The 134,773-nt window shown below is 48.5% G+C and overlaps 1 protein-coding gene and 76 non-coding genes across 77 annotated transcripts; all 77 read left to right on the top strand.

Annotated features, from left to right (window-relative positions):
* The first annotated feature begins 45,463 nt into the window (after positions 1-45,463).
* On the top strand, positions 45,464-45,534 carry TRNAG-GCC (transfer RNA glycine (anticodon GCC)). The gene has a single exon. It is a non-coding gene; the product is annotated as a tRNA-Gly (tRNA).
* A 10,086-nt stretch (positions 45,535-55,620) lies between these two features.
* TRNAG-GCC (transfer RNA glycine (anticodon GCC)) lies at positions 55,621-55,691 on the top strand. Its single transcript has one exon. It is a non-coding gene; the product is annotated as a tRNA-Gly (tRNA).
* A 929-nt stretch (positions 55,692-56,620) lies between these two features.
* TRNAG-GCC (transfer RNA glycine (anticodon GCC)) lies at positions 56,621-56,691 on the top strand. Its single transcript has one exon. It is a non-coding gene; the product is annotated as a tRNA-Gly (tRNA).
* A 68-nt stretch (positions 56,692-56,759) lies between these two features.
* TRNAG-GCC (transfer RNA glycine (anticodon GCC)) lies at positions 56,760-56,830 on the top strand. The gene has a single exon. It is a non-coding gene; the product is annotated as a tRNA-Gly (tRNA).
* Positions 56,831-56,898: 68 nt separating this feature from the next.
* On the top strand, positions 56,899-56,969 carry TRNAG-GCC (transfer RNA glycine (anticodon GCC)). The gene has a single exon. It is a non-coding gene; the product is annotated as a tRNA-Gly (tRNA).
* Positions 56,970-57,037: 68 nt separating this feature from the next.
* Positions 57,038-57,108, top strand: TRNAG-GCC (transfer RNA glycine (anticodon GCC)). The gene has a single exon. It is a non-coding gene; the product is annotated as a tRNA-Gly (tRNA).
* Positions 57,109-57,176: 68 nt separating this feature from the next.
* On the top strand, positions 57,177-57,247 carry TRNAG-GCC (transfer RNA glycine (anticodon GCC)). Its single transcript has one exon. It is a non-coding gene; the product is annotated as a tRNA-Gly (tRNA).
* Positions 57,248-57,315: 68 nt separating this feature from the next.
* On the top strand, positions 57,316-57,386 carry TRNAG-GCC (transfer RNA glycine (anticodon GCC)). Its single transcript has one exon. It is a non-coding gene; the product is annotated as a tRNA-Gly (tRNA).
* Positions 57,387-57,454: 68 nt separating this feature from the next.
* Positions 57,455-57,525, top strand: TRNAG-GCC (transfer RNA glycine (anticodon GCC)). Its single transcript has one exon. It is a non-coding gene; the product is annotated as a tRNA-Gly (tRNA).
* A 68-nt stretch (positions 57,526-57,593) lies between these two features.
* Positions 57,594-57,664, top strand: TRNAG-GCC (transfer RNA glycine (anticodon GCC)). Its single transcript has one exon. It is a non-coding gene; the product is annotated as a tRNA-Gly (tRNA).
* Positions 57,665-73,274: 15,610 nt separating this feature from the next.
* TRNAG-GCC (transfer RNA glycine (anticodon GCC)) lies at positions 73,275-73,345 on the top strand. Its single transcript has one exon. It is a non-coding gene; the product is annotated as a tRNA-Gly (tRNA).
* A 212-nt stretch (positions 73,346-73,557) lies between these two features.
* On the top strand, positions 73,558-73,628 carry TRNAG-GCC (transfer RNA glycine (anticodon GCC)). Its single transcript has one exon. It is a non-coding gene; the product is annotated as a tRNA-Gly (tRNA).
* A 4,695-nt stretch (positions 73,629-78,323) lies between these two features.
* On the top strand, positions 78,324-78,394 carry TRNAG-GCC (transfer RNA glycine (anticodon GCC)). The gene has a single exon. It is a non-coding gene; the product is annotated as a tRNA-Gly (tRNA).
* A 71-nt stretch (positions 78,395-78,465) lies between these two features.
* Positions 78,466-78,536, top strand: TRNAG-GCC (transfer RNA glycine (anticodon GCC)). Its single transcript has one exon. It is a non-coding gene; the product is annotated as a tRNA-Gly (tRNA).
* A 71-nt stretch (positions 78,537-78,607) lies between these two features.
* Positions 78,608-78,678, top strand: TRNAG-GCC (transfer RNA glycine (anticodon GCC)). The gene has a single exon. It is a non-coding gene; the product is annotated as a tRNA-Gly (tRNA).
* Positions 78,679-78,749: 71 nt separating this feature from the next.
* TRNAG-GCC (transfer RNA glycine (anticodon GCC)) lies at positions 78,750-78,820 on the top strand. The gene has a single exon. It is a non-coding gene; the product is annotated as a tRNA-Gly (tRNA).
* A 71-nt stretch (positions 78,821-78,891) lies between these two features.
* TRNAG-GCC (transfer RNA glycine (anticodon GCC)) lies at positions 78,892-78,962 on the top strand. Its single transcript has one exon. It is a non-coding gene; the product is annotated as a tRNA-Gly (tRNA).
* A 71-nt stretch (positions 78,963-79,033) lies between these two features.
* TRNAG-GCC (transfer RNA glycine (anticodon GCC)) lies at positions 79,034-79,104 on the top strand. The gene has a single exon. It is a non-coding gene; the product is annotated as a tRNA-Gly (tRNA).
* Positions 79,105-79,175: 71 nt separating this feature from the next.
* Positions 79,176-79,246, top strand: TRNAG-GCC (transfer RNA glycine (anticodon GCC)). The gene has a single exon. It is a non-coding gene; the product is annotated as a tRNA-Gly (tRNA).
* A 71-nt stretch (positions 79,247-79,317) lies between these two features.
* TRNAG-GCC (transfer RNA glycine (anticodon GCC)) lies at positions 79,318-79,388 on the top strand. Its single transcript has one exon. It is a non-coding gene; the product is annotated as a tRNA-Gly (tRNA).
* Positions 79,389-79,459: 71 nt separating this feature from the next.
* On the top strand, positions 79,460-79,530 carry TRNAG-GCC (transfer RNA glycine (anticodon GCC)). The gene has a single exon. It is a non-coding gene; the product is annotated as a tRNA-Gly (tRNA).
* Positions 79,531-82,886: 3,356 nt separating this feature from the next.
* On the top strand, positions 82,887-84,503 carry LOC142579922 (uncharacterized). Its single transcript, XM_075690595.1, has one exon. The coding sequence runs from the start codon at positions 82,956-82,958 to the stop codon at positions 84,462-84,464; it is 1,509 nt and encodes a 502-aa protein (XP_075546710.1). The 5' UTR covers positions 82,887-82,955; the 3' UTR covers positions 84,465-84,503.
* A 55-nt stretch (positions 84,504-84,558) lies between these two features.
* On the top strand, positions 84,559-84,629 carry TRNAG-GCC (transfer RNA glycine (anticodon GCC)). Its single transcript has one exon. It is a non-coding gene; the product is annotated as a tRNA-Gly (tRNA).
* A 71-nt stretch (positions 84,630-84,700) lies between these two features.
* On the top strand, positions 84,701-84,771 carry TRNAG-GCC (transfer RNA glycine (anticodon GCC)). Its single transcript has one exon. It is a non-coding gene; the product is annotated as a tRNA-Gly (tRNA).
* A 71-nt stretch (positions 84,772-84,842) lies between these two features.
* TRNAG-GCC (transfer RNA glycine (anticodon GCC)) lies at positions 84,843-84,913 on the top strand. Its single transcript has one exon. It is a non-coding gene; the product is annotated as a tRNA-Gly (tRNA).
* Positions 84,914-84,984: 71 nt separating this feature from the next.
* Positions 84,985-85,055, top strand: TRNAG-GCC (transfer RNA glycine (anticodon GCC)). Its single transcript has one exon. It is a non-coding gene; the product is annotated as a tRNA-Gly (tRNA).
* A 71-nt stretch (positions 85,056-85,126) lies between these two features.
* Positions 85,127-85,197, top strand: TRNAG-GCC (transfer RNA glycine (anticodon GCC)). The gene has a single exon. It is a non-coding gene; the product is annotated as a tRNA-Gly (tRNA).
* A 5,030-nt stretch (positions 85,198-90,227) lies between these two features.
* Positions 90,228-90,298, top strand: TRNAG-GCC (transfer RNA glycine (anticodon GCC)). The gene has a single exon. It is a non-coding gene; the product is annotated as a tRNA-Gly (tRNA).
* A 71-nt stretch (positions 90,299-90,369) lies between these two features.
* TRNAG-GCC (transfer RNA glycine (anticodon GCC)) lies at positions 90,370-90,440 on the top strand. The gene has a single exon. It is a non-coding gene; the product is annotated as a tRNA-Gly (tRNA).
* A 71-nt stretch (positions 90,441-90,511) lies between these two features.
* Positions 90,512-90,582, top strand: TRNAG-GCC (transfer RNA glycine (anticodon GCC)). The gene has a single exon. It is a non-coding gene; the product is annotated as a tRNA-Gly (tRNA).
* A 4,989-nt stretch (positions 90,583-95,571) lies between these two features.
* Positions 95,572-95,642, top strand: TRNAG-GCC (transfer RNA glycine (anticodon GCC)). The gene has a single exon. It is a non-coding gene; the product is annotated as a tRNA-Gly (tRNA).
* Positions 95,643-100,607: 4,965 nt separating this feature from the next.
* TRNAG-GCC (transfer RNA glycine (anticodon GCC)) lies at positions 100,608-100,678 on the top strand. Its single transcript has one exon. It is a non-coding gene; the product is annotated as a tRNA-Gly (tRNA).
* Positions 100,679-100,891: 213 nt separating this feature from the next.
* Positions 100,892-100,962, top strand: TRNAG-GCC (transfer RNA glycine (anticodon GCC)). The gene has a single exon. It is a non-coding gene; the product is annotated as a tRNA-Gly (tRNA).
* Positions 100,963-101,033: 71 nt separating this feature from the next.
* On the top strand, positions 101,034-101,104 carry TRNAG-GCC (transfer RNA glycine (anticodon GCC)). The gene has a single exon. It is a non-coding gene; the product is annotated as a tRNA-Gly (tRNA).
* A 71-nt stretch (positions 101,105-101,175) lies between these two features.
* TRNAG-GCC (transfer RNA glycine (anticodon GCC)) lies at positions 101,176-101,246 on the top strand. The gene has a single exon. It is a non-coding gene; the product is annotated as a tRNA-Gly (tRNA).
* A 71-nt stretch (positions 101,247-101,317) lies between these two features.
* On the top strand, positions 101,318-101,388 carry TRNAG-GCC (transfer RNA glycine (anticodon GCC)). The gene has a single exon. It is a non-coding gene; the product is annotated as a tRNA-Gly (tRNA).
* Positions 101,389-101,459: 71 nt separating this feature from the next.
* Positions 101,460-101,530, top strand: TRNAG-GCC (transfer RNA glycine (anticodon GCC)). The gene has a single exon. It is a non-coding gene; the product is annotated as a tRNA-Gly (tRNA).
* Positions 101,531-101,601: 71 nt separating this feature from the next.
* TRNAG-GCC (transfer RNA glycine (anticodon GCC)) lies at positions 101,602-101,672 on the top strand. The gene has a single exon. It is a non-coding gene; the product is annotated as a tRNA-Gly (tRNA).
* Positions 101,673-101,743: 71 nt separating this feature from the next.
* On the top strand, positions 101,744-101,814 carry TRNAG-GCC (transfer RNA glycine (anticodon GCC)). The gene has a single exon. It is a non-coding gene; the product is annotated as a tRNA-Gly (tRNA).
* Positions 101,815-101,885: 71 nt separating this feature from the next.
* Positions 101,886-101,956, top strand: TRNAG-GCC (transfer RNA glycine (anticodon GCC)). Its single transcript has one exon. It is a non-coding gene; the product is annotated as a tRNA-Gly (tRNA).
* Positions 101,957-102,027: 71 nt separating this feature from the next.
* TRNAG-GCC (transfer RNA glycine (anticodon GCC)) lies at positions 102,028-102,098 on the top strand. The gene has a single exon. It is a non-coding gene; the product is annotated as a tRNA-Gly (tRNA).
* A 71-nt stretch (positions 102,099-102,169) lies between these two features.
* On the top strand, positions 102,170-102,240 carry TRNAG-GCC (transfer RNA glycine (anticodon GCC)). Its single transcript has one exon. It is a non-coding gene; the product is annotated as a tRNA-Gly (tRNA).
* A 71-nt stretch (positions 102,241-102,311) lies between these two features.
* TRNAG-GCC (transfer RNA glycine (anticodon GCC)) lies at positions 102,312-102,382 on the top strand. Its single transcript has one exon. It is a non-coding gene; the product is annotated as a tRNA-Gly (tRNA).
* Positions 102,383-102,453: 71 nt separating this feature from the next.
* On the top strand, positions 102,454-102,524 carry TRNAG-GCC (transfer RNA glycine (anticodon GCC)). The gene has a single exon. It is a non-coding gene; the product is annotated as a tRNA-Gly (tRNA).
* A 71-nt stretch (positions 102,525-102,595) lies between these two features.
* TRNAG-GCC (transfer RNA glycine (anticodon GCC)) lies at positions 102,596-102,666 on the top strand. The gene has a single exon. It is a non-coding gene; the product is annotated as a tRNA-Gly (tRNA).
* A 71-nt stretch (positions 102,667-102,737) lies between these two features.
* On the top strand, positions 102,738-102,808 carry TRNAG-GCC (transfer RNA glycine (anticodon GCC)). Its single transcript has one exon. It is a non-coding gene; the product is annotated as a tRNA-Gly (tRNA).
* A 71-nt stretch (positions 102,809-102,879) lies between these two features.
* TRNAG-GCC (transfer RNA glycine (anticodon GCC)) lies at positions 102,880-102,950 on the top strand. The gene has a single exon. It is a non-coding gene; the product is annotated as a tRNA-Gly (tRNA).
* Positions 102,951-103,021: 71 nt separating this feature from the next.
* Positions 103,022-103,092, top strand: TRNAG-GCC (transfer RNA glycine (anticodon GCC)). Its single transcript has one exon. It is a non-coding gene; the product is annotated as a tRNA-Gly (tRNA).
* Positions 103,093-103,163: 71 nt separating this feature from the next.
* Positions 103,164-103,234, top strand: TRNAG-GCC (transfer RNA glycine (anticodon GCC)). Its single transcript has one exon. It is a non-coding gene; the product is annotated as a tRNA-Gly (tRNA).
* A 71-nt stretch (positions 103,235-103,305) lies between these two features.
* On the top strand, positions 103,306-103,376 carry TRNAG-GCC (transfer RNA glycine (anticodon GCC)). The gene has a single exon. It is a non-coding gene; the product is annotated as a tRNA-Gly (tRNA).
* Positions 103,377-103,447: 71 nt separating this feature from the next.
* On the top strand, positions 103,448-103,518 carry TRNAG-GCC (transfer RNA glycine (anticodon GCC)). Its single transcript has one exon. It is a non-coding gene; the product is annotated as a tRNA-Gly (tRNA).
* Positions 103,519-103,589: 71 nt separating this feature from the next.
* TRNAG-GCC (transfer RNA glycine (anticodon GCC)) lies at positions 103,590-103,660 on the top strand. The gene has a single exon. It is a non-coding gene; the product is annotated as a tRNA-Gly (tRNA).
* Positions 103,661-103,731: 71 nt separating this feature from the next.
* On the top strand, positions 103,732-103,802 carry TRNAG-GCC (transfer RNA glycine (anticodon GCC)). The gene has a single exon. It is a non-coding gene; the product is annotated as a tRNA-Gly (tRNA).
* Positions 103,803-103,873: 71 nt separating this feature from the next.
* TRNAG-GCC (transfer RNA glycine (anticodon GCC)) lies at positions 103,874-103,944 on the top strand. The gene has a single exon. It is a non-coding gene; the product is annotated as a tRNA-Gly (tRNA).
* A 71-nt stretch (positions 103,945-104,015) lies between these two features.
* TRNAG-GCC (transfer RNA glycine (anticodon GCC)) lies at positions 104,016-104,086 on the top strand. The gene has a single exon. It is a non-coding gene; the product is annotated as a tRNA-Gly (tRNA).
* Positions 104,087-104,157: 71 nt separating this feature from the next.
* TRNAG-GCC (transfer RNA glycine (anticodon GCC)) lies at positions 104,158-104,228 on the top strand. Its single transcript has one exon. It is a non-coding gene; the product is annotated as a tRNA-Gly (tRNA).
* A 71-nt stretch (positions 104,229-104,299) lies between these two features.
* On the top strand, positions 104,300-104,370 carry TRNAG-GCC (transfer RNA glycine (anticodon GCC)). The gene has a single exon. It is a non-coding gene; the product is annotated as a tRNA-Gly (tRNA).
* A 71-nt stretch (positions 104,371-104,441) lies between these two features.
* TRNAG-GCC (transfer RNA glycine (anticodon GCC)) lies at positions 104,442-104,512 on the top strand. Its single transcript has one exon. It is a non-coding gene; the product is annotated as a tRNA-Gly (tRNA).
* Positions 104,513-104,725: 213 nt separating this feature from the next.
* On the top strand, positions 104,726-104,796 carry TRNAG-GCC (transfer RNA glycine (anticodon GCC)). The gene has a single exon. It is a non-coding gene; the product is annotated as a tRNA-Gly (tRNA).
* A 71-nt stretch (positions 104,797-104,867) lies between these two features.
* TRNAG-GCC (transfer RNA glycine (anticodon GCC)) lies at positions 104,868-104,938 on the top strand. Its single transcript has one exon. It is a non-coding gene; the product is annotated as a tRNA-Gly (tRNA).
* A 71-nt stretch (positions 104,939-105,009) lies between these two features.
* On the top strand, positions 105,010-105,080 carry TRNAG-GCC (transfer RNA glycine (anticodon GCC)). Its single transcript has one exon. It is a non-coding gene; the product is annotated as a tRNA-Gly (tRNA).
* Positions 105,081-105,151: 71 nt separating this feature from the next.
* On the top strand, positions 105,152-105,222 carry TRNAG-GCC (transfer RNA glycine (anticodon GCC)). Its single transcript has one exon. It is a non-coding gene; the product is annotated as a tRNA-Gly (tRNA).
* Positions 105,223-105,293: 71 nt separating this feature from the next.
* TRNAG-GCC (transfer RNA glycine (anticodon GCC)) lies at positions 105,294-105,364 on the top strand. The gene has a single exon. It is a non-coding gene; the product is annotated as a tRNA-Gly (tRNA).
* Positions 105,365-105,435: 71 nt separating this feature from the next.
* On the top strand, positions 105,436-105,506 carry TRNAG-GCC (transfer RNA glycine (anticodon GCC)). Its single transcript has one exon. It is a non-coding gene; the product is annotated as a tRNA-Gly (tRNA).
* A 71-nt stretch (positions 105,507-105,577) lies between these two features.
* On the top strand, positions 105,578-105,648 carry TRNAG-GCC (transfer RNA glycine (anticodon GCC)). Its single transcript has one exon. It is a non-coding gene; the product is annotated as a tRNA-Gly (tRNA).
* A 71-nt stretch (positions 105,649-105,719) lies between these two features.
* Positions 105,720-105,790, top strand: TRNAG-GCC (transfer RNA glycine (anticodon GCC)). The gene has a single exon. It is a non-coding gene; the product is annotated as a tRNA-Gly (tRNA).
* Positions 105,791-105,861: 71 nt separating this feature from the next.
* TRNAG-GCC (transfer RNA glycine (anticodon GCC)) lies at positions 105,862-105,932 on the top strand. The gene has a single exon. It is a non-coding gene; the product is annotated as a tRNA-Gly (tRNA).
* Positions 105,933-106,003: 71 nt separating this feature from the next.
* On the top strand, positions 106,004-106,074 carry TRNAG-GCC (transfer RNA glycine (anticodon GCC)). Its single transcript has one exon. It is a non-coding gene; the product is annotated as a tRNA-Gly (tRNA).
* A 71-nt stretch (positions 106,075-106,145) lies between these two features.
* TRNAG-GCC (transfer RNA glycine (anticodon GCC)) lies at positions 106,146-106,216 on the top strand. Its single transcript has one exon. It is a non-coding gene; the product is annotated as a tRNA-Gly (tRNA).
* Positions 106,217-106,287: 71 nt separating this feature from the next.
* Positions 106,288-106,358, top strand: TRNAG-GCC (transfer RNA glycine (anticodon GCC)). Its single transcript has one exon. It is a non-coding gene; the product is annotated as a tRNA-Gly (tRNA).
* A 71-nt stretch (positions 106,359-106,429) lies between these two features.
* On the top strand, positions 106,430-106,500 carry TRNAG-GCC (transfer RNA glycine (anticodon GCC)). Its single transcript has one exon. It is a non-coding gene; the product is annotated as a tRNA-Gly (tRNA).
* Positions 106,501-106,571: 71 nt separating this feature from the next.
* TRNAG-GCC (transfer RNA glycine (anticodon GCC)) lies at positions 106,572-106,642 on the top strand. The gene has a single exon. It is a non-coding gene; the product is annotated as a tRNA-Gly (tRNA).
* Positions 106,643-106,713: 71 nt separating this feature from the next.
* TRNAG-GCC (transfer RNA glycine (anticodon GCC)) lies at positions 106,714-106,784 on the top strand. Its single transcript has one exon. It is a non-coding gene; the product is annotated as a tRNA-Gly (tRNA).
* A 71-nt stretch (positions 106,785-106,855) lies between these two features.
* TRNAG-GCC (transfer RNA glycine (anticodon GCC)) lies at positions 106,856-106,926 on the top strand. Its single transcript has one exon. It is a non-coding gene; the product is annotated as a tRNA-Gly (tRNA).
* Positions 106,927-106,997: 71 nt separating this feature from the next.
* On the top strand, positions 106,998-107,068 carry TRNAG-GCC (transfer RNA glycine (anticodon GCC)). The gene has a single exon. It is a non-coding gene; the product is annotated as a tRNA-Gly (tRNA).
* Positions 107,069-107,139: 71 nt separating this feature from the next.
* On the top strand, positions 107,140-107,210 carry TRNAG-GCC (transfer RNA glycine (anticodon GCC)). Its single transcript has one exon. It is a non-coding gene; the product is annotated as a tRNA-Gly (tRNA).
* A 4,948-nt stretch (positions 107,211-112,158) lies between these two features.
* TRNAG-GCC (transfer RNA glycine (anticodon GCC)) lies at positions 112,159-112,229 on the top strand. Its single transcript has one exon. It is a non-coding gene; the product is annotated as a tRNA-Gly (tRNA).
* The last annotated feature ends 22,544 nt before the right edge of the window (positions 112,230-134,773 follow it).

Genomic DNA, 134,773 nt, shown 5'->3' with positions numbered 1-134,773 from the left:
GCCTGCCTGCCTGCCTGCCTGCCTGCCTGCCTGCCTGCCTGCCTGCCTGCCTGCCTGCCTGCCTGCCTGCCTGCCTGCCTGCCTGCCTGCCTGCCTGCCTGCCTGCCTGCCTGCCTGCCTGCCTGCCTGCCTGCCTGCCTGCCTGCCTGCCTGCCTGCCTGCCTGCCTGCCTGCCTGCCTGCCTGCCTGCCTGCCTGCCTGCCTGCCTGCCTGCCTGCCTGCCTGCCTGCCTGCCTGCCTGCCTGCCTGCCTGCCTGCCTGCCTGCCTGCCTGCCTGCCTGCCTGCCTGCCTGCCTGCCTGCCTGCCTGCCTGCCTGCCTGCCTGCCTGCCTGCCTGCCTGCCTGCCTGCCTGCCTGCCTGCCTGCCTGCCTGCCTGCCTGCCTGCCTGCCTGCCTGCCTGCCTGCCTGCCTGCCTGCCTGCCTGCCTGCCTGCCTGCCTGCCTGCCTGCCTGCCTGCCTGCCTGCCTGCCTGCCTGCCTGCCTGCCTGCCTGCCTGCCTGCCTGCCTGCCTGCCTGCCTGCCTGCCTGCCTGCCTGCCTGCCTGCCTGCCTGCCTGCCTGCCTGCCTGCCTGCCTGCCTGCCTGCCTGCCTGCCTGCCTGCCTGCCTGCCTGCCTGCCTGCCTGCCTGCCTGCCTGCCTGCCTGCCTGCCTGCCTGCCTGCCTGCCTGCCTGCCTGCCTGCCTGCCTGCCTGCCTGCCTGCCTGCCTGCCTGCCTGCCTGCCTGCCTGCCTGCCTGCCTGCCTGCCTGCCTGCCTGCCTGCCTGCCTGCCTGCCTGCCTGCCTGCCTGCCTGCCTGCCTGCCTGCCTGCCTGCCTGCCTGCCTGCCTGCCTGCCTGCCTGCCTGCCTGCCTGCCTGCCTGCCTGCCTGCCTGCCTGCCTGCCTGCCTGCCTGCCTGCCTGCCTGCCTGCCTGCCTGCCTGCCTGCCTGCCTGCCTGCCTGCCTGCCTGCCTGCCTGCCTGCCTGCCTGCCTGCCTGCCTGCCTGCCTGCCTGCCTGCCTGCCTGCCTGCCTGCCTGCCTGCCTGCCTGCCTGCCTGCCTGCCTGCCTGCCTGCCTGCCTGCCTGCCTGCCTGCCTGCCTGCCTGCCTGCCTGCCTGCCTGCCTGCCTGCCTGCCTGCCTGCCTGCCTGCCTGCCTGCCTGCCTGCCTGCCTGCCTGCCTGCCTGCCTGCCTGCCTGCCTGCCTGCCTGCCTGCCTGCCTGCCTGCCTGCCTGCCTGCCTGCCTGCCTGCCTGCCTGCCTGCCTGCCTGCCTGCCTGCCTGCCTGCCTGCCTGCCTGCCTGCCTGCCTGCCTGCCTGCCTGCCTGCCTGCCTGCCTGCCTGCCTGCCTGCCTGCCTGCCTGCCTGCCTGCCTGCCTGCCTGCCTGCCTGCCTGCCTGCCTGCCTGCCTGCCTGCCTGCCTGCCTGCCTGCCTGCCTGCCTGCCTGCCTGCCTGCCTGCCTGCCTGCCTGCCTGCCTGCCTGCCTGCCTGCCTGCCTGCCTGCCTGCCTGCCTGCCTGCCTGCCTGCCTGCCTGCCTGCCTGCCTGCCTGCCTGCCTGCCTGCCTGCCTGCCTGCCTGCCTGCCTGCCTGCCTGCCTGCCTGCCTGCCTGCCTGCCTGCCTGCCTGCCTGCCTGCCTGCCTGCCTGCCTGCCTGCCTGCCTGCCTGCCTGCCTGCCTGCCTGCCTGCCTGCCTGCCTGCCTGCCTGCCTGCCTGCCTGCCTGCCTGCCTGCCTGCCTGCCTGCCTGCCTGCCTGCCTGCCTGCCTGCCTGCCTGCCTGCCTGCCTGCCTGCCTGCCTGCCTGCCTGCCTGCCTGCCTGTCTGTCTGTCTGTCTGTCTGTCTGTCTGTCTGTCTGTCTGTCTGTCTGTCTGTCTGTCTGTCTGTCTGTCTGTCTGTCTGTCTGTCTGTCTGTCTGTCTGTCTGTCTGTCTGTCTGTCTGTCTGTCTGTCTGTCTGTCTGTCTGTCTGTCTGTCTGTCTGTCTGTCTGTCTGTCTGTCTGTCTGTCTGTCTGTCTGTCTGTCTGTCTGTCTGTCTGTCTGTCTGTCTGTCTGTCTGTCTGTCTGTCTGTCTGTCTGTCTGTCTGTCTGTCTGTCTGTCTGTCTCCTCTTACGCCGACACAGTGGCCCAAGTGGTCTACCTGCTTGGGCCACCAGGTATGTGCTCCTTTCATTTGTGATGGCACGAGGAAACCAAGCCTGTAGCCACGAACGCTCAAAAATCCAATTAGGAGCGCATACAATGTCCTCACAAACCTTGTGTGAGTTGCCGTAGCACGGAAGTGTTTCTTGTATAATGTAGGAGAGTCCATTGTAAAGGGAAAGGTGCACGTTGCCAGTTACACACACGAACACGCACGTGCATACAGGTACACATTTACACGTGCCCACGCATGCACCGCTAGCACATGCGTTCTAAGTTCATGAAGTTCAATTGCGTCAAGAAAGCCTGTCTACGCATTCGAATTTGCTTTACGAGATGCGTACTGCACCATTAATTTGCCGGCGGTATTTTATAACGGTGCCAAATTTTAAGAACTAAACCAATGTAAATCATACTTATGTTATTAATATCATTCGAGTGCTACGATGGTAACATCTGTTTACGGAGCAAGTCGAGCAGTTGTGTGTGTTTATCGAAGCTACGCTAATGAACTTTGGAAAAATTGATCTTGGCTGGCTGAATCAATTAAGTAGCTTAGAGCCCGTTCTGAAGACCATGTAGCTGGGCGAATAAATGTTTATTAAACAGGTTCCTGTAAGAATTAAAAATATATATTTTGCAAATCAGCCATTTTTGAAAGCGTAACTGTCGCGGGAAAGGATCGTCGGTAACTTCGACCTGACTGCGTCCAGCCTTTTGTGATATTAGCAGTAGTACGGCTCCGTGTGCATCTTCCTTGCAGCCAGGCCACTCTCGATTTTTAATCGCGTTGTTTTTCCCAAGCCAAGCAGTCTAAAGTGTCTAAAGTTAAAATGCCAATATAGCGGTGAATGTGCGCTACCGACAGCTTGTTTGGTCAGAAAAATGATACACAACTAAAAAATCTGGAGGACTCTTAAGCTTCGCCTTTACGAGTGGAAGGCGATAGCATTCAAAGATCCCTGACTGCTTTTCACTCTTTCCGGCAACTGGAGCGTATGTAACCGCAATGTTTTCTGGGAAATGCTAGCCGCGAACGCTATGCACGAAGGCGGACTTCGTGGTGAAAACGCGGCGTCTTGCTTAGACCACGATGCAGCGGAGGCGAGCGCCATCTGGATGCATTGCAAAGAACCGGGCGAGCCGCTCTGTCGCCTCCGAGATACCTACGGGCCCATGTGCTCAAAAGGCGGACGCCGTGGCCAGTCTTTGATTGTAGAAACGCTGAAAAAAAGGGGTTATTTGAGTTTTGGCGTAAAAGAATTATGTTGTCTCGTATAGTAAAATTACAATCTGAGAGATTTCATGTCTCTAGGTTGTGCGTATGTCTTAGTTTACAATTGTTCCAGGAATTTTAACTTGAGAACTTCAATTCAGTAAATTCCTTGCGTCACATGAATGGCCTGGGTATGGGTGGTTCTAAAATCTTTACCGCAACGACGTCTCATGCCGGACGCTGAACGCCGACGCCCACGCCGTATTTTCTGCGACACGGCCTTCTTAACGCTATCGTGTTAAAATGATGCAAATTTAGCGCTTCACTGCGCTCAAGACATTGCGCTGCACCAACGGAAGAAAGATAACGAAGATGCACGGCTTAGGAGCTTCTCACGGGGCCTTGCGCATCAAGGCTCATTTGAGCATGTCTGAGCATTGATGCGCATCAAGGCATCAATGCTCAGACATACATACACGCACAAGCGCGCATTCAAATGACAGAGACACACGCATGTACGCGCACACACACACACACACACACACACACACACACACACACACACGCACGCACGCACGCACACGCACACACACACACACGCACGCACGCACGCGCACACACACACGCACGCACGCACGCACACGCACACGCGTGCTTACAACCCATACACACGCACACTCAAGACCTGCGCACGCGTAATCACGCTCTCTCCATCCCGGCTGCCTCTCAAAAACCTGCGCATGTGAACAGACTGCTTAATACTCCATTTGCCATTACTGTTTCAACGCCGGCTGTAAAATGTCGTTTTGCGGTTTAAATTTGGCGCTTCATCAAATCAATGGGCTCTCTGCTGGGAAGGTGCAAAACGATTTGCTCCTGTCGTGTGTCTTAAACGCCCCTCCCTGACCAAAGCAATAACTGAGCGCGCCACCAATGTCACGACTAAGAGTCCTAAATGCACATGTTGTCGGTGTAGCCAGTTGAAACTTTTCGACCCTCGGCCGATATCTGGAAATGTAATCTTCTAAATATTTCGCCCATTCAATTACGCTTGTCGATTGCCGTGAAGTTACGCAGGATGGTGCATGAGGAAGAAAAATAAGGTTAAGGAGAAGTATACAAAAATGCTGGAAAGAAAAACATACGTGAATACGTGAAGCATGCATGAGTGAATCAAGCAGTCTAGGTGACTGTTTGTTACCACCCCATTTCAAAGGGGATGCCAATAAATCATAATCATCTTCACCATCAGCATCATTTCGTGCCACTTTTCACAACTTGACCTGCGCGTCGCGTAGCGTCGATACGGGCAAATTGTGCATCGCATTTGCATTGTATTCCACCAGGTGTCTCGACATGTAGTAGCTGCACGTAGCATTTGCATGTTGCACGTAGCTGGACCTGGTCAACTTAAGCAGGCTAGGTGACTATTTGTTACCGCCTCCTTTCAAAAGGGGATGCAAATAAATTATCATCGTCATCAGCAGCAGCATCACATCGTACCACGGGTCAAGGGAGGTGACGAGTGCGCCGCGTAGTCTAGATGCCCGTGCTCACTCTTCGGTACAAGCTATGGCGCCTCCGCGCAAGATACGAACCCTCCAGTATTTACTGCCCAAATTGGAGCTCCTATGGAGGCGCTCCTCCAGCTGACGCTGCGACTTGCTGCGTGTGCCAGGCAGGCCCGTGACTTTTTACTTCTGCATTTCTTTCATGGCTGACTACTGTGTTGCGTATTAATTTATTTGATTTATCATCGGTTTCGGTTGAAGTTTATCATCTTCGTTATCGCCCACAGTGGATTCTTGCCATTTTTAAGGCGGTTGTCATCATCATCAAACCTTCAGCTGAGGGAGGGAATCTGTTAGCGAAAAGAACAAAGAAGAAGCGAAAAGCCAACCGCAAGCTTACGTGTATCGATCTGCGTAGTTAACTGACTCCATTATTCAAGAGCAATTCATGGAGCCTTCAGTCGACGTGATGTCTCAGCGAAGGCTAAGCACTGTCGGGAGAAGGCGACGCTCAAGAAGTAAGTTCAGTTGCATGTAGACATCACTGCACGGCACAGTGGATGGCTAACTGGCGTAGCTCAAACTACTCAGACTTAGTGAAAAATTCAGCCAGAAAGCGAAAGCGCAAACAAAATGTGCGGTTCTCATTGGGAAGCTGACCAAGATGCAGATTAGCTGGTTTTCTGTAATCAGCCAGAAATTAAGAAAACATGATCTGTTCGCGCATTTAATTATTTTTGAAGATTATTTGTTACAGCGATCTTCCTTTCGCGATGAAAAATTTCCCTACATTTTGCAGTCTTTGTGCTTCTATTGTTCCCTTCGTTCTAATTTGGGCTTTTAAAGTCCTACTTAGTGTAGTTGTTACAAAAACAATATGAACATAAACTATCGTCATCAGAGCGCAAGGGGAGGAAAATTACTTATTAAAGAAAACCGTGCACATGTCGTGCTGCTTGCGTCAGTCCGTACTTTCGCTTATGATAAACGCGTTCACACTTGGGCTGTATAAATAACGTTTATTTCTGTGCCCTTGGTTATCCTTGGACACAAAACAATAAATGTTATCAAAGTTACTTCTCTGAGGCTGTGTGCATATCGGCGTTATACACTATTCGGCTCGTACATGATCATAACTTTTTTTTTAAATCAGAGCAGTACCATGGAAGTAATCTGGTGAACGGGAGATGTTCTGTTCTCGTATTGTAGATGTAAATAATTTACTGAACATTTACATTCACCAAAACCCAAGCTCAGAAATAATTTTGCGCCTGTCAAGAATTCTTAAAATGTCTTGTTTTTTGTTCTCTTTCAGGAGAAAGCATGGCTTTTACAGCCTTCTCCGCCACCGAGTAAGAAATGAAAGCCGTATGCCAGATTTTATGATAATGAGGTGGGACTAATGTCAAGAAGAAAATGGAATGGGAAATCAAAGGACACTGAAAATTGCTTCATGGCACTGTGTTGCGTTTGTGAATTCTTTATTCGTGCCCATCAGCAACACTTGGCGTAATTGTTCAGAGCAAAAAATGAACACAGCAGAGAGGGGAGGGGGGAGGGGAGTTGACAAGGTACAAGCGCACGGGATAGCACTTGTCTCGTGTTCTATTCTCATTTCTTTTGTGCTGCGTTTGTTTCTTGCGCTGAATAATTATATCAGGTAGGCACCAACTGGGCTCTCAGCAAGTGCTTTTACACGAGCAACGGTAGCATACCAAGCGAAAAAAAAATGATGCTTTTGAACTGAAAAACCAAGTTTTGCAGTTTTTTACAAGCATTCGTGCACGCTTTGATAGTGGTTATGTTTCAGCGAAGGCTCAGTAGAGGGCGTTGACCTCATAGTTCTCATATCAGCGAAATATCACAGCAGCTAGTTCTTATAACCACTTATGCCTTGTCTCCCTGGTCGCAGTGTAAGCCAGACGGTGGCCAGGAGCCGGGCACCCGACGAGATTAGTATAGGCTACAAGTCTGGGAATGTACTCAATCTTACAGGTCAGTTCGCCCACCTCAAAAGTAGACCCTCAACCTTGTCCAGCCTTATATGTTTTTGTAATTGCAACCATTAGGCGAGATCTGTAGAATGTTACGCAGCATGAGTATTTCCTGCTTTTTTTTCTTCACAAAAAATGAGTAACCAACCTATAGAACCTTGCAGCAGTAGCATTTCGCTGCATCTTCTTCCGATGCCCTTTCCTAAACGTGCCGCCTAATCTCGGCAAGCACCGATAGCCTTTGCTGGTTTTGACCGGCTGTTCTTGCTAAAGATAGTTCGTGGAGTCCTAATCTTTTTCGGGGTTATTCCTGACAGAGCCCCTTGCTACTTATGGCATGTAAGCTTTAATACTTTCGAAAGAAATCATACCACGTGTTTTTCTGCTAAATAGTTAACAGGTAGTTGACTCGGTTAAGATGCAACTGGGTTGTGGTGCACAGTTCGATGGGTCATTTAGTCAGCACATTTGCTTGCTCAGATTTAGAGAAATATTTCCTTTGATCTTCATGATACCCTTCAACTGCGAAATGTTTTACTTCATCCTCAATATTGTGAAATGATCTTGGCATTTGTGTTTGGAACGAAACATTTGCCTGTCATGTTTCTTGGGAGAACATCGTTAACCATCCGCCAAGATTGAACAGGTGTCCCCGACATCAATTAGCACGATTATGGGGCAACGCGGACGTCCTTTTAACGATGGCAACAATGAGGGTAAATTGCTTTTCTTTCTCTTTTTCCAATGAAGGAAGGTAAGCATTTGACAAAAAAATCCACTTACCTGTCTGTGCTTCTTGTAGCTAGCGTGGAAATCACAGCGCCCAAACTTTTCAGCAGCCGAGTAATTAACGTATGCCGTAATGGATAACGCGTGCCGAATGCGTTCCTTTGGGAGATTTTCTTATTTTATTATCGATGATAGGCTCGTTTCGTAGCCACAGTGGCGCCACAAACGCAACACCGAAGCAGCAAGGACAAAACGCCACTCAAAAGCTCATACCTCTCGCATAGTCGACAGCCGGTGTATACAACGCTCTTTTAGGCCTCAAAAATTTAGTTCCCATATTTCAAAACCTCGTAATGACTGAAACCTACCATTGCAGGTACTGAAACACTAGGCGCGACAGTGGAAACGCACGTTTCTTCGTGTGTGCAGCCAGATTAGTCATGGGATTTATAAGCAGGAAACTTTCGGCGGGAAAAATGCCGATGGATGAGCAGTCTCGACACACTATCATCTGGTGTTGACCCATTCTATACGAGAAACCGACCATGGCATGCCTATGTTTACGCATTTACCACGGGAAACATTGGTTCCGCTCGTCTATTGGCATTACATATAGTTTGCTCTCGGAAGCCTTCTCGTAGTTACCGGAAAGGCAAAGCATTACATGGTGGGATTTCTTTTTATCGATCACAGGCCTGCCACCATGGATCCTTTCACAAAATTCGTGCTCGACTGTACCCTCGTGCTCTCGGTCGTGCTGCTGTTTAGTATGCTGTGCGCCTGCTTCCTGTGGATCGTCTACGCCGATGGTATGTAGCGTGTTGGCGAGGACGCGTGTGTGAAAAACAGAAAATCTCCACGCAGTTAGTTTTGTTGGTTTGTTGCGAAGTCAGCGTTGAAGTGGAGCTTTATTTATGCCAAGTCAGTTACGCACAATCCCGCAAGGTGAAGGACGTTTTATGAAAGTGGGACAAATGTCATCCACCCGACTGGAGCACGAAGCCACGAAATAAGCCCACACGGGTTTCTGAGAGAAAAAAAAAAGTTTCGCAGTTGAGGGAAAAATACTTCCTGATCCGGGGATCGCACACTGGAGAAACACCTTTCCGGGAAGGTCGCTCTGCCGAAAGCCCCTCCATACACGTTTCCGCCGACCAGGCCGACCAGGTGGCGCGTGGATGGAGGGGCTTGAGCTCTGGCATCTGAGGTAACCAGGAAACTAGCAGATCGTAGAGCTAGTACGAGGGAAAATGAATGGACAACTCGACAACTAAAGCTTTATTTATCTCTACACATTAGAGCGAACAGAGGTCAAGAGAAAAATGAGATAGCTAGTTTGAAGTTGCTTGAAGCTGGAATCATAACTACTACTGTGGAGTCTACGTTTAAACTCATCGTTGAAGGCGCTAACTTTCCCGTAGTGCCAATATTTTCTAGAATGTCATAGGTATTTTGCATGCAGTCCGTGAAGTCCTCTGCGGGAAGTCCAGCTTACAACTACTAAGTCACCACGCCAGTCCGTTTAAAACAGCCGAAGTAAACCGAGCCGCAAAGGACACGCTAGTTTCCGACACCTAAATGTGATTAGAAAACCCGTAGCTCGAAGTCCTTATAAAGGAACGGTAAAAGCGGCGGGGGGAGGCGGAGGATAGGTGTGCGCTCGGAAAGGCCTGATATATTCCACAAACCAAATTTGGCCGAAGAGCGCGCATGAAGCACTGCATAACGCGGTGCAACGCTAACTACCATCTATGCACTTGTTTCCGAATTATAGCTCGTATACCTTATGCACCGGACGCGTCGGTAACAAATTCGAGCACGGACTGGTGTGTCCCATTTCGCCCGGTCTTTGAAGGTAGCCTCCACTTAAAAAATATCTATAGGATAATTGCTTTCCGACGAAGTTAGCGCTGCAAAATAATTCAGAGCGCTTGGTCACCGCATAATCACCAAATCAGTTACTTATTCTTATTACTAATAAACCTTAATCGCATTGCTTCCGCATGTCAGGTGGTGATGCTGCAGTTCCTTTGAAGCCAAAGATAACTGGAAGCCAGAGACCGCCAGAGATCGCCAGACTCTTCCAAAAACCATCGACCTAATTAGTGAATGGTGTGACACCTGGCTAATGAATTTAAAGTGAAATAAGGGAAAAGAAACTTCTTTTAGCCGAAAATGTTCAAACATTTTGTATGGCATAAAAAGCAACACATACTTCAGGCTTCAGATCTTAAATATCTCGGTGCGAATGTTACTCCATACCTCTCCTCGACTTTCCATGTCACCACCGTGTGCGCCTATGAAGCCAGATCATTGGGGTATTTACGTCGAAACCTTCGAAACTCGCCTTCTATTATTCGTAAGCTAGCTTTTCAAACATTCCTCCGCCACCAACTTGAGGTTTCCTTTCTGATTTGGTCCCGTTATAACCATAAACTACCTAACCACCACGTTATAAATAATTAGTAGAACCGCTTGTCTTCTTTCTCGAAATTATTACTACCCCTTGAAACGTAATACAAATAAACTTTCTATTTCCCTGCTGCTGCTACGTGACTGCCGTGACATAGGCCTTTTTTCGTTCTTTTGTGAATGAGTGGATCAATTTAGTCACCATATTTTACGCCTGTGAACACCGTCGTGGACATCACGTAGATTGTCTCACGCGTATCTACGGTAATATTGTCCGATTTAACTGGCCCACGCTTCCCCTGTGCCTAACGTTGCAGTGAATTCGTACATTCATTTACAGTAGGTTCCACTGACTTCTGAAAATTACGCAACTCGTGCGTTTTTTTTTTCTTTCAACCAACTTTGAGATTGACGGTTGTGCATCAAAAGCGCCAACATGACGCACTGCTTAAGGGGACGCTGAGAAGAAACACTAGATGAGTTTAGACTGATAAATTACACGTAGAAAACTTTATTTTCGCTAATTTATCATCATTAGTTTAGGCTGAGTATGACAAGATAAAATTAAGGTCGAAGTTTTATTTTTGAATTTTGCTAACCTAACTTTGGCGCCTATATTTAGGTGTGACGTGACAATATGCAATGGCCTCATTTTTTTCTTCTTTTTCAAATTAGAGTGATTGGGGTTCAGCAAAAACGTTCAAAACTACGGCTATACTAAAATACAATGCGCTCGATCCGTACCCAGAAAAAATTAAGCGTGCCTGATCCAGAAGTAGTCAAAATCCGTGACGTCAGGGCAAAGTTCATGCGGCAACTTCAGAACAACGTCTCCACCCGTCTGAATTTTTGCGTACTTGCAGTCTCACCGAGGCTTTTCTCACAGTCAGAGTGGCTTTGTTGGTGTAGTGAAAGGGTATTTTATTATTTAAATTACATCATGGGGTTTTACGTGCCAAGACCACTTTTTGATGATGAGGCATGCCGTAGTGGAGGAATCCGGAAATTTCGACCACCTGGGGTTCCTTAACGTGCACCTAAATCTAAGTGCACGAGTGTTTTCGCATTTGGCCCCCACCGAAATGCGGCCGCCGTGGCCGAAATTGGAGCCCGCGACCTCGCGCTCAGCAGCCCAACATCATAGCCACGGAGCAACCACGGCAGGTTGGGTAATTTATTAATGCAGGTCAAGTAACACGTTATGTTACCAGAATGCTAACATCAAATAGTCATTAAAGAAGTAAGAAAAACAATTGTTTTATAAAGTAATGTTCGTCAATAGTGGCTTTTCTGAAGCTACTTAAACACTCTAGAATTATTATGTAACAGAGTCACTTAACCACTAGCAAAAAGACGTTATCGGTTGAAGGCAAAATTATTCTTTTCTTTTTTGTCTCACAGAGGAGTCCTGGTACGGTAAGTAGTCCATCTTACTTTATAATGAGCGCCACTAGAAAGGAAAATTTCCTAGAAGTGCTTATCGCTTGCACTTCCTTGAAAAGACGGTGCTCTCGTGTGAACACACCATCGAGACATGAAAGAGGGCCCTGGTATAACGAATAGTACAAATAATTACGGTTCGATAAACAATTACCAGTTCTTCAAAATTGGTTACATTTGCATAAAATGTCTCAAATGCATGAACGAGAGAAAAAGGGAAACCGAGGGGGCTCGATTTTTGTAAGCTGTGACCATATAAATTGAGCGGATAATGAAGCCAAGGAAAGCATCCGGTGAAATTAGCTGTGGTTGAAATCGAATTGCAGAATCTAATAAAGAAAAGGTAAATGAAAGTGGACGAAAAGTTAACTTGCACTGCACGCGTAATGCGGAAGTCGTGGGTTCGGCTACCACCGGCGACAACTTGTCGTTTCGTGCACTTTCGTTTCCTTTTTCGTTAATATTTTCGACGTTTCAATTTTAACCAGAGCTAATTTATCCGGTGCTTTCCTTGGCTTCATTCTCTGTTGGCTTTATGTGGCAATGATTTACAAAAATGGAGCACCTCGAGTTCCCTTCTCTCGAACATATTCGCTGTTTTCCATAGCGTTTCTTAGGTACTTAGGTATGTAAATACTCAAGAATATGGATGGGGAAACGGTGCTGCAGTAGCTCAATTGGTAAGAGCGTCGCACGCGTAATGCGAAGACGTGTGTTCGTATCCCATCTGCGGCCAGTTGCTTTGTCATCGACTTTCATTTCCGTGTATTTATTATTTCTTTAACTCAATTAAAAACTACAAGTAATTCCCCTATGCTGTACGTCGTGTCATTGTTTGCTGCTTAAGATATGACTAATGAAGATCGCGCCTCTCGGTTCCTAGCATATGTATAAAAAATGTTTAAATTCAGCTCTGGGTGCTTGCACACACACTCTTGATGAAGCCGGCCGAAACGTTGAAATTAAATGTTTGCTATTGCTTTGCTATGTGCGCCTGCACTTCTTTCAGCTTAAACACACACACACACACACACACATTTTAATGAAGAAGAACGCCTGGACGTAGGCAGCAGGATTGCCAACAGCAACGCGTGCCGCAGACGATCGAGCTAAGAGACTGTGCTCGGTGAAGCGCTTTACCTGGTATCGGCCCGTCATGCAACAGACCTCCTTCATTATTGGTGGACGTGCTGGGTCCCTTTCACCATAGAGTTTCCTACAACATTACTAGAGGGAACTCTGGCGCTGCAGTCATTGTCCTACCATGGGAATGATGGGAAGTACATGGATTTGTCTGATCTTCGTGCTTGTGGCTTTAAACGTACTTGTGGCTTCGTTTATAGCTCTTTCTGGGCTTTTCATCGTAGAGTTACCATACTGACTATACTACTCTATGCTTTTCTTTCGGCATCTTTTCGGTTACAGCGTCGGCCCGTCTCGGCTGATTGTGAACGTATTGAAAGCGGTGAGCTCAAAAGCTGTAACTGCCGTAGTGGCGTGACTGGGATGACCGAACGATCTATGAGCGAGCAACGAACGGCGGTACCAGCGTCACTGAGAGCCTCTACAATGCTCGCGGCGTTAATTTTTTAATCGCTGGCTTGAAAAGGCGGACGCGTGTCGTTTGGTTCTGTTTTTTAAGCGTGGAAAAAAAATAAAACATGGACACATGTAATTTTTCGCGTAATTGCAGCTTATTGCGCTAACTGATTCCTTACGCTGTCAGATGCTACAGTAGAATTTTTTGCAGGAAACTCTATGACAGTAGACGCAACGGCACGTAGCACGACGCACGGCCTAAGCGGTAGCAGACGATGTTTGTAGCAGACGAAGTCGTTTTTTCCCCCGCTCTGACGGCACAAGAAATAGTTGGCAGAATTCGTATGCGTTATTTTAACGCGTAGTAGCTGTAGTCGCAACCTACACATAATGCCATTTATCGGTGTGTCCTGTTGTGCATGCTACATATCAAAGTATTTCTAAACCGACAGACATTATAAAATTGGGAGTGGGGGGGGGGAGGGAAAGACTATTGCACTTCACGCAGCCTTTCAGCATAATTTATTAAATGCATCTCGTGTGACTCACACCACTGCATAATAGCAGAGGTGCTCACTTCACAACTTTATTAGCACAATCTTTTATACGTCGAACGAAATTAGCGAAACGGAAATATTGCCTATTCCCATCATTTCCATCGTCCCTTTCCGCCCCTCCTTTCCCCCAAAGCTGTGAGCCATAGTCCATAAATATGTAGTAGCCCACTTGGCCTGCGCAAAAATAAGCAAACGCGTACTCATTAGTTACTAATGATGTGTTTATGCTCTCTTACCTGCTTAAGCACGCTAGTACGGCACCATCACTTACAAAAATGAAGCGTCATATCTGAAAAATAATTTCCATCTGGCACTGCATTTTTCAAATTCTTGCTAAATCTAGTTACCAGTCACAAAGGCAACACTGGTACTACAAGCTTTTTTCTCCTAATCTTTTGGCGTTCGCATTTTTCTAAGCGCGTGCTGTCAATTAATTTCAGTATTTTTATATAATAATTGTGAATTGTCGCATTCACTAAGCAATATGTTGCTCAATACGATCAATTTGCAAAGCTACAAAGCCGTTTGAAGCCGGAAAGACGAAGTTTAGGCAAATCCATGTACTTCCCATAATTCCCATGCTAGGACAACCGCTCCCATTGTAGCTCACGTAGACACTAGCGCCACAGTTCCCTCTAGTAATTTTGTAGGAAACTCTATGGCTTTCACCTCTACCATCCTGGAACTCCGCACTAGGACGCTACCTTCCGCCATGCCAGACGCCGACCAGCAGACGCTCCCGTCGCCGCCTGTGCTCTGCGCTGGCGCTATTCGCCAGCGAGATCCTACCAACTTCAGCGGGGCGGGCGACAACGGCGTTGAAGATTGGCTCGCGTCTTACGAGCGAGTGAGCGCTCATAACAAATGGCATGACTCGACCAGGCTAACCAACGTGATTTTCTATCTCGCGGACGTGGCCAATCTCTGGTTCAAGAACCATGAGGTGGATTTCCGAACGTGGGCAACGTTCATGACGGCTTCTACAGCATTATTTAATCATCCCGCCGTCAGAAAACTCCGACCCGAGCACCATTTGCGCACACCCGCACAGGACACGAGTGAAATATTCACCAGTTACATAGAGGACGTTGTCGATCTATGTAAACGCGTCAATGCCACCATGTCGGAAGCGGACCGGATTAAGCACATTATGAAAGGAATTGATGATGACGCCTTCTAGACGCTACTGGCCAGGAACCCGAACAATGTTGCCGACGTTATCGCCCTATGTAAGGCCTACGACTAACTAGGCACACAACGAGCTTTGACGAGACCTCCTCCTACAACCGACACTTCGATCTCCAGCCTGGTCATTGGTTCCGATTAAGCGTCGCTGATCACGCAGATCAAGGCCTCTGTCCGCGAGGAAGTCTGCTCCGCTCTGCGCAAAGTCATTCAAGGAGAAGTCACTGAGGCGCTACCGGTTGCTCCCCAGCAGCCGTTTGCGGCCTCTCCGCTAACTTATGCTGCGGTAGCTGCCAGGCCACGCCAAGATCCGATACGACCCTTTCAGCAGTCCGTGAGCCGCCCTTCTCCCATCTCATGGGCTGGCGCTCCCGTTGCCAATCCGTGGCGCATGCACGATAATCGGCTTATATGCTTTGCATGTAGGTATCCCGGACACGTCGTAAGGTTCTGCCGCCGGGTGCAAACAATCGACAATGACCTCCAGGCGCCTCGTTATCCGGTCGACTCCCATGTAAACTACACTCCATCCGACCCACCACCATCTCGTACTCCCACTGATAGTCCTCTCTTAGACCATCGCCACTCGCCATCCCCACGTCGCCTGTCGCTTTCACCGATGCGTCGGCAGCCCATCTCTAACAACGAGAGAACTAGTTCCCGAGGCAAGAACTGCGCAAGTTTCGAAATTCCGAAGTCCTCGTTGCGTACGTGCTAATGTTATTGACGTGTTTGTCGAAGGTGTCGCTACAGTCGCTCTTGTCGATACCGGCGCAGCTGTTTCTGTTATGGATGCTAGATTTCGCCGATCACTTCGTAAGGTAACTACGCCTCTTTCTGCATTGTCACTTCCGACTGCAAGTGCTCAACCCGTCGAACCAACCGCAGCCTGTACAGCCCGTGTCCTGATTCAAGACTTTGCGTACACTATATAATTTGTAGTGCTCTCATCGTGCTCCCACACAATTATTCTAGGATGGGATTTTGTCTCTTCCCACAACGCTGTAATCGAAAAGTGTTCAACGTCACCTGTCACGCCGCATTCTTGTCAGACGGAGCGTCATACGCAACATCTGCGTCACAGTAGGGAAGGGCCTCATAGCGGGTTCCGCCGTCTCGCATGCGTAATTAGACGGCGTGGGCTCAAATTTCAGATGTGCATATCTCGGGACACAGGCGCGTTACTAAAGCTGTACAAAATGGAATAGTCACCAAGTCGCACCGCCTCTGAGTTTTCAATATAAACATACATGCTAACTGCAGTAAATAAGAAGTGAATTATCGAATTTAATTAAATACTGAAATTACGACTACAATTATCCTCACAGTTTGCGACTGCCTGGCCACATAACCTAGGTAGACAAATGGCTTCTGTGTACTCCTCTTCGGATTTTTTGTTAAACACGATACGTCTAACTTTGGGCACCCTGTGTATATATAGTCGCTTATATGTGTTAGGCGCACGTTCACTCTTATGAAGGCCGGGCCACCGGCCGACACGTTAGTAACTAATAATATTTTTGATACTGTTTCTTCTGTAGTAGCAGCGCGTAACGCCATATCTGTTTCTCGGCCACTTATGTTTCTCTCTATGAACTATAATCAGTTGGAATAGTCCAGATTTCCAAGTATATTGTCCTCTCGCATTTTCACGTGCCTAAGCACATTAGGGCCGGACAATTGAACAGAAAGAACATTACCTCTCATTAAAATTTATACCAATATACATAAAAGAAAACATAGTATACGAGAGCTGACTTCTTAGGCTTGCTGTGGAAGAGATCTTCCATCCTGTAGCTGTATCCAAAGCATTCATAAGCGAGCAACCTCCTCTAAGGACATATTGTCTCAATCGTGGTGTCAGTCGCATGGTGTCAGGCTTTGCATCCATGAAATAGGGCCGTTCCTTAAAAACATTTGTGCTCACCTAATACCTCAAAAATTCAATGATTGTAGATTCATTTACACATTCACATGAAAAGTATTCATTCCCAATACAAAAATGCTCACTATAGTATATAAAATTATGATATCTCGTAGTGTCTAAAGCAGTACGAGGAGTACACGTGCTCTACACCTAAAATTCTAGCAGCTGAAGCGTATACATGCACGCAGAACTGAGGAAATACAAGTTAGCTGCGATTAAATTAAATGCAGCCCAGGGACCTTAGGGAGTTTAATAAATCGGTGAGCAGAAGTCATGAGGTGTAAAAAAGGTGTTATCGAGAAGTCGCACAAAAGAACACAAAGTGTGTACAAAACAATGCGTCAGTTGCTATTTCGGTGGAAGATGTACGTGCGGATATTCAAAAGAGTATATATATATATACATATATATATATATATATATATATATATATATATATATATATATATATATATATATATATGTATATATATATATATATATATATATGTATATATATATATATATATATATATATATATATATATATATATATATATATATATATATATATATATATATATTCAGGTTGTACGACCTCCGAATGAAAGTACGCGCGAAACGACTGATATGCCCCTTGTGTGCTGTCCAAGTATGCGCACCTTTGTTCTGCGTAACACAAGAAAACACAACTTCTCACATTGAACATATAATGCCTGCTCACAGGCACCTATTAAGCACACCGATCTGCTAATAGAATGCGGAATTATATATAACGGAACCTTTCATTAATGTTACTTTCTCTCATTTATCCATCGGGAATGTGCCACTGGGGCTGTGCACGTTCATGACCAATCTTCCAGAGTGGCTATGCCCCACTGTCACACAAGAGGTAAAGAATCTGTAAATGTCGCTTGATACTTGTTATATTTTTCGATGCATACACCAGTCAGCGCTATTCTTCACTCGGCAAGCGTCGCATATCGCCTTCGCCCTTGTATACTGCGTATAAGTCTCAAACCGCTCCTTCGCCTGATTTTGAGTTTGTGTTTCCACGTTGCTTGAGAGCGATTTAGTACATAAACATAAAAAAAATATTCCATGGCAGTAAAGTTGTGACCTTTGTGGAGGATAAGATACTTTCAGGTTACGCGTTGCGTAGCATGAAATAAAGCAAAATTGTACCGGTGTTACTTCTAGAGCCTTTAAATTACCGCTTCCCTAAATCTTCGCTTCACAGATTACATGTGCGTTGGATCTGCGCATGTTTTTTAGCCTCCACTTGTTTGATACCTATCAACACACCACGTACGTGTGAAAGACATCGTAGCGCCTTGGTAAATATGCAGACATCTTATAATGCGAAAGCATTATATGCCCCCTTACGCGAAAATCCTACGTCGTCGGCTTGACCGAGCGACGGTACCAAAAATGGCTGGTGGCGCAACGAGTAAAAAAGCTCGTCTAAATATGCTCGGGCTGGCGTCAACTTCATTAGAGAGGCTCATGTAATCAAATTGAAGTAATGGTTTCAAAAAGAAAGTTCCGTACGTTTAGGTCCAAGCGCAAATCGAACCTGGAACTCTGGGGTGCGAGGCGAGAACGCGTTCCCGACACCACGGCGGCTCCACGGTTGTGGCTGACTAAAGGTGGGCCTAGTATGTGCGTCACTGCACATGTCAGGTTGCGTCCATCTGACTGACTAAAGGTGTGGCCTAGTTCGTGCTTCATTGGGCACGTGACTGCGCAGCCAATGGGGAGAAAATGGCGCCACGTCATGAGTGTATAAAATGAACGCGTTCGTGACGTTCCGAGGTCTACGAAGGGTATAATGCTTTCGCATTCCCACGCGTAAGCAATCTTAAGTGTCTCTGCCGAATTTTTTGTGTTTGTCCTGAACTTTTCTAATATCTCGCCTGGTTGTTCATTGTCCTGCCTTACTAAATAGTGCCACCACGTAACAAATTCAGCATATAATCAATGTTGCTTAATTTTGAGACATTATAGTGGCCAATGCTTTTTACTAAATTCATTCATTGCGCCCCTCTGCAGTGAATGTCTCTTGGCCTGCCTTTAGATGAATTATAAGTGGTGTGGTGACGATGGTTATGCTTGCTATCCTTTTTTGAATGCATTCGACATCTTGTTCATAACCAACCTGCACGCCTTGCGCTACGTATGCTTCCAGTCTTATGCAACAGATCGACAACACATGAGGAAGGCAAAGCAACAAAAGGTAAGCTGTTACAGTGAAATATAGCTCATCACCCACGTGCCCAGTTGAGTGTGCTTTGCATGTGCGGACAATTACGTAGCAAGTACCGTAGCTTAGCGGACGATACCATGGAAGCAAGCATAAGTGGCTATACGAGGTTTATGGATGATAATGTGGTTGGAGAACGGGACCAAAGTGCAATACACTCGAAAACCTCTGCAACGAAATGACCTGCATAGCGAATGATGAATTATGTCCAACACGAATATTTACCTTTCATATCTGTTGTGAACGCTCCTACAACAGATATGCCCGTAGAGCGAAGGAATTTAGGCGTCTCCGGCAGCTGATGTATTGATTACAACAAACGCCACGTAGCGGTGTCACCACTTCCTTCCGCGCGCGCCACTAAGCTGCACTATAACGTTAACGTCAACGCTAGCGACGCACCCGGCGAGCCGGCCGATATCAGCGAGCGCTACAGTCCTGCGGCACGACTCCTGGAATCGCTCTTTTTGTAGGCTGCTTGTAACGCAGCAGCCGGCGCGACGGCTCACGACTACGTCACAGTTGACGACGACGACGCGATGATGCAGTCTTATCTGGCGATCGACGACGTCTTCGAAGCCACAGAGGGGAGAAAAGAGGCGAACGTCAACGAAAGCAACAGTGACGAAGAGCCTGTAACCGAACAAAAAAAATTCTACGATAAGGAAGGAGATAGCAGTGGGGTTATTCTGTTAGGGTCCACCTAGTGAACTACCCATTTCAACCGCCGCTGATTGGCTGGGGACGCTCATCTCCTCCTCGATCGCAGAGCTCTATCCAATCAGCACATCAGCATCGGCCGAAATGGGCAGTCCGCTAGGTGGACTCTTACAAAATACCCCTCCAGACGATGGGAAACTTTACCTTTCATGGTCACTTCTTTCGCCACGGAGGATGCCATGAAGCCCGGTGCAACAAGGTTCGCAGTATTCGTGCATTTCGTCAGACGAAGTGTGCAAAAAAAAAAAATTACAGACTTGTTTCACCATGTCCTGCTTGAATTCTTGTTAAATGAAGTATGTTTCTTGAACACGCTTAACGTGCTCCATTGTGAGCAGTATGGTGTGCGATCTTTACAACGACGGGATCTGCATGACAACATACTCTGAAGCTACCATGCACTTCGTTATAGCGGCCTTTGGTTGTGATACATAACACCCAGCGTTTTTTTTTGCCTTACTTGCCTTTGCCACATTAATCTATTGTCTCTAGCACAAAAACGGTAACTTTCAACCGATTGTTTAGGTAACCGTAGTTTGGGGAGTCAAGTACACTATAGTATTTCGTGGAGGGAGTAGTTTAGCTCGCACTCACTCATCACCCTTCGTTTAGCGCACATTTAGAGGTGAAAGTTCCGCGGACACTTGTCTGGCAAGAATTCACCACGTTGTCGCAAGTTACGCAAAACTGGGTCGAAGAACAAAATTAGTTGGTGCTTTAAAAATTCGAGAAGTGGCGAGCTCAGACAGTTCGCGCCCTTGATAGGTGATTTGCCATATACGCGGGGAAAGTTTGTGCATGCACAACCAGCGCCTCTAGCAGCCTCTAATTGCAAAGAACCGCCGTAATGTTCTTTATTGTTTAGGTATTTTATCACAGAGGAATAAAGCTGCAATCTAGTCGAACAAGTAGACACAGACTAACCCACAAGTGACACATGCGGTGGGAGTGGTTCTTTCGGCCGAATATATTATCTGCGGTAGTTGACGTTTGGCGCACAGAAATATAGAGATCTCATCAGAGTTTCCAATGAAACGAAAAAAGAACAGTTTCTGAACCGTGTGGTATGCATGAATACAAGAATGTGCTATACGTGAAATAGGAACTGCGTCGTTGTTCTTCCTCGAAAACATACAAAACAGACGAAAGAGTTATTTGCGATCGCCCAGATTGATTCATCTGACGCACTGCCAGCGCACAAGATGTTGCATATCGACATCGCTTCAAGCACTCACGTATCGTCTCAGAGTTGTTTCACTGTTAATTACTTGCGCCATTCAAGCGGGCGGTACGCGCTTTTCTGATATACGCTAAATAACGTTTGGTAATGTAAACGCTAACAAGCAATAGGTACCAGGTCACTATCAGTTGTCAGGCGTAGCAGATTAACGCTAGCTGTGTTACTTCGCGGTCATTTCCTCTTTTTTCATTCCGATCATTGTGTCACTTTCGAATTCTGCGGCAGGTCTATCGTACTTTTCTTTATTTATTAATAAATTTGTTTATTTTAAGCGGTCTTTTTATTTAAGCTTCCGAATATTTATAGAGAAGTGCAAATGACGAGAATTTATTTTTCTCTTCCCAGAGCCGAAAACGCCTGCAAAACCAAACGTTTCTCAAATATTGATTGAGCCGAAAGGTGAGTATAATAATAGCAGCCAGAAGCAGAAATATCACATGCATTCGATGTTCTGTGTCCCCGTTTTAGTTTATTTAGTATACATTTATTTCCAATATGTACATTCTACCATGAAGGAATCACTTTTTTGAAAGGCTAGAAGGTAGAACGCTAGATTCGCTTCACGCAAAATCAGCATTACATGAGCACAGTCCGTCTTGCTGTAGCATGCTTCAAGAGTAACAGATAAAGAGGGCATAATTTTGTACAAGGTATAAGTATACTGATGATATCTTCAGCTGGAGTACGCAGTCGGAGGCGAAAATCAGGCGTTCAGATGAGTGTGTTTATCGCTTTCCTGTTGCCGCTCAGAAATGTTATGCCATTGCTGAGCCCAACAGGATCCGATAACGAAACACAAGGGACTACTGGGAAAGAAGTCGTGCACAGTTTCACAGGCGTGGATGACGAATTCCTACGCTGCACGTACGACGAGTGACCGTCACAGAAAATAATTTTGCTTTTCTGAATTGGCTTTTCCGGACACTGTCGAAGTCCTCCAAGATGGCATCTTGAGCCCGTCATAGAGGCCATAGCAGCCCTGCGAGCCAATCAGAGCAGACAAGGGGCGTTATCTGAACTGCCATGAATATCAGGTCTATGATTGGCTAAAAAACGCCTACATGGCGGAATTTAACAACGTACGGAATATGACTTCTGATCAATTTCGGCAAGCTGAATATCGCATTCACATTAAACCCGGCGATCGTCCATTTTCTCTTAGCGCTCCAAGGCGGATTTCAGTTCCTTTAAACGACATTGTCAAGAAAGTGCTAGACGACATGGAGTCGCAGGACGTCATAAGGAAGGTAGGGACTCCAACTAAGGGGTGATTCAGGCTTGTACTCGTGCCCGAATCATCGGATGGCTACAGAATCTGCAGCGATATGACGAAGCTGAACGAAGTCATCGAAAGGGAGCGCTTCATCTCGCTGACGGTGGAACAGATAATCGGCCAGTTGGGCGGAGCGCGAGTATTCTCCAAGTTGGATGCGCGGTCTAGTTTCCATCAGGTGAAGCTTAGCGCCGACAGCCAGGAACTCACGACATTTATAACGCCGTTCGGCCGGTACTGTTACAAGAGACTCAAGAAGGGTCCCAGTCAAGAAAAGGCTTTCTCACGCCTCAACTTGCCGTTGAGCTCCGACACGTGCATGGCAAAATACGATTCTTGCTACCACACTGCAGTATCCGCGGATGCCAGCTCCTTCGGTCTGGGAGCTGTACTGCTACAGGACCAGCCTGAAGGTACTCGACGGGCTGTAGCGTATGCTTCAAGAGCGCTTACTCCGACGGAAGCACGTTATACTCAAGCAGAAAAGGAAGGTCTGGCGGTGACTTGGGTCATTTCAGGGTACGACCAGTTCCTTTGCGGCCTAAGCTTCGAGGTAGAGACAGATCACCTTCCTCTTGTCACCCTTTTGGGTAACAAGGACCTAGAACTCTTGCCGCCTCGCATACAACGAATGCGGATAAAACTGATGCGATATCAGTACGTGGTAAAATATGTGCCTGGACAACAATTAGCTATGGCGGACACTTTGTCACGAGATCCCTCTGATTTGCCAGCTACTCGCATGGTAGACACCCTGGAGTTGTTTGTCGGTGAATTGTTCAAGGAATTACCACCTCTTGTAGCAAGACGGCTAGAAGATGTCCGCATACACCAAGCCTAGGATGGAGTCTGCTCTGTGGTCATGACGTATTGCACGAAAGGATGGCCAGACAATAACAATGTGCCGCTGCAGATCGCCCCATTTTGGAAGGAGAGAGACAGATTGAGCATATACGACGGCATCCTTCTGCTGGACCGACGACTTGTCATTCCTTCAGCCTTGAGCCAGGACATTCTCGTCCTATTACACGAAGGACATCAAGGAGTTCGCCTCTGCCAAGAACGGGCCAGGGAGTCTGTTTAGTGGCCTAACTGTAACATGCATGTTGAGCATATTGTGACCCAATGTGCCATATGCGCCGAGATGCGAGTTCAGCGTTCTGAGCCTATGTTGTCCATGGTGACACCCGACGGACCATGGCAGCACCTTGGCATTGATCTGTTTCAACTTAGAGGGCGCGATTACGTCCTGATTGTTGATTATTATTCCAGGTTTCCTGAAGTAGTCTCCGTGGGGTCCACCACGGTACCAGCAGTCATCTCGACGATCAAGAGTTTAATTGCCTGTTTTGGCATACCAGACATCTTCCGGACCGACAACGGACCACAGTATTTCTCGAACGAGTTCGCCGAGTTTGCGCGGTCATACGGCTTCCGTCACAAGACCAGCAGCCGGAGGTACCTCCAGAGCAATGGAGAGGCAGAGCGCATGGTGCGCACAGTGAAAGACTTACTCTTCAAAGGTCCTGATCTCTACCTTGCTTTACAGTCGTACCGTGACACGCCCGGTCCCAACGGCATTTCCCATGCTCAAGCCCTGATGGGAAGGAAATTACAAACTCGTCTCCCGAAACTACCAGAACAACTGGTGTTGTCGTTACCATGCCACACGAGTTTCAGGGAAAAGGACTCGTGTAACAAGGCACGGCAAGCGATGAACTACAATCGCCGTCATGCGTCACGCCAATTGGCCCTAGAGACTATGTATGGGTCACTGACACACGCTGCAATAGTGAAATACTCTCGCAGATTAAGCGTCCACGGTCCTACCTTGTTCAGACCCCCAGAGGTGTCCTTCAGCGTAATCGTCGACACCTGGTACTTCATTCAACGGAAGGGACCCCAGCCAACTGGCAGCGTCTCCGCCTGTCCCTCCAGAGATAATGCAGCCTGCAACACCGCAAGAAAATCCAACGCCGGCCACAAGTAACGCCGCAGGAAACGGTGACACAGACTCGCAGCGGTCGTATAGTGCGACCACCGCTACGTGATTGGTCATTCCCAGCAATCGTTGTACTCCGCTGGCGTCGATCGGTGGTGGCAGATCTCTGACAGCCTTCACCTTGTCCGGGTCTGGCGAGATCCCGTCCGCCCCAATCACTACTCCAAGGAACTTGACTGAGCTGACCCGAAACGCACACTTCTTTTCGTTAAGAGTGACACCCTCCTCTTCAAGACGAGCTAGGACTGCAGGCAGACGCTCGTTGTGCTGTTGACGATCTTTCCCGAAGATTAGAATGTCATCAATCAGGTCTAAGACTCCAGGCAACCGCTCAAGAACTCTCGACATTAACTGCTGGAAATACTCTGGGGCTGTGGCTATACCAAAAGGGAGTCTCTTGTAACAGTACCGGCCGAACGGCGTTATAAATGTCGTGAGTTCCTGGCTGTCGGCACTAAGCTTCACCTGATGGAAACTAGACCGCGCATCCAACCTGGAGAATACTCGCGCTCCGCTCAACTGGCCGAGTATCTGTTCCACCGTCGGCAAGATGAAGCGCTCCCTTTCGATGACTTCGTTCAGCTTCGTCAGATCGATGCAGATTCTGTAGCTATCCGATGATTTGGGCACGACTACAAACCTGAATCACCACTCAGTTGGAGTCTCTACCTTCCTTATGACGTCCTGCGACTTCAGGTCGTCTAGCTCTTTCTTGACAACGCCGTTTAAAGGAATTGGAATCCGCCTTGGAGCGCTCAGGGAAAATGGACGAGCGTCGCGTTTAACGCGAATGCGACATTCGGTTTGCCGAAATTTTCCCAACTCTTGGAAAACCTTGGGTGGGAGGGAGGAATGAACGCACTCGGAAGAATCCAGGAGGTTAACACCGAGGGCTTCTAGTTCAGGGAGCCCAAGCAGGTGAGTGCGCTGACGTTCAACCACTCTTACAAGGTCTGCACTGTGGACTTATCACCCCATTGTAAGGTTGCTTTAATGGTACCAAGAACGTGCAGACTCTGTTCGCCAGTGCCCAAGACTTCCCCTTCAACATCATCCAGCAACCGCGGTCGACCTGGGAAAGACGGCATGACAACAGAGACTTCCGCGCCAGAGTCTATCTTGAGCTCAGCCGGGTGCCCGTTCACTAGTATGTCTATGTACCTTGCTCGTCGTGCATCCAGGTTGTGAAGTTCGATAGAACCCAGTAGCTCATTTGCGTTCTTCTTCATGCACACGTAAAACTCTTGCCTTTGCTTCGTGTTGTCGACAAATTCGACTTCGCCCTGCCATCTGCTAGCCGTCTGGTTAGCTCAGATAGTAGAGCGGCTGCCCCGGAAAGGCGGTGGTCCCGGGTTCGTGTCCCGGACCAGGACGAATTTTTCTTCAACTATGAGGCTTTTCTTTCAAGAAACCCGTATGGGTTTCCTTTGTAGCAATTGCTACGAACGGGTGGATGTCTGATTTTCCCTTTGTTCATCACTTCGGCAAAATGTCGTAGCTTTCTAGAGTAGTTGCAAACTGGGGCCCTATAACGTAAAACTATTCCAATATGTTTCTATTCCAATCTCCTGACGTCAAATTAGCGTAACCACCGACGCAAGCACCGGGCAGTCACCCGCAGCATTGTCCGAACAGACCAATGAAACACTCTCCTCGTTCATAGGTCACTTTTGTTTGGTTGAAAAACGAATAACATTGCCTACACTGAGCGGCTTGTCATATCTAATTGGCTGACAAGAGGCGAGGAGAAGGTTTAAGTGGAGAGGCATCCGCTGGGGCGGAGCCAGTGCACTGAAAGTCGACAACCAGATGAAGAGGGTGGTGCCGGCGTCTGCGATTGGTCGGCTTTCCCTTACTTAGCTTGTGGTGGCTGGTCGAAAATCGCGGCGGCATGCAACGGAAGCTTAAGAATGACGCTAAAGCTGACCCTCAGCAAGGAAGAGTTGGCAGAATGAGGTGGTGAACGTGCCGAAAGTGCTCGAAAACGTTACACTGCCACCCAAGATGTTTTATTATACGCAAATACATCCATGCTCTTCGCAGGTGCGAGTAGCTAGCGTCTCAGCGATCGGCGGCAGCCATCTTTTATTCTTTTCGGAACGGGGCAGCCTGCGGCTATTCCGAAGAAAATTCAGTTTTGTTCGGCATATTAATGCATCTTTATCGCGTACACGACACTTTCACGCTGTGAGTTTGTGCAGTTTTGTGACGTCGCTTGACAGGCAGGAGAAGTAGGTGCAGCCCGAAAACTTTTTACCAATAGCCGAGGGCTAATGACGAAAAGGGGTCGAATCAGATATAACTTTTTCTTTTTTCTGTCAAATCATGCATAATCAGTGTGTACACATCATATCAGATAGGGATCTATCGCGGTTTTCGTGACGTCGCGTGACAGACAGGTGAAGTGGGGGTGGTCGAAAAAAGTTTTTGACCAATCGTGGAGGGCTGATAGCAGAATTGGAATAGAAAAGTGCAGTTTTGTGACGTCGCTTGACAGGCAGGAGAAGTAGGTGCAGCCCGAAAACTTTTTACCAATAGCCGAGGGCTAATGACGAAAAGGGGTCGAATCAGATATAACTTTTTCTTTTTTCTGTCAAATCATGCATAATCAGTGTGTACACATCATATCAGATAGGGATCTATCGCGGTTTTCGTGACGTCGCGTGACAGACAGGTGAAGTGGGGGTGGTCGAAAAAAGTTTTTGACCAATCGTGGAGGGCTGATAGCAGAATTGGAATAGAAAAGTTTGGAATAGTTTTACGTTATAGCGCCCCTGATTTTCCGGCTGGGCAGTCTTTTCGAGAGTGACGCTGTCGCCCACAAAAGCCACACGATAACCTAACCGAGTGCTCAGACTGGTCGCGGAAACGTGGCGAAGGGGTGGGCATATCGTTTCGGCAAGATCGTTATCCATATTCAATCTAGCGCGTGCTAACCGCTCTTTTTCTGCGTGCTCGTGTATGCGGGCTTGGCACAGTGCTTCCTGAGCAGTAAGTTTTGTGCAACGGCACAATTTATCAGTTTCTCTTCACGTATGCCTACGACGAATCTGTCGCGAACAAGGCGGTCCTCGACGCGCGGGCTGTTGCAGCTACAGCGCTTTACCAGGTTGCGTATTTCCGAAAAAAAGTCATCCACAGATTCGCCTGGCTGCTGAGTACAGCGGTGGAAACGACGACTTTCGTATATCTCATTTACTGGATGCACGAAGTGCGAATCCAACTTTTTATTGACGGCAGTGAAAGAAAGCGCTTCCGGTGTTGACACTCCCAAGGTCGAAAGAATGGTCCTGGCTTCCGGTCCCATACAGTAATGTGTCCGTACCTGGGCCTCGTCGCCGGCACTGCGAAGGCCGGCCAAGAAAGCGTAATACTTGAACGTCGAAATCCACGTTGGCCATTCTCCCGGGTTTGAAAACGTGAAGTTCTCCGATGAGCGCAGACCAGATGCGCCAGCGTGAACAATGTGCACTTTCGGTTTGGTGGTTTCGGCGGGTGTGGATTCCGTGCCAGGCATGTCGGTGTTAACGGCGGGATCCCACTTCTGACGCCACATTCTGCACAGCAGCCGAGGGACGAGGCGGACTACCAGCAAGGCGGAAACCAAAACAATGTTTATTCCCACTCCCCAAAGCCCCTTATATACAAGGTCCTTTCAGATTGTAGGGCCACCTTATATGCACAGGTGGCGACCTCTACAGTGGTGTTGGCCTTTTAACGTTGGGCAGCGTCTGGTAGGTGAAGCCAAACCGCATCCTCGAATCTTAGCTGAGCCCGACTACGTATACTGAATCTTTTAGGTATCGTTGAGAAACGTAGAAGCGCGAAGATTTAATAGATAAACGGCTCTGCCTTTGCTACCAGAAACCGAAAATACAAATCAAGTGGGGTGATGTTTAATACTACAGAAACATGCTTGTCACCATTTGGTATTAGATCGGTGTGTTACGTGATAAAAAACTGGTCGGAATGCACTTCTTACGGCGCTTCAAACTGCTCGAAATTTGGGCCCAAATGCTGAAACATTCCACACCTTAGTAAGCAAGCCTTCATTGCGGTTAGACCACCTCACGTCAGTTATGAAAACTGAACGAGGGCTTCTTCGCAACGTTTTCCCGCGTGACGCTCGTCTGCGCATGCGCAATTATTGTCTGTCGGCCGGCTGGCAGGCGAGAAGAAAACGGCAGCTGTGAGTTTGAGCAGACGGTAGCGCGCTCTACGCGAATTAATTCCAAAATACAAGCAAGCATTTTATGTCCGTGGCCTCCAAGATGACGCAATCGGCGCGTTGCTTGCCGCACATGCTGCCGAATCTCTATACTAAGTTGAGCTAGTACAGCCTCTTTTTGTTAAGCCTACAGTCACGAAAACTTGAGAGCCGATCTGAGGAACAGCGCCCAACTGTCACCAATACCTTGCTTGACCAATATTTACGACCAATATATACCACCAATATTTATCACAAATATTTGCTTTAGAAATCTAAAGCAAATGCAACTATCAGTTGAGAACGAAAGGGCGAAACAGCACTGGACGACACCTTAGTACACCCGAAGCGGCCATCATCCCCGACAAGGTGTCCCCGTTGCCCTCCGCATTACAAGTCCAGTAGACCTGAAATCACTATAGTATGTCTAGGTTAGCCACCTGTAGGAGGCCAATGGAGTTGCTTTACACAGACATAACTGTGGTTGATAGAACAGCATGAAACTTTCTGTTTCGGCATTGCCTTTGTTCTGCAAAGCAGTAATATTTACACGGAATCGCATAAGAAGAATTCGACGGCTATAGGTAAGGGCACAATTCTCAAGAAATGGGCAACGCTTCGAGAGAGCTGGACGAAAAAAAAAAGAAATCGGTTTTCATCCTCCTCTATTGCAAAAAAAAGAAGCACTAGCTAATGACGCCGTAGTACATCACATGGTGATGCCCCATGCTTGGGTCATGCGCTATATAGAACAAACAGATCTGTAACTCAACATCTACCACTGCTTCATACGCTCGAACAGTCCGCACCCGGTTGCTCAAATTATACTCTACATGTGCGATCCACACTGTACAGTATGCTGTTTATTACTAAAATAAGTTTTCTTTTATTCGTGGGTGGGAACCTCGTTCAGAAAACCAAGTAGTCGTACTTGTTAACCCTTGTCAACGTAAACAGGCACAACTTATCCCGCAGCAGAACGGTAACCGTGATGTTAGGATCGTCACTTGTTTTGTAACATTTATTACTACTAAACCACAGCTTAGAATTACAGAAGGAATAGTGCGGACTTTCGTGACAGGGATTCCCAGGAATTCACAACACACACACACACACACACACACACACACACACACACACACACACACACACACACACACACACACACACACACATACACACACACACACACACACACGCACACGCACACGCACACACACACGCAAACACACAAAGAGACTGCTGCCAGACGTATACCATGGCATACAACACGGAGTGCTCGCTCAAGAAAGCATGCCGAGTGTCGATAGATGTCACTACCTACGCAATATGGCGGAGCCCGTGAAAAAACTGTCTATATGCCGGTAACATATATGTAATGAAGATATCAACCCGTGTGTATAGAAGAGTGTACAATAGTAAAAGCTAGGCCTGGTGCGTCAGCCAATCTTCAATTTCTATTTTGGAAAATTAAATGGCTGTTTAAATAGACTATAGACAGTGCTTGCTTGCATCCATGCATCAGCATGTGTAATGGTGAAATGTAGACGTAAAGAATTTGCTGACTTCATGTTTCCGGCTATTTACTTTTTGCTGCCAATGAAGTTCTTAAACCTCTAAATTCTAGAAAAATAGTGACAATTTAGCCTGAGAGCGATTTCTCTTTAATATAATAGCTTTCATACTGCTTCTGTTACTTTCCTTTCCTAAGATGATATTGTGGCATGGTGTCACGACACAGTATGTGGTCACGTAGGAGCAGGCAGGACATTGCGTTTTGACACTTGTTCCGACTCGGACGATGGTCCGCTATGCTGATACATCGGTCATACATCGGTCCTACCTCGCGACCAAATACTATGTCGTGACGTCGTGCTACAGTATCCTCCTAGGGAGCTAAACCGAGATTAACTGTAGAAAACCTATTATATTGAATTATCAACGGCACTCTGCGGTTTGTCACCATTTTTTTCTAGGGCTTTTCTAAATCTAGGAACTTCATTTATCATTATAAAATGCATAGTACAAAAATGTTAGTGGACCTTCAAGCTGTCATATCATCCTCTGCCGTCGATTGTGTCGTGTACGGCGAGTGTTGGAACACACATCGCGGGTGGCACTGAACCAAGCCAGCGTCGTTTCCCTACAGATATCCCGGGACCGACGATGCCCGAGCGTCCCCTGCTGTGCGTGTACCGCTGCGTGGAAGCGGGCAAGCGGCACGCGCGATTCCCGCACGACGGCCTCTGCGACTTCCTCTTCTATCACCTAGACGGCAACCGGGTGCCGTTCGCCCTGTGGGAGAAGAGCCGCTGCGCCGCAAAGATTGTCGACGTCGCATCCTCTTCCAAGCGCACGCTCATGGGCGTCTCCATCGACGACGAGTGAGCGACCAGTTACCGCTCTGCCTTCCTTGGTTCACTGATGCATGTGACTCAACGTGCCCAATTCACAAATACAACCTGTGGGTCTGCGAGACTCCTGTAGTTTTCCTCATTGGGGACCAAGGATGGCGATGACAAAGCACAACATTGTGCCTTCGTTGTTCTAGTGGTTCTCGGTGTGGCAGATGTTTTATTTCTTGGGCCGATGTAGCAGCACACCAGACCACCAAGAAAGCAAGAGTGGGCACCGAAACGTTGGGACGTCCAGTTCCCATGCGACCGCTTTCTGTGGGAAGACGTGGCGACACGTACACCTGGCGAATGAAACAAAAGCTGGCAGTACAGAAAGCTACTATAGCAAATTATTTGCCGCTCTTAGGCTTCCTAGTATTTCTTCTTCTAGTATTTTGAGGGTTCGAAGTCCAGGACATTCATTTATTGCAAAAAAGAAAAAATGAAATGTAGAAAATCCCGTGTCACTTAAGGTCCCATGCAAAAGCAGAAAATTGAGAGCACAGAAAGTTAGTCGCCTCAGTTCAATGTATCGAGTTCCAAAAGAACCTCAAAATACTGGATATTGTGATTGCGAGAAAAGCTAAGTATCCTGGCACTCGGGCCCACTCACACTGCCGTAGCCTATTCCTTCCCTCTCGCCAATAGTTGTAAAACGCCCCACATTAGCAAATCAGGGACACTATAGCGCCCGTGATAAGGAAGGATTACAGAGTTATCCGCCAAGAGTAGGGATGTCACAATGATACCAAGCAAGCGCCCATGCTCCAACTAGAGCACAACCTCAAGATGTGCGTGATTTTCAACGCGATCTAATGAAAGAGTGCTCTCTAAGGAAATTCCTAAACGCAATAAATGATACTGCAATAGCACCTGCACATACTTGAAGCGAATAATGACTTGCGGCGCCTTCTGGCTTCTGGGAAACAAAGCTGTTGTAACTTCAATTTTCCCTGGCACTGAACTACTCAGCGACCACCTTCTGGTAAATCCCCTGAGCGTCCTTCGCGTTTCCTTCTCCTGAGAAATGACCTACAGAAATGGCTTGCATCCTCGTTCCATCGTGCGGCACTCGCATCACTGCCTGCTTTCGCGCCGCCAGTGCCTTGTCCTTCCCTGTCACGTGATGGGGTTAAGGCGTTGTGAAACATTTCCATTAGGAACGTCAAAAAACGTGAAATTTTCGAGTCGCCTTTGACGCCAGAAGTCTCATTTTTATCGCATGTTGCAGTGTTGCACGCACGAGGGAACTTTTGGAAACAGGCCCAAGGGCCACCGTGTTCGGTTCATTTATAGAATCTAGCAATGACCCTAGCTATCAGAGTGTTTTAGTTTGCCGGTATTACGCTCCGCTCAGCAGCTGAACGCTGAGCGGTCCGCTTACAAGTTGCCTGAGCGGGGCGTGATGCGCAGCGCGTTGGCTAGCGTTGGCGTCAGAAAAGATTGGATTGGATGAAAAAGCAAGATCGGCGTTCATCACGTGGCGTTCCCCAAGACGGCGATTTATTTTCCACTGGATGAAGTGGACTGATAACGCATTACAAGCGCACATCCAGATACATCATGGACAAATAAGATATATATATTCGTTTTACTTTATATAAGTCACCAATGGGTGTTTTTATTTTCTTTCATTACCCTGAATTTGGGCCAGAGGGCGCTGCAACTACGGAAGGTCCGCTTCTCTACTCTAAACGTATAACTAAAACGTGAAAATCGCCCGCCGCTCTGCTGTGGCTTAGCGGGGCAACCCGGAGCGGAGCGTACCGTAAAGACGCTAAACTAAAACGCTCTATTGAATAAATATTCCCTCCGCGTTTTAACTGCGTGACCGAACATGCGCCCACGTTACTCTGTCTCACATTTGTGTTAGATAAATACTGGCAGACCCTTTCTCAGCATTTCCGAGTGCTTATTACATAAGCAGAATGTACTCAAAAAAGCCAAAAGTTCTTATTATTGTTCATTTTCACGGAGAGTACGCGTAGACTATGCCATAAGCAACAACTATGCCATAAGCAACTTAAGTGGGGATTAGGGTCACTCACTTTTCCACTTAAGCGCGCAGTGAGCTATATTCACACCGTGACTAATCGGTACAAGCTCAGAGACTTCATAATTCGTTATCGATAGGATAAGCATGTTGGTGCTCTTAGCTACCGAACCTTAACAAAATAATTATCTCAGCTCATCAAGAAACATATCACTACAGCCAACGTAACGTTGTTTAGCGACGTACATGTATAAACGTGGAGCTATCCATGCCTTCCGTGTGTATACGCGCTTGAGTAAGGTCTCTTTTTGAACACACAGAAATAAAAATACTCAAAATATGCCACAGAGAGACTCACTGGAAACTCGGATTAACACACACATGCCTAAAAATAAGCAATCCAATCAACAAGCAAACAACAAAGCAACAAACAAACAAGCCAATCTGGAGGAAGTTCCTGCGAAGCGTGTGCACTGCTTATATAAGCTGAACTCTCGCGATAAAATGATCTGGTAGATCATGGTCCTTCGGAATGTCCATCTCACAGTTTAGATATCCAAAGACTGTACGACCCAGCAGCATGAACCTGTCGTTGGGAGGACTGCCGGTATTCCAAATGCTAGAAACATCATTGGGCATGGCGTGATATAAGTGCCCTTTTTAAGCGCCCGTTAGAGAATGTAACCCCCCCCCCTCACACACGCACACCACCGCCTCCCCCCCCCCCCCCAAGAAGAAAGACATAGAAGGACACCATTTCTAAACCCTATAAAAGTGTTGTCTGTGGTTTCGGGACGTGCAAAGGGTCGGCAGTTCTTTGACCGCAGCACATAGCAGCCCCCCCCCCCCCCCGAGTTTGCGCACGTTTTAGCAGGAAGGGTTTCCGGTCGCTCGCGGCGACCGAATCGATACTGCACAGTTGTTTGTGCTCATTCGCGGTAGGTCACGTGGAAATGTGCTTTCTCGCGCTGTCTCGAGTCTTCTATACGGTGGGTTGTACGGTAGCAACCATTCTGAATTTCTTTTGTATTCGGTCTGAAATTATTGCAAATAAGTATCGACCATACTTAACGATAAACAGTTCATTTGATCGCGTGGTTGACACGCAGTAAAACTTGGCGCATTGTTTTTTTTTTTCTCCGTAGACGCGGCGACGAAACGCGTCGGAACCTTTCCGGCGATCCGGGTGTTCGCGCCGTCATTCAGCTGTGGAAGCACAACGTCAAGCACCACGGCGTCAACTTCGTCGTCGGAAACGCCAACGAAGTGCGTGACATCGCCAGTACGCACTTCAAGGTCTTCGAGGTACGCAATAGATTGCACTGTCGACTACAGCGTAAGAAATGCTAACCCGGCCAGCCAGCACTTTCTAACGTGCGACGTCGCGCTGGAGAGCTTGGCGTTTGCCGAATATTGTTTGCGTTCGCTTGAGTTTAGGCAGCTTGCGTTTGTCTATGTTCACCGTGCATAATATTTTTTCAAACCGTGCGCACCAATAAAGTGTTTTGTTCGCTTTGATAATCGCACTATAATGTATGCTTAGCAGATGGGCGGTGCAGCTCGCATTTAGAAAAATACGCGAAAGCGGATGGGTAGCGAGGAAGGAGCACGCAGGGGATAGGTAACAATTCGGATAATGTAAGAAGCATCGAAGGGATACAAAAAATAAATGTCCAGCTATAGTGGTATCTGACACAGAAAGAGTTACAACTAGGATATTCTTCGATGTTACCAAGGATCGGAAAACTAGAAGTGAGCTAAAAACAAGGTGTTGGGATGACTTCAACGTAAAAGTTCTTTCACTGTACAATCCTTTGACACAGCTGGTTTTGGCAACTTTTCAGGAATACTTAATTTGTAAACAAATGTTATGTTACAAAGTATAAGCACTGTAAACTTAATAAGTACTAATCATAAATATACTGGGAAGACATTACAACGCAAAGGGCGCACGAACGCAGCATTGGAACTTCTGTGAACGTTTTATCCCAGAATGCGGGTGAAATAGCCAAAAACGTAGTCAAATGCTTGACGTCACTATTGCGTCATTGGTACACCAGGTAGGGCGCGATCGAAGTTAAATATGGAATGTTTTACTCTATTTTTTTATTAACCGCTCTCTTTCCGCCAAGAAAAAGCTGAGGAAGTTTTTAAATAGTCGCCCAACTTATAAATCCTAAACATTTGTATTTTCTACTCCTTTAACGTAACCAACATTGCAGGTGCATGAGAGCGATGCCACAGGTGCGCTGCAGCGGCGGGTCAGTTTACCTGGCCAGAATAGCCGGCTAAACCAGTGATTAGGACACGCGGTGCATGTGCAGGTGGTTTATTGCTGCAGTTATCACTTTAATATCGACGCACTTTCAGCAGCCTTGAAAATCGGGGTGCTGCCATCTGAGCGCATGCTTGATCTCAATAAAGTAAGAGGTTCATAACAACTCCCTGTCACGTACTTAGGCAACTCGTTTTTCAGTGTCACGCTTCGAAACGAATCTTAGGTAAGCCCTGCGTCTTTTCCGCATCTACCCCATGCAGTGCACGTCGGCAGCCGTACCACTCCGCCGATGCTCCCGTGTGCGACATTTTCGATGCGCTCGCTCTCGTTCGCTTCCTCGCCACAGTGGGGCATGATTCGACCTTGTCGTCTAGGTGTAAAAAAAATAAAATAAGAAAGCTGGGGAGAGATTGATACTAGCTGATCCGTTACTGGTATAGCTATAGCGGTAGAAAATACAGAAGTTTTGAGGAAGACAAAAAAGTTGTAGTTTCGCCCGTATGGCGAAGCATCGATTTCGATCGCAAAATTAGCTTCGGCGAATTGGAATTCCATGACGTTTTCTTGAATTAGCGCCACTGAGAACGAGTGAAGGAAACAAGGTGCATGAGAGAAAAAAAATACAAGAAGAAATAACATGATACAAGGTTATTTCTTCTCATGTACTCTTTATTATGCGTCTTGTTTTCTTCACTCGTTCTGAGTTGGGCTAATTCAAGAAGAAATCCCTGTACTAGCGTCCCATGGAGTCGTGAATTTTGCCATCGCCTGCTCAGGATGTTTATTAACAAAAACAACGATCCCAATTTTCATATCAGAGAAGAACTCAACCTATGCAACACTACAACTCTTTCGACGCAGAAATGAGCCCATGACATGAAAATACCTTGAAATACGTGACGTCACGCTGGCTTACCGGCTCTGTGGTTTGGACGAAAAATTCAAGAACGACAACATAGCCCGCCCTCCCCGCCCTTCCTTAGTTTTTTCCTCCAGTAATGAACTTCTTCCCCCAAACATTCAGAATACAGTTTTAAAGATAAACGAGCTTGCTGTGAGAATATACTTAGTACAAATTATATCTAAGGAAGCGTGAAGCCTTTTCCATCTTTATAATTTTTGATTGATGACACATGCACATAGCATTGATAGGCATTCTATAACCTCGCCATGAAGTAAGCAATTCGGGCTAGAAGCTGCTAGTTTCTCTTCCGGTGCATGTGTGTGTCTGTGCATTTTCTTGGAATGTGACGAGTTTTGAAAAATAGAACAAAAAATGATTTGCTAGCCGGCACTGATTTAGTTTGTGGTGTAGCCAGCGCGAAGAATATGGACATGAACAAACGGCACTACCCACTCTAGGTTATTTTGTGCGGAAATAATATTAATATGCTTCCAGTTCTTCGCGTATGTCTTTATATAGGAGAAATAACACTTATACATGGATAACTTACGCATAATATACATGTACGCGTTTAAGAATTCTTCCTGTTCAAGATAAACTTCAATTGGTAGTGGCGCTATTTATTGCCTATTTTTGGTTGTGACCGTTTTCTTCGTGCAGGACATCTAAGCACCAACTATCTCGCCCAACAACAAACTGAGCTGATTTGATTACTGCGTACACGTTTATCGTATCATCAATTCCTTTCCAGTCATCATGCTATTTCCTGGTCTTCCTCTCGCAGTCGTTCCACGACATTCAGGGTATCCTCCATGCGTTCCACGGCACCGACGCCAAGGAAAAGTCGTACACGCTGCTGGGCCTCCAGCCCCGAGATGCCGGCACCCAGACCGTCGACTGGGCCACGCTGCTGCAGTCGCTCGTGAAGTGGGTATCCGAGCACACGCGGCTGTGTATACTCTGTTTCAGTAGTTCCTTGTAGCAGGCACAAGGCTACCAATCCTGGGAGCGCAGATTCTTGAGCAGTGAGATGTAGTGTGAGATTACGACCCGCTGCTGGACCAATTATCCTTGCGAAGTAATCTTGTCGGCATGCGCTTACTTTGAAGCTACACCGCAAGCGGCAGCTGCAGTTTATTGCCCGATATCGCTTAGTTTCTTACTAAAATAATTATCGAGGCTCTACAATACTGAAAATAGAGTTCTCCACTTCTTAGAATGAAATTCTGCAAGAAAAATGATAATGCACCTCCTGCGCGTAGACAGTAATTTGGATCTAGAAAGTACAAACAATATTTGTTGTTACAGTGGTTAAATGCATGCGTGTAGTCAGCGCAACCACAACACAACACGGTGTATGATTCCCTTCAAGGTAAACGAGAAGGGAGGGGGTTAACCGAGGGTCCCGATTTTTATTAGTCATATCATAAGAAGCCAACAAACACTGACGCCAAGGACAACATAGGGGAAATTACTTGTACTTAATAAATGAAATAAAGAAATGATAAATTAATGGACATTAAAGTGGATGAAAGAACAGCTTGCCGCAGGTGGGAACCGAACCCACAACCTTCGCATTTCGCGTGCGATGCTCTACCAATTGAGCTACCGCGGCGCTGTTTCCCCATCCACTTTCTTGGGTATTTATGTGCCCTAGTAGAACCCTGGGAGTGTTAGCCAGCACCACCACTCACATACCTTGGCGGCGGACGTGGAGCGTCTTTTTGCCGCAGGCGTCACGAGAACGTGATCTTTTTGGGTGCAGGCAACTGGTCAATAAACCCACACATGCTACCTGAAGTTTGACGTAGTAGTTCTGCGGAAACCCGCAAGGTGGAGAGAAGTAATGAATAAAGGGAAAATCAGACATCCACCCGATCGTAGCAATTGCTACAAAGGAAACCCATACGGGTTCCTTGAAAGAAAAGCCTCATAGTTGAAGAAAAATTCGTCCTGGTCCGGGACTCGAACCCGGGACCACCGCCTTTCCGGGGCAGCCGCTCTACCATCAGAGCTAACCAGGCGGCTAGCAGATGGCAGGGCGAAGTTGAATTTGTCGACAACACGAAGCAAAGGCAAGAGTTTGACGTAGTAGTTCTGCGGAAACCCGCAAGGTGGAGAGAAGTAATGAATAAAGGGAAAATCAGACATCCACCCGATCGTAGCAATTGCTACAAAGGAAACCCATACGGGTTCCTTGAAAGAAAAGCCTCATAGTTGAAGAAAAATTCGTCCTGATGGTAGAGCGGCTGCCCCGGAAAGGCGGTGGTCCCGGGTTCGAGTCCCGGACCAGGACGAATTTTTCTTCAACTATGAGGCTTTTCTTTCAAGGAACCCGTATGGGTTTCCTTTGTAGCAATTGCTACGAACGGGTGGATGTCTGATTTTCCCTTTATTCATTACTTCTCTCCACCTTGCGGGTTTCCGCAGACCTACTACGTCAAACTCTTGCCTTTGCTTCGTGTTGTCGACAAATTCGACTTCGCCCTGCCATCTGCTAGCCGCCTGGTTAGCTCAGATGGTAGAGCGGCTGCCCCGGAAAGGCGGTGGTCCCGGGTTCGAGTCCCGGACCAGGACGAATTTTTCTTCAACTATGAGGCTTTTCTTTCAAGGAACCCGTATGGGTTTCCTTTGTAGCAATTGCTACGAACGGGTGGATGTCTGATTTTCCCTTTATTCATTACTTCTCTCCACCTTGCGGGTTTCCGCAGACCTACTACGTCAAACTCTTGCCTTTGCTTCGTGTTGTCGACAAATTCGACTTCGCCCTGCCATCTGCTAGCCGCCTGGTTAGCTCAGATGGTAGAGCGGCTGCCCCGGAAAGGCGGTGGTCCCGGGTTCGAGTCCCGGACCAGGACGAATTTTTCTTCAACTATGAGCCTTTTCTTTCAAGGAACCCGTATGGGTTTCCTTTGTAGCAATTGCTACGATCGGGTGGATGTCTGATTTTCCCTTTATTCATGCTACCTGAAGGCATCAATGTTGCCGGATTAGAGATCCTCGTTATGTAATAAACGAGATTGGTAGAGGATCGCACGCGAAATGCGAAGGTTGTGGGTTCGGTTCCCACCTGCGGCAAGCTGTTTTTTCATCCACTTTAATTTCCATTAATTTATCATTTCTTTATTTCATTTATTAAGTACAAGTAATTTCCCCTATGTTGTCCTTGGCGTCAGTGTTTGTTGGCTTCTTATGATATCCCTTCAAGGTAGTTAGTCTTCGCCCTCTCCGGGAAACGGCGCCTGCAGACTCGCTTGTGTGGTATCGTTCTAAGCGGCTCCTTTACGTGCCTCATAATCAAATCGTCATTTTGGCACATGAAACCCCGGAATTCAAATTAAGTAATGAATTTTCCCATAGCGAATCATTCTGTTTGCCAATGAAATGACTCCGAGCACAGTCAACGGTGTACCTTCGAACAGTCGATGGTTGAATGTGTTCGGATCACATTACTCAATGTAAAAGCGACTGCAGCTCCGGGGGTGTGTTCGTATATGTGCTCAACACGCTTACATATCGGTATCACTTGTCTGAAAATGCACAAGATAAACTGTTTTCCGTATGCACTTCCATAAGACTTTGCTGAACCTATCGATAGTACAACGAGTGACACAGCATAGTCAAAGGCGACTGGACACGTTGCAGACGCATCGTGCTCAGCAGAGGAACCATAGAGGAAGGAAACCATGGGAGAAGTCCAGGTCATAGCCAGCCTGCCTGTAATGCATAAAATGAGACTTAACTCCCGTGCTCTTTTTCTCGCAGGGAAGCTCTACGGGACAAATGGAACAATTAGCAACGTCGCCAGTGAAACCGCTTGTGGGTTGCACCGCATTGCAGGGCAAGCAAGCGATGCGACCGCACTCCTTTTAAGACAGTTATGCTGCCATAGTAAATTACTGTATTTCTGGGCAAAACAGGCGACCGCCGAGACATACACTATGGGACAGCCTTCTGTGGGGAGAATCTGCTAAACTATGTACATTTACATAGGAACAAAGACAAACTGAACCTGACAAAAATAAGCGTATAAAAGTAAACAGGGCATACATGTATCCATCCCTTTGTGATCGTCTGTTCCGTCTGTAATACAGGTATTGACCGTCTCGGAGCATCCACTAGCCTAGCCAATATGTTCTTAAGTACTAGTTATTATTTAGTATACTCACACGGCAAGCACCCGTTCCTAAAGATGCGTGTACCCATGCCTAAAATTTGCTCATCTAATAACAAGTGAATTTGCAGCCTACATCGTCTTTGCAAGCATCACATACGACCGCAGCAGACTGACGCCAATTAGAACCCATGTACTGCAGAAACGAACAGTTGGCATTCAGAACGCTAGATGAAGTCCTTTCAAAGTTCTTTTTTTTTTCAATTTCTTTAAGACTGGCAATACATGCAATCTCTGGTAATCGTCGGTACAGTCGTCTGCAATTCGTTGTCCTCCTGATCTTCCTTCCTTTCTTTTCTTTTATTTTGCAGCACGTACAATATCGATTTACTGGTCCTCAACACTCACTTGACAAGCTGGGCTCAGGACTGCGTAGTAACCGGGCCAACGATCCTCCGAAACACGCTCACGCAACAGCTTCCAGACATTGTAAGTCTCGACGCAAAGCATTTCGCTTGAACTTACCTATCTCCGTGTCTCATGCATGACCACAAGTTTTTGCTCAAGTAAGAAATGCACTCACGCCTCTACCCAGCGTCACAAAGACCCGCCGTGGTGGCATATAGTGGCTTCGGCGTTGCATTGCTAAGCACGAGAGCGCGAGATCAAATCCCGGCCGCGGTCCCAACCGGCCGTTCCCGACCAAGACCACCAGGTCGTTTCTGGGCACGTTAACAAAGTTGGTTTACTACCATTGTTATTATTATGAATACTAATGTTAATAGTGGTGATAATATTATTAGACCCTATGGTTGTTCCTGGGCCTGGTGAATAAATAATCGCTTGATTGGCTATTATTATTTGCAGGCTATGCAAAATCCCATCAGAACAGTATCCAAAGAAGCAGATAGTGGAGCCAAAAGAGGCAGAGGGAAAATTATCTATGTTTAATTTACATTGATATATAATGGCGACCATCCTGAAGAACACTTCGTTCAGCATATGTGTACGTGTGTATGATTAGCAATGGGAGATTAGCACAGCGAAGGCGTCCCCTGGGGCGTCTTTATTGTCTCTGGCTTCGGTGTATTTTTCTTTATATGTGCGCGTATAGTAGAGCCCCTAGCTCGAATCCCCTAATTCTACTCGCTCACTGAGAATTAGACCGGACACTTCGAGAGTGCGGCTAAAGCACGATTCAAGCGGCTTATCTACATTTCTCGCTAATTATTTTTGAAGCAGAGCAATGTGTTCCTTACGCTGTTTTCTGGATGTTCGTTGTCAAAAGGAGCTCGTAAATTTCTTTCTTGCGGTCTTACATTGCATCGAACACTGAAACACTTGCAACGCCACTGTGTACTATTCTTATCTGAGTACTCCATCTTAGAGCACCGCCCTCTGCCTCGCGCCGCGCTCTATATTTCGCACGACCGCACATGTTTCCTCTGACGAAGTGGCGTGCCTTTCTGCAAGGAAGCGCTCGTCGTCACAATGACCTTGATGCAGCAGCCCGACGTTGGTATGCAAGACGCGCTATCTGTAACTGAATAAGAAGTGGCGTGACATCGGCGTCGGTTTGTGCACAGTTTGTGGAAAACGCGAATGATGGACCGCAACGCCGAAACGGTTGTACCTACAAGGGCAAATTTCATCCAAATGACATTACACCTAAAGCAGGTTTATGATGGATTCGGTGTACAACCGGACTGGTACCCTATTTTGTTGAGGTGCTTATCCTTGCCACCCTTCTAAAGTGACACGAACGTTTCTACTCACAGTATGAACGCTACCTTTTCTGTGTGTGACTTTCATTGTGCCCTCCATTCTCTGACTATGCAGAACTGGTGAACGTCTGGTTGAATGGTTGAATGCAACTATAATAAATACCATGAAAGAAAGAAAAAAAAACAGTCGGTGGTTCAGTGGTAGAATACTCGCCTGCCACGCGGGTGGCCCGGGTTCGATTCCCGGCCGACGCAGTTTTTTTCGAGTGCACTTTTTTTGTTTTTACCTATCCATGATTAAAAAATTACAAGTTGCCAGACACTGCCTACAATTCGGAACTACTTGTTGGAATCAATTTTGTCCTCACATATATTTATGTAGATTTTAGTACGTAGGTGAACTGCTATTCGGGGGACTGGGCTTCCTTGAGCTGTTTCTAAGTAGCTGTTTTCGGACTCCCCGTCTCTCTTGGAGGTGAAAATAATGTACTTGTTTTTTATTTGAATATGCTTCTGAAATACACTCTTTCAACCACACCCCAGTGAAAGCCGCATACGGCCCTTGCCTAAATTGAAGTACATTACATTTGTGCCAAAGCCATTCCAAAGTAAAAAAAAATCTACTCTTGTTCCAAAATAAAGAAACACTTTCTATGCCCTCAGTAGATCAGCTTTTACATGTGAAAAAAAAAGAAAAAACAAGCACGAAGGCATCATCAACGTTAATTTCAACGTATTACGAAAATAACAAAGTGATGACTATAGCCGTTATCGCAGTATATCAGCATACTTTTAAGAGAATTTAGAGTGAAAATAGATATGATAACACGGGAGCGTATCGAGAACAAGCGCGGAACTAATCGTTGAATTACATTCCACTTGAAAAGGTTATTTAAAGCGAGAAAGAAACTCGATAATGCGGAGCTGTCAAGTGTCCGCTTCAACTATACATTACGCAGACGCGTGTGACGTGTCAACCTTGTACGTCTTGGTTGCAAAAGAAAAACGATAGGAAAAGTTCATTTCCTTGCTACTGCTCACACGATTGGCCAAATCCAATCAAATCATTTGTTTGCCCATATCTACGGCTAGTAGTCTACCTTCGACGCACGCACTTTTTAATACCAGAAGTTCTTGCTAAGGGCCTTGGAATCCCTTTTCTTTAATTATCCCCGCCAAAATCACAAGATCATCCTCCGTATCGGCAACAGTAACTGAAGGTCATTGCGTGTCGAGAAATGCTCCCCAGTACTTCGTACCTTCCAGTGTGATCGCGTCTATTTTTGCGCTCCATTTTTTATAATAAGGTGTCTACGCACGATACATATATAGTCTGTGAAAACGCTTTACAAGAATTTAGCTTATCTTAACACACCATCGGGGTCCTTACATTTTCTCAACATAGCGCTTTAATTGCGCACTTCTGGCACGTCCGTTTTGCGAGTGTTGACATCGCGCCAACACCACCTTCATCGCTATCATGCACGTTGCCACGTTTTCATATGCTTCAATGATTAAACGGTGCAATGGGTCACGACACAAGATGAATTGTGTCTGAACCAAAAGATCGCGCGTACGCGACAAGGTGCAACAGTTTCTACAACACTGTGCCACCCAGTGCACGCCGGAACAAAGTGCATTCTGCTCTACGACGGAAAAGGCGCGTGGATGAAAAAGAAAGTATCAAAAGACTTTTGGAAATAACACAAGGAAAGCGACACTTAAATTAGCGGGTTAATTATACATAAATAAACGTCAATATTCGTCAGAACGCAAGGTAAACTAGAGAGTGCACTCAAAAAAAGGAAAGTAAATGCGGCATAACAATGCACAGCTCAGAACGAAACCACGAGCGCACAACGACGAACTTGTGAAAAATGTTGACATCAACAAGATAAGTGTTCACATACATTGTACCCCATGCACAGTCGGATGTTGCACATATGAGAGTTAAAAATGCGAATCGTCTATCCCTAGCGACATTCCGCAGCATCCGGAGCACAGTATTCCGCTGATCGAGTAAGCTAGGGGCATGTGAGGATGCCATGAAGAAGGCATAATACTTATTTTCTTTGTAGACTTGCTGAGGGCGTTGTTACTTCAGTGGTGGTGCGCTGGTTTCAAGGTTGCAAGCTACACCCAGTGGTTTAGACCCCTCTCACACCTCAAATATGTTTTCACGAAGCACCTCCACCCACGTCCTCCTTTCTCCTGCGCTGTTGGCATTGCGAAATGCCGGATGGGCGAAAAACGGCACAAGTACAGAAAAACAAGTTGGTAGACTGAACCGCGGTTGTCGTCTCCGTAACGCGAAGTACTGAATAATAACTGTTGGGAAGCGTACGTTAAGTAGAGATTATATACTGTAGGGTGTATATTTATAATAATTAGGATAGAATGTTTCAAACGCGAAAATATGAGTGGATAGCAAATCAAAACTCAAAGGCGATACCCAGTGGCTACCAGGGCACATACGCTGTAGCAAGCGCGTTGGCATTATAGCATACCAAGTGCCATTACAACGTGGTAAAAGCAGTCAGCGGCCATCTGCAGGTGCGCATTGCAAAAAGCGCAGTTGCCACCCTGAATTCCACAAGTGTGAAGTGTTAGCAAAAAGTGGCAACCAAATGGTCCGGCAAATAATCGAAACCAGTTTTGATATTTCTGTATGTTCTATGTCTGCAAATAAAGAATTTAATTGAATTGAATGCCCATATTGAATGATAAATGTGCCAGTGTGCCATCTGTCTTGCAATCTACAAGGAAACTGCACATTTATCTCCTAACCGATCACAAGACGAATTTGCCGTGCGCTGCGCCATAATGTAAAGAAGACAACCATTGCCTTGTTTGATCATTTTAATGTTTTTTCTGCATTTGATGAGTCACTCTCCCAAACTTAACTCTTTGTCTGTCGCAATAATCAATCAGTTGATAGACAGCGCACCGTGCTGTTTTCCCTGTGCCTTCACGTAACTTCGCTAAAAGCCTCTGCTTTCACTTTAATTAACCAGATATAGCCATCTTTTCGGTAATCTATGCATATTCGGGCAGTAGTCCCTGCGACATTTTGTTCGAACCGAGAGACTCCGCGAGGACACAGAGCAGCCCACGCTAATGATGATGACAACACACACAGGTGATTAAGAGGAAAAAAACAGACGGCTGATGGCAGTTTGTGCAGGTAAGGAAGAAGCTCATAATAAATTCTCTGTCTCTGTAGACTAAATATGTATATATATATATATATATATATATATATATATAATCGATAAACGAATGGAAACGACGGTGGATGAAGAAACAGCTCTCCGGCCAGCTGTTTCTTCATCCACCTTCGTTTCCATTTATTTATCGATTATTTACGAGCCCACGTCTTCGCATTACGCATGCGTTGCTCTTACCGGTGAAGAACCGTCACTGACGTTTGTCGTAGGCAGGAATACATAATAGCAGTTGTCTAGTGCGTTCAATTCAGATAAAATATGGGTGCATTACTAATTTTTACCGATGTTAGGAAACTACAATTCGAGCCGACAAAGAAGCCTTTCTTTCTTCCGCATCAGTCTCTGTCGACGGTAGCGCATGTTTTCACGAACAAGCGCGCGCGGGGCTCTGTGACCTATATAAAACCCTATGTAGGCCAAAGACCAGCGCTTTTACAGGAAAGCGTCTCCTGCTGAGTAAAATGTCTTCTTTTGTATGTTGCCATGTCGGTAATAAAAGAAAAAGAGTGAGCACAAGCGTCGGTGATTCAGTGGTAGAATATTCGCCTGCCACGCGGGTGGCCTGGGTTCGATTCCCAGCCGACGCAATTCATTTTTGAAAGGAGCTGTGGATGAAGTGGAATGATCCAAGCTATGTATAGGAAGCAGCCGCAGGGCGTCGGTGGTTCAGCATTCTACTTCCGGCCACTGAGCGTGACGGACGGCGAATCATGAGCTCCAGTGGAGCGGCGACAGCGACCTTTGTTGGCCGCGGAAACAGGTGGAACAGCGATGACGACGCAGGCTATCAGATTATTTTGCCTCCACTGCCAAAGGGGCGAGTCGTGCTAAACACCGTGTTTTTGCACGGCGACGTGCGAGCTAGACCCTAAAAAGCAGAAGATTTCCGGGACGCTCTTGGTCCAACAGGATTGCTGCCGGAAGTGCTTGCCCTGGAGGCCTACCAGATTAACCACGTCTGGGCTGTGACCATGAACACCGCGGACGCCACGAGAAGGGTGCTGGAAGTCAAGGAGCTGAAGGTAAAGGGGCGGCGCTGCATCGTCGTTGACCCTCAGGACCAGCAGGTGCGGCTGCGTCTTCATTGGTTAACACATGGTGCGGCCGATGAAGATGTAAGAACGGCATTGGCGGCTTTCGGTAAAGCCGTACAAGTCACCCGAGAGCGATGGCGCGTTCAGGATATAAACGACAAGGGGACGACTACCCGGTCCGTCTTGCTCAAGCTCAACAGCGGCGTCAATGTGGAAGATCTCCCGCACCAAATTAGGATCGCCGGTGAGCTGGCCCTAGTCGGCGTTCCTGGCAGGCCAATGCAGTGCTTGCGCTGTCAAGGCACTGGTCATGTACGACGAGACTGCAAGGTTCCCCGGTGCTGGCAATGCCATCGGTTTGGACACGCCGAGGACCAGTGCGTACGTACATACGCCTCTATGACTGGGCCAGCCGAAGGCAACGACACAGCAAGGTTGCGAATGGATGCGGCCGAGGCCGAAGACGCGGCGAAAGGGGCAGGAGACCAGGCAACCCCATGTGCTGTAGGTGGTTTGCTTGCACCTGATGCGGGCACGGGGACATCACTGGACAGGGAAAACTCTACGGAAGGTGCGGAAAGAAAACCAGCTGAAGAGACCAAGGAAGAAAGCAAGAGCAGCCTAACGGAAGCCAGCGAGCAAATGAAGACAGCTGAGGACCAGTCGGCGCAGAACGACCCTATGAGCAGCAATGTCGGAGCCTCGGTCAAACGGCCTCTTGAGAAGGCTGCAGACAGCAGCGCAGCGAACCAAGGAAGTGGGGAAGACCTTCGAAGACTCCAACGGGCAGGCGCAGCAGCTACAAGCCACGACCGAACACCGCTAACGCAGACAAGAAGTCCGAGAAGAAGCCGCCACCGTTCTCCAGTTGTACCGGTCCACTGGGCGGCTCCGGGGGCGTCTAGCTGTGTGCTGCAGGCGCTAAAGGTAAACACCATACTCCGGGCCAAATCTTTTCACTAGACCTATAATCATGGCTCCCAACCCGTCGCTTAGGTTGGCCACGCTAAACGTTCGAGGTCTGGCCGCCAAGCGAAAGCAGAGCCAAGTGTGTAGGCTGCTGGTGGACTGTGACCTTGACGTGTTAGCCGTGCAAGAGACAAAAGTAGATGGTGATGAAGAGACCCGCAGCATGGTGCAGCGGTTTACGCCACGGTACTACGCGGTAGTGAGCCACGCCTAAGGGACGTCGGCGGGCTGCGTGCTGTTTGTTAGGAAATTAACCAGTATAACGGTGCAAGGTTCTTATTCATGTCCATCTGGTAGATTAGTTTTCTGTGATTTCGCTTTGCATGGAATTGAATGGCGGGTGCTATGTATTTATGCACCAAATGCGTTGGAGGAACGGGCTTTGTTTTTTTTTCATGTTAAAAGATTATGTATCTTCTGAAAAGGAGATGGTGCTGTTAGGTGATTTTAATTGTGTTCTCAGTGCCCGAGGTCGGTCTAATAGAGGATTAAGGAGTGATAAAAGTAGGGATGTTTTGAATGAGATAATTCCTGAATGCGAATTAGCGGATGTGGCGGAATGTATGATAGGGACGCGAGATGTGCGTTTCACGCACTTTCAAGGAAATAGCCATGCGCACTTAGATCGTATTTACTTGTCGCTTCAAGCAATACCAATGTGTAATAGTTACAGTGTATATCCTATTTCCTTCACTGATCATTGTCTGGTTAAATGTGACATAGGAAGGAGGAAAAAAGGCGGCAGCTTCTCTTGGGAGCTGTGGAAAATGAATTCAAACTTAACTACTGACGAAAGTTTCGGAGAATATGTATCGGACTGCATCAAAAAAATTCTAATGAGCGGCGAGGGTGAATTAAAAGATCGATGGGAAGAGTTTAAACAGTACATTAAAATGAAAGCCATCGATCGTTCCATCGCAATAATGCATGAAACAAAAAAAGAAAGAGAAGGAACTGCGAATAATCTTGGAAAAGCTGACAGAACTGGAGTGTCAAGAACCGGGAGCATACAAAAGCGACATACGGAATATTAAACAGGAACTTGAACTGCATGATGAGGAACGCTATAGCGGAGCGATAGTTCGTGCTCCAACCGAATCCTTTGCGATGGGTGAGGCGCCCACAAAAAGGGCGCTCGGACTGGAAAAATCGCACGCTCGACGTAATCATATTGACGTGATCGAGGTGGGTGGTAACGAAGTTACAGATAATGATAGTATCGCAAGTGCGTTTTTTGAACACTACGAAAATCTGTTCGAATTTAGGCAGGTGGACCTAGAGCGGTTTAAGACAAACTTCTTGAAAAGAATGCCTCAACTGACTGAAGAAAGAAAAGTTGCATTAGAAACGCCGATAACTGTTTTTGAAGTGGAACGCGCAATTGACAATTTGAATCCTGGCAAATCACCGGGCCCTGATGGGCTTTGCGCTCTGTAGTACAAGCGGTTTAAAAAGGAATTGTCAGCAGTACTTGTAGCAATTTTTAACGAAGCGTACGATGGTAAGGGGTTACCCCCATCTTTCGGTCAATCACACACGGTGTTGATTCCGAAGACAGAGGATGTAGATAAGTTGAAAAGTGTAACATCATACAGACCTATAGCACTCACAGACGTAGACTATAAGATACTAATGAAAGTCTTAGCAGCTAGACTTCAGTCGGTTGTTAAAGACATAGTTGGCCCACACCAAACGTGTTGAATTAAGGGTCGCACTATAGCGACGAATGTTCACAAGATGCGCTCAGTTCTTGAATGTTGTGACTCCCTTGAAGCGTGTGTGGCCATACTTCAGTTGGATCTGGAGAAGGCATTTGATTGCGTAGCGCATGCTATTTTGTTTGCAATGTTGGAACACATTAATGTCGGATCCGTCATCACGGATGGTGTAGCTCTGGCGTATCGGAACTGCTCTACCAGACTAATTATTAACAAAGAATTGGGGGCCCCCATTAAAGTGCAGCGTTGCGTGCCTCAAGGCTGTCCCATCAGTCCACTTTTGTTTTGTATATATATTGAAACCTTATGTTTGTCAATAATTGAAAATAATTCTATCCGTGGTTTTCGTTTACAATCTTCAGAGGTAAAACTCCTCGCATATGCCGATGATGGGGCGGTATGTTGTATTGACTACGAAGGCATTGAAGGAACCATTCGAAGTGTTAAATTTTTCAGCGACGTTACAGGAAGCCGAGTAAACTGGGGAAAGTGTCTGGGGTTTTGGCGCGGCGTGTGGCCGTTCACCCCGGGCATTTTTGCCAATGTTGTATGGCAGAAAACGCCTGTGAAGTACCTTGGTGTGCCACTTGACTTCCACAAAAAATAATAATGACTACTGCCAGCAACAAGCAGAACTCTTACGCGAAAAGGCGAATGCTTGGAGGGCGCATTATCTCTCCATGTTTGCGAGGGCAACCGTACGTAACATGTTTTTTGTGGCTAAACTATGGTATGTGATACAAGTGATGCACTGTTCGAGGGTAAATGTGCAGAAACTTCATAGGGTTTTTGCGACCTTTGTGTGGGGATCGACGTGGGAAAGGTGCCGTCCCACAAATTTGCTCAGGAGTGTAAAGTGTGGAGGACTTGGACTGGCACACCTTTTTCTCAAACAATTAGGTAATAGATTTTTTTTTTCGCGAGGTCAGCGACCCATTTCTGCAAACGGTGTGCCAGGCCAGATTAGGGCGACTGCTACCTGAATATGCCATTAGCACGCAAGTCCTGACGGGGACGGCACAAGGTTATTTTCGGGAAGTAGTAGCGAGTGTGCGTTTTTCTAATGATTATTTATATTCTGTTAAAAAGAGGAAACTGTATAAAGACTTATGTGATATAGTGTTGCCAACCCCGTTGTACAGGGTGATATACAGAGCAGGCCTGGGTCAGAACGTACTCAAACGGGTTAAAAGAATGCAAGTAGCACCAAGTGCAAAAACTTTCTTTTTCAAACTGCATACCGGAACTCTCCCTGCAAGAACCTTCTTAGAGGAGCGTGGGTTTTATATGCCATGGGGGTCTCACTGCATTATTTGCAAAAAGCCGGAAACGATCGACTACGTTTTCCTTCACTCTTGGGAAGCGGTGTCCTTCTGGGATGTGTTGCAGAGGACATTCAAAAAAGAATTCCCACTAGACACGCATGGAATTAGGTACCTTGCGATAGACAACGAAGAAGGAGTACCTTTCAATCTAATCATGCTGACAGGCCTGCACTGTATATGGCGCTCAAGAATGGCTGGCTTCTACTGTGAACCGGATGCAAGACCAGCAAGGCTGTACTTTCGAGAGAGCATTGCTCGGTTATTAGAAGTTGAAAAAATAAAAGAATGTCTTTCTGCCTGGGTGGCCAGGGTAGAACCCATAGTCACACTAAGGGAATTTTAAGTGACAACGTGAGTCACAACACGACTGATGGCTTTTCGCTCAATGTGTTGACAAATTGTATTCTAACCCCGTCTTGACTTTTCATGTGTTGTAAGGGTATTGTTGTTGCAAAACCGGTAATAAAGAAAAAAAAGCGTCGGTGGTTCAGTGGTTGAATACTCGCCTGCCACGCGGGTGGCCGGGGTTCAATTCACGGCCGACGCAGTTCATTTTCGAAAGGAGCTGTGGGTGAAGTGGAATGATCCAGACTGTGTATACGAAACAGCCGCAGGGCGTCGGTGGTTCAGTGCTAAAATATTCGCCTGCCACGCGGGTGGCCCGGGTTCGATTCCCGGCAGACGCAGTTCATTTTTGAAAGGAGCTGTGGGTGAAGTGGAATGATCCAGACTGTGTATACGAAACAGCCGCAGGGCTTCATTCTGCTTCCGGCTCCCGAGCTAAACGGATCGCGGAATCATGGGCTCCAATGGAGCGGCATATGCGGCTGTTAGCCGCGGCAACAGGCTTTCGACGGAGGAAGATAAGGATTTCCAGATTATTTTGCCTCGGCTACCTACAGGACGCATCATGTTAACCACAGTTTTTTTGCACGGCGACACTCGTGTTCGCCCGTTTCGCGTAGAGGATTTTCGGGACGCGCTTCAAGCTGTTGGTATGCTCTCTGGCGTCGTCTCCCTTGGAGCGTACCAAATCAACCATGTATGGGCGGTGACGATGAAGACAGCCGAGGCGGCCCAAAAGCTGGCTGCACTGAAGGAGCTTCAGGTCAAGGGGCGTCGCTGCCTGGTCATCGACCCTAAAGAACAGCAGGTGAAGCTTCGTCTTCACTGGCTTCTTCATGGTGTAGATGATGAAGACGTAAAGACTGCGCTGGCTTCCTTTGGCAAAGTCATGGAAGTAACCCGGGAGCGCTGGCGAGTGGGTGGCGTTTCCGACAAGGGCTCGACGACCCGAGCTGTGCTGCTGCAGCTGAAGGCTGGACTGAAAGTCGACGACCTGCCCCACCAGATCCGCGTCGCCGGCGAGCTTGCGCTGGTCGTAGCCCCAGGTCGCCCCATGCAGTGCCTGCGCTGCCGGGGCCCTGGTCACGTTCGTCGAGAATGTAAGGTTCTCCGTTGCTCCCGGTGCAGGCTTTTCGGACACAACGACACGGACTGTGTACGTTCATACGCAGTAGCCGCGGGGTCGGCGGAGAGCGAGCCGTTGACATCAGACCACATGATGGACGTGACTGAGGCCGAGGAAGCGGCAATCCGGTGGCAGAAGCGAGTGGGACGACGACGCCGACTAAAGGAGGACCGAATAATGTCCCTCCTCCCGACGAGCCAGAAACCGCACTAATCAGCGTCAGGGTGGCCCAGAAAGAAAATGAGAGCCGCCAGCCGGCTACTGATACTACGGAGGCAGCGGAAAACGACAACGCGACCCCTGCTAGCGCCCGCGTCAAAAGCGTTTCGGCACCGGTGAAGAGGTCCCTGCAGCAGGAGGAGAAAGTCGACGGAAAGGCCAACGGTGACGCCGAGGCGCCGCCGGCTAAGACGCTACCCGGCAGGCGCTCCACCCTCAAGCTTAAGCCTAACCTGGAGGCTGACCGTAGGCTCACCCCGAAGCCGACCAAAGACGAACTCGGACGACGGCCACCGGATGGCCACGGAGGCGTCTAGCGGTCAGCTAGACGTTAAGGTGAGCACCATGCTCCGGGCCTTCTCCCCTCCCGTTTAAATCAGTAATGGCTACCAACCCGTCGCTTAGCCTCGGCACGCTAAACGTTCGAGGTCTGGCCGTCAGAAGGAAACAGAGTCAGGTGTATAGACTGCTAGTGAACCACGACCTCGACGTTTTAGCAGTGCAAGAAACCAAGGTAGACGGCGAGGAGGAGACCGGGAGCATGGTGCAAAGGTTCACGTACAACTACTATACGGTAGTGAGCCACGCCTTAGGGACTTCGGCGGGGTGTGTCTTGTTCGTGAGGAAGCTTCCAGGCCTGGTTATAGACGGTTACTTCTCGTGCTCTTCCGGTCGACTTGTGGTTTGTGATTTCAGCTATTGCGATGTCCAATGGCGCGTGTTGTGCATTTATGCGCCTAATACGGTGCAAGAAAGGGTAAATTTCTTTTTGAACTTGAAGCACCACTTCTCTGTGCACAAAATGATAGCCTGTGTTGGGGACTTCAATTGTGTATTGAACATCGAAAATAGGTCTACGCGACGCGTAATTTACGACAAAAGCAGCGACATCATGGCGCAGATCATACACGAATTTGAATTAAAGGATATCGCTCAGTGTTTCGGGGCTGACCGAGAAGTGAGGTACACCCACTTCCAGGGAATAGGTCATGCACGATTAGACCGTATCTATCTATCATATCATTTAGTAGAAAAATGCCAGTGCTATGCAGTTACTGCCGTATCCTTTTCTGACCACTGCCTGGTAAAATGCAGGGTGGGCCGCAAAAAAGAACGAAAAGAATTCGTCTGGGAACTGTGGAAAATGAATGCTGAGCTTCTACGGGATGATACTTTTAACGAAACGGTAGTGAATGCTCTGAATTCTTTTGGAAAAGACAGTTCTATGAAGTTGGGCGAGGAATGGGAGCTGTTGAAACAAACTATTAAAATCAAGGCAATTGAAAGTAGCGTACTACGATATGAAGAGAAGGCAAGGGAAAGGGCTTTGAAAACATTACTGGAAAAATTTGTGACGCTCGAATGCATGCAACCCGGCGCTTATCATGAAGATATGCGTGCTATTAAGAAAAAGCTCGAGGTTTTCGATGAAGAGCGTTATCAAGGCCCGCTTGTGCGTGCGAGAGCAGAAAGACTAGCATGCGGGGAAATGCCTTCGAAAAGAGCACTGGGATTAGAAAAAAAGCACTCCAGACGCAAACAGATTGAGGCCATCGAATATAACGGGGTGGTAGTAACTGATATGAAGAGTATAGGGCGTGCCTTCTTTGAACATTTCCAAAAGCCTTTCGCATTCAGGCCCGTCAACATGCGAAGTTTCAAGCACTTATTTTTGCAGCGAATGCCACAGCTGTCGAGTGACGTTAAAGAAACGTTGGAAGGACGAATAACTGAACAGGAAGTGATAAAGGCCATCGAAGACCTGAACTCTGGCAAGTCACCAGGTCCAGACGGTCTTTGCGCCGCTTGGTACAAATCGTTCAAAAGCCACCTAGCTCCTATCTTGACCGCAGTTTTCAATGAAGCATACGAAATGAAAATATTTCCACCAACCTTCGGCCAGTCCCATACAGTACTAATACCTAAAACAGAAGAGACCGAGAAGCTCAAGCAACTTTCCTCCAATAGACCCATAGCGCTTACTAACTGCGACTACAAAATACTGATGAAGGTACTGGCACGGCGTATGCAGTCAGTCATTAAGGAAGTAGTCGGCCCACACCAGACGTGTGGCATTCGCGGAAGAACCATCTTCACTAACATTCATAAGTTGAAGTGTGTGCTGCAGTGTTGTGATGCCATGTGTGATGCAGTTGCGATCCTCCAGCTTGACTTGGAGAAAGCGTTTGATTGCGTTTCTCACGAGATATTGCTCACCATCCTTGAACATGTTAATTTTGGCCACATAATCCCTGAGGGGGTGACCATGGCGTACCGGACTTGCTATACGAGACTTATAATTAATTAAATGCTGGGGGCCTCCATTAACGTGAAGCGCTCCGTTCGCCAGGGTTGTCCACTCAGCCCACTCCTGTTTTGTGTTTACATACAAACGCTATGTGAGGCCATCATTGAAAATGAATACATTAAGGGATTTTGCCTCCAAGCAGCAGAGGTGAAGTTATTGGCATATGCTGACGATGTGGCTGTATGTTGTAAAGATACGCAAAGTGTATTGAACGCTGTGAGTATCGTCAGACAGTTTGGTAATGCCACTAATAGCTTCGTGAACTGGCAGAAATGTTTGAGGTTTTGGCACGGGGGATGGGCGTCCACACCAGACCACTTCTCGAACGTCACCTGGGTCACGACGCCAGTTAAGTACCTTGGCGCACCCCTTGATGCCTACAAGGACAGTAGCGAGTACTGGAAGGAGCGGACAAAAGAAATAAAAGAAAAAGCCGACCGATGGAACGCCGGCCACCTGTCAATGTTCACGAAAACAACAGCGTGCAACATGTTTCTCGTAACAAAGATCTGGTACGTAATGCAGGTCCTACAGTGCTCTCGGATTAATGTGCAGAAACTGCACCGCGTGTTCGCTGTTTTCGTGTGGGCATCGAGCTGGGAGCGATGTAGCCGAGATAATCTCTTCCGGCGCGTGGAGGATGGCGGTCTGGGGTTGGCGCACCTCTTCTTGCGTCAACTAGTACACAGGTTCTTCTTTTTTCGAGGCACAAATGACCCATTTCTACGCACCGTTATCCAAATGAAGTTGTCAAGGTCACTTCCCGAATTCGTTGTAGGCACCGAAACAATTCCAGGACCAGTTCGTGGTTTCTTTAGGGAAATAATTCAGAGTGTTTCCTTTTTGCGTGTTCGTTTTTCTAGTGCATATTTGTGGAGTGTAAAACGGAAATAGTTATATCGTGATTTATGTGACAGTGTTTTGCTGGTACCCATATACAGAGCCCCGTACAGTGGAGGCCCAGGCCTAGATGTATTGAAAAGGGTGAAGAAGATGCCAGTTCAACCAGCCACTAAATCGTTCTTCTTTAAATTACACACCGGTACTCTACCTGTTAAAATCTTTCTTGAACAACGTGGGTTCTACATGCCATGGGGAACCCACTGCCTTAAATGTAAAGAAACAGAAAGCATAGATCATGTCTTCATCCACTGTCGGGAAGGGGTCTTTTTCTGGGACGTGTTACAAAGGACTCTAAAAAAGGAGCTACCTATAGATCCCCACGGAATCAGGTTTCTGCCAGTATATGACGACGAAGGTTTCCCGTACGACCTGATCATGCGTACGGGCCTCCACTGTTTATGGCGCGCAAGAATGGCGGGTTACCATTGTGACCCGGATGCCCGACCGGTGCGTCTATACTTTTGTGAATGCATGCAACGGTATGTCGAAGTGCAGAAGTTGCAACAGCCTGTTCCTAAGTGGCTGTCGAGGGTTGAACCCCTGACAGCACTAAAGGAAGTTTAATCCGACAACGTCGTGCCACAGTAGCGGACGGCAACGAATGTAAATATTACTGTTCTTTGTTCCGTTTGTGTATTCATTCCTTTTTGCTTCTTTGGTCTTTGTTTATATCATTTAGGAATTTGAGTTGTGATATGTCGAGGACTGGCAATAAAGAAAAAAAAAGCGTCGGTGGTTCAGTGGTAGAATACTCGCCTGCCACGCGGGTGGCCCGGGTTCGATTCCCGGCCGACGCAGTTTATTTTTGAAAGGAGCTGTGGATGAAGTGGAATGATCCAGACTGTGTATACGAAACAGCCGCAGCGCAAGTAAGGCTTGGGCGCGCGTTGCCAGGCTTTGTTGTTTCAACCGAAACACTCCCGGAAGGCATTTTTGGATATTTTAGGGAAGTTGTCGCAAGTGTACGATTTCTTGCGACGAGGTTTTCAAACGAATATTTATCTACTGTCAGAAAGAAAACATTGTACAAGGATTTGTGTGACGTTGTTCTGCCGGAGCCAATGTGCAGAGCCTTGTACAGTGGAGGCCCTGGTAGGGACGTGTTAAAGAGAGTAAAAAAATGCAAGTTGCGCCAAGGGTTAAAACCTTTTTTTTTAAGGTACACACTGGAACGTTGCCAGTAAAAATGTTTTTACAGGAAAAGGGCTTATTTCTTCCATAGGGATCTCACTGCCTTATCTGCAAACAACCAGAAACAATAGATCACGTCTTTCTTCATTGTTGGGGAGAGGCATTTTTTTGGGACGTACTACAAAGAACGTTAAAGAAACAATTTCCTCTCGACCCTCATGGAATACGGTATCTACCCATTACTAACGCGGACGGTTTTCCGTTTGATTTAATGATATTAATTGGCCTCCACAGTATTTGGCGCTCTCGAATGGCAGGATACTACTGCGATCCCGACGCACGACCTACGCGAATTTATTTCCGTGAAACTGTCCATCGGTTTGTTGAGATTTTGAAGGCCGGTGGTGATACCCCCGAGTGGCTGTCAAGGATGGAGCCATTGATGGCTCTAAATGAATTTTAATGTGGCGAAGCCAGTCCCCTACCAGGCTGTTTATGTCAATACGACGTGTTCATTGTATCTTTTATGTTTTGTTTTGTGTATTGCTATTGCTGTTCTTTCTTTGTCAAAGGCAGGCAATGCAGAAAAAGAAAAGCGTCGGTGGTTCAGTGGCAGAATACTCGCCTGCCACGCGGGTGGCCCGGGTTCGATTCCCGGCCGACGCAGTTTATTTTTGAAAGGAGCTGTGGATGAAGTGGAATGATCCAGACTGTGTATACGAAACAGCCGCAGCGCGTCGGTGGTTCAGTGGTAGAATACTCGCCTGCCACGCGGGTGGCCCGGGTTCGATTCCCGGCCGACGCAGTTTATTTTTGAAAGGAGCTGTGGATGAAGTGGAATGATCCAGACTGTGTATACGAAACAGCCGCAGCGCGTCGGTGGTTCAGTGGTAGAATACTCGCCTGCCACGCGGGTGGCCCGGGTTCGATTCCCGGCCGACGCAGTTTATTTTTGAAAAGAGCTGTGGATGAAGTGGAATGATCCAGACTGTGTATACGAAACAGCCGCAGCGCGTCGGTGGTTCAGTGGTAGAATACTCGCCTGCCACGCGGGTGGCCCGGGTTCGATTCCCGGCCGACGCAGTTTATTTTTGAAAGGAGCTGTGGATGAAGTGGAATGATCCTGACTGTGTATACGAAACAGCCGCAGCGCGTCGGTGGTTCAGTGGTAGAATACTCGCCTGCCACGCGGGTGGCCCGGGTTCGATTCCCGGCCGACGCAGTTTATTTTTGAAAGGAGCTGTGGATGAAGTGGAATGATCCAGACTGTGTATACGAAACAGCCGCAGCGCGTCGGTGGTTCAGTGGTAGAATACTCGCCTGCCACGCGGGTGGCCCGGGTTCGATTCCCGGCCGACGCAGTTTATTTTTGAAAGGAGCTGTAGATGAAGTGGAATGATCCAGACTGTGTATACGAAACAGCCGCAGCGCGTCGGTGGTTCAGTGGTAGAATACTCGCCTGCCACGCGCGTGGCCCGGGTTCGATTCCCGGCCGACGCAGTTTATTTTTGAAAGGAGCTGTGGATGAAGTGGAATGATCCAGACTGTGTATACGAAACAGCCGCAGCGCGTCGGTGGTTCAGTGGTAGAATACTCGCCTGCCACGCGGGTGGCCCGGGTTCGATTCCCGGCCGACGCAGTTTATTTTTGATAGGAGCTGTGGATGAAGTGGAATGATCCAGACTGTGTATACGAAACAGCCGCAGCGCGTCGGTGGTTCAGTCATTCTGCTTCCGGCAGCCGAGCTGAGCGGTCAGCAGAATGATGGGCTCCAGTGGAGCAGCGACAGCGGCCACTTTTGGCCGCGGAAACAGGCTGAGTGACGATAAGGAATATGCATTTATCTTGCCCCAACTGCCTAAAGGACAAGTGGTGATTAACACCGTATTTTTGCACGGTGATGTTCGCGCCAGACCTTACAAGGTCGAGGATTTTAGAGACGCCATACTGCCGACGGGCCTGCTGCCTGATGTGGTATGCATAGGGGCGTACCAGATCAACCACGTCTGGGCAGTGACCCTCAGCGACGCGACTGCCACAAGAAGGATGCTGGACCTTAAGGAACTACAAGTTAAGGGACGACGGTGCGTCATCGTTGACCCGCAGGACCACCAAGTGAAGATTAGGCTTCAGTGGTTGCTGTACGGCGTTGCCGACGAGGACGTCCGGACGGCGTTGGCGGCTTTCGACAAGGTGGAGGAGGTGAGCCGTGAGCGGTGGCGCGTGGAAGGCATGGGGACCAAGACCTCATCGACAAGGACCGTCCTCCTCAAACTGAAGGGCAGCGTAAAGGTTGAGGATCTTCCTCATCAGATCCGCGTCGGCGGTGAGTTGGCCTTGGGCGTCGTTGCCGGTCGACCGATGCAGTGCCTGCGCTGTCACGGCACGGGACACGTCCGCCGAGAATGCAGAGTCCCCCGCTGTTCCCGGTGCAGACGTTTCGGCCACGTTGACGCGGACTGCGTGAAGTCTTATGCCGCTGTGACAGGCTCACCAGCTATTGACGTGGCGGCAGAGCACGTGATGGACGTGGCCGAGGCGGAGGATGCGGCTAAAGGAACCGGTGACACGGTCTCGACAGCTACAACTAGTGGGTCGACGACTCTGGAGGTGGACGGAAAGGCGGCTGAGGCTACCCAGAAACCGAGTAGGGCGGAACAGGTCGCTACGACTAAGGGGCAGACGACGGGAAGCGTCAGTGAAGACGTACCTGACGACGCGACCGCAATGCAGCAGGACGAGGGCGTCACCGACGATGACCGTACTGGGGCTCTTGCTGCCTCCGTCAAGCGCACCCACGACCAGACGAAGGACCGCGAGGATCGGGCACCCAGCACCAGTGAAGGACCGCCGACGAAGACGCCTCATGGGAGGCGGATGGGCTACAAGCCAAAGCCCTATGTACCGCCTGAAAGGAAGCCTGCCGACAAAGCGGCCACGTCTAAGGACACCAACAAACCGGGAGGTCCCGGAGGCGGCTAGCCGATGGCTAGTCGTGAGCGGTAAGCACCATGCTCCGGGCCTACTTTACTTTTCTTTTAGGTCAAGATGGCTCAAATACCGTCCCTTAGGATTGCCACATTAAACATGAGAGGGCTGGCGGCTAGTCGTAGGCAAAGTCAGGTCCTACGGTTGGTCACTGACCACGACATAGACGTACTAGCCGTCCAGGAAACTAAGGTTGAAGGAGAGGGAGAGACCGGGAGCATGGTGCGACGTTTCACGACTAGGTATTTTGTGGTGGTTAGCCATGCGGTAGGCACGGCTGGAGGGTGCGTTCTTCTTGTGAAAAAGCTGCCTGGACTGCAGATTCAAAGTACTTTTTCGTGTCAGTCAGGAAGGATTGTTCTCTGTGATATTGTTATGTGTGATGCTGAATTCCGCGTCATATGCGTATATGCGCCCAATTCAGTAGATGAGCGCGTCCGTTTTTTTTTTTCGAAACTTACACAATATGTATGTTGCAATATGCGCGTGATGCTGTTAGGCGACTTTAATTGTGTGTTGAATGCTGGAGACAGAGTCAATAATGCAGGTGTGCGTGACCGAAGCAGTGAAGTGTTATCAAATTTAATTAATGAAAATGAACTCAATGATGTTTATGAATGTCTGGAAGGGGGGCGTCAAGTGACTTTTACACGTTTTCAGGGCAGCAGCCATGCGCGTTTGGACCGAATGTACATTTCATTGGATACAATTCCAAGATGCCACGGTTACTGTGTAGTACCAGTGTCGTTTTCAGATACTGCCTAGTGAAATGTAACGTAGGTATAATGAAAAGGAGACATGTATTTAAATGGGACATGTGGAAAATGAATGCCTTGTTACTAAATGACCAGCCCTTTTTACAGGTGGTACGGGATGCGGTTAATGAAGTTCAATGTGATGCTGCGGGAACAATCGTCGAGAAGTGGGAATGTTTTAAACAAAAGGTTAAAATGAAAGCGATAGAAAGATCCAGTTGTAAAAAATTCGAGAAGGAAATGAAAGAAAAGGGTTTAAGAACACTGCTTGGGCAGCTGCTAACGCTTGAGTGCAGAGCGCCTGGTGAGTACAAAGACGATGTGCGAAACGTCAAAGAAAAACTTGAACTTTTTGACAAGGAACGATATCAAGGTGAAATAGTGCGCGCACGAGCAGACGCACTAGCGGCAGGGGAGACGCCAACAAGAAGGGCGCTCGGCTTGGAGAAGGCGTATGGACGAAGAAACCACGTCGACCAGATTTTAGTGAACGGGAATGTCGTTGAAGACAGTGATAGCATTCAGCGCGCCTTCTTTGAGTACTATCACTCGCTCTTCGCATTTCAGGAAGCGAATGTTGAGGGTTTTAAAGCAGGTTTTCTGCATCGCATGCCACGTTTGAGCGATGACGTAAAAAAGCGATTAGAGGAAAAAATAAGGGAGAGAGAAGTCGAAAAGGCAATCGACGATTTGAACTTGGGTAAATCACCGGGACCTGATGGACTCAGCGCGGGTCTATATAAAGCTTTTAAAAGAGAGCTGGCGCCTTTGCTTGCGCATGTATTTAATGGCGCATACGAAAAGAAATCATTACCACCTTCCTTCGGAAAAACGCACACCATTCTAATACCGAAGAGCGATCAAATAGACAAACTCAGATTCGTGTCATCCTACAGACCGATTTCACTAACAAACGTCGATTATAAAATATTTATGAAGGTTTTAGCTAGCAGGCTTCAAGGCGTCATCAAGGAAATAGTCGCAGACCATCAAACTTGTGGCCTCAAAGGGCGATCAATTTTTTCAAACATCCATAAGATGCGATGTGTGCTCGAGTGCTGTGACGTCACCGGTGGCGGTGTTGCAGTTCTTCAGCTCGACCTAGAGAAAGCGTTCGATTGTGTCGCTCACGTTATTTTGTTTGCCATCTTAGATCATGTTAATGTCGGTTCCATCATCACTGAGGGCGTGGCCTTGGCGTACCAGAATTGCACAACAAGATTAATTGTTAATAAGTCTCTGGGGGCCCCCATTAACATCATGCGTTCAGTGCGCCAAGGCTGCCCCCTCAGCCCGCTGTTATTTGCCATCTACGTAGAAGCAATGTGTGTAGCAATTAATGAAAATGACGGAATACGGGGTTTCAGATTGGCAGCGACAGAAGTGAAGTTGCTTGCATATGCAGATGACATTGCAGTGTGTTGCACTGACAAACCGAGTGTAATGGAAACAATATCTGTAGTAAAGCATTTCTGTGCCGTAACGGGTAGCAGAGTAAACTGTGGCAAATCGCTAGGGCTGTGGCACGGGGACTGGTTTTCTGCACCCGACTATTTCGCGAACGTGAACTGGGTGAAAACTCCGACAAGGTATCTGGGTGTTCCGCTAGACAGGTACAATAGCAGCGACGAATACTGGAGGAACCAAACCAAAGAACTGAAAGAAAAAGTAGATAAATGGAAAGGTAATAGCCTGTCCATGTTTGCAAGAGCGACAGTTTGTAACATGTTTTTTATTACTAAGTTATATTACGTCTTGCAAACACTGTATTGTTCTAGAGTAAATGTGCAAAGGCTGCACAGAGTGTTTGCGGTTTTCATCTGGGGATCAACATGCGAACGGTGCAGCCGAACAAATTTGTTCAAAAGAATTCAGGATGGGGGTGTGGGCCTGGCGCATCTCTTTGTTCGTCAAGTTGTAAACCAATTTTTGTTTTTTCGCGATGTGCGCGATCCTTTTCTGCGCACCGTATGCCAGCTAAGGTTGAGTAACGCTTTGCCGGCACATGTTGTTAGCACGGCAAGCATGACGGGAACGCTGCGTGGATATTTCAAGGAAGTGGTCGACAGTGTACACTTCCTTTCTGTTCGTTTTACAAATGATTACCTTTGTGAAGTGAAAAAGAAAACATTGTATAGAGATGTATGCGACATTGTTTTCCCAGTGCCCTTATACAGAGCCATATACAGTGGAGGGCCAGGACAGGATGTACTTAAAAGAGTAAAACACATGCAGGTACCACCAGGGGTAAAGACCTTCTTCTTTAAGCTACACACCGGAACGCTCTCCGTGAAGACGTTTCTGGAGGAAAGGGGTTGTCTCGTACCTTGGGGGTCGCACTGCTTGATATGCAAGAAGCCCGAAAATATAGATCACGTTTTCCTACATTGCTGGGCGGCAGTTTTCTTCTGGGACGTCTTAAAGTGAACCCTGAAGAAAGAGCTACCGGTGGACCCCCAAGGTATCAGGCATCTGGCCATTAAAGATGACGACGGGGTTCCCTATGACTTTGTTATGTTGAATGCTCTACACTGTATATGGCGGGCTCGCATGGCAGGGTACCATTGCGATCCTGACGCTAGGCCAGCTCGCGTTTACTTCAAAGAATGTATGTCGCGATTTATTGAAATTCAGAAAATAGAAGAATGTGTACCGGATTGGCTGTCGAGGCTACAACCCCTGACAGCCATGAAGGAACTTTAGTTAGACAACGCCGGTCCAATATGGACAGACGGCTCTATTGTACGGTTTCTTTCTTTACGTACCTTCCATTGTTTTCTTTTTCTTTCTCCTCCAGTGGTTGGAATTTTTGATACATAAGTGTCTGCTAACTGTATGGTCTTAGTAACGTCGAAGACCGGCAATAAATAAAAAAAAAGCGTCGGTGGTTCAGTGGTAGAATACTCGCCTGCCACGCGGGTGGCCCGGGTTCGATTCGCGGTCGACGCAGTTCCTTTTTGAAAGAAGGTGTGGATGCAGTGGTATGATCCGGACTGTGTATACGAAACAGCCGCAGCGTGTCAGTGGTTCCACATTCCACTTCCGGGCACCGCAGTAAACGGACGTGTTATCATGTGCTCCGACGGAGCGGCGTTAGCGGCCGCGAACGGCCGCGGTAACAGGAATGCTGTTTTTGAAGACGAGGATCATCAGGTGATTTTGCCGCACTTGCCTACCGCTCGAATCGTCCTTAATACTGTTTTAACGCGATAGCGTTAAGGAGCTCGTGTCGCAGAAAAGCCGGTGTCGTCGGCGTCGGTGTCGGCGTCGGCGTCCGCGGCGTTGGCCGTGAGCGATAAATCACGGCAGGCACTTCATAAATAAAAAGCAACTTCCAAGATGGGCTGGGTGGGAATCGAACCAGGGTCTCCGGAGTGTGAGACGGAGACGTTACCACTGAGCCACGAGTTCGATGCTTCAAAGCGGTACAAAAGCGCCTCTAGTGAACGCGGTGTTGCCTTAGAAACGAGCTGTTTCTAAGGCTCAGGCGTGCGTCGCTTGCTCAGGCGCACATTTCGTTGTCGCGCCGAACGCTGCGTTGCTCGACGCTCACCGCGTCCGATGCTGGGCGCGTAGTCGCTGCGCCGTAGCCCATTGTCTTACACCCCTTGGCGGGTAGACGGGAACGCTGTCGCGTTCCACTCTTGAAGGCGAAGCTTAAGCGTCATCCAATTTTTTTTACACGCGGACGTCCGTGGAAGACCGTACAAGGTTGAGGATTTCCGTGACGCTCTGGTTCGTCTGGAACTGCTCCCCGAAGTAGTTGCTTTGGGGGCGTATCAGATGAATCACGTGTGGGCGGTCATGATGAAGACGACTGAAGCCACTAGGAAACTGCTTGCTATGCGAAGCATCATTGTCAAAGAACGGCGGTGTATTGTTGTTGACCCCACCAATCAAGGCGTGCGCATGAAGTTACACTGGATGCTGCCAAACGTGTCAGATGAAGACATCAGACAATTTCTTGCCCCATACGGAACGGTTACGGACGCGGCGAAAGAACAGTGGCGTGTTCAAGGGATTTTGGGCAAGGGCTCAACGACGCGGTCGGTGGCACTGCAGCTTAAGGCAGGTACTACAGTCGCCGATATTCCGCACCAACTACGCATAGCAGGGGAGCTCGTCCTTGCCGTAATTCCGGGCCGCGCCCCACTTTCCCTGCGGTGCCATACAACCGGTCATATTCGCCGGGACTGTCGAGTTCCACGCTGCGAGGTCTGCCGCCGCTTCGGCCATGAACGATCTCAGTGCGTCAAGACATACGCCGTCGTCGCAGGACCAACGAGAATAGAAGAAGAAGTATCTGAACACCTCATGGATGGGGCTGAAGTTGAAGATATTTCTCCGGTTAAGAGCGACAAGGTTGTCAACGCGGTCACACAGAAGCAGTCTCGTCACCCCAAAAACTTGTGCCCAGACAAGAAAACCAATGACGAGGCTGATACTCGCAAAAAAACTGAAAACGGGGCGTCTGATAATCAGTTTCGCTACAGAACAGAGTGATGTCCCCTCGAAGCCGTCGCCTGCAACTACGTGTGCCGAGGCGTATGCTACGACTGTCGTCGACATGTCAGCAGCCACTAGCATGCCTGCGAGCGGGCACACGAGGAAACAATCGGCGTAACCGGGACCTCTGGAGCAACGACATGCAGCGAACCACCTACAAAGGCGGCTCAGCTGCGACGTACGCCTTTCAAGCCAAGGCCCGACGTCCAAGTCGAGCGGAGACCCGAGCCGGGGCCGCCCCGTAGCGGCTTCGTTTTGGGTACTGCAACCTAGATATGGCCACTACGTGTGATACCGCCAGCTTGAGTGGCGGAGCCATGTACTACAGAACAGAGGACACCACTTTATGCATAGTGCATGGGTCTCTCAAGGTAAGCGCTATGCGAACCGATTGTTCTTGCTCATAATGGAGGCCGCAATTAACACCGCGATTCGTATTGCCACGCTAAACGTCCGAGGACTAAGCACGAGGCGGCGGTAATATCGATTGAGTCGTATCTTTCTGGAAAACGATCTTGACATAATCGCCATTCAAGAAACCAAGATAGCGAGTCAAGAGCAAACGGATCGCATGGTGCAACCATTCGTTCCGCGTTACAATGTATGCGTCTGTCATGCGGCCGGCACATCGGGGGGCTGCGCTATTTTTTTGCGCAATAGCCTAAATGCAGGTGTGGAAGCAGTTACAGTGTGTGAAACGGGACGCCTGGTTGTCGATTTTACCTTGAGTGAAATTGTCTGGTGAGTTATTTGTATTTACACCCCTAATAGAGAGAGCGAGAGACAGTCCTTTTTCGAACGAGTTGAGGATTATTTAAAGACCGACAAACTTTTGGTATTACTTGGCGATTTCAATTGTGTTTGTTTTCTGGAGGATCGCGTGAAAAAATTGCCGATGAATGATCGTAGCGCACTGCTATTGAACAATCTTGTCAGTGAATACAAACTGGAAGACGTCGGCTGTGTGTTGTACGATCACAGTGTTCCGCGATTTACTCATATTCAAGGACTTAGCCATGCTAGGCTAAGGCTTATGCTAGGGCTTATGTATTACTAGAACCGGTACCATGTAAAACGTACGAGAACAAGCAAGTCTCTTTTAGTGACCACAGTTTGGTTGCCTTCACAATAGGAACAAAAGAACGAAAAACAAATTTCTCGTGGGAATTGTGGAAATTTAACGTTAAGCTACTCAACGATGACTGTTTTGTAAATGACATTAAAGAAAAACTCGGACGATTGATTGTAGCTGAAGAGAAATATGTAGTCACCATGTGGGAAGATTTTAAAAATGAATTGAAGATGAGTGCTATAGAAAGAGTAACTAAACTGAGACAAGAAGAAAAACAGAAAGAAAAAGCCCTGAGGAGTAAACACGACTTTCTACTTAATGTAGAAAGCACAGAACCTGGCCAAGTCATGAAGGAAATCAGGAAAGTTAAAAGCCAATTAGAAATCATCGACACAGAGAAGTAGCGCGGTGCCATGATAAGAGCCCGTGCAGAAAGATTGTGGCGAGGAGAAACACCGAATAAACGCGCGCTTAGTGACGAGAAAGCTTACGCTCGCCGCAGTGATATGAAGCTGATAAGCTACAACGACGAAGTGACGACTCACCGCCGGATCATTGAACACGCCTTTCTTGAACACTATGCAGACCTTTTCAGCAAGAAGAAAACTGATCTGGGTGGTTTCATAAGCCACTTCCTACACTTAATGCCAAGATTGGAAGATAGCGTTAAATAAGGCCTCGAAGCGTCTATAACTGCGCGTGAAGTTGAAGCTGCTATAGAAGAACTAGGCTCAGGAAAGGCACCTGGGCCGGATGGTTTAAGCGCAGCTTTCTACAAAACTTTTAAAGCAGAAATAGCAACAATTATGAGGAAATTTTTAGTGCAGTCCTACAAAAACAACCGAATACTCCCGTCTTTCCGAACAGCTCGGATGGTCCTGATACCGAAATCTGACGATCCAGTAAAGCGCCTGTCTGTTGCATCGTACCGTCCCATTAGCTATGCGAACACTGACTATAAATTTTTTATGAAAATACTGGCAAAAAGGCTACAGAGCGTAATTAAACTTTTAGTTGGAGCCCACCAAACGCGTAGGATTCAAGGGCGCACAATAACCACCAACGTACACGTCGCCAGGAGCGTTCTAGAATGCGTCGATGCTTTCGAGGGTAAAGTTGCAATGTTGCAGCTAGACCTGGAGAAGGCATATGACCGTGTGTCTCATGACATTCTCTTCGAGATTTTAGAATACACGAACATAGGAACAGTGATTATAGATGGTTTGAAAATGGTCTACACAGACTGCAGCACACGGTTGATTATCAACAAGTCTCTCACGAGAAGTGTCAATGTTTGCTCATCTCTGAAACAAGGGTGCCCAATTTCGTCATTGCTTTTCACATTATACCTGGAGCCCTTTTGCCTAGCCATTAGGGAGAACGAGAAAATAAGAGGATTCAAATTACAGCAGAGTGAGGTGAAAGTGCTTTCCTACGCAGACGATCTAGCAGTGTTTTGTGATGACTATGACAGTGTCAGGGAAGTGGTCACAGTGGCGAAAAGCTATTGTGAAAAAACAGGTAGTGCCATAAACTGGGACAAGAGCATCGGGTTTTGGCATGGCGCGTGGCAAAGCACACCGTGCTCTTTCGCAAACATACAGTGGGTAACCATGCCTGTGAAATACCTTGGCGTGCTGCTTGAGCATTACAAAGACAGTACTCAGTTCTGGGAACAGGAAACACAGACGGCGAAGGAAAAAGCGCTGGCATGGCAAGATCGCAATCTGTCAATTTTCGCGCGCTCCACGGTGTGCAACATTTTTCTGGTTGCTAAAATATGGTATATACTACAAGCGCTATTCATGTCGAGAGTGAATGTACAGAAGCTGCATCGAGTGTTCGCTGTGTTCATTTGGAACTCAACTTGGGAACGCTGCAGCTGCTCAAATCTGTTGAGATCAGTTCGCAGCGGTGGTCTTGGACTGTCACACCTATTTGTACGCCAGATTGTATCGCGGTTTATGTTCTTGCGGAACCAGAGTGATCCATTTTTGCGCACAATGATACAAGTGCGATTAAGTAATCTTTTGCCTGACTTCCTTGTTTCATGTACGAATGTTGAATCCCGTCCAGTTAGAGGTTTCCTTCGGGAAGTCGTATCATCTTTCCGTATCCGTATGCTTAATGTTCGTTTCTCTCTAGAATATTTAAGTTCCGCCAGAAGAAAGAAATTGTATCATGATCTGATAGACTCATTAATGCCAGTTCCAATGTATAGGATGGCATACTATGGAGGTTGAGGCGATGAAGTCCTCAAAAGAGTCAAAAGAATGCCCGTGAAACCATCGTTAAAATCATTCGTCTTTAAACTCCACACAAATACCCTGCCCGTAAAGACTTGGCTGGCCGACAAGGGAATATTTGTGCCGTGGACCACCAATTGTATAATGTGTAAAAAACCAGAGACTGTTGATCACGTCTTCATCGACTGTTGGGATCCCTTTTTTTATTGGGACATCTTACAACGGACATTAAAGAAAGCATTACCAATAACCCCACGGGGTATCAGATACTTACATACAGGCTATAACGATGTTCCATATGACCTTATTATGCTGCTGAGCCTCCATACTATATGGTCAACATGAATGTCGGTACGTCATGCGGATGTGAATGTCCGTTCTGTCCGAGAACACTTTATTGATAGTGTCGTCTACATGCGTGAAGTGTACAAAGTGCAGAAAGAACCGCTCGAGTGCTTGCCGCTGTTTGATGACTTGGCTAGATTCAAGCAATTTTAATGTCAGCGAGTCGGCATAAGCTATGCTGACTCTCTTTTAACAATGTATAGCGCAAAAAAAAAAGCCCGGGTTCGATTCCCGGCCGACGCAGTTTCTTTTTTGAAAAGAGCTGTCGGATGAAACGGAACGATCCAAACTAATGTATAGCAGTCAGCAACTTCGCGTCGGTGGTTTTCTGCATCCGGCAGCCGAGCTGTTCGGATCGTAGGGTCATGGCCTCTTCCGGGCCAGCGACAGCGACCACTTTTGGTCGCGGAAACAGGATCACCGACGACGATAAGGATTATCCGTTTATTTTGCCTCAGCTGCCGAAAGGACGAGTTGCCTTTAACACCGTGTTTTTACACGGTGATGTACGCGCCAGACCTTACAAGGTCGAAGATTTTAGAGACGCCCTTCTGCCGACGGGACTGCTGCCGGACGTGGTATGCATAGGGGCGTACCAGATAAACCACGTCTGGGCGGTGACGCTGTCTGACGCCACTGCGACGAAGGGCCTCATGGCCCTTAAAGAACTGCAAGTGAAGGGAAGACGGTGTGTCATCGTGGACCCGCAAGACCAGCAGGTGAAGCTTAGGCTTCACTGGCTGCTCTATGGCGTTGCAGACGAGGACATACGGACGGCGTTCATGGCTTTCGGCAAGGTGGAGGAGGGAAGCCGGGAAAGGTGGCGCGTCCATGGCCTGGGCGACAAGACGTCGACAACCAGGACTGTGCTTCTAAAGCTGAAAAGCGGCGTGAAAATGGAAGACCTTCCTCATCAGGTCCGCGTCGGCGGAGAGCTGGCATTGGTGGTCGTCCCTGGTCGACCCATGCAGTGCCTGCGCTGCCAAGGCACGGGGCACGTCCGCCGGGAGTGTAAAGTTCCGCGCTGTTCACGCTGCAGACGGTTCGGTCATGTTGACGCTGACTGCGTCAAATCCTACGCCGCCGTGACAAGCCCAGCAGTGAACGACGTGGCCGCAGAGCACGTCATGGACGTGGTCGAGACGGGGGACGCCGCTACAGGCATCGGAGACCTGGTACCGACAGCGGCAGTCGGCGAGACGTCTACCGTCGGCGCAGAAGGCACGGTTGCTCAAGGTACTGAGAAGCGGAGTGTCAAGGCGCAGGGCGCGACTGCTGTGGGCCCCGCGACGGGAACCATTAGTGAAGACCCGCCCGACAACGGTATGACGGCAATGCAGCAGGACGAGGCCGTGAAAGACGGCGACCGGACTGAGACTCTAGGCAGCCCGGCCAAACGCCCCCACGACCAGACCAAGGACCAAGGCGAGGGTGCGACCAGCACCACCGAGGGACCACCGACAAAGACGCCCCAGGGGAGGCGGGTGGGCTTCAAACCAAAGCCGAATGTGCCGCCTGAAAGAAAGCCTGTGATCAAAGTGTCGACGACAAACAATGCCGGGAAGCCGGACGGCCCCGGAGGCGGCTAGCCAAGGGCTGGTCGTGAAGGGTAAGCACCATGCTCCGGGCCTACTTTTCTCGCTAGATGAAGATGGATGAAATACCGTCACTTAGTATTGCCACACTAAATGTGCGAGGGTTGGCGGCTAGTCGTAGGCAATGTCAGGTCCTACGGTTGGTAACGGACCATGACATAGACGTACTAGCCGTCCAGGAAACCAAGGTTGACGGAGAGGAGGAGCCTGGGAGCATGGTGCGACGATTCACGACTAGGTACTTTGTGGTGGTGAGTCATGCGGTAGGCACATCCGGGGGGTGCATTCTTTTTGTGAAGAAGCTGCCTGGTTTACATATTCAAAGTGTGTGGTCCTGTCTGGATGGAAGGATTGTTTTATGTGACTTTACGATCTCTGACTTTGAGTTTCGCGTCATATGCGTTTATGCGCCGAATTCTGTAGACGAGCGTGTCCTCTTTTTTTCGAACCTCTCACAATATGTTTGCTGTAATAAGCGCGTTGTGTTACTAGGGGACTTCAATTGTGTGTTGAGTGCTAGAGACCGAGCCAACAATGCCGGCGTGCGTGATAGAAGTAGTGACGTTTTGTCAAAATTAATTAATGAAAATGAACTCGATGATGTTTTTCAATGTCTGGAAGGGGAGCGTCAAGTGACATTTACGCGTTTTCAAGGCAGTAGTCATGCGCGACTGGATCGCATGTACATTTCGTTGGACACGATTCCAAGATGCCACGGTTATTGCGTTGTACCCGTGTCATTTTCGGATCACTGCCTGGTAAAATGTAACATAGGTATAAGGAAAAGGGAACATGCATTTAATTGGCATCTATGGAAACTCAATGACTTGTTATTAAATGATGCATCTTTTGTAAAGGCAGTGCGGGATGCGGTTAATGAAATACGCGAAGATGCGGCTGATACAATAGCAGAAAAGTGGGAATGTGTTAAACAAAAAGTTAAAATGAAAGCCTTAGACAGGTCAAGCTGCCTCAAATTTGAGAGGGAATATAAAGAAAAGGGTTTGCGAACACTACTTCAGCAGCTCATAACGCTTGAGTGCAGAGAGCCTGGTCTGTACAAGGACGATGTGCGGAGCGTCAAGGAAAAGCTTGAACAGTTCGACAAAGAACGTTATCAAGGTGCCATCGTGCGAGCAAGAGCAGATGCACTGGCGGCATGGGAGACGCCCACTAAAAGGGCGCTCGGTTTAGAGAAGGCACACGGAAGACGAAACCATGTCGATCAACTTTTAATGAATGGAGCTGTTGTTGACGACAACGAGAGCATAGCACACGCCTTCTTCCAATACTATCAGTCACTCTTTGCATTTCAGGAAGCGAATTTAGAGGGTTTCAAAGCGGACTTTCTGCACCGCATGCCGCGTTTGAGTGATGAAGCTAAGGAGCGATAAGAAGGGAAAATAACGGAGAGGGAAGTCGAAAAGGCAATCGACGATTTAAACTTGGGCAAGTCACCGGGACCAGATGGACTCAGCGCCGCCTTATATAAGACACTGAAAAGAGAACTGGCCCCTTTATTAGTAGAAGTATTTAATGAAGCGTACGAGCAGAAATCATTGCCACCTTCTTTTGGGAAAGCGCACACCATTCTAATTCCGAAGAACGATAAATTAGATAAACTGAGATTCGTATCATCCTATAGGCCCATATCACTAACAAATGTGGATTACAAGATATTTATGAAGATTTTAGCGACCAGACTTCAAAGTGTCATAAAGGAAATCGTCACAGACCATCAAACTTGTGGAATCAAAGGGCGAACAATTTTTTCTAACATCCATAAGATGCGGTGTGTGCTCGAGTGCTGTGACGTCACCGGTGCCGGCGTTGCAGTTCTTCAGCTTGATCTTGAGAAAGCGTTCGATTGCGTCGCTCACGTTATTTTGTTCTCCATATTGGATCATGTTAATGTCGGTACCATCATCGCTGAGGGTGTGGCCTCGGCGTACCAGAACTGCACTACAAGGTTAATTGTTAATAAGTCGCTGGGGGCCCCCATTAACATCATGCGTTCAGTGCGCCAAGGCTGTCCCCTCAGTCCTCTGTTATTTGCTATATACATAGAAGCAATGTGTGTGGCCATTACCGCAAATAACAATATATGTGGTTTTAGATTGGCAGAATCCGAAGTGAAGCTGCTAGCGTATGCTGATGACGTTGCAGTGTGTTGCACAGACGAACCAAGTGTGACTGAAACAATTGCTGTAGTAAAACATTTCTGTGACGTCACGGGCAGCAAAGTCAATTGGGGCAAATCCCTCGGGCTGTAGCACGGGGAGTGGTCTTCGGCACCGGAATACTTCGCCAATGTCAACTGGGTGAAAACTCCGACGAAGTATCTGGGTGTTCCCCTCGACAGGTACAAGAGCAGCGATGAGTACTGGAGGAACCGAACTAATGAAACGAAAGAAAAAGTGGACAGATGGACAAGCACTAACCAGTCTATTTTTTCAAGGGCGACAATTTGTAATATGTTTTTTATAGCGAAGTTATATTATGTTATGCAAGTGTTGCATTGTTCCAGGGCAAATGTGCAAAGGCTGCACAGAGTGTTCGCGGTCTTCATCTGGGGATCAGCATGGGAGAGAGCTAGCCGAACCAATTTCTTTAGAAGAGTGAAGGACGGGGGTGTTGGCTTGGCACATCTTTTTGTTCGACAACTTGTCAACCGCTTTTTGTTTTTTCGAGATGTGCGCGATCCTTTTCTGCGCACCGTATGTCAACTCAGGTTGAGCGATGCATTGCCGGCGTATGTTGTTAGTACGGCAAGCATGACCGGAAAACTTCGGGGTTATGTTAAGGAAGTGGTCGACAGTGTGCGCTTCCTTTCAGTTCGTTTTTCAAAAGATTATCTATGTCAAGTGAAAAGGAAAACACTGTATAATGATGTGTGCGACATTGTGTTCCCAGTGCCCTTATACAGAGCCATATACAGTGGAGGGCCAGGACAAGACGTCCTTAAACGGGTGAAACGCATGCAGGTGCCAGCAGGGGTTAAAACCTTTTTTTTTAAGCTCCACACTGGAACACTTTCCGTGAAGACATTTATGGAAGAGCGAGGCTGTCTTGTGCCGTGGGGTTCACACTGCTTGATCTGCAAGAAGCCCGAAACCATCGATCACGTGTTCTTGCACTGCTGGGCGGCTGTGTTCTTCTGGGACGTCTTGAAGCGAACACTGAAGAAAGAATTACCTGTAGACCCCCAAGGGATCCGGTATCTGCCAATTAAGGATGAAGAGGGATTTCCATACGACTTTATTATGTTGAATGCACTCCACTGTATATGGCGGTCGCGCATGGCAGGGTACCATTGCGATGCCGACGCCCGCCCGGTTCACATATATTTCAGAGAATGTATGTCGCGGTTCGTTGATGTACAGAAATTGCAAGAATGTGCACCGGATTGGCTGTCGAGGCTAGAAGCTCTGACAGCCATGAAGGAATTTTAATTTGACGACGCCGGTCCCATACGGACAGTCGGCATTATTGTAATTTTTTTTCTTTTTCTTCTTCCCCGCAAGCTTGTATTCCTGACATGTGTGTAGTATTTGTATATTCAGTGTTATGTCGAAAACCGGCATTAAATTAAAAAAAAAAAAGTCGGTGGTTCAGTGGTAGAATACTCGCCTGCCACGCGGGTGGCCCGGGTTCGATTCCCGGCCGACGCAGTTTCTTCTTTGAAAAGAGCTGTCGGATGAAACGGAACGATCCAAACTAATGTATAGCAGTCAGCAACTTCGCGTCGGTGGTTCAGTGGTAGAATACTCGCCTGCCACGCGGGTGGCCCGGGTTCGATTCCCGGCCGACGCAGCTCTTTTTTGAAAAGAGCTGTCGGATGAAACAGAACGATCCAAACTAATGTATAGCAGTCAGCAACTTCGCGTCGGTGGTTCAGTGGTAGAATACTCGCCTGCCACGCGGGTGGCCCGGGTTCGATTCCCGGCCGAACCAGTTTCTCTTTTCAAAAGAGCTGTCGGATGAAACGGAACGATCCAAACTAATGTATAGCAGTCAGCAACTTCGCGTCGGTGGTTCAGTGGTAGAATACTCGCCTGCCACGCGGGTGGCCCGGGTTCGATTCCCGGCCGACGCAGTTTCTCTATTGAAAAGAGCTGTCGGATGAAACGGAACGATCCAAACTAATGTATAGCAGTCAGCAACTTCGCGTCGGTGGTTCAGTGCATGTATGGGCGGTGACGATGAAGACAGCCGAGGCTGCCGAAAAGCTGGCGGCCCTGAAGGAGCTGCAGGTGAAGGGGCGTCGCTGCCTGGTCATCGACCCCAAGGAACAACAGGTGAAGCTTCGTATCCACTGGCTTCTGCATGGGGTGGACGACGAAGACGTCAAGACCGCGCTGGCCTCCTTCGGCAAGGTGACGGAAGTGACCCGGGAGCGCTGGCGAGTGGATGGCGTTTCCGACAAGGGCTCGACGACCCGAGCAGTGCTGCTGCAGCTGAAGGCAGGAATGAAAGTCGACGACCTGCCCCACCAGATCCGCGTCGCCGGCGAGCTTGCGCTGGTGGTAGCCCCAGGACGTCCCATGCAGTGCCTGCGCTGCCGAGGCTCTGGCCACGTTCGTCGTGAATGCAAGGTTCCCCGTTGCTCGCGGTGCAGGCTTTTTGGACACAACGACGCGGACTGTGTGCGTTCATACGCAGTAGCCGCGGGTTCGGCGGAGAGCGAGCCGTCGACGTTAGACCATGTAATGGACGTGACCGAGGCGGAGGAAGCGGCCACGGGAGCTGGAAACGGCAAAGTGGCGGCAGAAACCGGCGTGACGACCAAGCAAGCCGAAGGAGGAAGGAATATCCCTCCCCCCAAAGAACCAGCAGCTACAGTCGAGAGCGTGAAGACGGCCCCGCATGAAAATGAGAGCCACCAGCCAGCTACGGATGCAACGCAGGCAGAGGCGGACGACAACGCGACCCCTGCTAGCGCCCGCGTCGAATCCGTCTCGGCACCGGTCAAGAGATCCCTGCAGCACGAGGAGAAAGTCGACGGAAAGGCTGGCGGTGACTCCGAGGCACCACCCGCTAAGACGCTACCTGGAAGGCGCTCCACCCTCAAGCCTAAGCCGAACTTGGAGACTGACCGTAGGCTTACCCCGAAGCCGACCAAAGAGGAACCCGGGCGACGGCCGCCGGATGGCCACGGAGGCGTCTAGCGGTCAGCTAGACGTTAAGGTGAGCACCATGCTCCGGGCCTTCTCCCCTCCGGTTTTCACCAATAATGGCTACCAACCCGTCGCTTAGCCTCGGCACGCTAAACGTTCGAGGTCTGGCCGCCAAAAGGAAACAGAGTCAGGTTTACAGACTACTAGTGGACCACGACCTCGACGTTTTAGCCGTGCAAGAAACCAAGGTAGACGGCGAGGAGGAGACCGGGAGCATGGTGCAAAGGTTCACGTATAACTACTATACGGTAGTGAGCCACGCCTTAGGGACTTCGGCAGGGTGTGTGCTGTTCGTGAGGAAGCTCCCTGGTCTTTTTATGGATGGTTACTTCTCCTGTACTTCTGGTCGACTTGTCTTTTGTGACTTCAGCTATTGTAATGTCCAATGGCGCGTGTTTTGCATTTATGCGCCTAATACTGTGCAAGAGAGGGCAAATTTCTTTTTGAGTTTAAAGCATCATTTACATGTGCAAAAAATGATAGCCTGTGTAGGCGACTTCAACTGCGTATTGAAAGCTGAGGATAGGTCTACGCGTCGCGTGGTTTGTGACAAAAGTAGTGATATCCTGGCGCAGATCACACACGAATTCGAATTAGAAGATATCGCAGAATGTTTTCGCGGTCACGGAGACGTAAGCTACACTCACTTTCAGGGCACAAGTCACGCACGCTTAGACCGTATCTATCTTTCATATGATTTAGTTGAAAAATGCCAGTGCTACACAGTTACGGCCATATCATATTCTGACCACTGCCTGGCAAAATGCACGGTGGGCAGGAAGAAAGAACGAAACCAGTTCGTCTGGGAACTGTGGAAATTGAATGCAGAGCTGTTACGGGATGAAACTTTTAACGAAAATGTAGTGGCTACTCTGAATTCTTTTGGAACAGACAGTTCTACGAAATTTGGTGAGGAATGGGAGTTGCTGAAGCAAAGCATTAAATTGAAGGCAATCGAAAGAAGTAGCGTACTGCGATATGAACAAAAGGCCAGAGAAAAGGATTTAACAACATTGCTAGAAAAATTTGCGAAGCTTGAATGCATGCAACCTGGCGCCTATCAACAAGATATGCGCGCCGTTAAGAAGAAGCTCGAGGTATTCGACGAAGATCGCTACCGAGGTGCGCTAGTGCGCGCCAGAGCAGAAAGGCTATCATGCGGGGAAACGCCAACGAAAAGAGCACTGGGGTTAGAAAAAAAGCACTCAAGACGTAAGCAGATTGAGGCTATCGAATATGAAGGGGTGGTATTAACGGATAACAATAATATAGGGCGTGCTTTCTTTGAGCATTACAAAGGACTTTTTACATTCAGGCCTGTCAACATGCACGATTTCAAGAAATTATTTTTGCAACGAATCCCACAGCTGTCGAGTGAGGTTAAAGAAACCTTAGAACGACCATTAACAGAACATGAAGTGATGAAAGCCATCGAAGACCTGAATCCTGGGAAGTCGCCAGGTCCAGACGGTCTTTGTGCCGCATGGTACAAATCGTTCAAAAGCCACCTAGCTCCTATCTTAACAGCAGTTTTCAAGGAAGCATATGAACTGAAAATACTTCCACCATCCTTTGGCCAGTCCCATACAGTACTAATACCGAAAACAGAAGAGACCGAAAAGCTCAAGCAACTTTCCTCCTACAGACCCATAGCGCTTACTAACTGCGACTACAAAATATTGATGAAGGTGTTGGCACGACGGGTCCAGTCAGTTATTCAGGAAGTAGTCGGCCCACACCAGACGTGTGGTATTCGTGGAAGAACCATTTTCACTAACATCCATAAAATGAAGTGTGTGCTGGAGTGTTGTGACGCCATGTGCGATGCAGTAGCCATCCTCCAGCTAGACTTGGAGAAGGCGTTTGATTGTGTTTCTCACGACATATTGCTTACCATCCTTGAACACGTTAATTTTGGCCACATAATCACTGAAGGGGTGACCATGGCGTACCGGAGCTGCTATACCAGACTTATAGTTAATCAGATGTTGGGGGCCCCCATTAACGTGAAGCGCTCCGTTCGCCAGGGTTGTCCACTCAGTCCACTCCTGTTTTGTGTCTACATAGAAACGCTATGTCTGGCCATCATTGAAAATGAATGTATTAAGGGGTTTAGTCTTCAATCAGCAGAAGTGAAGCTACTGGCATACGCTGACGATGTGGCTGTGTGCTGTAAGGACAAACAAAGTGTATTGAATACTGTGAATATCGTCAAAAAGTTTGGTAACGTCACTAACAGCTACGTTAACTGGCAGAAATGTTTGGGGTTTTGGCATGGAAGATGGGCGTCTACACCAGACCACTTTTCGAACGTAAACTGGGTCACGACGCCAGTTAAGTACCTTGGAGCACCCCTTGATGCCTACAAGGACAGTAGCGAGTACTGGAAGGAGCGGACAAAACAACTAAAAGAAAAAGCCGACCGATGGAACGCCTGTTACTTGTCAATATTCGCGAGAGCTACAGCGTGCAACATGTTTCTCGTGACAAAGATCTGGTACGTAATGCAGGTACTACAGTGCTCTCGTATTAATGTGCAGAAACTGCACCGCGTGTTCGCTGTATTCGTGTGGGCATCAAGCTGGGAGCGATGTAGCCGAGATAATCTCTTCCGGCGCGTGAAGGATGGTGGTCTGGGGTTGGCGCACCTCTTCTTGCGTCAACTGGTGAATAGATTCTCCTTCTTTCGAGATACAAACGACCCATTTCTGCGCACGGTGATCCAAATGAGGCTGTCAAGATCACTTCCCGAATTCGTTGTAGGTACGGAAATAATGCCAGAACCAGTCCGTGGTTTCTTTCGGGAAATAGTTCAGAGTGTTTCCATTTTGCGTGTTCGTTTTTCAAGTGCATATTTGTGGAGTGTAAAACGGAAAAAGATATATCGTGATTTATGTGACAGTGTTTTGCTGGTACCTATGTACAGAGCCCCGTACAGTGGAGGCCCAGGCCTAGATGTATTGAAAAGGGTGAAGAAGATGCCAGTTCAACCAGCCACTAAATCGTTCTTTTTTAAATTACACACTGGTACTGTACCTGTTAAATTCTTCCTTGAACAACGTGGGTTCTACATGCCATGGGGAACCCACTGCCTTATATGTAAAAAAACAGAAAGCATAAATCACGTCTTCATCCACTGTTCGGAAGGGGTCTTTTTCTGGGACGTGCTACAAAGGACTCTAAAAAAGGAGCTACCTATAGATCCCCACGGAATCAGGTTTCTGCCAGTATATGACGACGAAGGTTTCCCGTACGACCTGATCATGCTTACGGGCCTCCACAGTTTATGGCGCGCAAGAATGGCGGGTTACCATTGTGACCCGGATGCCCGACCGGCGCGTCTGTACTTTTGTGAATCCATGCAACGGTATGTGGAAGTGATCAAGATGCAACAGCCTGTTCCTGAGTGGCTGTCGAGGGTTGAACCCCTTACAGCACTAAAGGAATTTTAATCCGACAACGTCGTGCCACCGTAGCGGACGGCAGCGAATGTAAATATTACTGTTCCTTGTTCCGTTTGTGTATTCATCCCTTTTTGCTTCTTTGGTCTTTGTTTGTATCATTTAGGAATTTGTGTTGTGTTATGTCGAGGACTGGCAATAAAGAAAAAAAAAGCGTCGGTGGTTCAGTGGTAGAATACTCGCCTGCCACGCCGGTGGCCCGGGTTCGATTCCCGGCCGACGCAGTTTCTTTTTTGAAAAGAGCTGTCGGATGAAACGGAACGATCGAAACTAATGTATAGCAGTCAGCAACTTCGCGTCGGTGGTTCAGTCGTAGAATGCTCGCCTGCCACGCGGGTGGCCCGGGTTCGATTCCCGGCTGACGCAGTTTCTTCTTTGAAAAGAGCTGTCGGATGAAACGGAACGATCCAAACTAATGTATAGCGGTCAGCAACTTCGCGTCGGTGGTTCAGTGGTAGAATGCTCGCCTGCCACGCGGGTGGCCCGGGTTCGATTCCCGGCTGACGCAGTTTCTTCTTTGAAAAGAGCTGTCGGATGAAACGGAACGATCCAAACTAATGTATAGCAGTCAGCAACTTCGCGTCGGTGGTTCAGTGGTAGAATGCTCGCCTGCCACGCGGGTGGCCCGGGTTCGATTCCCGGCTGACGCAGTTTCTTCTTTGAAAAGAGCTGCCGGTTGTAACGGAACGATCCGAACTAATGTATAGCAGTCAGCAACTTCGCGTCGGTGGTTCAGTGGTAGAATACTCGCCTGCCACGCGGGTGGCCCGGGTTCGATTCCCGGCCGACGCAGTTTCTTTTTTGAAAAGAGCTGTCGGATGAAACGGAACGATCCAAACTAAAGTATAGCAATCAGCAACTTCGCGTCGGTGGTTCAGTGGTAGAATACTCGCCTGCCACGCGGGTGGCCCGGGTTCGATTCCCGGCCGACGCAGTTTCTTTTTTGAAAAGAGCTGTCGGATGAAACGGAACGATCCAAACTAATGTATAGCAGTCAGCAACTTCGCGTCGGTGGTTCAGTGGTAGAATACTCGCCTGCCACGCGGGTGGCCCGGGTTCGATTCCCGGCCGACGCAGTTTCTCTTTTGAAAAGAGCTGTCGGATGAAACGGAACGATCCGAACTAATGTATAGCAGTCAGCAACTTCGCGTCGGTGGTTCAGTGGTAGAATACTCGCCTGCCACGCGGGTGGCCCGGGTTCGATTCCCGGCCGACGCAGTTTCTTTTTTGAAAAGAGCTGTCGGATGAAACGGAACGATCCAAACTAATGTATAGCAGTCAGCAACTTCGCGTCGGTGGTTCAGTGGTAGAATACTCGCCTGCCACGCGGGTGGCCCGGGTTCGATTCCCGGCCGACGCAGTTTCTTTTTTGAAAAGAGCTGTCGGAAGAAACGGAACGCTCCAAACTAATGTATAGCAGTCAGCAACTTCGCGTCGGTGGTTCAGGGCTTTCTGCCGCGCTAGCGAGCGGACGTGCCGATCATGAGCTCCGTAGGAGCGGCTTCAGCGGCCCAGCAGGGCCGCGGTACCAGGAGTTTTGCCTCAGAAGACCCGGAATACCAAGTTTTGCTGCCTCAATTGCCGACAGGTCGGATAGTTTTAAATACAGTTTTTCTGCATGCGGATGTGCGTGCCAGGCCGTATCGTGTGGAACATTTCCGAGATGCGTTGGCTAGCTTAGGCCTACTTGCCGATGTCATCGCCCTAGGGGCGTATCAGATGAGCCACGTTTGGGCGGTTACTTTCAAGAGCGACGAAGGCGTGAAAAAGCTTTCAAGCGCCAAGAACCTCAAGGTGAATGAACATCGGTGCATTGTCGTTGATCCTGCCAATCAGGCCGTGCGGCTGAAGTTGCATTGGATGCTTCATAACGTGTCGGACGAGGATATACGGACAGCCCTGTTACCGTTCGGAAAGGTCACGGACGTTTTCCATGAAAAGTGGCGTGTTCAAGGAGTTCAAGATAAAGCATCGTCGACACGGGCGGTGTCCCTGGTTCTGAAGACGGGTATGACCGTAGAAGACCTGCCCCATCAACTTCGTGTAGCTGGTGAGCAGACCCTAGTTGTGGTACCGGGCAGAGCACCCCTTTGCCTGAAGTGCCGAAACACCGGACATGTCCGACGTGACTGCCGCGTCCCGAAATGTGCAGTATGCCGTCGCTACGGCCACCAGGATACGGAATGTGTTAAGACTTACGCATCCGTCGCAGGACCTGCGCTTCGAGAGGACGTGGCTGACCTGTTAATGGATGAGGCTGACGTTGATGAGGCTTCCCGCGTGCTAGTACCACCGGCGGACATAGTTGCAACACCTTATGTGCCGGCTGCTAAAGCCACGAAGGTGGTAAATGTGCTGCCTACGAGCCCGAAAGATGCAGTGCAAAGGCCATGCGACGAAGGAGCCAAAGAAGAATCGGCCGCAAAATCCGCCACTGCCGAGGAGGCCGCCACGGAGCACGGACCGGCAACTCCCTTGATGGACGTCGAAGAATCGAGTGCAAGCAATGTGGCTATGAAAAGAGCGAGGGACTCGACCGGCAACCTGGACGGCAGCCTGGACGGCAACCTTGACAACGGGGCCAAAGACGAGCCGCCGCCAAAAGCGCAGGCGGGTCGTCGTGTGCCCGTGCGCCCGAAGCCAAACATCCCGCCGGACAGACGGCCGGCGGCAAAACCGCCTAAGTAGGACTCGGCGCCTACTGGGGCGCCCGGACTAACGTCGTGAAGAGATGGCGTCCTTTTTGGAATCGGGCTTCGCGTACGCTCTAAAGGTACGCGTGTGGATCGAGCGGTTTTCAGTGCAAAAGTTATGCATGCAAATTTTTCTACAGTGTGTCTGGATCGCTTGTTCTTCAGCGACACCGTGCGATCGGCTTGCTTTTGCAGATAAATGGCGGTGAAACTAGAGAGAGCACTGAGAGTTGCCACGTTAAATGTCCGTGGCCTTGGAGCGCGAAGGAGGCAGTATCAACTTAGCCGCTTGTGTATGGAGAAGGAACTCGATGTAGTTGCCTTACAAGAAACTAAGGTCGAAACCCAAGAGCAGACCGATCGCATGGTGACGCCTTTCACGGCGCATTACAATGTGTGCGTGTGCCATGCGAATGGCACATCAGGCGGATGTGCGTTGTTAATACGGAAGAGTGCTGGTATTATTGAAGAAAGTGTAACTGTTTCTGAAACTGGCCGCTTGCTTATTGTAGATTTTTCTTTTTCCCACGATTTGTGGCGGCTCGTATGCGTTTATGCGCCAAACAATGTGAATGATCGATTTTTGTTTTTTGAATGTATCGAGCAATATCTAAAATGTGATCGCTTTGTCATATTACTTGGTGATTTTAACTGTGTGTGTTCTCCGGAAGACCGACTAAAAAGGGAAAGGGTTCGCGATAAAAGTGCTCTCCTTTTGAGCAGACTAATTGAAGACCACAACTTAGAAGATGTGGGCCTAGTCCTCACTGATGGTATGATTCCGCAGTACACGCACATTCAGCGAAATAGCCGAGCAAGGCTGGACAGAGTGTATGTTTCTGACGACTTGATCACCCTTTGTAATAGTTATAACGTCGCACCGCAATCGTTCACGGACCATAGCCTGGTAAGCTTCTCGATTGGGGAAAAAGTTAAAAGAACACGATTCAACTGGAACATGTGGAAATTCAACGAAAAGCTGCTTGATGATGAACCATTTGTGCGCAGAGTTAAGGAAAAGATAACAGAGTTGATGACAAATGAGGGTGAATATTTTACTGCCACATGGGAGGAATTTAAGATTCAAGTTAAGTTCATTGCAATAGAAAGAGGAAGCAGCCTTCAGCACGATAAATTACAGAAACAAAGAGAGCTGCAAAGACAGCTAGAATATCTGTCAAGCGCACAAAATGCGGGTCACGATCTATTAGCTGAAAACGTAAAGAAAGTAAGACACGAGCTTGAAGTTATCGACGCCGAGCGATACAAAGCAGCAGTTATACGCGCTAGAAGCGAACGCCTATGGATGGGTGAGATACCAAACAAACGGGCAATGAGCGATGAAAAGCGTCACGCGTCAAGAAATGAGATCCAACAGATACGTCTTCAAAACGAGGTGACGTCAGACGCTTCGTCGATTGAGAAAGCTTTTGTGGAACACTATCGCGAATTGTTCGGCAATGTGACTCCTTCTGGACTGGCCTTCGAGAGTGAATTCATGAGCGAGATGCCAAGGTTGGATGACGACGTTAGAGAAAGTCTTGAGAGACCAATAGCTGTGTCCGAGATTGAAAGGGCGATAGAAGAACTGCCATCAGGCAAATCGCCAGGGCCGGACGGCCTAGGCGCCGCTTTTTACAAGGCATTCAGTCAGGAGTTTGCGTGTATATTGCACCGACTACTCTCAGAGGCGTATGAATTTAAAAAAGTACCACCCTCATTCCAGACTTCGCACATAGTATTAATTCCGAAAACCGATGAACGGGAAAAGCTCCTTTCAGTAAGTTCATACAGACCGATAAGTCTGACCAACACAGATTACAAAATATTTATGAAAGTACTGGCTCGACGATTTCAAAGCGTGATTCAGCAGCTTGTAGGGCCACACCAGACGTGTGGCATTAAAGGCCGCACCATTTTCACGAACACCCACATTGCAAGGAATGTGCTTGAATGTTGCGATGCCATTGGGGGTCGGGTGGCCATGTTGCAGCTAGACCTTGCGAAGGCGTTCGACCGGGTGTCACATGAGGTGCTTTTCGCTATACCGCAGTACTGTAATGTTGGGAGCGTCATTGTAGATGGCGTTAAAATGGCTTATGAAGACTGTTACATGCAGCTTATAGTTAATAAGTGTCTTAGTTCGCGGGTGCCACTCCGCTCGTCTGTACGGCAAGGCTGTCCCTTGTCTCCCTTGCTTTTTGCCCTGTACCTCGAACCCTTTTGTATGGCAGTCATACGGAATGAAAACATTCGTGGTTTTAGGCTGCACGCCGCAGAAGTTAAAATGCTAGCTTATGCAGATGACGTCGCCGTCTTTTGTGAAGACAGGGAAAGCGTGGTCGAGGCTGTCCGCCTTGCAAGATCCTTTTGTAGGTACACTGGTGCCCAGATAAACTTCGAAAAAAGTGTTGGGATATGGCATGGAAGCTGGGACGCGACACCCACAAAATTCGCCGGTATGCAGTGGACTACAGTGCCTCCACTGTATCTAGGAGTGCCCCTTGAGCACTATCGGGACTCGACACAGTTGTGGACCGGCCAAATAGAATCAATGAAAGAAAAGATAAAAGGATGGCAGGGCCGGGGATTGTCAGTGTTTGCACGTGCTTCAGCTTGCAATATATTTTTAATTGCCAAAGTTTGGTACATACTGCAAGTAATGTTCATGTCCCGTGTAAACGTTCAAAAAATGCATCGAGTGTTTGCTACCTTCATCTGGAACTCCACTTGGGAGCGATCCAGTCGAACAAATCTTTTTCGCACAGTTCGAAATGGGGGCCTTGGGCTCTCACACTTGTTCATTAGACAGATCGTATCGCGGTTCATCTTCCTGCGAGATGAAAGAAATGTTTTACTCCGTACGGTCATTCAGGCGAAAATGGCAACAGAACTGCCTGAATTTGTTGTGTCCACATCTAGTGCTATCACTAGAGCGACTGGGTACTATCGTGAAGTCGTTGCATCTTTTAGAATACTCTGCGCACGTTTTTCGCTGGAGTACTTGTGCTCAGTGAGAAGAAAGAAACTGTACGCAGATTTAGTTGACAGTATGTTACCTATCCCACTGTATAGGAGTGTTTATTGTGGAGACCCAGGAAAAGATGTGCTGAAACGAGTCAAAAGGATGCCTGTAAGACCTGCTGCGAAAACTTTCTTTTTCCACCTACACACGAACACCCTCCCCGTTAAAGTATGGCTAGAACAGAAAGGAATATTCGTACCCTGGACTACCGATTGCCGGCTGTGTAAAAAGCCTGAAACAATTGAACACGCCTTCATTGAGTGTTGGGACGCTGTCTTTCACTGGGACATCTTGCAGCGCACTCTTAAAAAAGAACTCCCCATAAACCCCTATGGAATTCGGTTCCTTCCAGTTGAAAGCGATGACGGGCCACCGTTCGACATGTTCATGTTGCTGGGTCTCCACAGTTTGTGGAAAACAAGAATGGCTGTACGTCATGCTGATGTGAATGTGTGCTCTGCGCGAGAGAACTTCATTGAAAGTATGTCACTATTACGAGAAGTGTATCGTGCACAAAGCGAAACCCCAGACTGGGTTAGCATCCTTGATGAGCTGGTGTGCCTCAAGAAATTTTAGCGACCATCCCACCTGATGTGATGTGGGTGCACTGTGTATATGGATTTGTTTTTTTTGTCTGTTAATGTCTAAGCAGGCAATAAAGAAAAAAAAAGCGTCGGTGGTTCAGTGGTAGAATACTCGCCTGCCACGCGGGTGGCCCGGGTTCGATTCCCGGCCGACGCAGTTTCTTTTTTGAAAAGAGCTGTCGGAAGAAACGGAACGCTCCAAACTAATGTATAGCAGTCAGCAACTTCGCGTCGGTGGTTCAATGGTAGAATACTCGCCTGCCACGCGGGTGGCCCGGGTTCGATTCCCGGCCGACGCAGTTTCTTTTTTGAAAAGAGCTGTCGGATGAAACGGAACAATCCAAACTAAAGTATAGCAATCAGCAACTTCGCGTCGGTGGTTCAGTGGTAGAATACTCGCCTGCCACGCGGGTGGCCCGGGTTCGATTCCCGGCCGACGCAGTTTCTCTTTTGAAAAGAGCTGTCGGATGAAACGGAACGATCCGAACTAATGTATAGCAGTCAGCAACTTCGCGTCGGTGGTTCAGTGGTTGAATACTGGCCTGCCACGCGGGTGGCCCGGGTTCGATTCCCGGCCGACGCAGTTTCTTTTTTGAAAAGAGCTGTCGGATGAAACGGAACGATCCAATTTAATGTATAGCAGTCAGCAACTTCGCGTCGGTGGTTCAGTGGTAGAATACTCGCCTGCCACGCGGGTGGCCCGGGTTCGATTCCCGGCCGACGCAGTTTCTTTTTTGAAAAGAGCTGTCGGAAGAAACGGAACGCTCCAAACTAATGTATAGCAGTCAGCAACTTCGCGTCGGTGGTTCAGGGCTTTCTGCCGCGCTAGCGAGCGGACGTGCCGATCATGAGCTCCGTAGGAGCGGCTTCAGCGGCCCAGCAGGGCCGCGGTACCAGGAGTTTTGCCTCAGAAGACCCGGAATACCAAGTTTTGCTGCCTCAATTGCCGACAGGTCGGATAGTTTTAAATACAGTTTTTCTGCATGCGGATGTGCGTGCCAGGCCGTATCGTGTGGAACATTTCCGAGATGCGTTGGCTAGCTTAGGCCTACTTGCCGATGTCATCGCCCTAGGGGCGTATCAGATGAGCCACGTTTGGGCGGTTACTTTCAAGAGCGACGAAGGCGTGAAAAAGCTTTCAAGCGCCAAGAACCTCAAGGTGAATGAACATCGGTGCATTGTCGTTGATCCTGCCAATCAGGCCGTGCGGCTGAAGTTGCATTGGATGCTTCATAACGTGTCGGACGAGGATATACGGACAGCCCTGTTACCGTTCGGAAAGGTCACGGACGTTTTCCATGAAAAGTGGCGTGTTCAAGGAGTTCAAGATAAAGCATCGTCGACACGGGCGGTGTCCCTGGTTCTGAAGACGGGTATGACCGTAGAAGACCTGCCCCATCAACTTCGTGTAGCTGGTGAGCAGACCCTAGTTGTGGTACCGGGCAGAGCACCCCTTTGCCTGAAGTGCCGAAACACCGGACATGTCCGACGTGACTGCCGCGTCCCGAAATGTGCAGTATGCCGTCGCTACGGCCACCAGGATACGGAATGTGTTAAGACTTACGCATCCGTCGCAGGACCTGCGCTTCGAGAGGACGTGGCTGACCTGTTAATGGATGAGGCTGACGTTGATGAGGCTTCCCGCGTGCTAGTACCACCGGCGGACATAGTTGCAACACCTTATGTGCCGGCTGCTAAAGCCACGAAGGTGGTAAATGTGCTGCCTACGAGCCCGAAAGATGCAGTGCAAAGGCCATGCGACGAAGGAGCCAAAGAAGAATCGGCCGCAAAATCCGCCACTGCCGAGGAGGCCGCCACGGAGCACGGACCGGCAACTCCCTTGATGGACGTCGAAGAATCGAGTGCAAGCAATGTGGCTATGAAAAGAGCGAGGGACTCGACCGGCAACCTGGACGGCAGCCTGGACGGCAACCTTGACAACGGGGCCAAAGACGAGCCGCCGCCAAAAGCGCAGGCGGGTCGTCGTGTGCCCGTGCGCCCGAAGCCAAACATCCCGCCGGACAGACGGCCGGCGGCAAAACCGCCTAAGTAGGACTCGGCGCCTACTGGGGCGCCCGGACTAACGTCGTGAAGAGATGGCGTCCTTTTTGGAATCGGGCTTCGTGTACGCTCTAAAGGTACGCGTGTGGATCGAGCGGTTTTCAGTGCAAAAGTTATGCATGCAAATTTTTCTACAGTGTGTCTGGATCGCTTGTTCTTCAGCGACACCGTGCGATCGGCTTGCTTTTGCAGATAAATGGCGGTGAAACTAGAGAGAGCACTGAGAGTTGCCACGTTAAATGTCCGTGGCCTTGGAGCGCGAAGGAGGCAGTATCAACTTAGCCGCTTGTGTATGGAGAAGGAACTCGATGTAGTTGCCTTACAAGAAACTAAGGTCGAAACCCAAGAGCAGACCGATCGCATGGTGACGCCTTCCACGGCGCATTACAATGTGTGCGTGTGCCATGCGAATGGCACATCAGGCGGATGTGCGTTGTTAATACGGAAGAGTGCTGGTATTATTGAAGAAAGTGTAACTGTTTCTGAAACTGGCCGCTTGCTTATTGTAGATTTTTCTTTTTCCCACGATTTGTGGCGGCTCGTATGCGTTTATGCGCCAAACAATGTGAATGATCGATTTTTGTTTTTTGAATGTATCGAGCAATATCTAAAATGTGATCGCTTTGTCATATTACTTGGTGATTTTAACTGTGTGTGTTCTCCGGAAGACCGACTAAAAAGGGAAAGGGTTCGCGATAAAAGTGCTCTCCTTTTGAGCAGACTAATTGAAGACCACAACTTAGAAGATGTGGGCCTAGTCCTCACTGATGGTATGATTCCGCAGTACACGCACATTCAGCGAAATAGCCGAGCAAGGCTGGACAGAGTGTATGTTTCTGACGACTTGATCACCCTTTGTAATAGTTATAACGTCGCACCGCAATCGTTCACGGACCATAGCCTGGTAAGCTTCTCGATTGGGGAAAAAGTTAAAAGAACACGATTCAACTGGAACATGTGGAAATTCAACGAAAAGCTGCTTGATGATGAACCATTTGTGCGCAGAGTTAAGGAAAAGATAACAGAGTTGATGACAAATGAGGGTGAATATTTTACTGCCACATGGGAGGAATTTAAGATTCAAGTTAAGTTCATTGCAATAGAAAGAGGAAGCAGCCTTCAGCACGATAAATTACAGAAACAAAGAGAGCTGCAAAGACAGCTAGAATATCTGTCAAGCGCACAAAATGCGGGTCACGATCTATTAGCTGAAAACGTAAAGAAAGTAAGACACGAGCTTGAAGTTATCGACGCCGAGCGATACAAAGCAGCAGTTATACGCGCTAGAAGCGAACGCCTATGGATGGGTGAGATACCAAACAAACGGGCAATGAGCGATGAAAAGCGTCACGCGTCAAGAAATGAGATCCAACAGATACGTCTTCAAAACGAGGTGACGTCAGACGCTTCGTCGATTGAGAAAGCTTTTGTGGAACACTATCGCGAATTGTTCGGCAATGTGACTCCTTCTGGACTGGCCTTCGAGAGTGAATTCATGAGCGAGATGCCAAGGTTGGATGACGACGTTAGAGAAAGTCTTGAGAGACCAATAGCTGTGTCCGAGATTGAAAGGGCGATAGAAGAACTGCCATCAGGCAAATCGCCAGGGCCGGACGGCCTAGGCGCCGCTTTTTACAAGGCATTCAGTCAGGAGTTTGCGTGTATATTGCACCGACTACTCTCAGAGGCGTATGAATTTAAAAAAGTACCACCCTCATTCCAGACTTCGCACATAGTATTAATTCCGAAAACCGATGAACGGGAAAAGCTCCTTTCAGTAAGTTCATACAGACCGATAAGTCTGACCAACACAGATTACAAAATATTTATGAAAGTACTGGCTCGACGATTTCAAAGCGTGATTCAGCAGCTTGTAGGGCCACACCAGACGTGTGGCATTAAAGGCCGCACCATTTTCACGAACACCCACATTGCAAGGAATGTGCTTGAATGTTGCGATGCCATTGGGGGTCGGGTGGCCATGTTGCAGCTAGACCTTGCGAAGGCGTTCGACCGGGTGTCACATGAGGTGCTTTTCGCTATACCGCAGTACTGTAATGTTGGGAGCGTCATTGTAGATGGCGTTAAAATGGCTTATGAAGACTGTTACATGCAGCTTATAGTTAATAAGTGTCTTAGTTCGCGGGTGCCACTCCGCTCGTCTGTACGGCAAGGCTGTCCCTTGTCTCCCTTGCTTTTTGCCCTGTACCTCGAACCCTTTTGTATGGCAGTCATACGGAATGAAAACATTCGTGGTTTTAGGCTGCACGCCGCAGAAGTTAAAATGCTAGCTTATGCAGATGACGTCGCCGTCTTTTGTGAAGACAGGGAAAGCGTGGTCGAGGCTGTCCGCCTTGCAAGATCCTTTTGTAGGTACACTGGTGCCCAGATAAACTTCGAAAAAAGTGTTGGGATATGGCATGGAAGCTGGGACGCGACACCCACAAAATTCGCCGGTATGCAGTGGACTACAGTGCCTCCACTGTATCTAGGAGTGCCCCTTGAGCACTATCGGGACTCGACACAGTTGTGGACCGGCCAAATAGAATCAATGAAAGAAAAGATAAAAGGATGGCAGGGCCGGGGATTGTCAGTGTTTGCACGTGCTTCAGCTTGCAATATATTTTTAATTGCCAAAGTTTGGTACATACTGCAAGTAATGTTCATGTCCCGTGTAAACGTTCAAAAAATGCATCGAGTGTTTGCTACCTTCATCTGGAACTCCACTTGGGAGCGATCCAGTCGAACAAATCTTTTTCGCACAGTTCGAAATGGGGGCCTTGGGCTCTCACACTTGTTCATTAGACAGATCGTATCGCGGTTCATCTTCCTGCGAGATGAAAGAAATGTTTTCCTCCGTACGGTCATTCAGGCGAAAATGGCAACAGAACTGCCTGAATTTGTTGTGTCCACATCTAGTGCCATCACTAGAGCGACTGGGTACTATCGTGAAGTCGTTGCATCTTTTAGAATACTCTGCGCACGTTTTTCGCTGGAGTACTTGTGCTCAGTGAGAAGAAAGAAACTGTACGCAGATTTAGTTGACAGTATGTTACCTATCCCACTGTATAGGAGTGTTTATTGTGGAGGCCCAGGAAAAGATGTGCTGAAACGAGTCAAAAGGATGCCTGTAAGACCTGCTGCGAAAACTTTCTTTTTCCACCTACACACGAACACCCTCCCCGTTAAAGTATGGCTAGAACAGAAAGGAATATTCGTACCCTGGACTACCGATTGCCGGCTGTGTAAAAAGCCTGAAACAATTGAACACGCCTTCATTGAGTGTTGGGACGCTGTCTTTCACTGGGACATCTTGCAGCGCACTCTTAAAAAAGAACTCCCCATAAACCCCTATGGAATTCGGTTCCTTCCAGTTGAAAGCGATGACGGGCCACCGTTCGACATGTTCATGTTGCTGGGTCTCCACAGTTTGTGGAAAACAAGAATGGCTGTACGTCATGCTGATGTGAATGTGTGCTCTGCGCGAGAGAACTTCATTGAAAGTATGTCACTATTACGAGAAGTGTATCGTGCACAAAGCGAAACCCCAGACTGGGTTAGCATCCTTGATGAGCTGGTGTGCCTCAAGAAATTTTAGCGACCATCCCACCTGATGTGATGTGGGTGCACTGTGTATATGGATTTGTTTTTTTTTTGTGTGTTAATGTCTAAGCAGGCAATAAAGAAAAAAAAAGCGTCGGTGGTTCAGTGGTAGAATACTCGCCTGCCACGCGGGTGGCCCAGGTTCGATTCCCGGCCGACGCAGTTTCTTTTTTGAAAAGAGCTGTCGGATGAAACGGAACAATCCAAACTAATGTATAGCAGTCCGGAACTTCGCGTCGGTGGTTCAGTGGTAGAATACTCGCCTGCCACGCGGGTGGCCCGGGTTCGATTCCCGGCCGACGCAGTTTCTTTTTTGAAAAGAGCTGTCGGATGAAACGGAACAATCCAAACTAATGTATAGCAATCAGCAACTTCGCGTCGGTGGTTCAGTGGTAGAATACTCGCCTGCCACGCGGGTCACCCGGGTTCGATTCCCGGCCGACGCAGTTTCTCTTTTGAAAAGAAGCTGTCGGATGAAAGGGAACGATCCAAACTAATGTATTGCAATCAGCAACTTCGCGTCGGTGGTTCAGGATTCCATTTCCGGCCACCGCAGTGAACGGACGCGGAATGCCTTGCTCCGTAGGGGCGGATACAGCGGCCCTCGGCCGTGGCACCAGGTGTACGGATAAGCCTTATCCGGATTATCAAGTTGTTTTGCCTCATCTGCCTTCAGGTACATCAGTTTTGTATACAGTATTTTTGCACGCGGATGTTAAAACCAGGCCGTATCGGGTCGAGCACTTTCGAGATGCGCTCGCGCGTCTTGCACTGCTGCCGGAAGTGGTGGCCCTTGGCGCCTTCCAAATGAACCATGTGTGGGCGGTGACCTTCCGTGATGAAGCTTCGAAGAAAAAGATGCTTGCGGCAGAAACATTCAACGTGAAAGACCAGCCCTGTGTCGTTTATGATCCCTGCAACCAAGGCATCAGACTGAAGCTTTATTGGCTGTTGCATTTCGTTCACGACGACGAGGTTCGAGCAGCGTTAGCCCCTTACGGAAGGGTTACAGATATCGCCCGCGAAAAGTGGCGGGTACAGGGATGTAATGATAAAGGGTCCACCACCCGTTTGGTGACACTCTTGCCAAAGCCTGGAATTACAGTTGAAGACTTGCCTCATCAGGTGCGCGTCGCGGAAAACTTAGCGCTCGTGCATGTACCAGGAAGGCCCCCGTTATGCCTCCGGTGCAATGGAACTGGACATATCAGGCGCGAGTGTCGCATACCACGCTGTGCACTCTGCCGACGATTCGGCCACGAAGAACAAGACTGCGTGCGATCCTATGCAGCGGTAACAAGTCCAGTTAAAGGCGACGAGATGGCTGAACACATAATGGACCATGCTGATGCCGATGCAGCATCCCGAGCAACGACCGAAGAACCGGCGGCAGACAGCACACCCTCTGACGCGTCTCCACTTCAGGAAAACTCCACTGGGCCCGGCGACAGCCAATCTGGCGAGGCAAAGAGCGTGCTGGTTGGGAAGCCGACTAACGACCAAAACGTCAATGAGAGAAAGGACGCGATTTTAGTAAGCGCATCAGTGACTACCGCGAAAGACGAGACCGAAGGCATTGAGGATGTTGAAATGACAGCAGCCGCTAAAGCAGCTGCAAAGAGGCCTCGTGAGGCCACTGACGGATCTCAAGCCTCACCCGAACCATCGAGCAGCGGCGAGCCGTCGCCGAAGACCGCTATAACGAGACGAATGGGCCTCAAACCGAAGCCGAAGATACCGCCTGATAGGCGGTCGGCTTCAACATTGACCCCGACTTAGGGGCGCGAAGTGTGTTCAGCCAGCCTGTCCTCAGTATAAGACGTTACATAGCGGACAAGTAGAATGTGACCTATGCTGGTTTTTGCTATCACTGCCTGTCCAGATGTGAGTACCGTTCCGTCTGTTTGCTAATCCAAAAAATGGCTGTTAATCTGACATTTCCCCTTTGTGTAGCTACGTTGAATGTGAGGGGTTTGGCATCCCGCAGGAGGCAGTGCCAGTTAAGCCGTCTCTTGTTGGAAAATGACATTGACATAATGGCAGTGCAGGAAACCAAAGTAGAAAGCGAAGAGCAAACGCACAGAATGGTCGAACCTTTCAGGGATAGGTATAATGTATGTGTGTCTCATGCTAGAGGCACTTCAGCGGGTTGCATGATACTTGTTCGAAAATGCACCGATATTGTAGCGCAATCTGTTGAGTCCAGTGATGATGGCAGGCTACTATTCATCGACTTTGGCATTTGTGGCCTCCTTTGGCGTGCAATATGTGTGTATGCTCCGAATAACATTAACGAACGTGTAGAATACATAGATAACCTGAGAACATGCATGACGTACGAAAGGAACATAATTTTATTTGGAGACTTTAATTGTGTGTGCAGGCCGCAAGACAGAATCAACAGATTGACTTACCGCGATAGAAGTGCGACACTATTAAACGCGCTTGTAAACGAGCTTGAACTGGACGACGTTGGTTGTATTTTTGACGGTGACGAGCACGTACAGTATACGCACTACCAAGGTGTAAGTCATGCTAGACTAGATCGCATATATGTTCCGGCAGCTGCGATACCACACATTACTACATACAAAGTAAAGAACGTCACATTTAGCGATCACTGCTTGGTGATAGCGACACTAGGAACCAAGACAAAAGCGTCAAAGTTTAGTTGGAACTTGTGGAAATTAAATGATACACTGTTGGATGATGAAATTTTTGTTAAAAAAGTAAAGGAAAGGATAGAGGAAATATGTTCGGTTGAATCTTCCAATTTCACAGCGCTTTGGGAGCAATTTAAAAATGAAGTAAAGATTGCGGCGATTGAACGAGCTTGCGTGCGGCGCAGCATTGAAAAACAACAAGAGAAAGAACTTAGGAGCACGTTAGATTATATGATTGCGGTTGAGAGTGCTAACCCTGGACACTTTAGCAAGGAACTACGTGACCTTAAAAGTAAGCTCGAAGTGATAGATGAAAAGAAATATCGTGGAGCGATCGTCAGAGCACGGGCTGAAAGACTATGGCTAGGGGAAACGCCTACTAAGCGGGCACTCGGGGAAGAAAAAAGGCAAGCAGTAAAAAAAGAGATAAAAGAAATAAGATATAAAAACGATGTGACGCGCGACAAGGAACTGATAGAGAAAGCGTTTGTTGAATGCTATCGAAAACTGCTAAGCCCAAAAATAAAAGATACAGAAGCCTTTCGAAACGAATTTTTGTCGCTCATGCCAAGGCTAGGCGATCAAGTAAGACAAACGCTTGAACGGCCAATTAGTCTGAATGAAGTAAAACAGGCCATTGATGAACTAAGCACTGGCAAAGCACCTGGGCCTGATGGACTAGGGGCTGCCATTTACAAATGCTTCAAGGAAGAACTGGCACAAGCGTTACATCGCGTGATAAATGAGTGCTATGAACAAAAAAGAGCACCTTTATCTTTTAGAAAATGTCATGTAGTACTCATTCCAAAATCGGATGATCCCAGGAAATTGTTGGATGTTGAGGCCTATCGACCTATAAGTCTTACGAATGTAGACTATAAAATATTTACAAAGGTGCTAGCCAAGAGATTGCAGAGCGTTATCACACACCTCGTATTACCTCACCAGACATGTGGCATCAAAGGAAGGACAATCTACACAAATATACACACCGCTAGAACTATCCTAGAATGCTGTGACATGACTCAAGATAACATAGCTATGATACAACTGGATCTTCAGAAAGCATTTGATAGAGTTAATCATGACATACTACAGTTATTACTAGAACATTGTAATGTAGGTAGCGTTATCAAGGAGGGCATCAAGATGGTGTATGAAGAGTGTGCAGTAAACCTTATAATTAACAACACCGTAAGTGAAAACATTCCAGTACTGTCAGGTATAAAACAAGGGTGTGCCTGTTCGTCTCTTCTTTTTGCACTTTATTTGGAACCCTTATGTTTAAAAATTCGCATAAATAAAATGGTGCATGGTTACTCCTTTTATGCTACTGAAGTAAAAATACTGGCATATGCCGATGATATAGCTATATTCTGCAAAGACAAAGACAGTATTAAAGAAGCTGTTAAGGAAGCTACATCATTCTGTAGTGCTACCGGAAGTGCCATTAGCTGGGATAAATCTCTGGGCATTTGGCATGGAAATTGGGGGCAAGAGCCGGAGGCGTATGCAAACATGAGATGGACAAGTATTCCTCCTAGATACTTGGGGGTTCCTCTCCAACATTATGGAAATACTGCAGAATACTGGGCAGGAGAGACAGAAAGGCTCAAGGATCAGTCTGAAAAATGGGGAGGGCATAACTTTTCTATGTTTTCCCGCGCTACAGTCTGTAATGTGTTTTTTGTTGCAAAAGTGTTTTACGTACTTCAAGTGTTCAGTATGAGCAGAACTTGTGTCCAAAAATTACACAGAGTGTTTGCCACCTATATATGGAATTCTACCTGGGAACGCACCAGTCGGTTAAACTTGTTCCTTTCGGTGCGACACGGAGGGCTTGGTCTGTGTCATTTATTTTTGAAACAAATAGTTTCAAGGTTTTTCTTTCTGAGAGACCAGAGAGAAGTTTTCTTGCGTACTGTTATACACATGAGGTTGTGTAATCATATCCCGGATTATATTGTCTCATCAAATGCAGATACGCGTGGAACACTGAGCAGTTTTTGGCGCGAAATAGTGTCTGCATATCAAGTACTGAAGCCACGGTTTTCCTTAGAATATTTGAGCGCAGTGGCACGTAAACGATTGTACAAAGATCTAATTGATGTGTTTTTACCAATACCGTTGTACCGCTCCATCTATCAACTAGGACCAGAACGAGACGTATTAAAACGAGTTCGAAAAATGCCAGTAAGAGCGTCATCTAAATCATTCTTTTTCCAACTGCACACGGGCACGCTCGCTGTAAAACCGTGGCTTCAAAGCAAAGGTATCTTTCTCCCATGGGGATTACACTGCCTGATATGTCGAAAGGAGGAAACGATAGAACACATCTTTTTGGACTGTCACGATGCTTTTTACTTGTGGGACATCCTTAAACGGACACTTCAGAAAGATTTGCCAGTAACACCCTTTGGTATCCGATTCTTGCCATGTGAAGATCCAGATGAAATGCCATGCGACATGTTCATGTTACTGTGTTTGCATAGTGTGTGGAAAACGAGGATGGCGGTTAGAAATGCGGATGTCAACGCAAGATCGGCCATGAAAAACTTCAGTGAGAACTGTGTGTACATACGAGATGTTCTCAAAATCCAGAGGAACCCACCGGATTGGATACCTGTGCTCGATAAGCTGGCATCTCTGAAGCCATTTTAGCTTCACACTCCAGCCATGAAAAGGCTCACGCGTCTTTTATTGTACTTGTAAAAATTGTATTTAAGAGTTCTGTGTTTGGAAGTGCCAAACCGGTAATAAAGAAAAAAAAAAGCGTCGGTGGTTCAGTGGTAGAATACTCGCCTGCCACGCGGGTGGCCCGGGTTCGATTCCCGGCCGACGCAGTTTATTTTTGAAAGGAGCTGTGGATGAAGTGGAATGATCCAGACTGTGTATACGAAACAGCCGCAGCGCGTCGGTGGTTCAGTCATTCTGCTTCCGGCAGCCGAGCTGAGCGGTCAGCGGAATCATGGGCTCCAGTGGAGCAGCGACAGCGGCCACTTCTGGCCGCGGAACCAGGCTAAACGACGATAAGGATTATGCCTTTATTTTGCCGCAACTGCCTAAAGGTCAAGTAGTGATTAATACCGTCTTTTTGCACGGTGATGTACGTGCGAGACCGTACAAGGTGGAAGATTTCAGGGACGCCGTTCTGTCGACGGGCCTGCTGCCTAATGTGGTATGCATAGGGGCGTACCAGATCAACCACGTCTGGGCAGTGACCTTCAACGATGCGACTGCCACAAGCAGAATGCTGGACCATTAGGAACTTCAAGTTAAGGGACGACGATGCGTCATCGTTGACCCGCAGGATCAGCAGCTGAAGCTAAGGCTTCATTGGCTGCTGTACGGCGTTGCCGACGAGGACGTCCGAACGGCATTCGCGGCTTTCGGCAAGGTGGAGGAGGTGAGCCGGGAGCGGTGGCGCGTCGAAGGCATGGCAACGAAGACCTCAACCACCAGGACCGTCATTCTCAAATTGAAAAGCGGCATGAAAGTGGAGGACCTGCCACATCAGATACGCGTCGGCGGAGAGTTGGCCTTGGTCGTCGTGCCCGGTCGAGCGATGCAGTGCCTGCGCTGCCACGGCACGGGACACGTCCGCCGTGAGTGCAGAGTCCCCCGATGTACCTTATGTAGACGTTTCGGCCACGTAGACGATGACTGCGTAAGATCTTATGCCACCGTAACAGGTCCAGTAGCTAGTGACGTTGCGGCAGAGCACGTCATGGACGTGGCCGAAGCGGAGGACGCTGCTAAAGGAACGCTAGACAAGGTCTCGACAGCGACAGCCAGTGGGACGACGCCTTTGGGCGTGGTCAGCAAGGTGGCTGATACTACCGTGAAGCCGAGTGGGATGCTGCAGGTCGCGACCACTGAGGTCCAGTCTACGCGGAGCAGTAGTGAGGACCCGCCCGACAACGATGCGACGGCAATGCAGCAGGAGGAGGCCGTCCTCGACTGCGACCGGACTTCGACTCTTGGAGCGTCAGTCAAGCGCCCCCATGACCAGACTAAGGACCGCAACGACGGTGCGACCGGCACCAGCGAAGGGCCGCCGACAAAGACACCTCTTGGGAGGCGCACGAGCTTGAAACCAAAGCCGAACGTCCCACCTGAGAGAAAGCCTGCGGACAAAGTGGCGCCCACAAACAACGCCGGGAAGCCGGGAGGTCCCGGAGGCGGCTAGCCGAGGGCTGGTCGTGAACGGTAAGCACCATGCTCCGGGCCTACTTTTTTCTTTAGCTCAACATGGCACAGATACCGTCCCTTAATATTGCCACTTTAAACGTGAGAGGGTTGGCGGCTAGTCGTAGGCGAAGTCAGGTGCTACGGTTGGTCACTGACCACGATATAGACGTACTAGCCGTCCAGGAGACTAAGGTTGACGGGGAGGAGGAGACCGGGAGCATGGTGCGCCGTTTCACGACCAGGTATTTTGCGGTGGTAAGCCATGCCTTAGGCACCGCTGGGGGGTGCATTCTTTTTGTGAAGAAACTGCCTGGACTGCACATTCAAAGTATTTTTTCTTGTCAGTCTGGAAGGCTTGTTTTTTGGGATATTCTTTTGTGTGATGTTCAGTTCCGCGTCATATGTGTATATGCGCCGAATTCAGTAGACGAGCGCGCCCTTTTCTTTTCGAACCTTTCGCAGTATGTTCGATGTGATAAGCGCGTTATACTGCTAGGAGACTTTAATTGTGTAATGAGCGCTAGAGATAGAGCCAATAATGCTGGTGTGCGGGACAGAAGCAGTGAAATCTTATCAAAACTAATTAGTGAAAATGAACTCGAAGACGTTTTTGAGTGTCTGGAAGGGGGGCGTGATGTGACTTTTACACGTTTTCAGGGCAGTAGCCATGCGCGGTTGGACCGAATCTACATTTCGCTGGATACAATTCCAAGATGCCACGGTTATTGTGTAGTACCCATATCGTTCTCAGATCATTGTCTCGTAAAATGTAATGTCGGTATAGGGAAAAGCAAACATGCGTTTAATTGGGAGATCTGGAAAATGAATGCGTTGTTATTAAATGATGAATCTTTCGTAAAGGGAGTACGGGATGCTGTTAATGAAATACGCGAAGATGCAGCTGATACAATAGCAGAAAAGTGGGAATGTTTTAAACAAAAGGTTAAAATGAAAGCCATAGAAAGGTCAAGTTGTCTTAAATTTGAGAGGGAATATAAAGAAAAGGGTTTGCGAACACTACTTCAGCAGCTGATAACGCTTGAGTGCAGAGAGCCTGGTCTGTACAAAGACGATGTGCGGAGCGTCAAGGAAAAGCTTGAACAGATCGACAAAGAACGTTACCAAGGTGCCATCGTGCGAGCAAGAGCAGATTCACTAGCGGCAGGGGAGACGCCCACTAAAAGGGCGCTCGGGTTAGAGAAGGCTCACGGACGACAAAACCATATCGATAACCTTTTAATCAATGGAGCCGTTGTTGACGATAACGAGAGCATAGCCCACGCCTTCTTCAAGTACTACCAGTCGCTCTTTGCATTTCAGGAAGCGAATTTAGAGGGTTTCAAAGCAGACTTTCTGCATCGCATGCCGCGTTTGAGTGATGAAACTAAGGAGCAATTAGAAGGGAAAATAATGGAGAGGGAAGTCGAAAAGGCAATCGACGACTTGAACTTGGGCAAGTCACTGGGACCAGACGGACTCAGTGCGGCGTTATATAAGACATTTAAAAGAGAACTGGCCCCTATATTAGTAGGAGTATTTAATGATGCGTACGTGCAGAAATCATTGCCACCTTCTTTTGGGAAAGCGCACACCATTCTAATTCCGAAGAATGATAAATTAGATAAACTGAGATTAGTATCATCCTACAGGCCCATATCACTAACAAACATTGATTATAAGATATTTATGAAGATCTTAGCGACTAGACTTCAAGGCGTAATAAAGGAAATAGTCGCAGACCATCAAACATGTGGAATCAAAGGGCGGTCAATTTTTTCGAACATCCATAAGATGCGGTGTGTGCTCGAGTGCTGTGACGTCACTGGTGGCGGCGTTGCAGTTCTTCAGCTTGATCTTGAGAAAGCGTTCGATTGTGTTGCTCACGTTATTTTGTTCGCCATACTGGATCATGTTAATGTCGGTACCATCATCACTGAGGGCGTGGCCTTGGCGTACCAGAACTGCACTACAAGGTTAATTGTTAACAAGTCTCTGGGGGCCCCCATTAACATCATGCGTTCAGTGCGCCAAGGCTGTCCCCTCAGTACTCTGTTATTTGCTATCTACATAGAAGCAATGTGTGTAGCGATCACCGCAAACAACAATATACGTGGTTTTAGATTAGCAGAAACCGAAGTGAAGCTGCTAGCGTATGCTGACGACGTTGCAGTGTGTTGCACAGACGAACCAAGTGTGACTGAAACAATTGCTGTAGTAAAACATTTCTGTGACGTCACGGGCAGCAGAGTCAATTGGGGCAAATCCCTCGGGCTGTGGCACGGGGAGTGGTTTTCAGCACCAGAGTACTTCGCTAATGTCAAGTGGGTGAAAACTCCGACGAAGTATCTTGGTGTTCCCCTCGATAGGTGCAAGAGCAGCGATGAGTACTGGAGGAACCAAACTAATGAAACGAAACAAAAAGTGGACAAATGGACAAGCACTAACCAGTCTATTTTTTCAAGGGCAACAATTTGTAATATGTTTTTTATAGCGAAGTTATATTATGTTATGCAAGTGCTGCATTGTTCTAGAGCAAATGTGCAAAGCCTGCACAGAGTGTTTGCGGTCTTCATCTGGAGTTCATCATGGGAGAGATGTAGCCGAACAAATTTGTTCAGAAGGGTGAAGGACGGGGGTGTGGGCTTGATGCATCCTTTGTTCGACAACTTGTCAACCGCTTTTTGTTTTTTCGAGATGTGCGAGATCCGTTTCTGCGCACCGTATGTCAGATCAGGTTGAGCGACGCATTGCCGACACATGTTGTTAGTACGGCAAGCATGACCGGAAAACTTCGAGGTTATTTTAAGGAAGTGGTCGACAGCGTGTGTTTCCTGTCAGTTCGTTTTTCAAATGATTATCTGTTTGAAGTTAAAAGGAAAAAACTGTATAATGATGTGTGCGACATTGTGTTCCCAGTGCCGTTATACAGAACCATATACAGTGGAGGGCCAGGACAAGACGTCCTTAAACGGGTGAAACGAATGCAGGTGCCACCGGGGGTTAAAACCTTCTTTTTTAAGCTCCACACAGGAACGCTCTCTTTGAAAACGTTTGTGGAAGAACGAGGCTGTCTTGTGCCGTGGGGATCCCACTGCTTCATCTGTCAGAAGCCGGAGACCATTGATCACGTTTTCTTGCATTGCTGGGCGGCTGTTTTTTTTTGGGACGTGCTAAAGCGAACGCTGAAAAAGGAGTTACCGGTGGACCCCCAAGGGATCAGGTATCTGCCAATTAAAGATGAAGACGGAGTACCGTATGATCTTATTATGCTGAACGCCCTCCACTCTATATGGCGAGCTCGCATGGCCGGGTACCATTGCGACGTCGACGCTCGGCCAGCGCGTATGTATTTCAGAGAGTGTATGTCCTTATTTATTGAAATGCAGAAAAAGCAAAAGTGTGTACCGGATTGGCTGTCGAGGCTCGAACCTCTGACAGTCATGAAGGAATTTTAATTTGACAACGTCAGTCCTATGCGGATAGACGGCTTTGTAGCGCTTTTTTTGTTTCTCGCCTTCGTTTCCTCTTTCAAGAGGCTTGCATTTGTGTCATGAGTGTGAAATTCATATTTACGATGTTATATTGAAAACCGGTAATAAATAAAAAAAAAAAACTTCGCGTCGGTGGTTCAGTGGTAGAATACTCGCCTGCCACGCGGGTGGCCCGGGTTCGATTCCCGGCCGACGCAGTTTCTTCTTTGAAAAGAGCTGTCGGATGAAACGGAACGATCCAAACTAATGTATAGCAGTCAGCAACTTCGCGTCGGTGGTTCAGTGGTAGAATACTCGCGTGCCACGCGGGTGGCCTGGGTTCGATTCCCGGCCGACGCAGTTTCATTTTTGAAAAGAGCAGTCGGATGAAACGGAACGATCCAAACTAATGTATAGCAGTCAGCAACTTCGCGTCGGTGGTTCAGTGGTAGAATACTCGCCTGCCACGCGGGTGGCCCGGGTTCGATTCCCGGCCGACGCAGTTTCTTCTTTGAAAAGAGCTGTCGGATGAAACGGAACGATCCAAACTAATGTATAGCAATCAGCAACTTCGCGTCGGTGGTTCAGTGGTAGAATACTCGCCTGCCACGCGGGTGGCCCGGGTTCGATTCCCGGCCGACGCAGTTTCTTTTTGGAAAAGAGCTGTCCGATGAAGCGGAACAATCCAAACTAATGTATAGCAGTCAGCAACTTCGCGTCGGTGGTTCAGTGGTAGAATACTCGCCTGCCACGCGGGTGGCCCGGGTTCGATTCCCGGCCGACGCAGTTTCTTTTTGGAAAAGAGCTGTCCGATGAAGCGGAACAATCCAAACTAATGTATAGCAGTCAGCAACTTCGCGTCGGTGGTTCAGTGGTAGAATACTCGCCTGCCACGCGGGTGGCCCGGGTTCGGTTCCCGGCCGACGCAGTTTCTTTTTTGAAAAGAGCAGTCGGATGAAACGGAACGATCCAAACTAATGTATAGCAGTCAGCAACTTCGCGTCGGTGGTTCAGTGGTAGAATACTCGCCTGCCACGCGGGTGGCCTGGGTTCGATTCCCGGCCGACGCAGTTTCTTTTTTGAAAAGAGCTGTCGGATGAAACGGAACGATCCAAACTAATGTATAGCAGTCAGCAACTTCGCGTCGGTGGTTCAGTGGTAGAATACTCGCCTGCCACGCGGGTGGCCCGGGTTCGATTCCCGGCCGACGCAGTTTCTTTTTGGAAAAGAGCTGTCCGATGAAGCGGAACGATCCAAACTAATGTATAGCAATCAGCAACTTCGCGTCGGTGGTTCAGTGGTAGAATACTCGCCTGCCACGCGGGTGGCCCGGGTTCGATTCCCGGCCGACGCAGTTTCTTTTTGGAAAAGAGCTGTCCGATGAAGCGGAACAATCCAAACTAATGTATAGCAGTCAGCAACTTCGCGTCGGTGGTTCAGTGGTAGAATACTCGCCTGCCACGCGGGTGGCCCGGGTTCGGTTCCCGGCCGACGCAGTTTCTTTTTTGGAAAGAGCAGTCGGATGAAACGGAACGATCCAAACTAATGTATAGCAGTCAGCAACTTCGCGTCGGTGGTTCAGTGGTAGAATACTCGCCTGCCACGCGGGTGGCCTGGGTTCGATTCCCGGCCGACGCAGTTTCATTTTTGAAAAGAGCAGTCGGATGAAACGGAACGATCCAAACTAATGTATAGCAGTCAGCAACTTCGCGTCGGTGGTTCAGTGGTAGAATACTCGCCTGCCACGCGGGTGGCCCGGGTTCGATTCCCGGCCGACGCAGTTTCTTTTTGGAAAAGAGCTGTCCGATGAAGCGGAACAATCCAAACTAATGTATAGCAGTCAGCAACTTCGCGTCGGTGGTTCAGTGGTAGAATACTCGCCTGCCACGCGGGTGGCCCGGGTTCGATTCCCGGCCGACGCAGTTTCTTTTTGGAAAAGAGCTGTCCGATGAAGCGGAACGATCCAAACTAATGTATAGCAGTCAGCAACTTCGCGTCGGTGGTTCAGTGGTAGAATACTCGCCTGCCACGCGGGTGGCCTGGGTTCGATTCCCGGCCGACGCAGTTTCATTTTTGAAAAGAGCAGTCGGATGAAACGGAACGATCCAAACTAATGTATAGCAGTCAGCAACTTCGCGTCGGTGGTTCAGTGGTAGAATACTCGCCTGCCACGCGGGTGGCCCGGGTTCGATTCCCGGCCGACGCAGTTTCTTTTTGGAAAAGAGCTGTCCGATGAAGCGGAACGATCCAAACTAATGTATAGCAGTCGGCAACTTCGCGTCGGTGGTTCAGTGGTAGAATACTCGCCTGCCACGCGGGTGGCCCGGGTTCGATTCCCGGCCGACGCAGTTTCTTTTTGGAAAAGAGCTGTCCGATGAAGCGGAACAATCCAAACTAATGTATAGCTGTCAGCAACTTCGCGTCGGTGGTTCAGTGGTAGAATACTCGCCTGCCACGCGGGTGGCCCGGGTTCGGTTCCCGGCCGACGCAGTTTCTTTTTTGGAAAGAGCAGTCGGATGAAACGGAACGATCCAAACTAATGTATAGCAGTCAGCAACTTCGCGTCGGTGGTTCAGTGGTAGAATACTCGCCTGCCACGCGGGTGGCCTGGGTTCGATTCCCGGCCGACGCAGTTTCATTTTTGAAAAGAGCAGTCGGATGAAACGGAACGATCCAAACTAATGTATAGCAGTCAGCAAGTTCGCGTCGGTGGTTCAGTGGTAGAATACTCGCCTGCCACGCGGGTGGCCCGGGTTCGATTCCCGGCCGACGCAGTTTCTTCTTTGAAAAGAGCTGTCCGATGAAGCGGAACAATCCAAACTAATGTATAGCAATCAGCAACTTCGCGTCGGTGGTTCAGTGGTAGAATACTCGCCTGCCACGCGGGTGGCCTGGGTTCGATTCCCGGCCGACGCAGTTTCATTTTTGAAAAGAGCAGTCGGATGAAACGGAACGATCCAAACTAATGTATAGCAGTCAGCAACTTCGCGTCGGTGGTTCAGTGGTAGAATACTCGCCTGCCACGCGGGTGGCCCGGGTTCGATTCCCGGCCGACGCAGTTTCTTTTTGGAAAAGAGCTGTCCGATGAAGCGGAACGATCCAAACTAATGTATAGCAGTCAGCAACTTCGCGTCGGTGGTTCAGTGGTAGAATACTCGCCTGCCACGCGGGTGGCCCGGGTTCGGTTCCCGGCCGACGCAGTTTCTTTTTTGAAAAGAGCAGTCGGATGAAACGGAACGATCCAAACTAATGTATAGCAGTCAGCAACTTCGCGTCGGTGGTTCAGTGGTAGAATACTCGCCTGCCACGCGGGTGGCCTGGGTTCGATTCCCGGCCGACGCAGTTTCTTTTTTGAAAAGAGCTGTCGGATGAAACGGAACGATCCAAACTAATGTATAGCAGTCAGCAACTTCGCGTCGGTGGTTCAGTGGTAGAATACTCGCCTGCCACGCGGGTGGCCCGGGTTCGATTCCCGGCCGACGCAGTTTCTTTTTGGAAAAGAGCTGTCCGATGAAGCGGAACGATCCAAACTAATGTATAGCAATCAGCAACTTCGCGTCGGTGGTTCAGTGGTAGAATACTCGCCTGCCACGCGGGTGGCCCGGGTTCGGTTCCCGGCCGACGCAGTTTCTTTTTTGAAAAGAGCAGTCGGATGAAACGGAACGATCCAAACTAATGTATAGCAGTCAGCAACTTCGCGTCGGTGGTTCAGTGGTAGAATACTCGCCTGCCACGCGGGTGGCCTGGGTTCGATTCCCGGCCGACGCAGTTTCTTTTTTGAAAAGAGCTGTCGGATGAAACAGAACGATCCAAACTAATGTATAGCAGTCAGCAACTTCGCGTCGGTGGTTCAGTGGTAGAATACTCGCCTGCCACGCGGGTGGCCCGGGTTCGATTCCCGGCCGACGCAGTTTCTTTTTGGAAAAGAGCTGTCCGATGAAGCGGAACAATCCAAACTAATGTATAGCAGTCAGCAACTTCGCGTCGGTGGTTCAGTGGTAGAACACTCGCCTGCCACGCGGGTGGCCCGGGTTCGGTTCCCGGCCGACGCAGTTTCTTTTTTGGAAAGAGCAGTCGGATGAAACGGAACGATCCAAACTAATGTATAGCAGTCAGCAACTTCGCGTCGGTGGTTCAGTGGTAGAATACTCGCCTGCCACTCGGGTGGCCTGGGTTCGATTCCCGGCCGACGCAGTTTCATTTTTGAAAAGAGCAGTCGGATGAAACGGAACGATCCAAACTAATGTATAGCAGTCAGCAACTTCGCGTCGGTGGTTCAGTGGTAGAATACTCGCCTGCCACGCGGGTGGCCCGGGTTCGATTCCCGGCCGACGCAGTTTCTTCTTTGAAAAGAGCTGTCGGATGAAACGGAACGATCCAAACTAATGTATAGCAATCAGCAACTTCGCGTCGGTGGTTCAGTGGTAGAATACTCGCCTGCCACGCGGGTGGCCCGGGTTCGATTCCCGGCCGACGCAGTTTCTTTTTGGAAAAGAGCTGTCCGATGAAACGGAACGATCCAAACTAATGTATAGCAGTCAGCAACTTCGCGTCGGTGGTTCAGTGGTAGAATACTCGCCTGCCACGCGGGTGGCCCGGGTTCGATTCCCGGCCGACGCAGTTTCTTTTTGGAAAAGAGCTGTCCGATGAAGCGGAACGGTCCAAACTAATGTATAGCAATCAGCAACTTCGCGTCGGTGGTTCAGTGGTAGAATACTCGCCTGCCACGCGGGTGGCCCGGGTTCGATTCCCGGCCGACGCAGTTTCTTTTTGGAAAAGAGCTGTCCGATGAAGCGGAACAATCCAAACTAATGTATAGCAGTCAGCAACTTCGCGTCGGTGGTTCAGTGGTAGAATACTCGCCTGCCACGCGGGTGGCCCGGGTTCGGTTCCCGGCCGACGCAGTTTCTTTTTTGGAAAGAGCAGTCGGATGAAACGGAACGATCCAAACTAATGTATAGCAGTCAGCAACTTCGCGTCGGTGGTTCAGTGGTAGAATACTCGCCTGCCACGCGGGTGGCCTGGGTTCGATTCCCGGCCGACGCAGTTTCATTTTTGAAAAGAGCAGTCGGATGAAACGGAACGATCCAAACTAATGTATAGCAGTCAGCAACTTCGCGTCGGTGGTTCAGTGGTAGAATACTCGCCTGCCACGCGGGTGGCCCGGGTTCGATTCCCGGCCGACGCAGTTTCTTTTTGGAAAAGAGCTGTCCGATGAAGCGGAACAATCCAAACTAATGTATAGCAGTCAGCAACTTCGCGTCGGTGGTTCAGTGGTAGAATACTCGCCTGCCACGCGGGTGGCCCGGGTTCGATTCCCGGCCGACGCAGTTTCTTTTTGGAAAAGAGCTGTCCGATGAAGCGGAACGATCCAAACTAATGTATAGCAGTCAGCAACTTCGCGTCGGTGGTTCAGTGGTAGAATACTCGCCTGCCACGCGGGTGGCCTGGGTTCGATTCCCGGCCGACGCAGTTTCATTTTTGAAAAGAGCAGTCGGATGAAACGGAACGATCCAAACTAATGTATAGCAGTCAGCAACTTCGCGTCGGTGGTTCAGTGGTAGAATACTCGCCTGCCACGCGGGTGGCCCGGGTTCGATTCCCGGCCGACGCAGTTTCTTTTTGGAAAAGAGCTGTCCGATGAAGCGGAACGATCCAAACTAATGTATAGCAGTCGGCAACTTCGCGTCGGTGGTTCAGTGGTAGAATACTCGCCTGCCACGCGGGTGGCCCGGGTTCGATTCCCGGCCGACGCAGTTTCTTTTTGGAAAAGAGCTGTCCGATGAAGCGGAACAATCCAAACTAATGTATAGCTGTCAGCAACTTCGCGTCGGTGGTTCAGTGGTAGAATACTCGCCTGCCACGCGGGTGGCCCGGGTTCGGTTCCCGGCCGACGCAGTTTCTTTTTTGGAAAGAGCAGTCGGATGAAACGGAACGATCCAAACTAATGTATAGCAGTCAGCAACTTCGCGTCGGTGGTTCAGTGGTAGAATACTCGCCTGCCACGCGGGTGGCCTGGGTTCGATTCCCGGCCGACGCAGTTTCATTTTTGAAAAGAGCAGTCGGATGAAACGGAACGATCCAAACTAATGTATAGCAGTCAGCAAGTTCGCGTCGGTGGTTCAGTGGTAGAATACTCGCCTGCCACGCGGGTGGCCCGGGTTCGATTCCCGGCCGACGCAGTTTCTTCTTTGAAAAGAGCTGTCCGATGAAGCGGAACAATCCAAACTAATGTATAGCAATCAGCAACTTCGCGTCGGTGGTTCAGTGGTAGAATACTCGCCTGCCACGCGGGTGGCCTGGGTTCGATTCCCGGCCGACGCAGTTTCATTTTTGAAAAGAGCAGTCGGATGAAACGGAACGATCCAAACTAATGTATAGCAGTCAGCAACTTCGCGTCGGTGGTTCAGTGGTAGAATACTCGCCTGCCACGCGGGTGGCCCGGGTTCGATTCCCGGCCGACGCAGTTTCTTTTTGGAAAAGAGCTGTCCGATGAAGCGGAACGATCCAAACTAATGTATAGCAGTCAGCAACTTCGCGTCGGTGGTTCAGTGGTAGAATACTCGCCTGCCACGCGGGTGGCCCGGGTTCGATTCCCGGCCGACGCAGTTTCTTTTTGGAAAAGAGCTGTCCGATGAAGCGGAACAATCCAAACTAATGTATAGCAGTCAGCAACTTCGCGTCGGTGGTTCAGTGGTAGAATACTCGCCTGCCACGCGGGTGGCCCGGGTTCGGTTCCCGGCCGACGCAGTTTCTTTTTTGGAAAGAGCAGTCGGATGAAACGGAACGATCCAAACTAATGTATAGCAGTAAGCAACTTCGCGTCGGTCATTCTGCATCCGGCAGCCGAGCTGTTCGGATCGTAGGGTCATGGCCTCTTCCGGGGCAGCGACAGCGGCCACTTTTGGTCGCGGAAACAGGATTACGGAAGATAAGGAATATCCGGTCATTTTGCCTCAACTGCCTAAAGGACGAGTTGCGATTAACACCGTGTTTTTACACGGTGATGTGCGTGCGAGACCATACTAGGTCGAAGATTTCAGGGACGCCCTACTGCCGACGGGCCTCTTACCGGACGTGGTACGCATAGGGGCTTACCAGATAAACCACGTCTGGGTGGTGACCCTGAATGATGCATCTGTGACGGAAAGGCTAGTTTCCCTAAAGGACCTGCAAGTGAAGGGACGACGGTGCGTCATCGTGGACCCGCAGGGCCAGCAGGTGAAGCTTAGGCTTCACTGGCTGCTGTACGGCGTTGCCGACGAGGACGTCCGGACAGCGTTCGCGGCTTTCGGCAAGGTGGAGGAGGTGAGCCGGGAGCGGTGGCGAGTCGAGGGCATGGGAAACAAGACGTCGACCACCCGGACGGTGCTCCTCAAGCTAAAGAACGGCGTCAAAGTTGAGGACCTTCCTCATCAGGTCCGCGTCGGCGGAGAGTTGGCCTTGGTGGTCGTGCCCGGTCGACCCATGCAGTGCCTGCGATGCCAAGGCACGGGGCACGTCCGCCGAGATTGCAAAGTCCCTCGCTGTTCCAGATGCAGACGTTTCGGCCACGTTGACGCTGACTGCGTCAAATCCTACGCCGCCGTGACAGGACCAGCAGCGAGGGACGTTGCGGCTGAACACGTCATGAACGTGGTCGAGACGGAGGACGCCGCCAAAGGAACCGGAGACTCGGTTTCGAAAGGGACACTCAGAGGGTCATCTACCGCCGGTGCTGAAGGCACGGTGGCTGAGGATGACGAGAAGACAGACAAACCGGTGCAGGTCCCGCCTGCAGTGAGCCTTGCTACGGGAGGCGTTAACGAAGACACACCCGACAACGACACGACGGCAATGCTGCAGGACAAGGAAGTCAACGACGATGAGCGCACTGGGACTCTTGGTGCCCCAGTCAAGCGCCCCCACGACGAGACCAAGGACAGGGACGGTGATGCCACCAGCACCAGTGAAGGGCCGCCGACGAAGACGCCACAAGGAAGGCGGATGGGCTACAAGCCAAAGCCTAATGTGCCACCTGAAAGGAAGCCTGTGGGCAAAACGGTCTCGCCTAACGACACGAACAAGCCGGGAGGTCCCGGAGGCGGCTAGCCGAGGGCTAGTCGTGAACGGTAAGCACCATGCTCCGGGCCTGCTTTTCTCGCTAGCTTAAGATGGCTGAGATACCGTCCCTTACTATTGCAACATTGAACGTGCGAGGGTTGGCGGCTAGTCGTAGGCAAAGTCAGGTCCTACGGTTGATCACTGATCACAACCTAGACGTACTAGCCGTCCAAGAGACTAAGGTTGATGGAGAGGAGCAGACCGGGAGCATGGTGCGACGATTCACGCACAGATATTTTGCGGTGGTTAGCCATGCGGTAGGCACGTCCGGGGGGTGCATTCTGTTCGTCAAGAAGCTGCCTGGACTGCAGATTCAAAGTGTATTTTCCTGCGAATCTGGAAGGATTGTTTTTTGCGATGTTTTGATATGTAATGTTGAATTCCGCGTCATATGCATCTACGCTCCGAATTCAGTGGAGGAGCGTGTCTTGTTTTTTTCTAACCTTTCTAATCACGTCCGTTGTGATAAGCGCGTTATTCTGTTAGGGGACTTTAACTGTGTGTTGAATGCCAGAGACCGAGTGAATAATGCCGGTGTGCGGGACGAAAGTTGCAGCGTTTTATCAAAACTAATAGGTGAAAATGAACTTGACGATGTATTCGAGTGTCTGGAAGGGGTGCGTGAAGTGACTTTTACTCGTTTTCAAGGTAGTAGTCATGCAAGACTGGATCGAATGTACATATCGTTGGAAACGATTCCAATATGCCACAGCTATAGTGTAGTGCCTGTGTCGTTTTCGGACCACTGCCTCGTAAAATGTCACATAGGTATAGTGAAAACTAAACATGCTTTTAATTGGGATCTGTGGAAAATGAACGACTTGTTACTAAGTGATCAGTGTTTTGTAAAAGCAGTAAGGGATGCCGTTAACGAAGTATTCGATGATGCAACGGAAACAATAACGGAGAAGTGGGAATGTTTTAAACAGAAGGTTAAAATTAAAGCCATAGAAAGATCGAGTTGCATAAAATTCGAGAGGGAAATGAAAGAAAAGGGCTTAAGAAGACTGCTTGAGCAGCTGATAACGCTTGAGTGTAGAGAGCCTGTTACGTACAAAGACGACGTGCGAAACATCAAGGAAAAACTTGAACAGTTCGACAAAGAGCGTTGTCAAGGCGCCATCGTGCGTGCGCGAGCAAATGCACTAGCGGCAGGGGAGACGCCCACTAAAAGGGCGCTGGGTCTTGAGAAGGCGCACGGACGGCGAAACCACATCGATAAAATTCTAATGAACGGGACTGTCGTTGAAGATAGTGAGAGAATTGGGAGCGCCTTCTTCGAGTATTACCAGTCGCTCTTTGCATATCAGGAAGCGAATGTAGATGGTTTTAAAGCGCATTTTCTTAATCGCATGCCGCGAATAAGTGATGATTTCAAAGAAGGATTGGAAACCAAAATAACTGAGGGGGAAGTCGAAAAGGCAATCGACGATTTGAACCCGGGAAAGTCGCCTGGACCTGATGGTCTCTGCGCTCGTTGGTATAAGGCATTTAAGAGAGAATTGGCTCCATTGTTGGCAGAGGTATTAAATGACGCGTATCAGCAGAAATGATTGCCCCCTTCCTTTGGAAAAGCGCACACCATACTAATACCTAAGAGCGATCAAACAGATAAACTAAAATTAGTGTCGTGCTATAGGCCAATATCACTAACAAATGTTGATTACAAGATATTTATGAAGATTTTAGCTACCAGACTCCAAGGCGTCATCAAAGAAATAGTCGGAGACCATCCAACTTGTGGCATCAGAGGGCGAACTATTTTTTCTAACATTCATAAGATGCGATGTATTCTCGAGTGCTGTGACGTCACCGGAGGTGGCGTTGCAGTTCTTCAGCTCGATCTCGAGAAAGCTTTCGATTGTGTCGCGCATGTTATTTTGTTTGCCATCTTGGATCACGTTAATGTCGGTTCCATCATCACTGAGGGCGTGGCCTTGGCGTACAAGAATTGCACAAGCAGATTAATTGTTAATAAGTCACTGGGGGCCCCCATTAACATTATGCGTTCAGTGCGCCAAGGCTGTCCCCTCAGTCCACTTCTGTTTGCTATTTATATAGAGGCCATGTGTGTGGCAATAAATGAAAATGACAAAATACGTGGTTTTAGATTGGCAGCGACAGAAGTGAAGCTCCTGGCGTATGCAGACGGCATTGCAGTGTGTCGCATAGATAAACCAAGTGTAACCGAAGCAATATCTGTAGTAAATAATTTCTGTGAAGTCACGGGTAGCAGAGTAAATTGGGGCAAATCCCTCGTGCTGTGGCATGGGGATTGGCTGTCTGCACCGGACTATTTCGCGAGTGTGAGCTGGGTGAAAACTCCGATGAAGTATCTCGGAGTTCCCTAGACAGTTACAATAGCAGTGATGAATATTGGAGGAACCAAACAAGTGACATGAAAGAAAAAGCTGACAAATGGAAAGGTACTAACCTGTCTGTTTTTGCAAGAGCGACAGTTCGTAACATCTTTTTAATTGCAAAGTTATACTATGTTATGCAAGCGTTATATTGTTCTAGACTAAACGTGCAAAGGCTGCACAGAGTGTTTGCGGTTTTCATATGGGGTTCAACATGGGAAAGGTGCAGCCCGACAAATTTGTTCAGAAGAGTGAAAGACGGGGGTGTGGGTTTGGCGCATCTTTTTGTTCTACAACTAGTAAACCGATTTATGTTTTTCCGCGATGTGCGCGATCCTTTTCTTCGCACCGTATGTCAGCTCAGATTAAGCAACACATTGCCGGCACATGTTGTCACAACGGCAAGCATGTATGGAACACTTCGTGGCTATTTTAAGGAAGTGGCCGACAGTGTCCCTTTCCTTACTGTTCGGTTTTCAAATGATTACCTATGTCAAGTGAAAAGGAAAACGCTGTATAAAGATGTTTGTGATATTGTATTCCCAGTGCCGCTATACAGAGCCATATACAGTGGAGGGCAAGGACAGGACGTTCTTAAACGGGTGAAACGCATGCAGGTGCCACCAGGGGTAAAATCCTTCTTTTTTAAGCTCCACACTGGAACCCTGTCCGTTAAGACGTTTATGGAAGAACGAGGCTGTCTCGTACCGTGGGGTTCTCACTGCTTGATCTGCAAGAAGCCCGAAACCATAGATCACGTGTTCTTGCACTGCTGGGCTGCTGTGTTCTTCTGGGACGTCTTGAAGCGAACCCTGAAGAAAGAATTACCTGTAAACCCCCAAGGCATCAGGTATCTGCCTATTAAGGATGAAGACGGCGTCCCATATGACTTCATTAGGTTGAATGCTCTCCACTGTATATGGCGGGCTCGAATGGCTGGGTACCACTGCGATCCCGACGCACGGCCGGTTCATATATATTTCAGAGAATGTATGTCGCGGTTTGTTGATGTACAGAAAATGCAAGAATGTGCACCGGATTGGCTGTCGAGGCTAGAAGCTCTCACAGCCATGAAGGAATTTTAATTTGACAACCCCGGTCCTATACGGACGGATGGCATTATTGTAATTTTTTTTCTCTCTTTTTCTCTCTGTTGTGCATTTCTGAGATGTGCGTAATATTTGTATTTTCTGTGTTCTGTCAAAGACCGGCATTAAATAAAAAAAAGCAACTTCGCGTCGGTGGTTCAGTGGTAGAATACTCGCCTGCCACGCGGGTGGCCCGGGTTCGATTCCCGGCCGACGCAGTTTCTTTTTCTGAAAAGAGCTGCCGGATGAAGCGGAACAATCCAAACTAATGTATAGCAGTCAGTAACTTGGCGTCGGTGGTTCAGTCATTCTGCTTCCGGCAGCCGAGCTGAGCGGTCAGCAGAATCATGGGCTCCAGTGGAGCAGCGACAGCGGCCACTTTTGGCCGCGGAAACAGGCTGAGTGACGTTAAGGAATATGCATATATCTTGCCCCAACTGCCTAAAGGACAAGTGGTGATTAAGACCGTATTTTTAACATCCTCCGCCTCGGCCACGTCCATCACGTTCTCTGCCGCCACGTCAATAGCTGGTGAGCCTGTCACAGCGGCATAAGACTTCACGCAGTCCGCGTCAACGTGGCCGAAACGTCTGCACCGGGAACAGCGGGGGACTCTGCACTCTCGGCGGACGTGTCCCGTGCCGTGACAGCGCAGGCACTGCATTGGTCGACCGGCAACGACGACCAAGGCCAACTCACCGCCGACGCGGATCTGATGAGGAAGGTCCTCAACCTTCACGCTGCCCTTCAGTTTGAGGAGGACGGTCCTGGTCGTTGAGGTCTTGGTCCCCATGCCTTCCACGTGCCACCGCTCACGGCTGACCTCCTCCACCTTGCCGAAAGCCGCGAACGTGCATAGAAGAAACAGGAATTGCTCTCGCCCTGCGAAACACCGGATCTGCCTTCGTTTTCACGTACTAACAAGCGGCCTACCGCAATTTCTGCAAAAGCTAGATTGGCCCCATTGCGCGTCGAATGTTCACACAGATACAGTCCCGACGCTCAGAGCGAGAGTGGAAGCAACTGACATATATGGTCGGCCATGGCGGAGTTAGATGCAACTAGATCGCTCACGCATGGGCCCGAGAATTACTCTTCCGGACCTCCGACCCTGGCATATCGCACCCTCCCTTAGCTCTACGCACGGACTCGCTTCTCACACGCACCAAAGTTATTCAATACGAAAGACTTGAAAGACGGAAGCTTTCCCCCGGGGCCAAAACTCTGTAAAGAATGCCAGGTAGCGTGGCATCGCAGACACACTCCTACCCCAACCCATACATACTAAGATAGATCCCGACACACACCACACAGTGCAGGTTCTGCGACAATCACACAGCCACCCTGTACCGCATGGTATGTAAATGTCAACATAATCCAGCTCGTCCAGCTCGGTTCCGAAGACCCAAGAAGCCCTCGTGAAACGGGCGAAGACAGTGACCCGCGCCAATGGGATCCCGGACTAAGGATTCCACTCGCTGATCTTCTCATTTCAGACTCAATAAATGTTTTATTCTCTCTCTCTAGCAGTCGCAGGCTCCACGTAGCTAGACCTCGTTAACTCAAGCATGTTAGGTGACTATCTGCGACCACCCCATTTCGAAGAGGACGCCCATAAACCATCATTATCATCATCAACAACAGCAACGTAGCGTGTTTGCCTAAAGGCAAGGCCATATTCTTGCGAACACTTCCGCTATGCTATCGAACTTGTTGGGCTGCTGTCGGAGGTGGCTGCACTCGGAGCTATTCGGAGCATAACAAACGAATTTCCAATTGGCAGTAACGTTCAAGGACCAAGTAGGAAAGAATACAGTGGTTATGGACACCCTTAACGAGAGGAACGAACGCTGCATGGCATGATGATCGACTCCTGCGACCGAGGCGTATGTTCGTCTGAAGCTCGACTGGTCACATTATGGCGTACCCGACGACGAGGTGCGAACGGCTCTTGCGGCCTTCGGAAAGTGACAGAAATTACCAGAGAAGAATGGAAGGCGAAAGGCTGCATTGGTGAAGGACAGGCAACGCGCTCTGTAAAGCTGAAACTGAAGGAAGGCGTTACCATTGAGGGTTTGCCTCATCAGGTACGTGTCGCTGAGGTGGTCCCACTAGTTGAGTAACCTGACGCTGAGGTCGTCTCACGGATCTGGCTCCGTACTCATCGCTGTCGCAGCGCTCTGGCTGCCCGTTGCTTGGTGACGTAAGGAGACAGCTCTCATAGAGGGGCGCGGCTTTGCGCTTGCTGCAGCATCGTAGTTTATTGCAGCATCCCAGCATTGCAGGTTATTCTAATAGTGGACATTCTTCATGCCACAGTTCCACGGGCAACCACTTTTTATCCATTTATCCAAACGCAAAAGTTAATGTGGCTTATACAGTGAGCTCGCTTCAGTTCACATTACAATGAGCCACCTGAAACTAAAATTTTGAAAGTTAGTCAGGATTTTTTGTAATTAGCGACTAATTACCACGTCTCACCTTTCACCCTGTGGTCGGCACCACTGACGGCACGGCTCCAAAACAGCCGTCATTTCGTAGAATTTTTTTCGTTGAGAAGTCTTCTTAGAAACGCCCTGTATACTAGATTTTTCCGTAAGGCAAGTTCGTGTACTTAACATCGACAACTCTCAACTTTTCCTGCTGTGTCTATCTAAAACCATAATGCCTATTGCATTACCTCCTTCCTTTCACTCGCTTTGTCTACACAAAAAGCTTCTAATATTTCCCCATCAGTGTACCTCTGGAGCCGTTTGAGCACGCGAGCGCTGTGAGACTGTGCATGGATGCATGAGCACCCGCGGCAGTGGTCAGTCATGGCTATCGGCCACTAAAGCACTAAATGCTCCTCGGCATTCCCCAAGGGAATCATATAAAGACGGGCCTATTCGGCCGATACAGCATTTGCCACACGGCAAGGGAACCACATAAACCCCAGCCGGCATGACAATAAGGAAAGCGTGTGGCATGCTTTTTCACACAAGTATCCGTGCTTTGCGCTCCACGTACCAAGCGACACGTGGTAAATAAAGCTCCACTGGCTGCGCGTCCTCTTCCTGCAGGAGACTGCTGTGCAGCTCATGAACAAGACTTCGCTGCCCAACACCGTGGTGGTACTCTTTTCGTTGAGCGCCGCCGTGGTCAAGTTCACCGTCTCCCCGACAGTGCCGGCGCCTAGCGGTTACGGTGCCGCCTGCAAGAGCGCCTCAATCGAGGAGTACCGCATGGTGAGCCGCTGTCATCGCTTTTCTTTTGGCGTGTGTCTGTGACGTTAGCCAGTAAGTCCCCTTAATATAAATAGACATAACTTCCTTTGGTTCACAAGCCGTATAGTGGTTCCATCAAACGAAAGGAAAGAAGCGTTGTTCAGGAGAAACGTTAGACGCCCGAAACCATAATGTACACTCATTTCGTTACATAATCTAAGGATGTTCCGACACTATTAGCGTACGTCGCGAGGCCACGAGCAGCAATAGTAGCAAAAAAACAAATTCGGATTATCGACGCTTCGCCACTGGAGGCATGAAGAATGCACAGAGCCTACACAACACCCTGGTGTTAACAGCGCGAAACGTAGACGAGACACGAGACGAGAGAACGACACCACAAGCGCTGACTTTCAACAACGTTGAAACTTAGCATCCAGCAGGCTAACAGGAATCTAGGTATTTATGTTAGGGATTGCACGTACAATCACTATCTTGAGTGCAAAAAAAGAAAAAGTGCGTGTTTCACATGATGGGCGATCACGTGTCTGTGACACATGTGGGCAATGGTATAAGAAGCCGTATTTCTTTCAATTAAACGTTGTTGAAAGTCAGCGCTTGTGGTGGCATCCTCTCGCCTCGTGTCTCGTCTACGTTTTGCGCTACTAACACCAGGATGAAAAACCAACAAGCCCAAACTGCTATTCTAGCTACACAACACATGCTGCCTCGGCCACGCTCTAACTTGTGTGTCCTGCGTTCCGCCGCGGCCACGGTGCAGCCAACAAAGAAATGTGGCGTTTCGGCAGAAGTCGTGCGAGTAGCAGCTTTAAAACTGAAGTGAGCAACGAAAGCATTGACCACGCCCACCCGTCGATTTTAGAGCTGGCCTCTCTAGGTGAGCCCTCCCGGACTTTGCTTATCTTATTGTGCTGCTGCTGCCTTGTCGAACAACTCCCGCGCAATACGGCACAGATTCGTTGAATCGATATGTACAATCGCCCAATTTTTTAACCTGAACGCGCGAGCATCGACCGGCCAGTCGATAAAGGACAAAAAAGCAGGTGGGGTGGGGTCCGGTTGCCGGAACAGCCTGGCAGAGGGAAGCTGCATTGGACTGTGCATTGCGCGCACGCGCGTATTCTCGCACACTTCGCCGCTGTACTCCGTTATACGGCGCTTATCGACTGGCCGGTCGATGCTCGCGCGTTCAGGTTAAAAAATTGGGCGATTGTACACCCCATCTGTACTCAACTCTACATATGCGCCGTCGGCCGACTGTGTTCTTTACGTAACTACGCGCAGGGAACCGACAAGCGGTACCTAATTATACTGACTGTAACAAATGTACGCCTTCAAGCGCTTAATTTTTTCATCAAAGCGAGGCTTTGTATGCCTGCTTTCTCGGAGTTTAACTGACAGTCTGTTCAGTCGGCTTCTTGCCGAGTAAGGTGGCCTTACAAAAATATTTTTTTTGTCTTTCTAGGGAAATATTACGGACCAATGTGTAACTATCCCTGAAAAAAAAAAGCATGCCGACAGTTTGAAGATTTTCTGCCGCCATTAGTCAATTTCCTGCTACCAATCGGAACACATCTTTTTTTGCAGTAGGTTTGCAGAGCTCTTGTGGCCACAGGAAGCAGAAAGTGTGCTAAATTCCACAGAAGTTACGCGCATAATAGACCAGGATGGCAGTAAATAGCTTGCTCTCTAGGCAACGGATTTGCGCCATGGTGGTTCAGGAGTGAAAAATTGAGCGAAATTGCCGTCTTGGACCAAATTTAGATATGCACACAAGAATGGACACGACAGCGTCAAATGCTGCGAGCAGAACATGTCAAAGAAAGTCAGCAGCCGCATCATAATTTTGAGAACACCAGAGACGACAAACTTGCACTTTGAAAATACATCCAACACATAACACGGATGTCGCTTTTTTTTTTTTTTGTACAGGTAACAGCGAGCAAGGCTATCAGTATACTATATAGCCGTGATTGTAAGTACCTCGAAAAGGTCCAATCAGCAGCTGAATTCTTTTCAGAATCATTACTCTTACGGCCGCCCATACGAGATCCTGGCAGGACAGGGGCTGTAAAGTAAATAAGAGATAACAAAATGCCATGTACCCCTCGTTAATAACGTTTTCTTAACTGTGATTTACTGTAAAGCTAGTGTCGTGCCAGGTTTTCTTCGTCCTTGTTTCACTGCGCCACAAACGCGGGCAAAGATGTAGGGCCGCCTGTCTAACTCAAACCTGGGCGTTAACGAGGCAAAATAATTTTGCGATTACACCTTACTCTCAACACCTCGTCGCTGGTCGCTTTTTCGCCAATAAACCCAATTTCACTAACAAAATTTTTTATTGATCATTCTACATTAAAGCCAAAATTTCCAGAAATATATGTTGGCCAGATAGCACCGCAAGTTTAGTATTTCCTCATTAACGCTCGTAAATATTATTTTTCTTGTCTACACTGCCGTCAGGCTCCAATCCCTTAAATTCAAATTCACGTATTAAATACGTCTGCACTCACTGGAGAGTATGCCGACCAATGAGTGGTTTATATATCTTACGTAAGGTTGTTCTAAACTGAAAGTTTGCTTTCAGATGTTCCAATCTGAAATGGGGCATGTTTTCTGTAACCTACCGCAAAACTTCAACACATGGATGTTTTAAGCTCGGAGCGCGGTGCGAAGAACTTTAACGCGATTGACACATTCACGAGTAATAACGTAAAAGATAAATACCGTAATGACATTGCTTCGAAAGGCTTACTGAACTTAAAAATGACAACCTGTGCCTTCTAAGCTATCGACAATAAAAAAAATTATGAGCGAATGAAAGTAATACTGATTTAATGCAGTGGCAGAAAGTACGTGTCACTGTGTCTGCGAAATCCAGGGAGAACACGGGGAAAGCGGGGGATGGAAATACAAGACGATCAGCAAAACCAGAACAAGATAAAAGCGGGTGCCAATGTTTCCACACGTGGACTTGCCTTTTTCAAGGCGACATATGCTTTCCTCGGTACAGTATAGTATAGGTAGGGTTCTTTTAAAGGGGAAGAGGGGTAGGCCGGGTGGGCGAGGCAACGACCGAGGGGGTGTTAGCGGCGAAGGTGTAGAACTGAAAATAAAGGTGTACAACGTCGGAGGAAGAATGTGTGGTAGCGCCATGTGTCAACCGGTTGGCATGTCACTGTAGGTTCCTTTTTTCGTGGAAGGGGCCTGGACGACGACGGAAAGGGGGGGGGGGGAGGTATTATTTCCTCCGATGGAGCTCACTTAACTATCGTCTCTGCAAGAGAGTATACAAGAAGCGGCAGAAAATTGTGCTCGTAGAAGAAAAAATAATGTAATAGATATATAAATAAAAGAAGAAAAGAAAGGCAGGTAGGCAAAGAAATAGCATTAAGAGACAGAACAAAAAATAAAGAAGTGATGTTGCCTATTGCTGTTACTGGAAATTTAGCATAGCGAGTACATTCTAAAACTCCGTTTGAAGCGTTTACGCCTATTGGTTGCAATGCCTTGAAGTTGTGGATGAAGTGTCATTCTGTGTATTTTCTGTCTCGCGCGGAACGGAAATTTGACTGTAGGATGTAGAGTTTAAGTTCGTCAAAGTTACGACCTATTTGGTCGGAGCGCTCGGCAATGACTTTGGAAAGCTTTTTAATTGTGTCCACGCGATGCCCGTTTAACCTGACGTTCATTGATGTACCGTTTCACCGATATGTTGTGTCTTGCAGGACATTCAAGCATATAAATCACATCGGCACTAGCGCAAGAAAAGCTAGTTTTCACTTCCTGTGTATAACTATTTGCGGTGTTTTTAATTTTATAGTCACTTTGAAGGTGCCTGCAGGTTTGCTTCTGGGGCCACAACATGCTTTTATTACAGGGGAATGAAGTTGGCTAACTTTTGCGTGCACCAACATGTTTTTTAAGGTTTATGTTTCAGCGATGGGTCACCCCTGGTACCACTGGGAATGCTTTTCTTAGACGCTCGTTACGTGATCATATTGTCTGGCATTTTCGTAGGATGTTTATGTTTGGTAGGCCATTAGAATATTTTGTTATAAAGGCTGATGGTCTCTGATTCTGGTTCAGGCTATTTCTTGACGACTTCCGGCTGCCTCTCCAATCTTCACGCGAGGTCATCAGCTTTGCCGAGAGGAACTTGCGGAGTGTTTCTGCTAGCGTTGCTTTAAGATCATTTAGGTGGTGGGTATAATCGTTGTCCTCGCTGCAGATTTTTCTTATTCGTTTCGCTTGTCCGACAAATATTTCTCGCTTGCACTGTCGCGGGTGATGACAGCTGTAGTCTAGATATTGCTCGCTATCCGTAGGCTTCCCGTAAAGCGTCGTTCTCAGTTTTCCATTTTTTATGCAGAAGGTCTTGTAGAGCAACTTGATTCCCGTCGGAAAGGGTCCCAATATGTCCATTCCAATCAGCTCGAATCGTCGGCAAGCAGGCTTGATGGGCCGTATCACTCTTATCGTCGTTGTCTTGGGCTGCTGAATGTCTCGGCACGTCTTGACGTAGTTAGCGATAACATTAGGTTGTTAACAGGTGAAATGTGGTTCCCACAAAGAAGTGTGAAATACGCATGCCTTGCAAGGTATACTGAAGTTGTCCTTCATGTCTGAGCGTCGCATACGCAGAGCGTGCCTATGTGGCACGCCCTCCTCCCATTACCGACAACTGACTGAGCTCAGAAGACGCACTGTGAAGCGACAAATCTTATGTTACGTGCGCCCTAGTGACACTAGCCAACTACTGACAACAGGAAAGAATGAGGCTCTACCACTACAGACTCTGCACCTGCCAATATGATCCCTTTTGGACGGACCTTTAGGCGGCCGAGTAAGCAGCGCGCGTCCTCCTCCATACTATCCACGCAAATACACATTTTGACGAGCAAGATTCCGCAACATAAAGTCCTCGTGGATACAAGGTTCACGATCTAAATGTCCCACGTTTCTGGGTGGGACCTTTTTGGGTCGAGCAAACGCGAGACAGAAGCTCTCATTGGCTACGATAACTCGATATTCTTCTCGCCCGCCTGTGGATGAAAGGACTTCGTGACAGCCGAAGTTTGGCGTGTTGTGAGCGCCAAAACAGAAAGTAGTGGAGTCTTTGTGAACATCCTAAATAAAGTTTAAACAACGCTAGGGCGACTAGAACTCAGACGTGTGAAGAGCGCGGAGCACTTCCCATGCCCGGTGATGTTGCCTTGCGTGATCCTACCGCTAGGTCGAGGTAGGGCACTGCGATCGGCGGCGCAGCTAGAGACCTTAGGGTGCCGGAAACTGCTCAACAATCGATATAATCAAGAGGCTTTTGTGCATTCCTGTAAAAAAAAAGCAGGGAAGATATTAATACTACCAAGATCGTTACATGTGTAGGTTACTGTTCCACGTGCGTTTGCAAAGCTCCCTCGTATAGCGTGCCTTATAGATGGCGTCAAAAAAGAAAGACGAAAAAGCTCAGCGGTGGTGGTTTGTGCTAGAATGAAATTTCGGGTGCAATTTGTGCATGGGGAAACACTTGTCTTTTGCGTGCTCCAGCATGCAAAGAGAAATTTGCACATTCGGAGCGAGCTATCCTAAGGGCTGGCCGAGCTCTACAGTATAACTTCTAACAGCAAGATGACGCTCAACAGGAAGATACTTAATGCTGCAGTGCTCATGGCGGCAGCAGAAATGGGCACGTGAAATATGCTGACTACACAGTTTAACGCAACGATGTTTGCCACCCTAACTGCGCCTTACCTTGACATTCGGTAAGCGGAGCGTTGTGGGCACAGCACCGCTTCGTTGTAGCCTTCGCAGTGCAAGCTGCATTAAAGAACGAGCGTGAGCACCGGGAAGGGGATGTAGGACGCTTTTCAATCGCCAATAACTCCGCTTCTACTGAACAAATCGATATACTTTTTTCTGAAAAATATATAAAACAGTGCACTTTAATGACATGTATTTCATGACTTTGATAAATAGTACGGTAGGATCCCTTTAGGTGTCATAACTTACATGGTTGCATTGGCATGTGGCGTTGCGTCGAGCGTTTGTGTGCGTAACACCGACCCAAGTGAGGAAATAAAGTTAATGTGCACCTATGGCGCTTAGGACCTCACACCGCGCATTAGTTAAATGAACTTTCTTTTGACTTCTCCTAGTCCGTCCCCCCCGGTCGGCCTTCGCCCGTTCGTTTCTCAATCCTTTACAATGTAATTGGTACTAGCTAGTTCTTTAGTACAGTTTCTGGAAGAGTGTACAAGTGGAAACCTGTTTGGGGTGTGCCCAATGTCAAGTTACACATAAGGTATACCTGGACTTGTATCGCTCTAAAAACAAAGGGTGTTATGGAATTGTAAACGCGATTCAAGTGGTAGAGTAGCCGCATTTCACATATACAACGCTTTCTTAGAGTACATACGCATATGTACTCCAACGCATGTACTCTATAGCAGTGAGAAGTAGCGCTAGTGTAGTAGAACTTTCCACTCTGTGGAGTAGTAGCTGCAATAGCGCTGATTTTACTCTATTGCAGCTGGTTAAAGTAACCGCCCTGGTGCTGGTTTTATATTACTGCAGCTGGTCGAGGCAGTTTCACATTTTCTAATAAAGAGAATAGTAACGGAAAGCTTGTTTCAGAAATTACAAATGCTGAGTTTTCCAACTTTAAAGGATTGCAGTTACGCCTGCGTATGTCGCAGCGGTCGGTCTACAGAACATATACTTTGCATGATATTACAAGGTGCGCAGGATGAAAATAAAATCTACAGCATGCATCGCATTCGGTTCTATAAAATTTGATTAACTGATTCATAGATTTCAACGCATGCGCTATGTCGCTATCATTTCTTTCACTTCTGTACTAAGTTTATTGCCAGTAACCTTCTATTGTCAATACTAGCTAATATTTTATTTTTGTTTGCTCGATTCTGTCTTGCTATGCGTGATTATAATCTCCTGCGGGAACAGTCCTCTACCTAGGTATCAGGTATGCTATCAGGTGCAACTTTTCTCGTGGTAAAATTAATCATCGTGGATAAGATATGAACAGAGACGCGCGATATGTCAAGACCAACCGATGATCTACCGCAAGCACATGAAACGAGGAATCATTTATATCGGCGAGATCTATCTAAGCATAAGAAAATTTTGCGCCTTACTCCCTTTCATTGGTAATAACCAACGCAAACTTCTTTGGTATGTATCATATCTAGAATAGTAGCTCATATCTGAAACAATGAAGGATAAGTACTTTGTAACGTATTATAATTTTCTAGCGCAGGCTAAGGACTTCCTAAAGTATCGTTAGCACGACTTTCTCGTTTGTGCTGTCTGTTGGCTTTGTGTGCATTTGCTTTGTAAAATTATAATTCATCAACTACGTCAGGTTTTCCCGTTACCTCTTATGCGCAGTGACACATTGTTCACGTTGTCCCCGCCTGGCTGTTCTTTGTGCGTACTTTCTCTCCTACCGGCACTGCAGGCGTGCTGGGAGCAGATGAAGAGCGCCGCCCTGGTGGACGAGGCGCAAGTTATGATGGGCAAGCTGGGGCCCAACGGACAGCCCTGCCTCTGGGAGTCTAAGGAGACAGTTGCGCAAAAGGTGCGCATCCGTGGCGTGCGCTTGTGCACGTGACAGCGTCAGCTGTCAAAGGGACACTCAAGACAGAAGAGAGAAAGTTAGAAACGACAGAGACTTTTGCCGGCGTTTGCATAGTCTCCTACATGGAACTCTGCGTAGGGTTGAGGATGAGGAATTGAAATGCTCTAAGAGAGAGAGAGAGTGCGGACGGAAAGAAAACTGTGTAAAATGATGGACTTGGTAAGATGGACAAGTAACATATTGAGGTCCACTTCGTAAAAGATGGACGTGCAAAATGAGGTTCGATGTGTTACATTCAAAATGACGGCAATGTCAAATTGAAGTTTGGTCATTCTAATGTGAATGTATAGCATTTCTTAACTCTAACAGTCAATCAGTTTCAAGACAAGCGAACTGTTATTTCGATATGCTATTGCGACTCATCTGATGGGAAAAAGGTCAATTAATAATGGAAGGAACAATAGTCGAGCTTACCTGCTAGTTTCGTGCGACTTCAAAAATGTCAAAGTATTTCTTCGTGTTCCCGGTGATTTCAGAGTGTCGAAACTGGCTAAGTCTTGTCCTTGATTTCACTTATTCAAACAAAGTTATACTGTGGCGTTCAACGTCCTGGAGCTGTATATGCAATAGCCAATGATTGAGTTATACGCCGTGATGGAAAACGTAGGATTACTGTGACCTCCTGGGGTTATTTAACTTGTCGTTCTTCTTTGAAATAAATCTAATCAATAATATTTAAATACACATGCACTCATGGTCTAGTCTGACAACGCCCACCAACATACAGTGATTGTTGTTCGCGTAAAGCCGTCCATTCATTTTGAGATAGCCGCTAAATACTGTAGATTCACTATATAACGCTACTTTCAGGAGCACTCCTGTTTTCTTGATAGACGGGAAATAAATCCCTCTCAAATAACCGGCACGCTAGGAATAAGTGCACCGGCGTACAATAACTACAGACACGACATTGAGTGCGCAAATATAGCGGTCTTCCCATTGTGGTCCCAGGTGACGTCGGTGTTCAACCACTACAAGCGTTCCCGCTTCGGCTGGGCCATCGACCGCATCGAGAAGGCCGACTTGTACGACACCTGCCTGGACACCGCGCTGCCTGGTGGATACCCGCTCACGCGCACCGTGCGGAAATTGATTCGCGCCCAGCCGGCTACAACGCCTTGACACATACGCCAGTGCGCCCCCATTGTATACATCTGTACCACCGACGTCAATAAATTAGGTTCTCATCTCTGTCGCGAAACAGTCTAAAGTCTGAAACATGTTTTCTTTTTTCGCAGGGCTGTGTACTTTGCTGCGGTTACGCTCAAGGTGCATGCATGCGGACGAGGCATGCACTCAGTGCTTTCGGTCTCAACCCAGGAACTAAACGAAAGAAATTGATCCCTCTCTAACAGAAATCGGTGAAAACACGAAAATGAAACATATGTTGTAGTAAGCAGTGACAGCTTCGTTGCACATTCGCAAATACAATTCCATAAATGCGCGCAGTGTTTTATTAATGCGATTAGCATTCTTAGTTCACGCACTCTACAGGGACTATCAACCTAGCTATGCCTCTACGTCTATAACCATTTTCCCGCCAACTTGGGTCGCTGTGTATGTGGCACTCGGCATGTGCCATTTCTTTAGTCAACCTCTTCAATGCCAACTTGGAGAACTCCGTATGTGCCACTTGACCTGTGCCGCTATTCAATGAACCTGACGCCAACTTAGGCCAACTGAGTATCTGCTACTAGGCATGTGTGCCCTTCAATGAGTCTCTTTGAGACCAACATCGGTTACTACGTATGTGGTGCACTTCATGTGACATTAGTTCCCTCGTTTCACGCAATTGTGCTCATGGGATCATCATCACCGTCATCACCATCAACAGCCTATTCTTATGTCCACTGCAGGACGAAGGCCTCACCCTGTGATCTCCAAATACCCGTCTTGCGCTAGCTGATACCAACTTGCACCTGCAAATTTGCAAATTTCATGAATCCACCTAGTTTCCAGCCTTCCTCGATTGCCCTTTCCTTCCCTAGGCACCAATTCTGTAACTCTAAATATCCACTGGCTATCTACCCTACGCACAACATGGCCTGCACAATTCCAAATTTTTTCTCCTTATGTCAACCAGAATATCGGCTATCCGCGTTAGCTCTCTGATGCACACCGCTCTCTTCCTGCCTCCTAATGTTACGCCTAACATTTTTCGTTCCACGGCTCTTTGCACGGTCCTTAACTTGTTCCCGATCTTCTTTGTTAACCTCAAGTTTTTGTCCCATATGTTAGCACCAGTAGAATGCAATGATGGTACACTTTTCTTTTCAACGACAGTGGTAATTAAGCTTCCAGTCAGAATTTGGTTGTGTCCAGCGTATGCACTCCAATCCAATTTTATTCTTCTGCAAATTTCCTTCTCATGATCAGGTTCTCCTGTGAGTAATTGACGTAACACATTCCTGTACAGATCGACTCTATCGGCTGATTGGCGACCCTGCATTTTTGTTCGCTTGCCAGGCTACTGATCATTATCTTTGTATTCGACATATTAATCGTCAACCGCACTCCTAACTTTCTCGGTTAAGGTTCGCAATAATTTGTTGCAAATTGTTTCCAGTGTTGCTGAGCACAACAATGTCATCTTCAAGTCCTAGGTTGCTGACATATTCGCCGTTGATCCTCTCTTCTAAGCCTTCCATGTCACATAGCTTTCTAAGCACGCAGTGAATAGCATTGGACAGATGGTATCTCCTTGCCTGACGCCCTTCTTGATAGTTATGTTTCTACTTCTGGAGAACCAATGTATCTGTGGAATCTTCGTAGATATTTCCCAAGATATTCACGTATGCCTTCTGTACTCCTTGATTACGCAATGCCTCTGATTGTTGGTATCTCTACTGAATCAAGTGCTTATGTGCCGCTCTTCAGTTCACCTCTTTAAACAAAACTTGGGTCACTGGATACGAAAACTAGGTGTGTGACACACTCCAATTAACCTTTTGACGTCAATTAGGGCCACTGGGCATGTTCCACACTTCAATGAACTTTTTTACAACTTGAGTCACTGAGTATATGCCACAAAATATGTTCCGCTCTTCTATTAACGCCTTTTACGCCCACTTAGATCACTAACTTGGATTTGCTGGATATTTGCCGCTCTTCAACGAACCTCTTTGACGCTTAACTTGAGTCGCTAGGTAGCAGCGATTGGATGTGGGTCACTTTTCAATGACGAAAAAATCATTTCTATCTCGCAGGTGCTGGGCGGAGTCAAACCCGCGTTTATATACTCAGACAATCTTGGTTGAATATGCGTTCACACACGCTACATGCGGGGACTTGTTATGGCGGCGCTAGATGACGCAGCTTGCCCGGTGGAGAGCGCGAGAGAGCAGGCCGGCTCCATATGCGCGTCCTGCGTGACGCATTTCGGCCGTTGCAATACGGTATGTCGGTGCATTGCATCAATGATCCTCACACTATCGTCGACATTCATCGTGATTTGGGTGCCACCTCATTTTAATAATTACACTTTCGCTCCAATGTCACAACGATGACAAGGATAGCAAGCGCTCGAGGCCTTTGCTGCAGCGCAGCGTAGACAGCACTCTCGGTGTATGCATATCCGACGCAACGGTGAGTGCGTATGTGGAGAGAGTGCGACGTTAGAGCTCCGGCGCCATGGCGCGCGTACGCCCATATACCTGATGACGTTTTCCGTCGTCCAAAGCTCGGAAGAGCGTGGATCAAGAGGCACACGGTCCAATTCGGCGTCTGATACGTTGTCTGTCGCGCCCGTACGGCAGCCGAAACCGAGGCGTTTCGCCGCGCCGTGTAGCGCCTGATCCGACGCCCGGTGTGCGACAAACTGGGCATGTTTTCGTTGTCCGGCAACCCTACCGCGTACTAAGCTACTGGCGAGATCAGGAGCTGCGATGCAACGGTGTTTCTCAGGTGGCGAGCACCGTCTGAGCGAGTCCGCTCGCTCGGCTTGCACGTTTGCTCTTCGCATCGACGACGAATAGTGAACCAATTATATTTAATTACGGGCCACATAAGTGTACTTCTAAAGGTTAATTGTCTTGGCAAAAAGAAGTGGTTTTCAACTAGCCAATGAAGCTTCGCAAGCGCCATCGGTCACGGCGTTCGCTGAGCTTGGCCTACCGGCCCTATTGGCGGCGAGAAGTTACGGAGTCGCCATCTGTAGGAAGCGCCTCCTTGCGTAGTATGGGGATCATGCACCGGGCTCCTCATAGGTTTCGCTTACGGCGCTCAATAAAAACACCACTCGGCAGCCCTCCTGGACATTTATGTAGGTACTCTCAAAACGGGGGAATATTTTGGCTGTCGATAAAATAATCTTGGGCAAACTGAAAGCCCAGAATCGTTTACAAACGCTATCTCTCTACCGAATACGTACAGTGAATGCCACTGCGCGCGGTCGCCGCGATGGAGTCTCCCGAACCGGCTTCTTGCGTGAAAGGTAGCCAAACGCTGAGAGTAAACTATGTGAAATATGTTCTTATAGCGGGCTGTCTGATAACCAAATGGGGCATAACAAAATGGAGCCTCAATCCAGCGATCGCACGGGCTCGCAGCGACCAACTGCGCGTCTGCATGCATGTCCGCGCACAATTTTTTGCTTTCGCTGTGAGCGCGTTTTCGCACCATGCCGTGAGCTTTAGGTAGAAGCATATAAGCATTTGACAGTGCACTAGCATCCATTGTTGCGTGGACGCTATCAGAACTGTTCAAAAATAATTCCGTTATAGAGACTTCGAAACCTAGCTACGGCGACTGTGATGCGCCGTCGCGACGATACAATTTTTTTTTGTCTTCTAAATTCTTGGACATTTCAATATTATTTCTCAAGTTGCGTCGCACTGTTTGTTTATCGGTCTTCTCAACGTGCGATTTCCCTCTGCTTGTTTTTCGTAATCCAGTGCATTAATTCATTACACAAACATGACCATATGCCGTGCCTTTTTTTAATGCGCGTTTTACCGCTCCCTGTAACTAATATTTAGTTACAGAGACATTACGAACCATTATAAGACGGAGAGGCGCCGTTACCCCGTTCCTCACAAATCGCTTAGCAGAGAACAGCAAGCGATCTACAGGCAAATACAGGCAGGATCCTTCCCGCACCCTTACCTTCAAAACAAGATGTACCCGGAAAGGTACGAGGAGGATTGTAACTTCTACAAAACTCAGTTAGGCACGCTCCAACACGGCATTGGAGTATGCGATTTCATCAAGGCGATCCCCCCACCTCTTACCTGCCCCGCTACCCTACCCCATCCCTCATCCACCCTTACCGAGCGATGGGAGACCTTGCTAACCTGCACCGCCCTGGAAGACCAGCTCGCCCTGATCTCCAGGGGCCAGGCGGCTAGGGAAGCATATGGGTCCCGTGAAGAGGGAACCACTTCCATCGATGGCGTCTAAGAAGATGTCGAGCGCGGCTCAATAAAGTTGTTTCTCTCTCTCTCTATTACCGCTCCCTTTCCGTTCCAGTGAACTTGCCAGTATCTAGCATCAACAAGTTCATAGAGCAAACCGTCATGACATTAGCCGGGCAGCGGGCGCGGGCGAGCGTCTCGGTGCGCGTTTTCTGCTACTTGCCGAACATCGCGCAGTCCCGGCGCCGTAGCATCTCGCGTCTGTGCTTGCTGCATACCCGAGTTGTAGCCGATGGCTGTCTGTCGGTTCTAAGTTTCGCCAGCAAAGCTTCACGCAGCTCCTTGCCCTGCGGCTACGTGTGACTAAAGCTGACGCCGGGCTCCGTTGCGTATACACGTGCGGCACTGCTGCATCGAGCAGTAGCCTACCATGCTGCACGCCTCCAAAGGCAGCCACTACCTATTATAGTACTTTCATATGTTGTCAAGCAAACACCCAAGGCGGTAAAACCTCACCACTTAATCAAAACCGCGGCGCAGATGGGACTTTAAACTTTCGTTTTCAGCTCGTTTCAGCGCTTCCTAAGCAGCCGACGCGGCCGCCGTGCCACGTCACGCCGACGGTGGCGCTAGCTTTTCCAGTGGTAGAGCTCGCCCCCAATACTGGGTCTCTTCGATTTTCGGAGTTCTGGCCGCCCGCTGGCAGCCAGATGGCAGCCAGCTAGTTCCGGTTCTGACAGGAAATCACGTGGGCTGGGATCCCAAGACAACCCGAACCTGCCCGAAGTTTGCAAAATCTAACACCGGTACAGCTGGCCAAATGTAAACATGCTATACCAGCATGGCAGCGCCCGGCGAGGCCAGCGCGCGCTCGGCGTGGTCGGCCCATTTATGCGTTGCCAGCTTGAAAATATATAGTTGCATTCAGGGATACGATCACTTTCGCGCGACTCGGCTGAGGACGCGTACTCGGCCAACCTCGCCTTGCGCAGCGCCACAGATAGCCTCCGACGCGGCGGATGACAAGACGCGAAATCGTGATTGTATACTCGAAAGCGATGGCTGGAAGACCCCTGCTCGCAGCGATCACGTCGACCACCGGCGACATTGATGAGTTAGCGTTGTGTCATCACAAGACATGAAAAAGCAGGCTATCGTGTACGTCTCACACGCATAAAATTTCGCGCCGACCTGCTTGGGCTTCGATTTCACAAATTTTGTTGCGGCTGATGGTGCTTCTCATTTAAGGAGCTGGGGAAGCGGCTGGCGCGTGAAAATGCACGTCGCCTGTGACCAGCTAAACGTTCCACACGAAAAACAACATTGGTCGCAATCATGAGAGCAATGAGCCAATGTACGTGTGTCTAAATGTACCGAGTGCAATCAGTGTATTCTTAGATCAACTGCCTGCAGTTCAAACACACATCGGTTTCGAGCTGCCACCTAAGCATATGACGGAGAGACGGAGCGAACACGGGCTAGCTGCAAAGCCTTCGCTAACTGCAGAGAAAGGAGAGATATACATACGCGAGATATGTCAAAAGGAACGTCACCAGAGAAATACGAACCCAAAATATACCGCAGTGTGTGAATGAGCGTCTACAACTTGCGTGGAACACGATGCAGATAACATGCACGCATGAGAGCGCGGCGCGCTGTTCACCGCCGCGAAGAAGCAATCAGCTGGGGACACGCACACAAAAGCTTCAAACGTTTCACCACGCTTCGTATCACACCGCTTCGCGATGCGGAACGGAGCGTTAGCACCTAGAAAGATAACGCTAGAAGTAAGGAAATCCAAAGATGACCGTAGACAGTTGGCTGAGCGAGGTAAATTTAAGTCCTCAAGCGCCCGCGTTGCAATCCGTGAAGTCCCCGTAAAGATGGCGGCGAGCGCCCATCGCTTCTTTTAGTCGTCTGCTAGCCAGAGAACTTCCAGAGAGCAGCCAGACCAAAATTGTCCTGGCAGGTTCTGGCAGCCCGCGGGTAGCCAGAACCGTCCAGCGCGAGCCAAACGAACGCCCAGCGGAAGTGCGTAGCGCGGTGGGCGGAGCAACCCGAAAGAAACGGAGACGCTCTGGCTGGCTCTGGCAGCCCGCAGGTAGCCAGAAGTGGAAAATCGAAGAAGCCCACTGTATATCGCTGACTGTCGGCAGCGCCGTCATCGGACAACGCGCCGTTGTGAAGTGTTTGTCGCTAACTCAGCATACCTTTATAATAGACAATTTTCGTCTAAAATAAACTGCCTTGTGCAAAAACGTTTGTCATGCACGTTTCAACAAGGATATGATGTTTTCAGAGTGTATGAACTGGGGCGCTAATCTGAACGCATCGCTTGATCGTTGGTATGCACGTCCCGTGTGTCCTGAATTAGAGGTCACTCTACCTGAAATCCTGTATGACGCATGCCGGAGCCCAAGGCGCCACTCGTTGGATCGGACGACAAACTGTACCGCGTGTCTCCTGCTTTAGACCGCCGGACACTTCCAAGCCCTGCCACCGTTACATCTCTTACATGCTTTCTACGGGATTACTCTGGGATAAAAGAAATTATACGTAACGGTCCCAATTGCAACGAATATACGTCAGCAAGAGCACAGTTATTTTCATAAAGCAAACCTTTCTAAATTTTATATGCCTGTTTAGAAAACATTTATTTACAAAATGCTGTCGGCGTCGCCGTGATGTTCCACATAAAGTCTAAAGGCGATAACACCGTCGCCGTGCGCCCTGCGCTGTATGTGCCATTGAAAGCGCGCGAGGGGAGCCGATGATCGCGGTTCAAGGGCAAAGAATCCACCAAGCCCGTCGACTGCTACGTCAGGTTGTATGAATGAAGGGAGAGGGTTTATTGGCTTAGTTACACGGCTCCAGTTAGTAATGCCCATTCCATGCAGGAGCAAGTTAAACTTCCGTGTTCAGATCAGGACCCTCTACCCCCCCCCCCCCTGCTCGAAAGGTCTCCGCATTTAATACCATCGTCTTCCCTAGGCGAGTCGAATAGGGCATCTGAAGACTCATCAGCATCATCATCATCAGCCTATTTTATGTCCACAGCAGGACGAAGGCCTCCACCTGCGATCTCTAATTGCCCCTGTACTGCGCCAACCGATTCCAACTAGCACCCGGAAATTTGCTAATTTTATCGCACCACCTAGTCGTCTGTCGTCCTCTACTGCGCTTCCCTTCTCTTGGTACCCACTCTGTAACCATAATGGTCCAATGGTTATCTAACCTGCGCATTACATGACCTGCCCAGCGCCATTTTTTTCTCTTAATGTCAATTAGAATATCGGCTATACCCGTTTGCTCTCTGATCGAAACCGCTCTCTTTCTGTCTGTCAAGGTTATGCCTAACATTCTTCGTTCCATCGCTCTTTGTGCGGTCCTTAACTTCTTCTTAAGCTGTCCAGCAGCAAATCACAACCGCCGATTCCGTTGCTATACAACGCCCATGCTCGCAACACTTCGCGGGAAATCCGCCTCCGAAGTCCGATGGTTTCGAATATATGACAAGAAAGCAACCTGCGAATGCAAGGCCGCCGTCGTTGCTTGGTAGCCTTGCATGGGGCCCCCCTTTTCATCCTTAGCTAAGGCTACCAGGTCATGGTGGTATGATGGCCTTTTTTGTTGACCCGTCAAGAGTTTCCACGCTGCGTTGACCTCTAGATAGGCGCGGATGCATTGGCGATGGTTTGCCTCGTGGCAAACGTCTAATTAACTGCGACTAACAGGACGCTGTCGTTGCTCCCCCTTTTCATCCTTAGCTCAGGCTGCCAGGTAATGTAGGGTGATGGCCTTTCTTTGGACCCGTCAAGAGTCGGTGTCCACGCTGCGTTCATTTCTGGATAGGCGTTGATGGATGCGTGGCGGTTTTGCCTCGTGGCAAACGTCTAATTAAGTGCGACTCCCAGGTCGCCATCGTTGCTTTTCCCCTTTCATCCTTAGCTCAGGCTACCAGATAATGGTGGGGTGGTGTTGAGACGTAATGAATTCCTCCGCCGCCAAGAGATTCGACCTGAGGGTGACCAGGTGACCAATTATAGCGAACGGCGTCGTCCTCAGGCTAGGCAGGGCCCAGTTGAACGTTGCCTCACATTGGTCTATAGGATCAGATAACATCACAGCGTCGCTAGCCAACCGTGGATAGGAGCAAATTTTTCCTTTGGCGTTACTGCTTTCGTATGCCTAATTTATTTCTGTTCTCGTAAAACACTGGACGTGCATTCGGTTGCCCGAAGCGTCGGTCTTCGGTCACAGCATCGGGGATCGTTCTAATAGTGATTGCTGATGTTACACGGCAGATCGAGGGCCCAGCCCTCGCTTCTATGTGTCCAACCTCCCTGGGAATAAATACACAGGCGCACACACACACTGGTCGGCGTGCCCGAAAGACACGCCTACTGGACGCTATGATCCTCGTATCACTCTACAATGTTCTACCCCTCTCTTTGTCTCTCTTCTTTCTAATCGTGATAAGCTCTCAACAAAACAGAAATAGGTTGTCGTTCTCCACAAAATTGATAGCGATTCGTGTAAAACACGTTCCTAAAGATATACTCTGAGCTCGTTGCCCCGACCCAGCCCATCTGCACTCTTATTCCTGCTAAATGCGACCATCTCATTCGTCTCCTGTTTTTTCCGACATTTGCTTCAGCCATGCAAGAGGGCCATGGATGCTCTCGACCGTGAATTTATTGCCTTGAATATGGCATCCTAGCTTTTGAATTGCCCAATCCACGCAAACACACTTTCTCCGATGTGCTAAACGCCTGTTCTCGCGGTGTCAGTCTTCCACGGATGTGGCGCACAGGATGCGCTTCACTACATCCCTAATTTTAGGCAAGGTATAATATCGATAATATCGTGACGTCATGACACAGTGCAAATTTGATGACGTGTGTGAGAAGCCTAGCCCCATGATGACGTTTCTCATAAACAAATAAACGCAAGTGCAGCGATTGCGTGTGGCAGCCGCAGTGATCGCAGGAACGGAGAAAGCCAATACATCATGACTTCACATTGCATTGACCTCCATTGTACCCGGAACTAGCTAGCGCGGGGAAGGAGGATAATAGCGAATTATAGCGAACGGCGTCGTCCTCAGGCTAGGCAGGGCCCAGTTGAACGTTGCCTCACATTGGTCTATAGGATCAGATAACATCACAGCGTCGCTAGCCAACCGTGGATCGGAGCAAATTTTTCCTTCGGTGTTACTGCTTTCGTATGCCTAATTTATTTCTGTTCTCGTAAAACACTGGACGTGCATTCGTGTCCACAGAAAAAAGGACTCCGTAGTGACTTCGGCCGTGTAGCATCATGCATTCAGAAGCGGATTAATTATAGATAAGATTTCTGAGCCAGTCAAAGGATCACACAATTCAGAGTTGAACGTAGTCATTTTTATTGACACACTTTATATGCGTGTCATAATCATAATCAGTTTTTATTCAATTCTATAATTCGAACACATGAAGGGAACAGATTCCCGTCTCGCCTGGTTTGGGGCCTCTTCAATAAAAAAAGACAATTTTTACAGCGACAACATAAGAAAAATCATCTTTTAGCTCATAATCGGGTGCTCTACTGATGGAGTCATATACGTAGACGTGCGAAGAGCCAATACTTCTAAATGTTATGCTTTGCGCAGCACAGATTCCCCCTGTGAGTGGAAACGGTACAGTTTTCTCTCTCTGTTTCAATGTAACGGCTACTATTCAATTCGTAGCAACCATGATACATTGAAGGGTTGACTAAGTGCTGCCCCTCAGCCCCTTTACAATTCTCAAGCCATTATTCTTTCAGACGTTGGAAGCACTATCGGCGGTGTTTGCTCGAAGCAAACGTTTGGCGGCATCCCAGATATGGCAGCGGAACGTTCCTGCACGAGTGCCATGAGAATTCACCTATGACTGGTGCCTCCGCTAAGACAAGTGAATCGAAAATGGTTGGCCCAGACGTACAAACCAACATTTGCACTCCTAATCTCATTCTATGAGTCCTTGCCCTTGCACTTTCATTGTAGGTTTGCGCTTTCGTGCGTTTATTCAGAACTAGCTTATTGCACGAAGCACTTGATGGGAAACTCCTATTTTATTTAGGCGCGCGTTCTTTTGTTGCTGTTGATCACGTAAACCACCACACCACAAAACTCAGAGCAGTCGAAATAACTCCGTCAGGTGTTGAAGCAACCCCGCCTCCAGCGTTCCCAGGACGTCATCGTGTTCTGCGAAAACATGCTCACGAATGACATATTCCCTTTGGCTTTCCGCCACCAAACTCATAAAATAAGAAATGGCTACGTTTTCCTGGGAACAAATATTCTATTACTTCTAGTATTTTATTTCGTTCTCCATTATCCTAGTTCATCCATGTTGAGTGTAACGCTGTATAGCTTTAGTAAAACACTACTTGCGATCAGAACCGTTTACGTCTCTTAGAAGGCATGACTGCATGCGCCCGTCAGCGCCTGAGTTTCCGTTTCGCACGGATACGGAGTTTCGTGGAGCCAGAAAGGTTCTGGG

This window comes from Dermacentor variabilis, chromosome 4 (assembly GCF_050947875.1).
Source record: "Dermacentor variabilis isolate Ectoservices chromosome 4, ASM5094787v1, whole genome shotgun sequence".
NCBI classification, from domain to species: Eukaryota; Metazoa; Arthropoda; class Arachnida; order Ixodida; family Ixodidae; genus Dermacentor; species Dermacentor variabilis.
This window is presented reverse-complemented; position numbering and strand designations above follow the sequence as displayed.

Bases quoted from the DNA above. Each gene is read 5' to 3' on its own strand.
- LOC142579922 (XM_075690595.1), top strand. From the start codon at position 82,956: ATGGCTTATGAAGACTGTTACATGCAGCTTATAGTTAATAAGTGTCTT.